This window comes from Acanthaster planci, linkage group LG09 (assembly GCF_054643075.1).
Source record: "Acanthaster planci isolate LZ-2023a linkage group LG09, COTS_SCS, whole genome shotgun sequence".
Taxonomy (NCBI): Eukaryota; Metazoa; Echinodermata; class Asteroidea; order Valvatida; family Acanthasteridae; genus Acanthaster; species Acanthaster planci.
Window position 1 is genome coordinate 791,084 of NC_141785.1, and position 144,179 is coordinate 935,262.

Below are 144,179 nucleotides of genomic sequence, written 5' to 3' on the forward strand. Positions count from 1 at the left end.
AGCCTTCCGTAAGTCAAATTGGACTTGTTTCCCGAGTGCTTTGTATTGTTTCCATAGTAGATCGGTGTTGAATGATTTTGCAGCATAGAAGGCCCTATTCTTCTTTCGTATCAGTCGTTTGAGTGATCTGGTTAGCCAAGGAAGATTGAATCTTGAAGACTTCAGCGAAGAGGGCACATGTTCATCAACTGAATCTCATAGACCCCTCACAAAAGTCTGCCCGCTTTCATCGATTGATTTTTGGGAGCAATTATTCTCAAACCTGGTTCTTAACTGGTTCAAGCTATCCTTTAGGACGTCCCTGTCTGCTTTGTGCCCCATTGATAAATCTGCCTTCTCTCACACCTCTGAATAAAAATTCTAGCTTCAGCATCTGCGATGACTTTGAAATGATCTGAAATACCAGGCTCGATCTTGAGGGGATGGAAGCAGCATGGATTTGAAACACAAAACAGGTTGAGGATATTCTGCACATTATGTGACTTACAGTCGCTTTGCCCATATCTCTACTGATTAAAAAAGAGAGAGAGAGAGAAAGGAACGAAACAGAAACAACTCCGTGATTGGGAAACAGATTTACCATATCCCGCACCAGCGCCCGTATACGTACCCCAGATGGTGCACCATATGCATGTGCTGCATTGCCTAGCCTCGCACCACGCTGCTGCTGGTGTCGGTAACTTAGCCCATTTACCACTTTGCTCATTTGCCACTTCGCCCATTTATCACTTCGCCCACGGTTTTGTCAAAATTACATAGAGAGGAAGACATATAAAAACACCCCATCCACTCTGAAAGACAGGAAAGACAAAAAGGTCAAATAGCAATACCGAAATACAGCGAATGTATTTATTAATTAATTAAATGTGTTTTCTTTTATGTTTACTGATGCTAAGCTGAAAGTGGGCACTTACTGCGTACATCGCGAGAACAGCCTGCAGTGGCGGTTCCGAATTTTTGTAAAACGAACATAAAATTATCACAAACTTCAGAAATTTTTCAGTGAGTTCACCGAAAAGAGTCGTCTTCATCCATCAAGGAATTTTCCCTTTCTTCATGAGGTCTCGGTACACGCTGTTGGAAAACTTAGGAATGTTACAACAGAAACTATGCTTTTGAATTTTGTGTATGTGTGTCAGACTTGGGATCCTCCGTGACGTCTCCGTTTATGCTTATGATAATTATGAAGTCTGCGCGGCTATACTTTTTTTGCACCCTTTTGTGTCCACCTATTACTGAGAGTTGAGAAGTTCTGACGTGACGAATCTGCCAACCGTTTGTACACACCGTTTTTAGGCGAATTAGCTCATTTACCAAAAAAGGGAGCAGCCAATCAAACTGCCAGACTTGTTTTTATATCGTTCATACCTCCATTCATACCTCCTTGAATATACTGACTTATATGACGCAAGATATGGAAACGGAGACACCCCCCTTGCGTTGTGTTGGTCATTGTTTCACTGAAATCTGAGAATTCTCTTCAGACATCTAGGGGGACGTGTTAGGTAACAATAGTCTAGAGCGTGTATAGCGATTGGGCATGTTGAATGGGGGTGTACCCTTCGCTCTCATTTCTTGCTGGATAAAGATACTGACTGGTGAACGTTGACGCCAGATTTCGTGGCAAGGCTATCAAATGAGGGCGCCCTACAAGAAGCTATGCGAGCGGTCCATCGAGTGCGCGCGACGACTATGCATTCAGTTGCGGACATTGAGGGGTGGCTGACTGGGGAAGAGCAACGGCAGTCCAACTTGATTCAAAATACAGGGGAGTCAAGTCACAATGTAACGCAACACACACACACCCCTGCCTTAAGACATCTATTTACAATCTGCGGTAACTGCCAACGCACTCTGTCATGTTCACCTCTCAAGGTACGGTCGACAGTGGCGGATCCAGGATTTTCTTGGGGGGGGGGTTAACTACAGCAGTAATGGTAAAATGCTTCCCTTCTTTTTCCTCTTCATCCCTCTTTTCCTTCATATTCATGTATTCATTGGTGAAAAGGGGGCGTGCCCCCCACGCCACCCCTGGATCCGCCCCTGGTCGACCTGTCTTAACAAATGACTTGCTTAGCAGTGGAGTTGTCCCCAGCGGCGTTCTCTCAAAGGTCGAGTTGTCCGGAGTCGAGAGGGTAAACTGTCACGGTCAACTTGACATCCCTCACACGCGGTTTGGTCGGCTCGTACGCCGACCAACTTGCGCAAATACCCGGTCATCTCAGGGACATCAACACAAACTATAGCAACTGTACTATGCCAGAACTAGAATCTTAATTTAGCAATAGTTTCTTCCCCAAAACAATCAAATATTGGATCAGTCTCTCATCTACTGTTATTGAAACATCTCATTTGGCTTTGTTCATATTTTCTTCAGGAAATCTAATTAAATCGTTTTTTACTATAAAAAGAGACCGGGTTAGATACGGCAATCTCGTGTGCACAGGAAAAAACACTATAAAGTCTTTTTACAGAGTGCTAAAAATAACGCTTTATAACTAATAATAACTAATAGCAAAACATTTAATAGGATTTTTGGAAGAAAAAACTGAACAAAGACAAGAAAACCTGAGAGAAAATGACAAAAATCGCACCATGTATATTTTCAATGGCCCACTCACACTTCTTGTCCCACTTCATTTTGTGCGCATGCGTGCAAATTGTGGGCATTAGTGAAAGGTCTATGTTAACACCATAGCTCTATGATAAGACGACCCTGGTCCAAAATGAACTGCATATTCATATTTTTTCACTGGTTGCTACTTAGCAAGTGTGTGGAAGATCAGACTGGTACTTGCACTTTCAGAATGTATTTTGCGTTCAAAAGCACACAGGCGCCAGCAAAAAAAATAGAGCGAATGCTTTCGTGTAGTAACTGGTACGTAAGCGCGATAGAGACGGCGGAAATATGAATTTGACTGATGAGTAAAGAAGTGCGAGACATTCACGATGAAGTGCATGATACCTGGCAGTAACATCAAAGGTATGCAAATATTTGAACAGTCTAAGAGAGGGCTACCAATCCTTATTGTAGTAAGTGGCAATCGTTTTGGTATGTTTAGGACGCCTGTACCCATGTAGCCCCACCAGTGTGACACGGACTCTCACTCCTGAACCGTCCTTAGCCACACATCCGTATACGCAATTTCGTGTCGGCGTATTGAACATTTCGGCGCACCCACTTATCATCGTGGGCGCAATTTCTCTTGCACACGAACATGATTCTTGACCTTTCCGCTTTCTAAAAACCATTTATTGAATGGTTTTTAGAAAGGGGCTAGTACCCATGTAGACCCAGAAACAGGGCCCAACAAATACTCCTCCGTCGTATAGTACTGGGACCTGTCCCGATTAATAGGAATTTCTTTCGAAAATTTTATCCGGGACACCCCAGGGCGTAACAAAACATCCACTTAATCTTATGAGCTGAAATTGCACCGGTATGTTCACTACTTATGCTGTAAAAAACCACTACACTGTAGGTTGCTAATTGTAGAAAACTCGCCTTTTCCTCATTTAGAGGAAAAAATGTTGCCTTTTTTGCCATTTTCCCACTCAGTACGAATTTTCGCCTGACTTCTACATTACACAGACACTTTTGCATGGTCAAATAATGGTACCCTGTACGAGAGCCAGACTTCATCACCTACGTATCTCGTTCAGATCTGTGAGAGTACCTGTCGATCAAAGTACTCGTAGAAAATTACAGCTGTTTTGTGTCGCAGCTAATACGCAATGCCCTTGGCTGGTTCCCTGTCCAGTCACACACTGTTTGCTGCAAATCATTGGTAGCGTGGCTTGCTCTCTGTAAAGTGACACGAAAGTGACAAAACTGCCATCGCTTTTGTGCAAGTGGGGCAAACTTCGTCTGGAGTGGGAAAACGGCAAAAAACACAACATTTTTTCCTCCAAATGAGGAAAAGGCGAGTTTTCTACAATCGGCAACCTAGGGGATTTTTTACAGCTTAAGTACTGAACATACCAGTGCAATTTCAGCTCATAAAATTAAGCGGATGTTTAGTTATGCCCCCAGATGTCCTGGATAAAGTTTCCGAAAGAAATTCCTATTAATCAGGACAGGGCCCAGTATACGACGGAGGAGTATTCGTTGGGCCCTGTTTGCGGGTCTAGTAGTACCCATGGTACTGTGTGTAGGCCTAAGCCTACTTATCACACAACTCCCAAATTTTTAGTTCTGAAACTGCTGTTGATTGAGGCATAGTGCCTGAATTTGCTTTCGTACAGTCTGGCTACAATCCTGGACAAAATTGTTGGGACACACACGTGTCAATATAGCCCCACTAGTGTGGCACGGCCCCTCACCCAGCATGTGTCCAGCTCCATCCACACATCGGTATACGCAATTTCGTGTCTGCATGGTTAAATTTTCAGCGTACCCTCTTACATGTATAATCGTAGGCGCAATTTTTTTGGCACACACAAATTATCCTTAGTCTCTCCACTTTCTAATAACCATTTATTGACTGATTTCACTCTTGTTATTCTGGTATTTTCCAGTCTTTTTGCCTTTACCCATTCAATCTCTCGGTCGCACTCTCACACGCCATCTTTAAATAGAAATGAGTCTGCTGAACTTTATACGTCACTTGACCCTGGCCTGCAGACGGCTGTTCCATGTCAACAAATATGTTATATACAACTGAAGTCTCGCGGACGGAGCGATTGTGCAGGTAAGTTTATTTTTTGGTAGAGTTCCTGACATAGAACAGCCTTTTGTGGGCCGGGTCAAGTTAAGGTATAAAGTTCAACGGACTCATTTTAATTTAAAGATGACGTGTGAGAGTGAATGGGTAAAGGCAAAAAGACTGGAAAATACTAGAATAACATGAGTAAAATCATTCAATAAATAGTCATTAGACAGCAGAGAATCTAAAGATCATTTGTATGTGCGAAAAAAATTGGGCCTACGATTATAAGAGGTGCACCGAAGATTTCACCACGCCGACACAAAATTGCATATACGCATGAGTGGCTAAGGACAGAGTGGTAGCAAGGGTCCGTGCCACACTAGTGGGGCTAGTGTCAAAAGCCATACCAGGTCCCCACTCCCCTGGTCAACGTCATCTCGAGCTGGAGTGCAAACTGCGCAATCAGACCTAGCTCTGAGTGGAGTGTTAGTATTTCTCTTTTTTGATTTTGGACAGGATAGAAGAGATAATTCAGACCCAACATTTAGAGGGATCCGGGGGTGGGCATGGTGGGGGCCTGTTGGTCGGGGGCCCAATGAGATTTGGCCAGGATTGCCCGGGGTGGTTCATGTGAAGGCCCTGTGTGCACATACCATTCTGTTTTGCATGTGCTTTCTGGCATTTTTCTTGGAAAACATTAAATGGCAGCCGGTGATTGATTAGAAGAAGGTATAGTTTTGACAAATCTACAAGTAAAAGAAAACGGAAGTTAGGCCTAGAGCCTACAGTGTAAATATCAATTTTGTATTGTGTGTGTATTATCACAACCTTCTTGTGCATGTAGGAGTTCATCGTATATAATGCACCATTGCATATTGGCCTATAGTTGTCCAAAATTGATGTGATTTTTTTAACTTGAAAAACCGATTCTGGTACAGAAACAACTTACATACATGTACATGTACAATCCTGTTGGATTTTTCTTAGTCATTCCGTCATTGGCTAAAAAAAATGCAAGGATAATCCATCAAAAACCTAAAAAGACAGAAAGTGAGAGACTTATTTTCTTTAATGGTGGCTCAACATTGTTATTGTGTCATGTAGGCCCTACATGTAAGATGGGTTTATCCATTATTACAAATTTTTATCCCCTGAACTTTTTTACCCCAATCTTAAATGCAGCAACAACTTTGACATTCATGTTAATGCTTAAATTGGTGTTTGCCAAAGGAATAATAAATATGCAGGTATCCCAAATTTCATTTTCTTGGTGGACTCATTCTGTTATTGATGTCTGAAACAGTAGTCAAAAATGTCTGTTTTCTGAGTACTAATTCCCCGAGAGTTATAACCATATCATTAGACCTGAACTACGTGTATTTCATTCAAAATTGAAGTTAGAAATTCTAAATATCCCTTGCAAAATTCTTGACTGGACGTTGCTGCAAGGCATCATTATCCGTTGTGCCAGTGCCGTGCAAGCGTAAAATTAGGGTTGTTCTATAAGATGTTTTTCTAAGGCTATCTTGAATCCTGATGATGATGGTTGATGAACAAGGTCAGTAGGGAGCTTGTTCCAGTCTACAATCATTTTTGGAAAAAAGCTTTGTTGATATGCCTATATACATGTATGGCACTGCAAAGATACATAGCATTGATCATGTCGACATCTCTGGGATCTTTCCACTGATTTGTTCATTTTGGGGGTAAATCTTTGTTTTTCCACATGTTAAATTCATGGGTGTGTATACATGTATATAAGTCTGTGTTTTGCATTAGAAGTCTTAAACGTACATGTAAAATAAGTGTGTTAGTTACAGGAAAGCAGAGTTCGCTTTTTTTTAGTCCACTTTGGAACGGTTAGATCATGTGGCAATGTGGCACGGACCACCATGTTTGGCTCTTTTAGATACAGAGACATCAGGCCAAGTTGTCTACAGGAAATAGAACTCGAGCAACGTCTTCACGGAACGTTACTCATTCTGCACTATCTTTTGTAGTCGGAACAACCACATGACCTAGAAGGCCTTTGGGAAAGAATGGAGCTGATGAAATACATTTGAACAGAAATGGCAGTTAAAGAGGCAGAAATATGAAACACAGAATAACGCAAAATGAGGGCAACGGTGCACCTCTGACGGTGTCTCGGTCGGATGGGCATCGTGAGTGGGCTAGTCTACCTCTTCTCCGTCTGTCAGACTGTCGTTACAAATCAGGGTGACCTAAGAAATGGCTTCCTCTGCTACAGTAAAACCAAAAGCTATGTCTCTGCTTCAGATGATAAAGGTGGCCATTGCATGCCTCGGAGGCAAGGGCGGAACTTCGTCTCAAGCCATCAAGAAGTATCTCCGAGAAAACTTTGATGTGGTAATCGAGAAGAAGGCCAGCAGCAGCCAGAAGGGGACTTTGGTGCTTGCCCTTCCCGTTCCTATGGCATCTTAACACTTGTATGCTAGTCACCGCCTGGTCTGGGATTGTCGAGGAGTACCTGGTCCTCAGCCGCATTATCGTCCAGTGTCACCCAAACACCAGCCATTATGTAGCACCAAGCATGCTAGCCACCTTGTGACACCAAGTGTGTCAGCCAGCCAGCCTGTGACATCAAGTGCCAGCCATCTTGTGACACCAAGTGTGCCAGCCAGTCAGCCTGTGACATCAAGTGCCAGCCATCTTGCGACACCAAATCCGCAAGTACCCATACAATCCTTTGAACTCTTTTCCAGAGAAAATGCCGAGCTGAGTTCTCACCGGAACACCACCTCACGACAACGGTCCGTTGACGTTGCCAGCTGCATATCTACTGAGAACTATTATTTATCCTTGATGAACAGCAGGGCGATATATCTGGGTTTTGTGCCGTAGTCAGATACTGACACATACATGATTTTTCCCACTTTGGTTATACAGTCACCGGTGACATGACAATACTATTTTAATGTGTAATACGGTTGCAATAAAGGAAGTCTCAACTGTGCACAGGATAAGTGATGTTGACAATTGATTGAAAAGGAGTTGGTTATTTAAATCAGTTCCTGCAATTCTGGGTGCACCCAGGGTTACATTTCTCTTTTAGGTCAGGTAAATTTTTAGCAGCTATAAATTGATACACTAGCAAATACTTTCCAATACGCTTTTTCCGAGTTGGATTTTTGAAGAAGTAACTGAACAAAAAAATATTACAAATTCCAAAATTTTGGCAAGTTATTTATCCTATCCAAGGGTTCCAGAAGCATGCCATCAGGGGTCAACTTTCAGGCTCTATTGATCCAGCTAGTTTTGACATCTACACTACAACTGCAGAGTTGCCAAGGTTTCACACAAAAATAATAAGAAGGACGATGTTAACAACACCAACTGACAATGTCACTCATCTAAGTCTCACAGGAATCCACACTAACAACACCAAAACTCATCTAAAATACAGACGCTTTTTTGAGAGACTGTGATTAAAAAGTTGCAGTTGACTCAGAAGAGCTTTAAGAATGATCTAAGACTAAAAATATAGAAAAATTTATAAAAAACAGAGTGTGACTAAAAACACGTCGGCACGGCACAGCACCCAAAAAGTTTTCAGTACAAAAGCCCTTATTTTGACTCCAAAAAATTGGCACTTTCGCAGTTGAAAATGTGCCTTAGACACCTTTGACCATTTTGGAATTGACATTTTAGAACTCAGCAGTGGATAACTAAGGGCAGGGCAGCGTAAAGAGATAGAGGGAAGGTAAGGCCCCCCCCCAAAAAATTCTACTTCAGATACATGCCTCTCAATAAATTTTTTTTTGGGGGGGTCAGTTTTTTTGTGCTGAGTGAATGGCATGAATTGGGACAAAAGCTACCAGAAACTGCCTTAAAAGGGATAACTTGCCTCTACAGTCAACAATTCTTAAGAATTACATGTATGGACAATTTACACTCCTTGTACTACAAGCATCACGTTTGGAGGACACTGCCGCCACCAAAATCGAGAAAAACCCTACAAAAATATAACCTTTGTTTTAAAAACGGCGAAGCGGGTGAAATAGAATATAAGTTAAACCAAGTTTTAAACGGTAAGATCTCTAGAGGTAAACCGTTGAAGGCTTTAATCGCGGTGTGTTATCAAGACACAACTGGGGAAACCGAATCTAAAGTGAAAGATCTATTTCAAGTTTCGGATAAGCACTGGGAAAACGCCCTCGATAAATTAAACCTCGCCAAACAAGATGTTTCAAAACGTATATAATAAAATGGAGACCCACACGTTTTACTTAACCGAGAGCGAGCAGACATTTAAATTGAGAGATGTCATCAACAACACCAAAGGCGACAAGGTCATCCGAGTAACGAATATTCAGTTTGAAGCTGGATATTTTAACGTAACAAATGCCACTGAAATTGAGTGGGATACAAACTTGGACGGTAGGCCCGCGGGAGTACTTGACGAACGACCGCCCGGAATACCCTCAGTGGAAAGAATGGACGCATCTCCCAATTCAGAATTAGTACAAACAGCTAAAAACAGATTGATCCAAGCAAATAAAAGAGGCAAGTTAGCGGAAGAAATTAGAATCATCGCTGATGAAATTGAGCAGCTAAACCAAGAAATCGCAGCTTTAGAAGATCAGATAAACCAAAGACAACCATCAGAAACGCGAGCTCGTTTAGCTTTTGATATCAACGATAAAAAAGTAAAATCAGCTTCACTGCTCGAGGGGCAAAGACAAGCTTTAGATGGAATCTACGAAGGGAATCCCCCAACTCGACCTACCACCAACTACCCCGTAACACCCACGAGACCCAGAAGAGAATTGACTAAAAGACTGTTTTTGACAGGGCTAACTGAACCTATATACGACAGACTTCATTCGCGAAGCTCATCTGAACCATTACCCCAGGGCCAAAGAGGAAGCATCGTGGTATCCCCCGGTTATTATAGCATGGACTGGTCTCAATTTTTGTTAAACTTGATTCCGGGTGTTTCTTTTAAGGTTCACTCAGAATCTAAACGGGTGACTTTGGCCATTACGGACCCCAATCTCAAGTTGCGACTAAATAAAGAAGTGTCCAAGCTACTGAACTTACCCAAAATAAAACTTTTACCCAACGTTATTTAAGAAGGCAAGTACAATTTAAACCCATTGAAACTTGCATTTATTCATTGCAAACAATTAAATACATTTTACAATTTTTACAATGGGCAGTCTTTAGACTTGCTGTACGTGATAGCTACCGAGCCTCGCACCTGTAATCACTATGAAACGCCTAAAAAGTTAATCGACAGGAACATCAGTGAATTGACTTTTTCTGTTAAAAACGATAGAGGCGAGCTCTTGAATAACATCGGCAAAATTTTAACCGAGTTAGACATTTTTTAAAACGCGTAATTATAAAAGTAATATTATAATAAAAGATGACAACTAACGTATACCCGGATTTAAGTAAACACCCGGATTTGACTTTAAACTCGGCTGAACAAGCGGAAACCAAAATATACTCAGATCGAAGAAATTAAATCCCAAATCCAAAGAGAACGTGACGCGAGAGAAAATAGTTACAAAAAGATCAAACGACTTTTAACCGCGCTCGGATACATGGAGTACGGCGTGGAAGCCCTGGGCGCGACCTCGGCAGCTGTCGGCATTCCCACCATTTTGGGCGTCGTTACCGGACCCGTCGGACTTGTGATGGAAGGCATCGCTATCGGTGCGTTTGGCGCTTACGCGATATTGAAATACACCCCCCGTAGACTAACCCACAAAACTAAAAAACACGACCAAATTCGAATGTTGGCAGACGCTAAATTAAACACCATAGAGGAATACGTATCTCACGCGATTGAAGACGGTGACATATCCCAGGAGGAATTTGTCCTTATTTTATCCGAGCTGAAAAAGTTTAACGAGATGAAAGAAACGATCAGATCGCGTACGTCTACAAAATTGGAAGAAACTAAAGAAACTTCTAAAGAAGAATTCGAACGTCAAGTCAACGAGAGAGCAGAAGCGCTAGCCAACGAACGGGCGGCCGTTTTAAAAAAGATCTTATGAAAAAACTTGGCGAATAACTTTCACAAAGTCGGTTAAGTTTGAAGAAAAGCCAGAATCTCCACCCGCTTATCGAGAAGCGAGCGAAGCGAGCACACCCAACAAAATTATCAACCCAACCATTTTCACCCAACCGACAGCACCTCCTTTTTAAAAGTGTTTTAAAATAAATGGGAGGCAATTTTAGTAGTCTAACAATTTTAGTCAACGAAGACAATTCCTTTACAGCCGAGTTTCCAAATTTAACGCACGCGTATAAATTACCGAAAGTAACCACGGACGAAGCGGTAAATAGGTGGTCTACCGAGTCGATATTGTTTTACCAAAATCAATTTAATTTCGCGGTCTATTGCGCGACGACGGCCTGCGGTGTGGGTTTTGATCTGCTGTCTGACCCCAATCCGTATGTCTCGGCTTTATTTAACTTTCACATGTATTACACCGTGCGAAAAATATTTTCGACTGCGTGATGCCCATTCCGAGCGACGATGTATTTGACGCATTACGCAATAATTACGACCATCGGAAGTTTACGGACACGTGCCTTTTTTAAACGGAATTTCCCCGAATAAATCGTATAAACAAACAAGAGAAAAATTATCGAACGGATTAGGTACCGCTTATTAAATATTATGACGACGGTTACGTACCTGTTCCGGGTAAAAACTACGAAGCACACGACTTACACGTGACCAACGGCAAATACGCGGGATCTACTTACATGGGATTTGGCTGGGCTAAACCGCCTAAAGGCTCCGGTCACGCGAGTACCTACACGGTCACCTGGATTTCACAGTCGGACGCGGTTACTTTGGCCTGGTGGGATTTTGTTCCTAAAAAGTCTCGGTTGATGGACGTGGGAATCACCAAGGTAAACGAATCAATTCGAGCTTACGTCTACGCATTACTCGGGGCACAGGCACAGACCAAGACCAGCGTTTTGGCCACCGGCACCAGATTAGATGCGCAACGGCAATTTATTACGATCGTGGAATCTTTAATCAATTCGGTCCCCGATCTCGAACAGTCGATCGACCTATTCCAAGATTCGCTACAATACGCAAAAACGCCTTTAAATTTCGTAGTCGCCCCAGGTTTATACCTGGTGCCCTCGGACATGGACTTACGCATCGGCACTTTTGAGGGATATAACAATAATTTACAAGTCGCAACTGCGGATATGAAGACTGGATACATACCGAGTTTAAATAGCGAAGCTGATTTTAATGAAGAACCAGAACCGGAAGTGTTACTGAGGCCAATTGTAAAGCCAATTGTAAAGCCAATTTCAAGTAAGCCTTTAGACGCGCACAACGAAGAAAAACTGTCCTTAACCGTCGGAGCCGTTGCCGTGGATGTCATCGGTTTTACGTTGTATAAAATTTTAACTTAAACGGTTTGAATTAGGGAAAAAAAAAAAAATCACCCCAAATTTGAGGTGAATTTTTTTTTTTTTTTTTTTTTTTGCCTTTTTACCCATTCTTTTGCACGTACGTCAAAATCAAAACACCCAAGCCTACAAACAAGGTCCACACGTGCTCTGCCACCCATCCGACCGCTTTACTCGACACGTTAAAAATCCAACTCAAAATGCTACCGATGATTCCGGGCAAAGCGCCCAAAGCTTTCAACCCGAGTTTCTTCAACACGTTTGCCAGGTTCCACAGTTGACGTTTGATCCAATTGGTAATTCCACCTTTGGAAGGAGGTTCAGGCGTCGGTTTAGGTGCGGGTGTTGGTTTTGGTGCTGGTGTTGGTTTGCTCGCTCCGCTCGCTCCGTTCGCTCTGACGCATGCATTCAACGCATCGAGATCTTTGTCTTCCATGTTCACATTTTGTTAGCTCTTGATGGGCTCTTACTTTAGCAATGCAACCGTTACAAGTTGCGTTAATTTTACCCGTTCTCTGTATTGAAAAGTCTGAAGAGTCTAGGAGCCAACGGCACTTTTTGCAATTTATTTTTCCTTCAATCATCTTATTTAATAAAGGTAATTAAAATTTTTTCTCGTTTTTATTGAACTAATAACTCACAGGTGGCTCGGTATTTAATACCAATTTGCTAAATCAAACGTCACGTAAATTCCTTTTAATTTGATCTTGTTCTTCGTCCGGTACTATGTCGTTTTCATCGAGACATTGGTCGAACGAACCACTGTCTTTGCAATGAAAAATGGCCGTCCATGCTGTGTTTTCTCTGAAGTCTTTTAAAACGGAATTATATTTTTGCGTGAGTAGCCAGCAGCTGTGAAGGTAATGTCTACCCGAGAATGCCATCTTAGACAAAGCGCATGTATTGCTACTCTTAGATTTCTTTCGGTATTTGATAAACTGATCGGCTGCGCAGTCGCTGATGATAAACAAAGTATTCACCCCATCAAACATCTTTTGATAAAGTTCGATCGCCTCATTTAATTCCAACTTTTCAGGTCGTACCCGAAGACACCGAATTAGCTTAGGTTCGCTTTGGTAATACTCGCTTCGCTCGTTCATTCGTATCGATTCCATTCGATAATATGTAGCGCTTTGTATCTAAAGGTGATAGACTAAGTTTCTGTTGAGAGACCGTGAACATCTGATGTTTGTCTGATCTAAATAATTGCTGTTTATTGAAATAAGGAACCTGGTCAAATAGGCAGCTTTTATACATCTCGTGGGTTAACCGTTTCTTGGTTACTACTTTTGAAACCCCTTTCGCCTTCTTTAAATTTTGATCGACCGTCAGAATCGAATACATTTTTGGTCTGATACAAACGGCTTCTAAAATTGTTTTGCCGCCAAATTCGTCTTTCATTTTGCCAATAACTTTTTTATTTTTGGTGCTGTAAAGTCGATGATCAGGCGGGTAATTACTAAAGTCAAACAAATTGCGCTTTTCGTTTAGGTAACCAGTTAAATCGTGTGAGCTGCGCTCGATCTGAACTAATAGAGAATCAGTGTCTGTGTAAAGTAAGCGTAACCCCTCACCAAAATTGGTTTTCAGCTCGTTGTAATAAAAATCGTACATCAACGTTTTTGAGATATCGAGAATACTTACACCGCAATAAATTGGCTTATGTAATTTTGTTTTGGTTCGGTACATCTCTACAAACGAAAGCTCGCACTCCTCATATGGTACCATCGATTTGTAATTCGGTTTATAAGTTAATTTTCTGTATTTGTCAGCGTCTTGTACGTCCCTCAGTAAATGACCGTCAATTCGATATCTGACATTTTCCATTGTCTTGCCAAAAACTGAGTTGTTCATCAATTTGAAAAAGTCTTTCTCAAAATCAGACTTGGCCAATTTACGCAATTTTGTGTTTTTATCGATGTAACCCTTCATGCACGGCCTTTGACAGAAACGCATTACCAGGTGAACTTCTTTGATCCACAACCCTAGTTTGAGATATTTTTGCAATGTACATTAATGGCACACATATTTTCGTTTGGTGTCCAAAGTAGCCACGAGTTTGTCTACCGAGCTCGCTTCGCTCGCTACTCCGTTGCTAATTAAATTTTGTTGATAGCTCGAAAGCCATTCGTTTGGTACCGGGGGCAAGTGGAAAGTCATTGTGTTTGTCATGGTGACATTCTGGGTAATCCACAGTGATCTCAAAGATGTAACCGTAGTCGTCAGTTAGTCGCAACTCTTGGATGTAATAGTACGTAAATTTTTCTAAGTCTGTTTCCCAGGTAAATTCCCCTACAGGCAGATATTTGCTCATCGCCTAGCTGTATAAATTATTTGCGTCTAGGTACAAAATGTGCGACTCTGGCTTATTTGGGTCGTAATCAGGTAGTTCTGGATTATTGGCCTTTGCATATCATTTGGCTCCCACACTCAAAATCCCACCCCTTTTTGCCCTTTCAAAGAACAAATGCTTATCAATGTCTGTCAGTAGTTCCAATTGTATACCCGAATGCTTTAAGAGTGCATCCCACGACAGACCCGGTGATGTGTAATAGTTGGCCGGGTCAAGGCCGTAGTGTTGTTTACATACCTTCCAAAAGTTTTCAAAAACAGCCGCTAGCAATAACACGTCCGTTTCCACATATAGGTCGTGGTAATCTCCCAGGTTTTTACAGCCAAAGGCCCGCCATACTGTTTCCGCACGAGTGTATTCTTGCTCGGTTATTCCTCCCTGCTTCAAAGAGCTATAGAAAGCGTCTACTGGTGGTAGTTGTCTCTCTTGAAATCGATCAAAGGAATCGATTTATTCGTAAGGGTAAATTCCTTTGTCCAAGAGTAAATGACTGTTATTTGGAAACCTTTCACGTAATAAGTTAAAATCATCGGGTGAACAATTTTTAACCAACCGATCTAGCGAAGCCGCCATGAAATGAAATGAGTCTAAAAACCTGAGTTGGCCAAAAGAAAACGAAATGTAATTTTCAGTATTTTTAGCGATCAACTTGATTGATTTCCCGTAAAATTTGTGAGCGCCTTGCATGATTAAATGCGCGTCGTATTATGTAAAATCACCGGAATGGGTGTTTGATTGGCCACTATTCTTAACTTGAGATTACAACTGGCATGCGCTGGGCCTCGGTACTTCCCCGTCACGTGACAAAATTATTGATGGGCTTTTTGCAATCTAAACATACCCATTCTCTGAACCCAGCTTCATTTTTATGACAGAAATCAATTTTGTCAGCTTTTGTTTTTGGTTCATTTGAAATATCACACTGGCATTGAGATTCATTCGCTTTCGCTCGATCTATCAACTTTTCGCAGATCCAACAGCAATTACATTTTTCGTAGACTTTTTGTAACTCGGGTGACCAGATCAACTTCGCTTTATTTTTAAACGTTTTGTTGATCTTCTTTGTTTCCTGAGAAAGTGACCCTACAAAATTAACTGCCGCGTCTTGACCTCTGTACGTCTTTTGGCTAGTGCAAACTCCATCGCATCTGACGACCGCGTATGAGTATCCGCAAGGCTTGTGAATCTGTGTTTTGACCGTGTTTGTATCTGTTGTCGGTAATTTTTCTAAAACAGACTCAAAATCGGTGTAAATGACAAAAGGAACATCTTGTTTATTTTTGTAATTTTTGAACTTGAGTATATTCTCGCCTTTGGCCGGCAACTCGACCGTACATGTGGGAACGTTTAAGTTTTGACAATCTTCTTTGTGTCTGGTTAACTTTTCTTCCGTTTGGAAATGCGACATGCAATTAAAACACCAGTGTTTCTTATGCTCGTGATGATCGATATCACTCGTCAATTGAGAAAAGTTTTTAATCCAACAGTAGTGATTCTCTTCATCTCGGGTAAAGTAAAGTAAATTGATCGGTTTTTCTGGACGCTTGCTTTTGTAAAGAATGTAAAGACCGTCTTTTTTGGTGTAACCAAACACATTGATCGCCGAGTTATTTTGCGATTCGATACGTGGGATTTGTGAAATCGGTGTTGGAAAGCTTATGTTTGTAAAATTTAAACCATCTGATTCTGACCTGTAAGTCCTCTGAATATAACTTTAAAGCTGCCCGCAACGCCCATCGGATACATTCTTGATCTTTATTTTGGACGTTTATGATTGCTTTTTTGTCTAACAGTTTCTTAGGCAACGGAATGTAAGAAGAACCCACTGGATTATATTTAACCACGTTGATGTAGAAAGCGACAACTTTGTCAAAGATCCAACTCGAGCCTTTTTGTGTATGAGCCTCCACCTCTTTTATTTGTTTTTCCCTCTGTTCAGTTAGTGCGTTTTTAACGTCGGCTTTATTTGCGACTGCATCGTTGTTGCTCGGAAAGGGGAATACGCCAAATTCAACTTTCTCAGGTTTTTCCAATCTAAATTGAATTTTGATATTTGTTTGCAATTTGTATGAACCAATTTCTTTTAGTTCTTCCAAAGCTTTTTTCTCGATGAAAGTTTTGTAAAAATCAAAAAAGTGTATCAAATCGTATTCAAAGAAACGGGGTATCAATTCCCAATTGTGAAAATTACCCTGAAAGCACCTAGCGTTTCTAATGTCGACTTCTGCAATTTCCTCGGGCTGAGTGTAAGCTTTAATCGCTTCAATAAAGTCCTGTTTGACATATCTGTCTTTGTTTGCAAAGGGAATATTATATTTTTGAACCGTTTTCAACAGCTGCCGATATGACTGACGCGGGAGGTACCTAAATTGTTTTTGATCTGCCCGTATAGCTTCAATGAGCTACGGGTTTTGGTTGTTTTTGGTGCCGGTAATGGAATGTTATACCGCTTGACGAAATCTTCTAAAAACGCCTTCTTAATTCGATTAAAGTTCGTTAGTAGAGGTCGGTGTTGTGGGTTGCTCATGTCTCTATTTATATGTACGTCTCTAAAATTTTTATCATTTTTTCTGACGACTTGACTTGACATGTTTTTTGTATATTGTTTTTATATATAGGTCATTTATTTAAGGCGGTTGTAAACATAGCGTGTTTTGCTTTGAACAGAGCCATGCTTTAAGTAGAGGTCACGAGTTCAGGTCGACAGGAAGTCCCTTTTTTTTGTTTGTGAGTAATTGCTGGTGCAATCGGCGCTAGTCACGAGTTGTTTACAGGAAAAGTGCGCCGGGGTCAAAAGGTGAGTGTAAATCCCCGGTGAGTGTGGTGGGTGAAAGGGGAGTTTTGGCTCAGAATGTATATATTCGCGTGGCACCTCAGAGCCGGATTTTTTGGGTCGATGAGGTACCGGGGGAAATCCAGAATTCCAGATTTTTAGGGGATTCCCCCAATTTTTTGAGTCGATGTACTACCCAGGGGTTTTTGCTGAAAACGGTGAAAAGGGGTGTTTGGTCCAGAATCGGCATTTTCCTACTACTTAACTGACGTGCATGACTGTTATTGGATGCTCAGGACACACATTAAAAAAATACTTGCTGAAAAAAATCATTTAGGCTAGTTTACTTTTCCCCAAACATTTGTTTGGCTGCCACAACTATCACATTATCCAGGTACTAAGTTAGTAAAGTATGAGTGTGGGGCTTGCAAGGTTACAGCATTCAGCGGGGTCATCGACGGAGAGAGCATTATGGACAGTCAGTGGAGCCCCATGCTCGACTTAACGACAGCCCACCACACGCAGCGGCTGATGCTTTCATGACCTGGGCGGGTGTCAGCTTCAACTTCGCTGGGCATGGTAGCTGTGGCTTGATCTTGATGTTTCTTATCTCCGATGAAAACAAATTAGCCGAGAGTCTCATATTTTCACAAAACAAGCAGCATTTGCTCCAAACCAGAGAATTCTCTGACTCTTCAAGACACTGTTCACATTGCGTCACATGTAATTTGAGGTCGAAATGGTGCCAAAATCATGATATTCATAGGTGAATTTTCCTGGCTAAAGAAAAATTTAGCTGTCTTCTGATGATAAAAACAATGAAGAATATACCTTCGTTCACCAAATTTAAGACAGTAGATTTTGTTTTTGAAATCCCGTTTTAATATAATATTCATTTTTCCAAGATATACTTTACATTTTGTTCAGTAATGTGTCAAACATTTGAACGTTCAAAATTCATTTTGCAAAGGAATATTTTAATCATTTAAAAAAATTTATTATTTGATGAAGCAATCTAAGCAAATGGGGTGACTAGAAACTGTCAGCTGTGATGTCGTCACTGGAAGGAGACAATGTATTTGAAGTCGCCTGAGTTTATCCCTGAGGGATTAAAAATTAATATTCATAAAGTGATAATGAGAGCCGAGATTTTCAATTTTTTTCGCTTATGCGCAAACTCATGTTCCCGTGTGGCCAATCGTGTGTTCTTTGCGCATGTGTTTTCACCACTACGACAGCGAAACGCAAAGGAAACTTGTGAAAATAACAGAAGTTTCTTTTTCAAAGCGCATGTAAACAGGAAAACATACAAATAAAAACGTTGTAACGTGAAAAAAGGTTGTTCAGAGGTGGTTTGTAAAGACAGCAGGAATTATTTTTTTTCTTTTATTTTGTAACTTGCCAATAAAAAATTAGGGCCACGCGAAAAATAAGGGTCGGTTTGGAAACCAGAGGCAGATGTTTTGTGGAGGGCCTAATGACATACAGGGTGAAGGAAAATATACAAATTTTGGAAAAGTTACATTTGTTATTAAACATTTTCAAAACGTACAGAACCTTGCCAAATTTTTCACTCTGTTTGCATAAAAGTAATCCTCAGGTCATAAGTTATTGATTTCCTCCACTATTGCCATTTCCCAGCAGTTCGGTCTTTTGTTCTGCGTACGGTCTTTTGTTACAAGACCCAACTCTTTTGTCCAATATTGGGCAGCCTGGCACTGCATATAAAGAAAACATATCCAAAACAGGGCTCCCTGGCAGCAAGTGGGAAAAAGGGACCTGGGGTGGGGGCCTAATGAGATTTGGCCAGGAGTAGATTCATTGAAATTTGGTTACATTGTAAACTTGAATTTGGTGTAGGTTTAAACCCTGTGGCATGTTGCAATCTGGAGATATACTGAGTTTTGCATAATTATATCATACACTGTCAAGGCGTAATGCTGGGGGATTTTCTACCCCAAAACTGACAAAGAGCCAAACAAAAGACAAACAAAATGGACACAAAATGTTCGCTTTTCATCTTCATTCATCAATAATATTTCTGGAAATAAACTATGAAAGCAGTGATATAATAGAAGCGGATAAACCAAGAAGTAAAAATCATGTTGTTAATATTTTTTCACCCTCTCCACATAGAACAGCCCTTGGCGTGAAAAAGCACACCATCCCTTGTTCACAGGGTGGGTCACATACATGCATGTGCACCAAAGTATAAACCTTTTCATATGCATACTGTTTTAGGCATCTTTAGACAGTTTATAAGATATATTGGGAAGTAGCCTACAATATCAAATATCTATATCTTATACACAATGCGAAACTGGAATTTGTGGGGGGAATGAACCAGAATTTCTCCCTAGGATGGGGGGCTCTCAGCATCCCCCCATTGTAACAATGGATTTGAATTAGTAATCAGTAATAATAGCTACCACGTTTCACTTTTCTTCTTTAATGCAAATCTATCAAACAAGTACCACAGGTAAGATGAAAAAACTATATCAAGGTACCTGTAAGGATATTCTGTCGTATTTGTCTGAAATAAGGATTTCTGTGAATGTCGCCATGTCATTTTGTGGGTCAAATAAATAGTTTTGGCAAAATTTTTTACTGCAGATTCAAAGTTAAATATTAAGGTACAAAGATTCCACAAACCACATTTTCATTCTTTACACAAGTACCCCCATGGTATTTTCAAGGTCAAAAACGACGGTCCCACAACGATTAAAAAATATAGCATATCAGGAACAGCGCCACCAATGTCTAGGTCCAATGGTCCAGCAAACATGAGCCCTAATACTAGCATATGGGACCATTTACGTACTAGTATAATGACACATTCGCTGTCTGTGGGCTTACTAAGCCAATCACATCTGCAAAATGCTGGGATAGTACAAGTCTTGGTTCCAAGACCTTGTTTATTCCGCGACGCGAATCATCACCAGATGAATTGCTATCACAGGAAGCAGCTGATATGCCTAAAAAAAGGGAGCTGTCACAGGGGATTGCATATCAGATCGCAGCTCCAGGAAAGACATCTTGGACCTAAGACTAGGGTGTTCCGGAGAATGGTTACTTGGAAGTTGCTAGTGGACCTGAAAATTCTGACGATCTTTGTGGCATATAGAAAAACAGGGTATGGGAATAATTAAGTTTGGAAAGTAGACTTCACCATGCACGTCATGCGTGCAGTACTGATGTAACCCCTTCCCAAAAGAGGTCTTGGTTATAATTTCAAATGTTATTTCTTGATGACTATGTTTTCCTTTTGCATACTTAAATTGTTCTTTCCTGAGCTTTCGACTTTTCTACTGGTAAGCAGTGTTCCAGTGGTTAACCTTTGATCTATTGCCTATTCCTTTTGTCAAAAAGCCTGCTCTTTGTTCAGTTTGTCTTTAATGTTCCTGCTTTCTTAGGAGATCGCAGAATGCTCTTTGTATCCACTGCCTTTAATCTTTGACTAGTACACTAGTGTGTACACTCCCAGTAAATTTTATAGGAGATCAGCAGGATGTTGAGACACTTAATCCCTAGTTGTTGTTGTTCACACCTTACTCCAAGCTGTGAAAGCCATAAACTTCTGCTGAGTGCTCATCTGCTTAGATACTAGATGACCAATAAGTATTGGAGTCATGTGTGACATTTTTTAAGTTGTCCAATAAGAGCCTGAGCCAGTCATGTGGCAAGAGCATGTTCTGGGTGGCAGTTTGCCCCAGAGTTTTGGCAAGCCTGGAGTTCCAAACTTTGCCATCATACTGACTACATGCCTGCCAAATTTTTTCTGCGCTCTGCACTATTTTCCTTTGGACTGGAGGACCTCCAAATCCAAGTCTTCCCCTTATGTTCACGAGTGTTGGCTCTCTATCTTAGGTAAGTTTGAGTTCCTACTTATATCATTTTATACTATTGTGTATCTTTTATGGGGTTCAGTCGTTGCATTTTTCACTGTGACTCATGTAAATTGTAAAAAGAAGTGTACCGATTGATTTTATAAAGTCTGGACTTTGGGATATTTTGAGAAGTCCAAGCAAATTTATGATGTTGAAGGTTTTGGTACATATATCTCGTAATTTCCACTAGCCAGTAATGTTCTGAGACGAGATCCAAAAGAGGTGTTTCCTCAGAAAGCTTTGCTTTTACATTTAGCTTAAGGCGTGTTTAGCGAATTATTTGAGGTGGTTTGAGTGTGCTTTTCAACCACTTTGACTTATAAATTTAGTGGAGGCTGGGAATAAGTTGTGTTCTTCACTGCATTGAAAAATATGAGCAGATTTTGAATATATGTGTAAGTCAGGACTTATCACCCATCATATCCATGGTGTAAGTGGCAGACTGACTGTAGTCCTACAGTTTGGACTGATGCTTTTGTGATGCTTTTCGATCACTATGGTTTATTTGAACAGGGTTTTGTGATACAGATTCTGATTTGCGTTGAATTCATCTGGAGTTAGAGATATGAATTGTCTCTGGGTCAAGCTGTAGACTTTGTTTTCATATATACCTATATATAAAACCAGTCTGATTAAGAGTTGGAGTTTTCACCAATTGATTCCTACCTCATGATATGTGGGACTGAGAAATGTATTCTTAGTGTGATCCTGTTTAGTTTTAAGATTTGTTCCAAGTCAATGCCTCAAATGTATTCTCCCTTTACTTGTTAACTCACATGCAAGATGGTATTTTATTTTGAGGTTCATACACGATGTACAGCTACCAAAGCATGTAACCCACAAAAAGTCGGTTGCGTTGGTCTGACCTCGTAAATGTTTTTATATTAATAATGTGGCATGGACCACTAAGCTCTCTATCTTAGTTACTGAACTATATGTTCTGAAAGAGGGTCTGGATGGGAGTATCTGCAGTCCACCTGAAGAGCTGTCTCCTGGCATCCCAGCCACCAAGCTATTGAGACTTGCAGACATAGCACAAGTACACCAAGGCATCTACGGCACTAATCACCAGCATCATCCTTGCAAGATCTGGAATTATTCTTTTGCATTACATTTCTTCTGCTGAACTGTTGCTCTCCACTTTTTGTCACACAAACATGACGGCTACACAACATGACGGACTCCTGTTCTCCCATCTTGGAACGACTCGTCGCAACTCATCTCTACATCTACAACTTTGGCTCCATTTTTTTCCCGAGAGCTCAAAGTGTATTCTAACGTAACAGGATCCTGTATTTTCTGTATATCTCCTATTTTAACTTACATGTATGGCCATCTGAATTGGTGTTCTCTGGAGTCACTTCATGTTTCTCTTACTGATTGGCTTGTTTATTCCCTCCAATAAAGCAAAATCTCTTTTGTACATAAATCCTGAATTGTCTGAGGTCAAGAGTTTTTTTCAAAAGGGAGTTACATGTAGATTAATATGAAATTTGGTTCCTGCTATTTTGAAATGTGAACCACGTGTTACACTGATAGATGTCGTGACCAATGGTGAGTGTCTGCCATGTATGTGTGTACATTTTCGTGTACTGCACATATACTCTTGCATGTGTAAGCACATGTTGCCTGCTACTCTTCCCCTACTGTTAACTATCAGGTTTTGAAGAATCTATGAATTTGAAACTGGTGGTGACATACGTAGCTCTCATACAATCATGTCATCTGTGTCGACTGAAATACAGTTTGGCTTCATAGAGTACCGAGAATTTGTACAAAATGAAATCAAATGCCACATTGCAGCTTGATTTTTTTTTGTTTTTTTTAATCAGAAGTACTCATACTCTTATAAGTGCTTGAAAACCAGTACTTGTATATGTACTCGGCTGGCAAAGTACTCAGACTTCCATTGTTCTTGGAAATCTAAGTACATGTACTCTGCAGTACTCAGAAAAAGTACTCGACTGCATCACTGCCAACTACAGCCTCAGTAATTTTCGAACTTACACACTGCTTGGCCACATCATATTATACATATTATAACCATGGGCTTACTCACAGAACTGTGAGGTTCATCATCTGCCATGAACAAACCCTGTACCCCTCAGTTCAGGGGGTAATACAGCTTTTGTTTTGAGCTGAGAAACCCAGCACATTCTCACTATTCATGACATCACTGAAGCTCTAGATGAGAAACAAACAGTTGATGTTATTATATTTGATTTCTCAAGAGCTTTCAACGAAGTCCCCCATCATGGACTAATCCACAAACTAATATATTATGAAATCAGAGGGTTATTTCATACTTGCCACGTGGATTAAGAACTCAACAGGTTCACGTACATATACATGTAAGTTAATGGCACAACTTTAATAGTGTGTCATCAGCAGATCCTTTTTTTTTCATTTTAAACTTTTCCTTTCTAGAATTTTAATGTCGTTATTTTGGTGTGTGTGTACAGTAAAGTATTTCAGTATTGAGTTTCAGTTTTAAATTTTAGAGATTTGGTCTGAGTAACCATTATTCTGTAATTAAGAGAATTTCCTGGGCGCTATAAAATTGCAGACATTTTGAGTTCAAGTCATGGTTTGTTCACTTGAATTATGGATAAGAAGGGTCTAATGTAATGTACATGTAATTGCAAACACTCTGAAATCCTTTTGAATCATTACAGTTACCCAAGACTAAGATTTGTTGGTAATAATCCAGTATACAGTGCAAACATGAATTCAATTTGTCAAGTTGAGGTGTATTTAATTTGAGGTATTGCGTATTCATTTGAGCACATTCCAATATTGAAATTTGACTCAAAATTCCTGATGCATGTGCATTTGTCAGTTATCGTAGGAAGACCAGTGACCTACATGTACATGTACCCGGTACTTTGAAATGTTGAAAGCGAATTTGGGTGTTAGTTCTTGTTGAAACCACTGATTGTGTTTTGTATTTTGTAAAAATTTGAACAAGTGGTAAACACAGCATATTAAACCATGTTACTGGTTATACTCTCTTTTCTTTTTCAGTGTTTGGAAGAAGCATCCACTGTTTATCAAAGATTGGAGAAGACTTGTACATTGAACCTTTAGATCATGGGGTAAGATGCCAAGATTAATTTCAACAATAATGTATCATTACTAACATTTCATTTATCTGTGCCAATTCTGTAATCAGGGTACCTCCAATGTGTTCCAACTCAGAATTTCCTGAAAAAAAATCACTAAACAAAGGAAAAGAATGTTGTAACTAAAGATCTGTAATGTTTTTTCTTGTCATACATGTACACCAAGCTTTTAGAAGACGGATTTTTGTGCTACTCCTTGGCACCTACACATATAGTAGATTGTAAGAGAGTTGAAAGTTACAAGCACCATTTGTTCTTAATTCTTCTTTATATTATCAGCTGGCTCTCAGGACAGTGAACTCTTCCAGGTCAGCTTATGCCTGCTTTCTATTTGCTCCAAGTTTTTTTCTGTCATATATCAATGAGTCATGGAATGAGCAGAAGGCCAGCCAACAGGAAGAGGACAGCTTTAGATGCAGAATAACCATGAAGGTACGTGTACATGTACATGCAATACTGACACTGGAAGAAAAGTATCCCACACTCTTTAGGGAACACTGAAAACGAATGTACATGTATACTTGCAACAGGATTTTTGTTCACTGTATGCATCGTGTACATATTATCACAACAGTGACAGTGGACTTGGTGAAGTAGTAGGGCATTAATAGGTGATGACAGGCACATTTTGTTAACCAATAAATCACAAAGCATGTGGTATACTGCCATGGAATAAATACCTTCGTGCCACTTACCTCTCTTTGAACAGTGTACATAGTATGTGTACATTCAACTCAAGACCAACAATGTTCAACTGAATTAGTTCCACTGAGCAGTAAAGACCTTTTTAATCATCAGTAAATATTTTAGGCAATTTTCATGGGCCATGTATTACATGTGTTTACCAGTGCTTTGCCATTAATCACTACTCAGGACTTGTTTGAACCATTAGTCTTGAAGAAACAATAAGGGGAAGCTAGATAAGGCAGTGAAAAAAGTTGTGGAGTGTTTATACCAAAAAGTACATTGTACATGTATACACGTAAAGTACATGTATAAAATCCCTGCGACGCTGTGAATATTTACTCGCACGGTTCGGGGAGCGGACTATTTCATTGAGTCTGTTTAATTTTTCAGGGTTGCAGAGTCCATCCTAAAGGCCAGCCTAAAGGCATATTAATGCTTCTGTGGTTGTCCCCTAGCCTCTACAGCTCTAACAAACCACCAAAAACCACCAAAAGTACATCACAGTACCGTTGGGGGCCGTTTTCCCAGGCTATCCCGATTTGAGGGGGGCCCTCACCATGCGCCAGCCAAGCCATACCACCACCACAACACCCCCTCCAACAAAAATAACACTTCAAAGACAGCCGAAAGAGGCCTCTGACAAGTTCCAGACAGCTGTCACTGATAAAAAACATTCCACTGCCTGCCCCATGCACCGTTTTGTAAACAACCCATGAGATTGTATACAAGGGACCACTTAGCACACAGTCCTATGGGAATTGGCTGGAGGCTGGATCAAAGCCGGCTGGATTTTTTGCATTTAATCTGGCAGGGGAGGCCCTGGCTTTAAAATGACTAAACCAGGTTTTTCAGCATGTACAGGGGTAGGATATGATAAGTAGTCGTGGAATTCAGACTAAAAAAAAAACTAAATGTTAATTAGCTCTAATGTACTCGCCCAAAGAGGCCGCTCCCTCTTCCCAGGGTAAATGTACATGCAAATCAAGTATTATCCCTAATGGTCCTCAATCTTTCACCTGTTTGAGGACTGTTAGGGTTAATACTTTTACCTGCTACACCTTTCTGTCATTTCCATTGTAACATTGCAGTACTTCAATATTAGAGATTCATCAATCCTAATTTTGGATTTTTATAAAAAAAATAATAAAAGTCTCATATTTATCAGTTCCTAATCTGATACATTGGTTTTGATCACATGTATCACATTGATCTTCCTTCGTTCTCATTCTTTACCCTTTAGTCTTGCCTGTCGGTCTTTAAATCACTCTACACACTGGAGAAAACAGTCGATAAATGTCAGATTTATGTTGATCTGAAAGATTGCCGACTAGTCTTTCTTCTTCATTGCAAGCATGGTAGGTTCCTTTAAGTATGTTACCACAAGAACTAATTGAAAGAACTCACTTGATATCAAATTTGGCCTTTAGGTCACCAGTTTCAAGGCTTTAACGTAAAATAAATAAATTGAAAGTAATGAGAAGAAACAGTGAAGTACATTGTGGACATTTGAAGATGCTTGGTTGGAGCAAACATATTCCAAATGGGCTAAATGAATTGAAGGCGCAGCTTCAAAAGGTTAGCAGTTCTCAGACTTGAATGCAAGTCTGAGAACTGCATATGATCATACACATGGACACCCCTTCAACGGACAATAATCTGGAAATGCCTTTTTTGAGTTGTTAGAATTGAATTGGGGAGCCCACACCATACACAACAGGGAACCTCCTTCGTATGGGTAAAATTATTTGCTAGGGAGCAAAACCACACTTGCAAAATGATAAGGTTACAAAATCCCAACAATTGGCAATAAACACTCATGGCCACGGGTGACGCCTTTATGGATTTTTGTAAAAGGTTTTTGACTGTTTCTCTTCCCTTTCTCTTTCCTTTCTCTTCCCTTTGACTGTTTCTCTTCCCAGTTCCTGTAAGTTAGCTATGTATAGATTCGTTACAGTTACCTGGACTCGCATAAAAGCAACATGGTAACACACAAATGTTTGATATTTACAATATTTACACCTAAATTCATTTAGACCGGTGCCTTGCATGTTGTACAGATTAAGTGCGCCTTATAAGTGCTATATTATTATATACAATTCGGAATTTGCAACAAAATAACTGCTTTTGTGAATATTCCGAGTCACTTAAAAGTTGTCTCAAATGGCTCAATGCATGGTACTTGACCTGCGAATATTTAAATACCAGTAAATTATCCTGGAAGTTAGTAATATCTGAAAAGTTAAAAACTGACTGTTCAATATCCTCAATCAATTGGAAATACTCAGTTTAATTGATATCTGCAATTTCAGTTCATCAGTTCACACCGTATACATTTGTCAGTAATTTGTTCAACTTTTCCTTAATCTCAAATCTGTCTAAAATTCTCTGATTCAGTTTTTCAGTTCTCTAATTCAATGTTCAATCAACTGTCCAAATTGTTGTTGTTGGCGTCCGTCTGTCTCGGAAGATACTCATCTGTGCCTTGGTCAGTCCGTTGTACTTGCACAGCGCCTGCTGTAACTGTAGAGCCCCATGTGGGAGCGACAGGTCCTTTGGCATTTGCTGCAGGTGTAGTTGGTGGTAGTGGCAACAGGAGCTGACTGGAGCCTCTACCACCTGCGGATCCTCCTTTCTTCCCGCTGACTTTTTCTCCTCTTCTCAACTTGCAGGACCCCTGCCTTGACAGAAGATCGCCCGTTGGTGTGATCTCATGTCGTTGATTCTACATGTAGGTCCGTTGAGCAGACGCCGCATGCCTTCAGATAACGTTTGCAGACATCTTTGAAGCGGACGGTGGGCCTTCCAGTAGGCCGCGTCCCTGTGGTAAGCTCGCCATACAAAACATCCTTTGGAATGCATCCGTCGTCCATGCAGCAGACATGGCCCAACCAGCGCAACTGTCTCTGGGTCAGGATTGCAAACATACTTGGCACACCCACTTGAGACAGGATATCTTCATTTTTGACGTGATCCTGCCAAGTGATGCCCAGGAGTCGTCTAAGGCAGCGCATTTGAAAACCATATAGCGTGCATTCTTGGCAGGAGTGCACTGTCCAGGCTTCGCTCTCATAGAGAAGGGAACTCATAACACAGGCTTGGTACGCCTTCATCTTTGTACTGGTTGTCGGCATGGTGTTGCCCCATACTCTTTTTGTTAGGCAAGCCATTGCAGTTGCTGCCTTTCCAATCCGGAAATTGAGCTCGGCGTCTAGGAAAAAGGTAGAGCCCAAGGTAAGTTAAGATGTAGACCACTTCCAAGGTGTGGTTGGCGATGGTGATTTTGGGAATGCTACTGACATCCTGGCCCATGATGTTGGTCTTTTTCAGGCTGATGGTGAGGCCGAACTTGAAGCATGCTTCCCCAAAGGGAGTGACGAGCCGCTGGAGTGCTTCCTCACTGTGGACAGTAAGGGCAGTATCGTCTGCATAGAGCAACTCCCTTATGAGCACTCTGCGCACCTTCGTCTTTGCTTTTAGGCAGGCCAAGTTGAAGAGGCTCCCATCATTCCTAGTGTGGAGGAAGATGCCATCTTTAGACTGTCGAAAGGCAAAGCGCAGCAGCAGGGAGAAGAACACGCCAAAAAGTGTTGGGGCCAGGACACACCCTTGCTTCACACCGTTCTTGATTTGGAAGGGGTCCGATGATGATCCATCAAACCAAACGGTGCCAGTCATGTCATCATAAAAGGATATGATCATCTTCAGGAACAGAACAGAACCAATCCTGTGTAGGAGGGTGTAGAGGCTTGTTCGGCTGACCAAGTTGAACGCCTTGGTGAGGTCAATGAAGGCAAGAAACAAAGGGCGTCTCTGTTCATGGCGCTTCTGTAACTGCCTGAGGGTGAAAACCATGTCAATTGTCGACCTTGCAGCTCTGAACCTGCCACAAAACAATCTTTTTTCTTCCTCACTCTCTTTCTGAAGATGACCGAGGCAGCCTCATAAATGGCATTGCGGATGTGGTTCCATTGCATTGTGGCGCTCTCTGTGGGGCTGTCCATAAGGGTGTCGTCCGTGGCTTTGACGAAATGTCACGCAGATCAGGAAATGATTTCCTAGTTGTGTTTATATGTGGGCAACCCTTTTGCTTGGAACGATGGATTCGTTTTGGTTAGAGACGCACCATGCTGCTGACCAAGGAGTGGTCGGTGTGGCAGTCAGCACTGTGGTAAGTGCTGGTGATAAGCATGTGGTTGAGAAGGGGTCTCCTGGTAATAACGAAATCTAGCTGGTGCCAGTGTTGGACCTAGGGTGCCTCTAGGACTCTGTGATGTGGTTTGGTAGGGAAGAATGTGTTGGTCATGCAGAAATCGTGGTAGGAGCAAAGCTCAAGTAGCCGCTTTTCGTTCTCATTGAGCTTGCCAATACCACAGTGTCCAACGTAATGTGGCCAGGAGCTGTGGTCAGGGCTAACTCGGGCATTGAAGTTTCCGAGCGAGAAGAGGGCTTCACTAGGGGAGATCTCTCTGATTTTGGCCTCAAGCTCTTCATAAAAAGCATCTTTAGCGTCAGTTGTGAAGCAGAGTGCGGGGGCATAGATGCTAAAGATGTTTGTAGGAACAGAGGAGGTCATGAAGCGGAGAAAGAGGATTCGTGCAGTCCCCCGAGATGGAGGTTTAACTGACGACAGGAGGGAGTTACGTACAGCAAACACGACCCTGAAGAGTCCGCGCTCATCTGGCTCCAGTCCTTGCCAGAAGAACTTGTAGTCCTTCTCCTTGAGACTACCAATGGAGGGGAGGTGTGTCTCCTGAAGCGCGGCGATGTCGATGTTGAGCTTCGACAGCTAGCGGTCAATGATGACGGTTTCCTGGCATTGTCAACTTACTGGAGGTCATCAGAACGGCCAGGGCACATTGTTCTGACATTTCAGGTGGCCAGCCGTAGGGCTGGTAGTTTCATCTTGCTTCATTGTTTGCTTGGTGCTGGGTTTGCAGTCTGCTTTTCGGATGTTTTGTCCTAATCTCCAAGCACCCATTGAAGCAGGCAGACTGTGGCGTGTCAACTCCTAATTGGCTGGGGGCTGCCCAGCTTGAGGCGGGCAGTAGTTGACCAATGAGATGCGATGATCCCTCCCACTGTCGGAGACAACCCGTAGCGCCCGAGCATACACCAGTTCACTCTGGGCTTATCACTCGTAACTGTTGTCTCCAATGTTGGTTCTGTTGCTTGGACAACGACACAGGAGTGACCTCTCCAGGGCGCGCGCGTCCACAAGCCAGTGGGTCCGCGCATAATGTCTCTGGGGCCCACTGCTGCTCTGAGATCCACAGCAGATTCAGCCAGGGGTCACAAGATGCCCTGTTACCCTGTGATGCCACGAGAAGTACATGCACATGTATGAATAGGTCCTATTATATTACGGCACAAGTACATGTACATATACTGTACATGTACAGCATAAAAGTACCTGACATGCACACATGTGAACGACGTGATGTCAACAAAGATCTCTCAGTTATGATAAATGAAACAAATGTATGTTGTGTGTTTAGAATAATAAAACTCAATCTTATACATGAAAATGCATTTGATGTACATGAGAGACAAAATGGGAATAAAAGCATCGTGACAGGGATTTTTAAAGACTGTCGATCGTAACGGATGAGAACGATACCAACGTAACTACAGCATACCTGCTTGAATTGAAGGCCCATCTACTGAAGCCCCATCCATGTAAGTAGTCTCTCCAACAAAAATTGTGTCTCGGAGAGACGTTTCTATGTTATTTTTCGTCTTTCTTTTTTCGATACTGGCTGCATAACCACCACTGATCAAGTCTTTGAGTTCACATTTTGCACCCATTCCTGCGGCGTGGTGCAGCCGTGATCTGGCATTGTGATTGGATAGCTATGCATTGCAAAATACACGTCACGCGAGCACAATTTCATTGGCGGGTGCGCTTGTTGTTTCACAGCGATATGACAAATTCAGTGTTGGGCGATCGGTCCTGTTGTGACATTTGAGCCTTGGGCTGTAGGCAATCTATGTTCATCCCTAAAACGAACGCATTTATTTTGGTTGTACACTGCCTAATTTTTCTCGGAATTGGGAATGATTTTTTCTGTGGGGTCGCAATTGTTCTGTTAATGGGCCACAGAGAGGTTAATTTACCAGACTGCGTTGGGGCATACTTTATTGGAATTGGGAAGGGAGTGCATTTTGTTCTGGCATTACAAGGGTTTAGATTTGTAATTTTGTTTTATTAAAAAATATATTTTATTGCCTTTTATCGCATATCTATCTCTTTTTTGAAAATGTGGCTCTGAAAAGAGCAGTGGGGTTTTATTTATCTGGAAGTTACAGCTTGAATAAATCGGTTATCTTCTGCTGTGCAGGGGTTCAGATTTATAATTTTCTTTATTAAAAAATGTATTTTATTGTCTTGTTCTTAATTGGGAGCAGGGAAGGGTTCTTTCTTTTTTGGGGGGAAGGTTAAGGGGTTCTTGACCTTTATTTGACAGGAGCATATCTGTATTTTGAAAATGTGGTGGCTCTGAAAAGAGCCGTGGGGTTTTATTTATCTGGAACTTACAGCTTGAAGAAATCTGTTATCTTCCGCTGTGCAAACTTGTCTTGCTGCCAGTGGGACAGGTATTGGAGAACTCCTGCTGCATGGCCATAGACTTCATCATCCATGTCGAGCTGGTTGCAGAGGAAGTGTTGAACACGCTGCATCAGTGCCAGGCATTAACTGACATTTCTTGGCCCTTGATCCTCAGTGGTCGGTGACTCCTCTTCTCCTTCGTCTTCTGCTTCTCCTTCCGCCACTTTGCCAGATCTCTCAGCTGCCACAGTGTCGGCTATCTCATCATCTGTGGGCTCATCTCTGCTTTGAATACCGGCGTCAGACTGCAGCTACTGGTTAAAGGACTGGGGTAGCTGGATATGCTGGGCTAAACAACTGGGCTAAACAGCGGGCAATGCCATCGACCCTGACATTTCTCCATGCCAAGTCAGTCATCTCTATGGCTTCTTTCACGTTGACAGGTTTAGGAGTGGCACCTGAATCATAGCTCTGGAGAGGATGTTGGCATGGAGCAGCAGGAAACGGTAGTTGATTTTGAAGTTCATGATGACCCCCTAGTCCGTAGGCTGCAGGTGTGACGCGGTGTTTGGAGGAAGGAACTGCAGGGTGATGTGAGGATGTGCCACGCAGTTGCTGGTACTTTGTGCTTCTGTCTCGCAAAGTGACGTTCGAGACCATGCAGGCTGTTCGGTTAGCACGGTACGTCACCGGTAGTTGACGTTCTTGAAACATCTTGGGTTCTTGAACTTCCTGATGACTACCGGCTTGATCTTCTCAGATCCATCTATGTTGGCGCAGAGAAGGACAGTGAACTGCTCCTTACTTTGCTTGCCATCGTGGCATTGCTCGCCTTTGAACGCCATTGTCTTGTCGGGATTCAAATGGAAGAATAGCCCTGTTTCATCCGTGTTGAAGATGTCCTTGGGCAGGAATCCACAAAGAAGACTCAGGAGGCTCTTCTTGATCCAGTCGTTAACGAGGCCCTCATTGACACTCAGTCGTTAACGAGGCCCTCGTTGACACTGTTGCTCTCCCCGCACACCCGCTTAAACGTGATGCCGTGTCACTCCTTAAAACTGGAAAGCCAGCCAGAACTTGCAGAGAATGCCTCATGGCCCAAAAGCTTCGCTAACTGGTCCGCCGGAGAAGAGGGCCATTGATCGGTAAATTCTTGGAGCGGTTTCCTTGGAACCAGGGGAGAAGGGCCTCCTCTACATCCTCATAGGCTGCATTCTGGAATCGCTGTCTTGAGGGTTCAAACTTGGACAACTCGAATTTCGTCATGATGTCTTGCTTGTTCCTCAGGACTGTGGACAAGGTGCTTGGAACAATTCCAAACTCTCGTGGGGTATCAGCCTTCTTGCGTTGCTTTGATGATTTCCATCTTCGTAGTGAGGGACAGTCCCTTACGTTTAATCTTGATAGAGGTCATGTTGACACAGTGGGGGTACGATAATCGTTTGATCATTTGTCAAAATCTGCAACTCTTTTATCCGAAACATGCCACTCTTGCCAAGGAGATTCCCATTTTTCTTATGAAAGCCTATAGTAATAAGAAGCTTGAAAGGCCTATTGTAAAATGGCTGTCATTAACTTTAAATGAATTCCCAGGGCTGTGCGTGCATGACGCGGATGATTGGCATGCGTCAACGGTGCACTTTGAGGAATATCATTTTGATGTCTTCCACGCATCGCCGGCACTCTTTAATGACTGTCTGTGGTTTGAAGCAGAAGTGGGCGATTAGCAACTGTGCAGTCCTACCAATTATTACCTCCCATGAACAGATGTTGAGACGGCAAGATTAAACAACTGACACAAGAGACGTGCACCTGTTTATGACTAACTGCTTTCAATTTCGCAATCCAGGATTTGTAAAATGCTCATTATAAATGGGTCATCAACAGTGCTTTTTCAGGCAACGGGGTCACAGAAACCCTTCGTTGTAAAAGGAATTTCATACAATGCGATTTCGTTGTAATAGATTTTCTTCCCATTGAAATGTGCACATTTTCGCTGGGACCGATGATGTGTGTTTGTTATAACCGGAATTTCATTTTAGCCGATTTCGTAATAACGAGAGCCGATTGTATATGGAGCTAATCGCACACATGGTTTACATAGCCTGATCTAGTCTGCTTGAGTGCTTTGTCATAAATGAAAACAAAGGAATCATTACTTCTCAAATTATTCAAGTGAAGTGATTTAGGTGACTGTCCTCTTGATGCTGTCACCAATGCAATTAACATCGCAAGTTTCTGCGTACATGTAAGAGTTTTCAAAGTACATGTAAGCTTCTTGGACTGGTGAGCATGTCTTCAAATACTTAAGAACAACGTCAACATTCCAGATGTAGCTGTATCTGGGCCGAGTGGGTTGCAGGTTAAAACGCCTTTCATAAACCTGACCACCAATGAATGAGTTCCAACAGTTGTTTTATTACACCAAAAGCACTGATCTGGCAAGGTTGAGGATGCTGTATCCCACACCTGTGTGAAACAGTTCTGTTAGAAAATCCAAAACCGGAGTTGTATTCAGCGCAAGATATTTGCCTTGATTTTATGACAAAACTGTATCCACTTTCTCTATATTGCTTTATGATGCCTTTTTGCAACGATGCCATGATAATGGTGATTACTGCTGGCGAAATGTTCTGCTCTTCAAGTGATTTCCTGACACAAGACAGGCAATCAATCTCATTTTCCTTCTGAGAGGATGACATTGCATTGAAGTTCGCAGGCGTAACAGTGAGTCTTTCTTTGTAGTTAGATCAGTTCCTTGATCTGGGCAAACCAAAGCTGTGTTCAGAAGGGAACCACCAACATGCCCATGCCATAGTCCACCTCGATTTTCTGTACAGTTTTGCCCAGTGCACTTAAAGTAGGAAAGGCATAAAAATAATATGAATGCCAATCTATAGTCAATGCATCAACATGTAAAGCATCTGGATCTGGATGCCAGGATACAAAATTTGGAACCTGTTTGTTAGTGTAGAAGCAAATAAATCTACATCTGGAAACCCCTCTTGGTTTGTAATGTATGTGAATACACATGGACTTAACTGCCATTCAGTCTTGTCAAGGAATTGTCTGGATTAAAGATAAGCTTGCACATTCAATATTCCTGGAATGTAAGTTGCTGTTATTCAGATACCTTGGTCCTTAGCCCACAGCCATAAGGTCCTTGCAATCTCATTACAGTGTTTAGACTATACTCCTCCCATGTTATTTAGGCAACCTGTGACTGTAACATTATCCACCAAGATTTTGGCATGTTTCTATTGAACCTGGTAGGAAAAAGCTTTCAGTGTCAAAAAAGCTGCCAGTATTTCCAGGTAGTTAATGTGATGAGCAGCTTCATCGGTTGTCCATCTGCCACCACAACTTTTTCTTTTACAGCTACAATGTACATGTCCTTGTACCTCTCTAGCCACTGTTTGATGCATCAGATGTAACTGTAATTTCAGGATTAGCCCTCACAATATGCCGCTTTTGACTAGGCAACTGACCAATCCACCAATCAAGGTCATGTCTGATGCATTCAGTAATTGGCATTTGTGCATTGAAGTAATCTTTATTTTAAGTCAACGCATTGATTTTGGCCATTTCTTGGGATCTATGTACATGTATATTAAAAAGAGTGATCAAAATTCCACCACTGTCAGGTTCGAAATCATAAGACCAATGACTTTGGCAACAGATTTTATACAGACATCCTTATTAGCATGCTACAGTTTTTTTACATTCTTCAATTAAATTACATGCTTTGTCTGCAAGCAATGTAACTGTCATGGACCGGGAGTCAATTTCAAAGCCAAGATACTTCAGGTTATGTGTGGGCTGAAGAATAAATTTAACTAGATGATGTAAAAATCCAATTTTATGAAATAAAGCCAAAGTATTTTCAATATTATCTTGACATTCTTCAACTGTGGTTCCTACCAATAAGGAATCTTTCGTGCTACTTTGCTACACTCATATGCACAAAAAGCAGTTTAGTATTAAGGACCGCCATACAAAGGAGAGAGAGGCAGTGGATTGAACTTCCAAGTGTATTCATTCAGCATGGGGAGGTGGTGTGTCACGAAATCAAATCATGATACTCTGGATTTTTTTTTTTTACGCTCTTTGCTTCTCAACATCCACTGAATGGTCATCTGACCGTCATGGGTCATCTGATCCACACTTTGCTTCACATGTGATTTTAGCCTGGATCTATCATTAATCAGATCATCTGATCCAAATGTACATACACAAACAGCACGACACAATTAAGCGATGACTGACTTACAATGTATAATAGGCACAAATGAACTTGGTCGGAAAAATTATAATTACCAATATATATAGATTGACCCTCAAATCAATCTGGTCTATGTATTATACATGTACATCAAGTTTAAATTAAGCTCTCCGGCGTCAATAAAGGCAGGTATATGATCCATAAATATAAGCACTTATCATAAGGACGGGTCATCAGACGCATATAATAGTCAATACCAGACCTCATCCGACTTTCATATTTATTTATTATTATTATTATTTTTGGCTTTTTTAACACTCGTTTCTTCTCTTCTTAAAACATACACTGAGTGGTCATCTGACTGTCTTAGATCATCTGATGCATACTTCGCTACACATCCGATTTAACCCTGGTTCAATCATTAATTAGATCATCTGAACCAAACATGAAGTACATGCACAAACAAAGCAAACCAATCAAGAGAGAGAATCAAGAGGGTTACTTTTAAAATTGATTAGAGAATGGAACCACTGCAGTGCGGCAGCGGTGGAAATCAAAACACTATCGGAATTCAATTGCGATTTTATTTGGGATAGATAGGATGCCAGGACTTAATCAGAAATCATCAGCACTGGGGCAATACATTGCGAATCTAACCAGAACAGAAATTGACCACATTTGTAGAGATAAAACGACACCGTACCCTCCGATTTAGCAAAAATCGTGCCTAGCAGGATAGACTCCTTCTGTGCTTGAAACTGACATGGAAAATCATGCCAGAAGGAATGGTTACAAATGATCTGTATGCACACAAAAGGGAGGAAAATATAGATAAGTGTGGAAGTCTTAACAAAAAAGAATACAAACGTGGTAAAGTCGTTAGACATCTTGAAATCTAAACATGCTGCTGCTGCTACGAAACCATTGAAATTACTTGACCCAAGGAGACTATTTCTAATGTGTTTAAGCACACGGTAACCCACTTCAGTAAAGAAATCCTTAATCCAGGCGCGGTAATGCGACCACAGCAACAGCCAAAAAGGTTGGGAAGGCCACCATGAAATACAAGAACACCTTGGATTGGCAATGATACATGTAGCGGCCACGATACTACGGACTATGGTACTAATGGCTAAACTTATCGCCGTTAAAATGCTTACAATCGTGGCACCTTGTTCTCTAAATAAAGTTTGAATTCGTTCACGTAAAGTTAAATCTGCACTAAGAACTTTTTGCACCGTTTCTTTCAACATTATCAGTTGATTTCTATATCCCGATGTTAAACTAGTTTGCTGCGCTTTCAATGCATCTAACTCATTGTTTAAATCTGTTAGGTTCTGAATTTTTTTGTTCTTGCGTGATATTTGGTTCTTTTACTGCATTTTTAGTTGTTTGGATATTTTCTTCTACATGTACTCTTGCAATTTTAGCTTGTACAAGTTGTAATTGACCTCTTATCATTTGTAAACTTTGGTCTAATCCCTTAAGCTCTCGATATGTATAATAAACGCTTTGAGTTTTAATGTCAGTGTCTTCGGTATCAGTTATTTCTCTTAATAAAGTTGCCAATTTATTAGCAGTATTGGGAAGATCTTCTTTTGCATCTTTTCCAAGATGTATTTTTTCAAGTTTTCCTTTTTTTTCTTACGTTTCTTGTTTCGTTTTGCCAGTTACGTAGTCTTGGAAACCTAAATCACCTCATATAAAATCTGTACTTGTTTTTTGTCTAATTGTGTTTAGACTAAGAAATCGACTATTGTCTTTTCCATACGTAAGAATAATTTTCTGATGCCAAAACTTGACATACAAATGCCTTTTATGATCATTATTAAAAATATTTGGATCTCTAATTAACGACGCATAACCGGTTTTATTTTCAATCACTTTATAAAAATCATTCATTTTAGCTGTAAATGTTATTCTATGGCTTGCCAAAGTTGATTTTTGCCCCGGTACTAAGGTCGTTTCTTCTTGTGTTGGACCCATGATATCATTCCATGTTTCTTTATCTTGTGGATCTTCTTGCAGGTGCTGATTTTCCAAACGATCCATTTCAATATCATCAAATCCTCCCTCTGCCATTTTTACTTTAAAAGAAACCAGTTCTTATTTAGACTTTAACTGCTGGGCAAACTTGCTGGCAATACACCTTGCGCCACTAGCCAACCCTGGGTAGTTAATAATGCACCACTAGCGAGCGCGGTCATTTTTGCTTTGTCTTCAATAGACAATCGATCCAAATCTGGCGGTTTTATTTTCAACAGCCTTTTACCAAGCATGGCATAACCCATGGAAATACCACTGACAATAGCACCGTGATAGACCATGTTTGCGATCCCGTTTATGTTGATGTTTGCATTGCTCATTGTTAATATATACTGATTTTAAACTACCGGCTTTAAAAAGTTGGCTTTTAAACTTACTCCATGTCAGGAATTTCTGCTGCCGTGTTTGCTTGAGCTGGTTGTCGACTTTCACTGGGTGAAGCTTGAGCTGGTGTTGACTCGTTGGGCTTCTTTTTCAAAAATGAAAAATACGGCGATTCCTCCAACTAACAAACCGCCTATAATTAAATTTCTGTTTTCTGCGTAAAGGGTGTCTAGGTTAAACTTACTTTCTGGCTTTGGTTCAGGTTCTGAGTCTGCGACTTTCATTTTAGCCAATTGTTGTTTCATCTTCTTATTATGTTCTGCCAGCCTTTTACCCTGTTCTATTCGCTTTGGGTTTTTAACTTTGATCACTGTTTGTACCTGCATTTTGACCGAACTTGGTGCTTCTGTTGGCTGTTGTTTCATTTCCATGTTCTTTTATAATACACTGATTTTTGTTAGTGTCTAAATGATTAGTTGTTATTAAGGTTGCAACCACCGGTGACCGGTAAATACCGTACTTGTAACAGAGTTCGCTCAAGAAGTGGCCCATCATTTGACCTATGATGGGGTCGTTGTTTGGATCTTTAGTTAGGTCTTCCTCCGATTTCAAGTCCACATTGAAGCCTAGGAATTCTATCGGTGTAGCAATGTGTAAAAGTCTGGCGTAGAAGCTTAAAATCGCATTCCCCACAGTTTTAACAATCTCTTTGCCGAATCTAACTTCGTAAAGATTAAAAAGGTTTTCCTGTTCTGCAGGAGTAAGCGATTCAATGTCCTTGACAGAGTACTCTTTTCCCAGGTATTTTTGAGATTCACCCGATGCTACAACTGAACAGAGTCTGTCTTTGACGTTTGGTTTAGGTTCTGTGGTGTGTGCAGATTCGCTTTTAACTTTTGAATCGGCGAGGATACTTTTATTTATTGTCATCCATTTTAACATATACATTTTAAAGTTGTCGAATGCGTGTTTTGCATGTAAATATTCCCAGGTGTAATAGGTTAAATTAACTGCAATAACTAGCTCGATAACTGTTTGAATTAATTGTAACATTGATGCTCTTTACTTATAACAAAACTTTAAAAAGCTGCACCAGACTATGATAGCCCTGTTACAGCCAATTTAAACAAATCTTTAACAAATGGTAACTAGTTCAAGCATGTCTGATGTAATTTCAATGGACACAATAACTCACTGGGGGTTCGGTATTTAAAATCAACTTGCTAAATTTAACGTCGCGTAAATGTCATTTTAATTGATCATGCTCTTCGTCGAGTACAACATTGTTTCATCCAAACATTGGTCGAATGAATTTTTATCCTTGCAATAAAACAGCGCGGTCCAGGCAGTATTTTCTCTGAAGTCTTTGACAGCTGAGTTATACTTTTGTGTAAATAACCAATATTTGTAATTAAAGTGCCTGCCACTGAAAGACATTTTGTTCAAGGCACATGTGTTGCTACCTTTTGACCTCTTTCTATACTTGATAAACTGATCTGAGGCACAACTGTCTACAATAAACAAAGTATTTACACAGTCAAAACTTTTGGTACAAGTCAGTCGCCTCATTTAATTCTAACTTTTCTCAATCTAAATCACATAAATACACATTTTTGTTGGTGTACATGTATATCCACAGCCGGTCTAAATAAGTCTTGTTCTTAAATAACGTTGGCCAAATGATTACAATAGCTTCAAACGCAAACCGATATTCGGTCTCCAAAAGATCCAAAATCCACTGGGTTTTCCCACTTCCCATTTTACCTATGATTAACGCACAGTGTGGCTTCTTGTACATCTGGTTCATACTTTTTTAATAAATCGAGCTTTTAAAGTTCCCATCCTCAACCATCAATTGCGCGTCCATTACCAAAAACACGTACATTGTCAACGGGCCTGTGGTTTCTGCTTCCCTTTCCATCTGTATCGATATGTCACCTCCACCTCCCAAGGGCCGACCCTATCCGTGTGCTGCATTGTCATCCGAACTCCTAAAGTCTAACCAAAGGCCGTATTTGTCCTTTAGATACTCGGCCATGTCAACGCCACGTCAGCGAAGTACTTGTTAAGTTCTGTCCAATGTGAATACAGCTGATTTGGTTTACCCTCTACCGTAACTACAGTTTTACTTATATGCGAATTATAGAATCTTTGAAGGTTCTCTACATTTGGATCTTTAAACAGAATCAAAATGCCTTTCAAACTTTTAATCATCTGATCAATACTAATGTTCCACAATTTTCCGATTTGTTAACTGCCTGCTTCTTCCACGAGTGGATCCTGTCAAATAAGTAATACACGGGGCGCTTTGAGCCTGGGACTCTGGTGCAGTTTTCTAGTGTATTGTTGAGACATTTCTTAATATATACTGTTTTTATCTTAGACCCAAATCTTAAACTTTGGTAAAAATCTTAAATAGGAAATAAAACGCAATTAACAAAGCAACGGCCACAAAGAATGTGTCTTCGTAATGTTTCAGCGTCCATTTCTACCAATACATTTTGGTTGTCTAAGAGCATGTCACCGTGATGGTCCAAGTCTGCTCTCACGTCACCCAGCATGTGTTCAATGTTTTCAATGCTTTGGTCTTTCACTTCTTGATCCATGTTTTAATTTGTATATTTTAAAAATGGCAAGCGCTTTAATGATGGTAGGAGGAGCCATAGTCAATGCATTGGCGTTCACAGATTCAAATTATTTAACAGCTTATAAAAAAACAGAGTAGACAAGGAATGAAAGAGACACGATTTAGCCGTAGAACAACTGACGCAAGCAAAACAAGACTGGGAACAAAATTGCGTACACATGCTGGACTTTTTAAACGAACACATGAGACAAGAGCGCAACACACATTTGTAAATGTGGACGAAGCGTTACGAGCTTACTCGGAGTTGACGGGTAAACAGGTGTTACCATTGCCTCTGAAGCCAAAATTGTCTGATTTCTACATGCCTTCGGAAGATCAAAAGGTTCGCGAGTTTATATGGATTATAGGGGGAACTGCTTTGGTATGTTTTTTGGCTTACAGGTTTAGTTAGGTTTGATTTAAATAACTTTATTTGAAAAAAAACTTTACAGTCCCCAAGCATATTGGCAAGGAAAGGGCCATAGACCACTTGCATCAAAAGACAGCGGCAGGCAAAGTCTGATGTGAGAGCTTGGTTAAAAAAGCAGGCCATCTGGCAAATTTATTTACCCGCACCTAATTACATGCCGAGACCTACGATGTTAAAAACCGAGTTTTTCAAACCGAACGAAGCGTATCAATTTGACGTTTTATACTTGCTTTGGGATCAAGTACAATGTAAAACTTTTAAATACGCTTTCACTATTGTTGATGTCGGTTTGCGGTACAAAGAGGCCGAACCGTTAATGAGTAAAATGGCTGATCAAACGTTAGAAGCTATAAAACAAATTTACACTTGGAGCCCCATGACTTGGCCCACGACTGTAAACGTAGACTCGGGGTCAGAATTTGAAGGCGAATTTAAAAAGTCATTTGTGCACAAAGGCGTGCAGGTACAAGTTCGTAGGTCACAGGGAATTGTCAAACGGTTTAACCGAACATTGGCCAAACGACTGTTTGATATCAATACGAACAAGAAATGTTAAACCCTGGCAAACGAAATGTGGAATGGGTGAAATGTTTGCCTCAGGTTATTAAATCGTTAAACGAGGAAAAAACTCGGTGAATTGACACAAAGCCCGCAGAAGCTAATAAATTGGACCAAATAAAACAAACAGCTGCAGCACCTGAAAAAAGCGAATCGCGGGAACTTGGTCCAAATGTTTTAGTTAGACATTTGTATTACCCCGGTGGACGAGAAGGCGGAACACTTAAAAGGGCTACAGATCCCGTCTGGTCAATAGACATTTATCAAGTGGAAAAACGTACAAGTCAATTCAAACGAGTCAATGGCAAAAAAGTGAAAACGGGACCGACGTTATATTATTTGTTTATTGGACCCAAATGTAGTTTTATCAAGGAATAACTTCAAGTAGTACCCAAAGACACCGAAAAGCCTTCAATAATTTAAAAGTTTTCGAATTAACTCAAGCCTTTTGTGGCCAAACTCCAACGTATCGATGCTGTTGCCGAGAATATAGCGTTTTGTATCGAGTGAATGTAATGATAACTTTTTCTGAATAATGGTATAAAGCTGATGTTGATACAATCGTATGAGACACTGATTGTTTGCAAACTTTGTTTGATTAAAGAGACAATCTTTGTAAGACTCGTGTTGTAAGTCACGGTCAGTTACTAGTTTTGTAACACCTTTGGCTTTTTTAACTCTCACGTCATTTTCGATTTTGATCAAGTACATCTTGGGTCGTATACAAATGGCTTCTGATATCAGTTTACCACCAATTTCATCGTTAAATTAACCAATGACTTTTTTGTTTTTGGGGTAGTAAAGCGCGTGTGTGGTTGGGTAATTTGAAAAATCAAATTGGCTGCACATGTCCAACAGGTCTTGGTAAACGTCATCCCTTTTAATTTCAATGAGTAAACTGTCAGTATCGGTGTAAAGCAAGCTTATTCGGTCGTTGTAACGAAATTTTAATGTGTTGTAATAAAAGTCGTACATGAATATCTTTGAAAGTTCTAATTTTGTAACCCCCGCATAAGTCGGTTTGTTGAGTACGACTTTTATTTTTTGTCAGTTCAACGTAACTCATGTTGCATTCTTTAAAATGCTAAACCTTCTTAAAACTGGGTTTAGACTCCATACTTCTAAATTTTACGACGTCACAATCATTGTTGTTGTCCATTATTTTTGCGTTACAACGTTTGCGAACATTTTCCATTGTTTTACCATAAACTGCGTTATTGGCGAGTTTAAAAAAGTCTGTGATGTTTGGCTTCTTTACGAAGGTTTGTGTATTTTTTAATGCAACTCGGTAACCAAGTAGTTTGCATAAATTGCATCACATGATATACTTCCGTCAATTTAAGACCCAATCGCAAGTACGATTGTAATACACAATAGTGCACCTCATATTTCTTTTTCGGCATTAACCACTTCCTGCCAGGGACTTTCTGATCGGAGACGTATGGTTTATATGGGTGACCGGGGTCTCCGAACTCGGACAAAGGAAACAGGGCCCTGTAACAAAAGACTGTGCTCCAAACAAAAGACCAGGTTGCTGGGCATTACCGACATTTTTCACTCTCAAAAGTGGTGATAATCCAGCTTTGTTTTTAAACCGTATACCAGGGTTTGGGGCATTGAGAGCAAGCGAATTACCACCGGAGACAAAAGCACTCCACCACCGCAGCGATGAGCCACATGGCACAGCTGCACACTAGTCTTGCCCCTATTGAAAAGAGGTCAGCAGTGCACTGAGCCAGGTTCGTGAACAAAAGACAGTTATACAACACTGCACAATCTGGGCTCTGTTTACAAGGCTGCTAGCCTGGCTGAAATACTCGGGCGTCAATGAATGTCACCTGTCAACTTAGAGGATCGCCTAAAGATTACTTGGTGGGGCTATAAACGACTGTTAAATGAAATGATGAATTTTTGAAGGATTTTTAAAACAGAAAAAATGATTTTTGTTTTCAGGAGCCAAAGGAAATTCATTGAAAAGATTGTGTAAGTAGCCATAATCACCCGTAGGACTTAAATTAAGTATAAAGTCTGCAGTAAATTCTGTTGGGTTTTTAACCCATTTAAAATCTGCACTTGGCAATGGTTGGCTCATGGCCCATCCATAAAGATTGTTTGTGTCGAGATACAACAAATAACTTGCGGACTCGTTTGGGTTATAATTGAGGAGATATTTGTTATTAGCCTTGGCGTATCATTTACCACCGATGCTCGAAATGCCACCTCGATTGGCTTTTTCAAAAAATAAATATGCGTCAATATCTTCTAATAAATCAAGTTGTACTCGACTGTGTTTTAACAACGCATCCCAAAAAAGACCCGGCGACATATAATAATTTGCGGGATCGAGGCTATAATTGTCGTAGCACGTATTTCTAAAATTTTGAAACACATCCGCTAAAAACAAAGTGTCTGTTTTAATGTACAAATCATGGTAATCGCCCCCATGTTTTGACAACCAAACGTGTTCCACACTCGTTGCACGTGATGATACGTGGCATCAGTGACGCTCGATCGTTTGAGCGACCTATAAAAACGAATGTTGTGGCGGAAGTTGCGTTTCGTGTAACTTTTCAAACGAGTCTATGTATTCATACGGATAAATGCCTTTTTTTGTAAGCAAACTTGCATTGTTGAGTTTTGCAGTGTGCTCCAGTTTATCTTTTGGACATGCCTTGACAATGTTGTCTAACGACGATGCCATAAAATGATACGCGTCTATATAAATCAAAGTTGATCGAGGCTAAACGAAACGTATTTTTTGTTAATTGTTGGAATACAAGAAATTATGTTTCCTTTAAACGTCGCTGCTCCTTGCACAATGAGATGCGCGTCATAATTTTCCAAGTTGTGAAATATTACTGGAATTGGCATTTCGTAAGCTGCCTCTTGGAGTTGTAAATTGCACCAAGAATGTGCCGCACCTCTAAAGACACCCGTAACGTGACAGTGATCTCTGACTTTGGGATTTCTTGGCGAACGACCACCGCATTCTTGACATTTATCGTTACCTTTGATCATTCTTGGCTCGTTACACCAACATTCGTATTTATTGTAAAAAATATAATTTTCGCATATCCAACACGTTCTGGCTTTTTGGTATTTCCATTCTTCTTTGGGTGTTAAATTGTATATTGGGCAAACCAGTACACAAGGCAACACCTGCGGCCACCTCACATAAAACCATGCACATTGAGCTGAACCCTGTACAAACGTGATACAGGACCACGAGAACTCCCCAAGGCATAAGTTCCAAGTAAACACCAAAACTTAAGGGCATTAGTCAAGAAGGTCAATGATACCCACGATCACTGAGTCGAGAACGTCCAAAACGGCTCTCAATTTATTTAATACCAGGCATAATATGATAATTTGGCACTATCAACCTAAAGAATGCAAAAGTATAGTATTTACTAACGCTAGTTTTTCATGCATAACATAAAGGAAGAAACTTTTACGTAACCCAGTACTTGTTTTAAGAACTGTAAACTGTAAGCCAGTAACTTACAGTATCATGCAATCTAAATTTCCCACCGCTGGAACATGCGGCCGGTGTAGCCCGTGTGGAACGTCACAGGCTATTAATAAGATACACACGTGTACTGGTATTAATAAATTGAACTATGTTCAACTCCCCATTGTCATGCAGTGTGGCACATCACAGCGCTGTAGACAATTCAACTTATAAAGCTCAAGATTTAGTTGATGTATAGACCAGGTAGTTTATCATTTTTTAACAAACAAATGGGGTTTGATTCTTATTCCGTATCAAAAAACTCCCAGTCGTGGGAACCACGACCCACGGAAAAAGAACAGAACACTGATGAACGCCTCTCCAACAGGGAAGTTTACAACATGGACAAAATGTAGCTGCGCAGGTTTTCCCGAAAGATTCCACAACCCAAAGATGACAGATGGACCCAGTCCCTTTGTAGAAGTGTGACTCTCAAAATACATGGGACAGAGACTGTCAGTTTTATACTCCACTCTCTCTTAAATTAATTTATTCCTTAATTATTTACACAGGCATAAAAAAAAAAAAACAACTTGTCAAATTATTGCTTGCGTAATTAATTCTCAACTCCTTTTACTTGATGTACCATGTTGTTGCTCCAAAGGAACAAAAAACAAAACCAAAGGAAAGAAATCAGTTACTATCCTCACTTGGATGTATAATTACTCACTTCAAAATTTATAAAGAACCAATTAGGCTTCACAAATGAAAATAATCTTCAGACTTCTTTAAAAAGACTGGTAAATTACAAATTTAAAAAAGTCTTAAAATGTTTCCACTACATCATGGATACATCCCTTCAACGAATCAACAGTGTAACTCTGGCTCCCAAAATACTCTGACTGCAGCCACAACCTCGGATTTCCTAGTTCTGTATTCAGGAATCAGCGGGGTTTCCGTCATCTGGAATCGTGACTTTTAAGCAGGGGTAGCACGGGTAGCAAGGGTAGTACGAGGGAATCAATCCTTGACCAATGACCGTCTGAATTTAAAGAAATAACCCAAACATAGAAGTATTCCATCCTCATTTTAAAAGAAGAGGACAAATTGCTAACTGCAATTTCAACTCTGGCTACATCACACTGGTGAATTCTTTAACTTCATTAAGAGTATCTTTACATGTCACATTACTCAGAGGTTATTATAACACTAAAAGAGAAGTATAACTGCATCTTAATCAAATCAACAAATGAATCATACAACATTGTCTTCTATATTAAATAAGAAATCAACACTTACGAGTTTCTTCAGTGGAAGATACTTGTAACTCTCAGTTGAGTTCTGCTCCTTTGCTGGCCCTGACAACAACCCTCAACAGACAAGGTATCCTCAGTCCAGTTTTGACCAAGGCTGAATTGCTGAACAGACACCTGATGTTGTGTCTGATAGGCAAAAGCTGCCTCAAGATTTTGCCTTATGGCCAACAAGAACAACTTCTAGGAGCAACGAAATCTTGTGCTATCACAGCGGAATCATTTGGCAATCTGATTCACACACTGACTCTTACTTTCCACCTCACTTTTACTACATACTTCATTCTAGCATTCTCAGACTAACTTTGAATAATAAAGGTACGGCTTTCTACCAGAACTACATCAACTCATCTAACTAAAAGAAACAGACCAAGAAACAGGTTATCTGCCATTCTGGTTTATTGTTCACAGTCCTAGAAAACACAATTAGTTAGTAACGAGGGGTGAGAAAAGCTCTCTCCCCCAGAGTCTACTACTGACTATACACAATACCTGCCTAATTATGAAAGGAGCCAAGATAACTACACAAAAGAGTCTACACGATGGGACTCCAACTGGAGGGATGAATTCAGTGGGGAAAGTTAAAGAAGAAAACTCATGGCCTAGTCAACGTAACTTGGGGGGGAGGAATAGTAAAGACAGGCTATTTGTCTACAAGGGGGATGTAAAAAGACTTAAAAAATATAATAAAACACAAATCATCTGACACCCTTCTAAAGAGGGTTGCCACGGACCAAGAGAACTGTGGATGGTCAAGCACTGTGACCCCACTTTGTCGGCATTATGATTTAGCCCATCTGTTAGCTGTGCGGCGAACCCACTCCAGGGACTGTTGTGACTGTGCACCATAATAAAAAAGGTGCGGCAGTATCGTGGACCAAATAATGACGGTGTCTGGAAATTGTTCGCATAAGTGTGCGATTGCAATCACTATCACCTGTCGGAGAGCGAAAAAATTAAGCTGCACCAAGTCATTCGTACCTAGATGAACAATAATTACTGCTGGATTCCCAACAAACTGCTCTAACAGGCCTGGTAACTCGTGAATTTGCGCTCCACTTTTCCCTTTCCATATTACTTGAATAGGAAGGCCCATGTCAAAAGTAGCCCATCGGATCAGGGAATCGCCAAGCACATCGAGAACTCGATACTGGTACATGTACAGTATATAAGTAAATGAAAACAGAGAAAGCCATTGCTAAACCCCAGGCGTATTGGATAGTAGCAAGGGGTGCAGGTAACATTTAAGGGCGTCTGAACGCCATCGGCCCATTCGCTGAATGTCCTCAAAGGGGACCCCCATGGTAAAGGCCGTCGAAGCGGCGCCCATCCAGAAGGAGTGGGATCAATAATGACCATCCCCTAGACCGCAAACTAATAAGGCTAATTGCAACACCTTGTGAAACTGAAACCAAGTAAGCGGGTTGGCCGTTGATGTGGCAGAATAAAGGGCCTTGTATTTGTGGGCGAACTTGGAGGAATTTACTGAGCGCTGTGACCGGACAAAGTGCAGGCATCACCGATTTAGAAATATGGACCTGCTGTGGGGGTCCATGCTGATTCGTTTTGGTATGGCACATATTGAGGAATACTGACTGACCGGAAGATGTATTGCCATGCCTCAATGTAACATCCGATACCAGCAAAATGGACTGCTGCACCTTATCCCGCGTATTGGTCGCGAACTTCCCCACCCACAGGAAACCAAAAAATGCTATTAATATGGCCGCCCGAAATAGTTTTGTTTCAAATGATGATGAGGAAACTTGCGGCAGAGCCGCGATGATACGTGATAATATTGCAGGTGAAAGGAACCCTCTTGTCTTTGCTATTACCACTACTCCTAGAGCCCTCAAGCATTTTAGCAACTACAAAGGAGTCCATGGGGTCAGTTGCACCCTTTAATTTTAATTGGCAACCTACTCCCGACACATAGGTCGATATCGTTGCTGGGGAATAACACTGCAGCAAAAGCCATGCCATGAATTCTCAAATACATCTGGGGGTTACAATGTCTTGGTTGTGACGGTGAACCCCTGACTGCAAGAAGACACAATATGCATTCCATCTCGAACTGTATGCTTTGTTGGTGTTGGGCGCAAAGGCCAAGTGTAACAGCCGACTGATTTCATGGTCTACCATAGCTGTGGAGGTGCGAGCAACGGAGTCATGTCGGGCTCGGCTCGGGGGGTTAATGCTTGGAAGCATCGCATCTGAAACCGAGACAGTGCATCAGCCAGTTCATCACTTACCCCGGGAATGTGTACTGCTTTGAAAGTAAGACTGTACTTCAATCATTCCAACACCAATAAGCGGATAAGATGCATTGACATGGAACACTTAGCTAACTGATTGTTAATCACGTGAACCACGGTCAAATTATCCGACCGAAACTTGACCTTATGATTGGCCAAAAGGGGGCTCCAACACATTACAGCAACGACAATAGGATACAGCTCTAGAAATGCAATCGAGGGTGGAGATAACTCCTGTGGCCACCGCCCTTGAAACCACTTCCCTCGAAAATATGCCCCATAACCCAACAAAGCCGCAGCATCCGTAAAAAATTCAAGAGCATCAGAGGATTCCCATTTCTGATCCAAAATAGGAGTAACCCATTAAACTCTCGTAAGAATGTCGGCCACATGAGGAGGTCAAGTTTCGCTCCCCGTGTTAAGCGGATTCTATGGTGCAGGAGCCTGACACCCTGTGTTTATGCAATAAGACGTTGGATAAAGGCACGCCCTGGAACAACAGCCCCACATACAAAATTTAGGGAACCGATGAGGGACTGACTGATTTATAAGGGTGCACTTTGACCTGTCAAGCATGAGCAAATCTGACCACTGATTACCATCACTTTCTCACATGGGACTCGCACTTGTTGATCAACTGTATTAATTTCGAGCCCCAGGTATGTAATGACCTGCGTTGGGCCTGTTATTTTCTCTTGAGTGGTAGGACCCCCAGCGCATTGCACACGGTTAGAAAATTGTTCAAGCAACCCTGGCACCTGTCTTTTGTGGTAGCCACAAAGAGAAACTTGTCCAAATAATGCGCATAATTGGCAAGCATTTGTCATAATGAAAGTGGTCCTCGAACTGAAAGCCTAATAACTCGTGATCCTTTGGGGAAACTGGTAAAAGCAAAAAAGCAGACTTGATATCAGATTTGGCCAAATATGCACCCTTCCCCGCCTTCAAGACCATATGTACTGCCATGTCAAAAGATGCGTAATTCACCTTGCACTGCCCAGGACTGATAATGTCATTGATAGAAGTGCCATGCGGAAATGATAAATGGTGAATTAAGCAATACGAGCCTGGCTCTTTCTTAGGTAAGAGGCTGATCGGAGAGCATTGTAGATTCTTAAGTGGGTGCGTTGGGAATGGGCCAGCAATGCGGTCGGCTTGAATTTCTTTAGCATGTTTTTCTTTAACAATCAGGGGTTTGATATTGCAGAGCGAAGGGGCTCGGAATCCCTGCTCACCTGAGGCCCACTGATACCCAAGGAAAATCCAATTGAAAAGCCCTCACTCAGTGTATGTTGGTCTGCAGTGTTATCGTACGACTCTAACCAGTTCAGCAACAAGGGGTACATTAATTGGAGTTGGGAGTATGAAAATGGGGCTTACCGGCAGGAGCCGGTCGCGCATTGTTTGGGATACTTGCGTCTGCGCTTTGTGCAACCCCTGTCATGCTTGCAGGGTTCACATCACGCCAGTGATGGGGGAATCCCTGTTTCTTTGGCCCTTTTTGACCCCATTGCTGGTTACGCGTTTGGCTACCATCGAATCGGCACACATGCGAACAGTGGCCCGACCGTGTACACTTGGCGCACTGGTGCTGGTACTTACAGCCAAAGTATTTACAACCGCGCGGGCTATTATTCCGCGCGGAGTGGCAGTTATCTGAGCAGTGTTGCTGGCTGAGCCAACAGCACACGCCCCCACTGTTAACCACAACTCCGCATCCAACTCAGCCCATGATCGATCGGGTTGCGTGGCCTGCCGAAGATGAAACTGTTCGTCATACAGTCGCCACCCATAGCCTGGAAATTGTACTGCGGCGATCTGTGCGCACGATCTCGGTGTACTTAAGTAGTTCAGTGGCCCTATTGGGAAACTTCATGAGGTATATAGCCATAAAAATGTGGAATGCAGAGACCCACTTGTCCCACAAATCTAGCTTATTCTGGCGGCCGGTGGGGGACGAGCTAGACCGCAAAAACATCCTATCACCGTCAACGACAAGTGCAACCTCGGGATCTTTATGAGCCTCTGCGAGCAGTTATGCTGCGCTGTCTGCAAATAGCAGAGACATATCAATGTACTCGTTTTTCCATATCTTCTCTTTCACTGATTGCGAGATTAGCCCCCCCCCCAACAAGGATGCAGATCCCAAGCGGGAAATAGGAGTAGGGGCAGCCGAAACGCCTTGGAGACACCCCATTGCAATATTTGTAAACCCCATACCGTCATTGAACCCACCAATGGCACTGGCCAGATTCAATCCCGGGGCCTCGGTGTCACAGTTGCTGTCAAAATGTATATATATATTTTTTTTTTTTTTCTCTCTCTCATTTTCTAATATTTAGTTTCCAGCAATTCCTTTCCTTTCAATTTCCTTCCTTTTTCCCTTCATCGCAGATTGGGTAAGTATTACTACATGCAGAAGAAATTTCTTTTTTTTCAGTGTACGCGGTGTAGGTTGTACTGTACAATGCCTATGCACACACACACACATAAGTATCTGCATAGCCTGTGCACTGAAGGATTCAGCGGACCGTGTTTATATGAATATTTATAAGTTATTTGAGTGAAGCTTTTATTTTGGGTCTGTGACTGTTTGGTTTTTGTAATGTAAATCAGTGCCGTGGTCATGTGATGAAAATAAAGAAAATCCCCGCGAGAAAAATAACCCGAGGTGGTTAGACGCAATTGCGCTATGATTTTGAGCAGATTTTCGCTGATTTGAGACCGGGATCGGTCGAGATTGGCCAGATGTCCAAGGGACCAAAACCCTATCTGACTGTAAGTATGGTCGATTGCATTATTTTTTTAGTATTTGAATTTTTATGATGATTTTTCTATTTTAATGCAATTCCCCTTCGATGTACACCATTGGAAACCTGGTCCAAACAAAAGAATATAGTCCGGTGACTTTAAGTTCCGTCATGCTAGTGACATGAGTTAGCCTATCTGTTTCTTGAGATGAGAAACGTGGTTGTAGTTTCATATCGAGTTTACTTATTCATTTACTTAATAATTAACAGAAAGGTGTTTTTGATGTATTTTAAGAGTATTTGTTGACCGAATGACATCGATATGAACTGATTGAGTTGAGGTAATATTTACGCCTTCTTAAAGAGTAATAGTCGTTGTAATATGATTAGGTAGCTATTATTATCTCATATTTAATATTGGTTCGTAGACGGCATTTTAGTTGGTGCTGATGAGCGGGACAGGCGTTTCATGAGACAAGCCAGGTCCATGACGATGCAAAGTCTGGTGACGGGGCGCACCGCACAGCACTAAGAACAAGCCGTCTGATTGACGCCGACACAGTACGCCCGACATCGCTGCTCATCGGAGCTGTACGGCAGATCCAGTGAGGCACCAAATGAGAGAGCCGACGCACGGGGATCGCCGGACTCTACAAGAAAGAAACAGGCACACAAACTAAATACCGCGGTGGGCCCAAATGACTGGATAATATTCCGGAATACTTTATTGTTTTTTTTTTCTGTTTTGTTTTGCTGTTATTTCCTTGTTTAGTATTTAGTTACGTTCACAGTAAGGTAGTAGAAGTGAGGAAGGTTCAGTTCGATTAGTTAACTGCTATTGGATATTCATTAGAAGTTAATATAATTTTAAGTGACATGCACAATATTTACGTACCGTATTTGGTTTACCTCTTGATTGTTCGTGGCACATTAGATTGGTTAATTGACTGAGTTGAGTTATTTAGGAATTTCCACCGGTGTATACCAGGCGCACCAGATTGCTGTATATAATTGTAGTTGAGGTTAACTAATTATTTAATTATAAGTTCGATTTCTTTTCGCTTTATTTATTTGATAACAATAAATTTGTACTTTTTTTTTCCCTTAAAACAATATTTTTTTTCTCTGATTGAATTTTTCCTGTCCTTGCGAGTGGTTCGGGATCTGCACGCAGGTTTCGCACCTTTTGCCGCGCTTCGCTAAGACCGGGTGCGACACCCAGTAAAATTAGGCGTATGTCCCTTATCTACGGCATGCATGAAACTTGCATCGGAAAACTCACTCAACCCTTGTGAAGCCTGGCTAGATGTTCGAGGTAGGTCGCCATCCTGCAGTTCCGGTTCTGGCGGCATCAGGCGAATGGGCTGGTGACCCATGGGCATGGTGGTAGCGTCCCCTGGCTGACAGACTCCTGGCTGTGCCACCACGCCCAGTGAAGGTGCTGCAGGTACCTCCGATGGTGCCGCTGTAGGTACTTACGGTGGCTATCAACTGGAGTCGTTGACATCTTGAAAATTTGGTCTCGTGATGTCATTTATAATACTACTCATGTACATGTATGTTATGAATGAATTCAGCTGTATTGCTGCAGCTGAACCGAACCAAAAATCAATGAACATTGAACACTTCTGAACTGAACCAAGCCAAACTGGTCAGTTCGGATGTTCGACTTTAATATTGCATGACATTGATATCGTACAGAATGCACACAAGAAAACTTGATTAAAAAGCAAACACAAAGAAAAATGGATAACAAGTTTTACTATACCACATACACGTTCATGACGGATCGCCAAACTCTCATTGGTGCATTCAGGGTCATGCACCTGCCACTATTTTTGCTTTTTGCCAAGTGCTTCATTCATGCAGGGAATAAAAATGCACGCACAGTAGCAGAAAATCCAGGAACTGTCCCCCAGGTGTACTGTGCACTCATGGTGGTGCCAGCCTAGCAACAGCATTTTTGTATGTAAGATAAATGTAAAAATGAAAGAGATGAAGTGTTTGTATTTCGACCTTAGGAACAAAAAATAAAAGTTCGCAGAAACAAATTAATGATGATGTTTTTATTTTCAGAGGTTATGAAGTGTATGAGGTATAGTAAAACAAATGTATATATTGTTTTGTTGAGTCAAGCGCGGTTCAAGCACAACTGCTTTTGGTTGGCAAAACAGTTGGAAACTGTCACACTTCCAATGGTATCTTCTATGGAATTTTAACTCCTAAATAAATTTTGGGAAGCAGTTTAGAAAAAAATTATGTTCAAACAAAGTTGCTCCTGGATGGAGATGGAGAGGAGATTCATTGCTCTGTATCAACGTATTTTATATACGGAAGTGCTATATATGGCACGTTCGTAGCAATCTCTTCGTCATCTCAATGTGCATTGTTCATGTACATACATACATGAACATGTACATGTGTGTACATGTCCAAAGCTAAACCGAACCTTGGCACCTATTGCAGCACTATTCAGCTGACAGCAAAATAATCATTTCATCTTATATACAGTAGGGCTTTACTGTACGTAAGTATTCAATCTTTTTTCAGTGTGCTTAAAAGCCTCTGTTATTTCCATAACAGTGGAACTGATCTGTGCTGCCCTTTCTCCACATACATTTACATACGTATTCTGTGCAACATTATTACACTATTGAGAGTGCCAAATATCCAAACCAATTAATTTGGTTCAAAGTTCAATTTGGTTTTTTGTAAGTGCCGTGGATGCTATTTTCAGTTGAGTTCAGAGGTTTTGCTGTTTTACTTTAAGCTGTAGTGCAAATTCATGTAAATATTTGAAAAGGACCGGTATACATGTATTTGCCACTACCAAGCATCTCAAAAGTCTCCTAGACATGCTAAATCACTCCCCCGACTATAGGAACCCATGTTTTTATGACTGATTGTCCAAAATTGACTGAGGATTTAAATTTAGTTTATGCATATGTTCTTAATTAACATTCAGAATTAGCAGTAAATGAGACACTTATTTTTCTTGTATTTTGGAGAGATTCATAATCAGAAGTCCACAAATTTCCGTGTAAGGTTTACTTTATTGGGCAGGGCGTAATTTTGAAATGTAACTTTTTGTAGTTTCTCACATAAATGACATTTCTACATTTTTACAAAATTTTGATTAAGGGAAATCACTGGTAATGCATTTTTGTAGTGTTGTTGCTTTTTCATACTTATCACTACTATATACTTACATAATAATGCTATTTAGAAAATGAGCTAAAAGAAGTAAAAGTGGACATCTGTTTGTGAGATTGTTCAGTTAACATGACCATGTACATGTATTTGACTGCTTATATTTGGTCAGGCATTGTGAAGACCCATAACCTTACTTATCAAGAAACAGAGACTCTTCAAGCTGTGTTCTCCAAAGATCTTTGTCCTAATCACATCATTGCTAATTCAAAGTAAGTACTTGCATTATACTTCTCAATGCATTTACATTGATATCATCATCAGTCAAATGCTTGTACCACAAAGAAGAACTAAATACAAAGAAATAAACTTCAACTGTTAACAACAAAAATGCAATGCACACCCCAACAAGGTTCTAGCCGCAATGGGTGGTGCCCGGCGGCACCACGCGGTACTGCAAATTTCCGCCCAGCACTCAGGGTTGAAACTGGCTGTGCCACCCTGCACGGATTTTCAAAAAAATGAACTGAAATATTACTGAAAATTTAAATGTACCAATTTGATCATATTCCAAGCATCAGAAAGCATTAAGAACTGCACTCACTATGCTTTGTAATCCAAAAATTTACCCAGCACTAAAATGGTCCTAGCTAGAACACTGCACCCCAACTGATCATATGATATGCTAAGTTCACTGCACCTACCAGAGTTTACTCATATCAACTATATATGTACTATGTATATAATGGTACTTGTATGATACATGTACATGTAGTAAACTATAACAATGATAAGGCAGAAAATTTATTAGAAGCATGGGCGTCACCGGGGGGGGGGCATTGGGATATCACCCCCCTCCTCCCTATTCGTTAGTTTTGTCGGTAACATCATCTGACAAATTTTTTAATATGAAGAGCGGAGAATGACAATGAAAGGAAAGGGGATACAGTACACTTGTTTTGCATAATGGTCCATCAGCAAATTTCATGTGGCACCTCCCATTCAAAATGGTCTAGCAATGCCCCTGATTACAGGTGACGCTCATGGCACAATACAGAATTAAATCAAGTAAAATTAACCAGAAATAGTTGAAAGAAGAAGTACTAAGGAATATGAGTACAGTGTAGTCTGGTTTAGTGGTCCCTATGTTATGGTTTGGACTGTCATGAATGTGGGCCAGGCTATGATATGATGTTGTATACACTGGGATGATGGTAATATACATTTTTGTCACTGGGTCACGTGATAATTCTGGGCCACTGAAAATACAGTATTCATGACAGAGGTAGAACAAATACATGCATGTGTATCCAATGTACAAACAAAATTGTCAAGTTAGAAATTTATTCTCATTACATGTGTTACTGAATAGTAAAATGGAAGAATTTCATCTACATGTACATGTACATCTAGTGTTTGTTAATTAAACAAACACAACTTCTCACACTACTGTTAGATGGGTAAGCAGCCTGTAAGTACATGTACTTGTAGGCAGCTCCCACAAAAAAGGGTAAAATACGAATTTTGATTGCAAGTTGAAGACATTTATATTTTCAAAGCTAAATTGAGTGAGAAATAATGGAATCTGTTGTTCTTTTATTTTTAGATTTGATTTTGAGTAGTGTTTTTGTTTAGGGCTTTGATTGAAGTTGTCAGTGGCTTCCAGACATCGCAAGAGGAGATTACATTGAATGTAAATCCTCAACAAGTCAGCTTCAAGAACTATATAGAAGATGAACCAGGTAAATCAGATGTCATGAAACCTTCAAACATACATGTACCTGTATGTTGTAGTAAGCGTACACATTAAAAATCGATTTTTCTGTGTTGAACTTATTCCTTGGCTCATGAGTTCATTGTTTGCTATGATTGATCAACAGATCCTAATAAGGTTGTTCACTCTGAGATGTTTCTTAGTCCAAGTGAGTTTGATGACTACACAATAGGTGTTGATGCAGAAGTAACATTTTGCCTAAAGGAATTAAGGGTAAGGTGTCATTGCTTGTGTTGAATACCTACATGTAGCATCACAAACATGCAATACATCACTCATAAGCATATACTAAGTCAGCACCCTTTCATGTGAGTAATTTTTGTCCCATGTAGTGGTTCATATTTATAATTTTTTTTTTTGCTCCAGAGTCCTGTCGTACAAAGTAATTCAAAACTTCTTCCTTTAGAGACTGCTATGATGAATATAAGATTCTTCATAACAGATGCTGTAGATTAGTGCGGTCAAGTACAAAAGCAAAGTTGTGAAGTAATTGTATGTGGAATTTCATAAGCATACACATATGTTTTAGGTTGCATTTAGTTTGACAGTGAGTTGAGTGAATCAATGTTGCAACTAGCTGTACATGTAAATCTTACTCCATGTACATGTATGTCTCAGATGTAGATAGTCACACCTTTAGGGTTGACATTTAATAAGTGCAGTGTGATGGTATCTCAGCATTAGATTTCATTTAGACTCCATTCACTGTTTTAGATAAGCATTGGAACTACTATTGATTAATACATATATGTAAAAACAGTTCAATCAGATAAGGATCACACTTCACATTACTGATATTTCACACTGATGTGCATGTAATATCTCTGTTTTAATCTTGCAGGCTGTGTTATCTTTTGCTGATGCTTCTGGCTTACTAGTGTCACTGCACTTTGAATCCACCGGAAAGTAAGAGAAATCAAGTGTGTCTGTTGCATATTTTTGTTTGCTGAGTGTTGATGTGATGAATTTATTCTTTTGAATAATTTCAGTTTGCTATTCATTAGGGTTTTTTCATTCAGGAAATGGGCTGACCAGGAAATATTTATTCTTAACCAATCACTTATGGATACCAAGAGAAAAATCTCAAAATTCAAGTACAGTGTATGCATGTGGGTTCAGGTACATGTACATTAGAAGCAGATGGTTGTTTTAAGAATTGAGACCTGGTCTCAGTCTCGAGACCTTTTTTGTGGTCTCGATCTCGATCTTGTTCTTGTCCTATCAAAGTCTAGGTCTTGGGAGGGTTGGTCTCAGTCTCAAAAGTGTTGTTCTTGGTCTCGGTCTTGGATGTGAAACCCTCTGGTCTCCCCTTCGAGACCTGTTGAGACCTCAACAAAATGTGCACCTACAATCCTGGACAAAATAGTTGCAACATCTCATGGGAAACACAGTGAAAAGATTCCCCCTCTCCCCCTTTCAGTGTTAGGGTCATGTATTGGACCAAGATTCAGCCCAACTTACCCAATGAGAAACAACACGGACAGGGGGGCAAGGGAGGAGGCATGTTCCAACGAGATCTGTCCAGGATTGTCTCTAAAAATGCGCCTATTACCTGAGATTGTGTGTACATCCCGCTCTTAAAAAATTCTGCACGCGCGCACGTGCACCCGCGATAACAACTGCAATGGTACATCACCTCAACTGAAAAAAGGTGAGTCACTCACATGCTTTTTCTCTTTTTCTCATGGTTCACCATTGCAGTGCTTCATCTGAAACCAAACCAGTAACTGCAAAGAGGTCAGACAGAATTGTGTACCTCTCATTTAACCATATAGCCCTTCAGACCAAAAAAAAACTTCATTTGATAGAGATGTATGCTGAAATTGTATGATGCACCGTTTACAATACACCCAACTTATCCCATTTTCAATGACCAACTTACCTCTTGTTGCGGACACCTGCGAGTAGCAATCCCATCCGCACAAATTTACTGTGGACCCTTCCACTGCAAAAATCCTGTCCCGATGGTTGATCATAACCCATATCTGTTATATCACTAAATATTCAACAACTATGTATAAATTACATATACTTTTTTGGGGGGGGGATTTATCATGCTTTCAACAGGGCATACTACCACACCATGCCTATGATAGTCTTTTTTATTCCATTCCATAACCATTGAATGCTTACAGCATCACACAGCAGTGTCCAAAACAGCAATGCGGCAACCGCCCTCCCTCCCACGTAAGACAGACCCACCAAAATCACACCAACTTTCCACTAAGATACTCAGACAATCCTGGACAAAATAGTTAGAACACCTCATGGGAAGCACTGTGAAATTATCCCCCTCCCATGTTCAATGTTGTGGTCATTTATCGGACCAAGATTCGGTCCAGCTTACCCAATGGAAAACAACACTGATAGGGGAGCGAGGGAGGAGGCATGTTCTAACGAGATCTGTCCAGGGTTGTAGCTACCAGAACCACTCACGAATGCACTCACTGGCTGACCTCCATGTGAGTAGTTTCCAAACTTGTATGTAAATATGACACCATAATTTTCAAATTTTCATGCTAAAGAATGAAACTGATGCTTGAATGGAAACTAATCAATGTAGGATGCAGTGTTTCCAGCACAGGTGACAGCCTTGGAAAGTATTGCTCAACACAATGGAGATGAGGTTGAAAGCACTGGAACTTGTATGCCGTGTGCCATTTATTTCACTGACACACATCTGCCCATTTTTACACAATGTACTACACAGATACACGTACATGTACTACTACCAGATCTTATTTGGATATTCATTTTTTCTAAATTTTTTTGTTCACCCAAAATTTTTTTTGAATGTTTACATCAGTGGGTCACTCAGGTTGAAAATGACGATTATACATACCACTGACCATTCTAACCAGTCCAGTGATCAATCACTGGTTAACTCAGACATTCAACATTAGCATGGTCATTTCATATGTTGGTATTAGGCATATCATGCCTGATTTGTATGAAAAGTATAAATATGCCTTACATCTTATTTGAAATTAAATGAAAATAGGCTTGGGAGCTCTTGATTATAATTAAACTATACACCTGCGAATGATATTGACATATCAAAAGTCTGCAGCTCATCACAACTACATTGTATTTCTTAGAGGTAAAATAAAGTGTCAAGTCTTGAAGAAAACTTTAATCTATAAATGTTTGATGGTGTGTTGCATGTTAATTTTCTTCGTTTTATATGTTCAGTTTAATTTCATTGTATGCTGCATGTCCTCATGTACCTCTGTATAAAAAACTGTAAAATGTTAATGTTTGGTCTCGGTCTCAGTCTTCGTCTCGGTCCAGGTCTCAGCCTTGGTCTCAGTCTCAACCTGCAAATGTCTCGGTCTCGAAGTCTTGGTCTCGGTCTTGAAGGAGTGGGTCTCAGTCTTGTTCTCGGTCTCGAATGATTTGGTTTCGGTCTCAGACATCAAGGTCTCAGATACAACTCTGGAAGCTAGTTTTACTGCACCACAGATATAAATAGATATTTGCTCACAATTTAGATGGTCATACATATAGTTCTGTGTTTACTACAGGTATCAGTGTTTTAGCAAAGGCACTGACGCTCAAGGCCCAGGTCTAGGCTTTGACCTTCAAGTCTTGAGGCCAATTCACTGACCCTCCAGGTCCAAGTATTGACCTTCTAGTCTTGAGGCCAAGAATCTGACCCTCAGGGCCCAGGCTTTGACCATCAAACCTGAAGGCCAGGGATCTCACCAGTGTTCGAGTCTCCGAGGCCAATGCCAAGACCAAGTCATTGCCATTTAAGGCCGAGGCCAGTTACTACACATATACATGTATAACATAAGTACTTCTAGCGCTGTTGGCTGACATACAAGATTCATCGCAATCCACAAAAACTGTTATACATGACACAACAATATCCCCAATTATTTTGTCTAAGAAAAGCAACCATGTACTGTGTTTCATTTATTAGTTACTTTCAGTTTAACATTGTAAACTTCTTGGTAAACAAATCTAAATGGGCATAACTACCTCTTATTTGGCAGGTGTTCTAAAGTTCAATTTTTATATTTCTTTCAATAAAGAGTACCGAGTCCCCTGCTGTCACAAAAAGAAACTATGAAAACTTTAACTGCTCCCAGTACATACAACTCCCCACAAAATAATTTCTCAATATTTTCAATTGCAAAAACAAGATTGTAAGAAGGTAAGGCTTTAAACGTAGGCTATTAATCCCCAAATAAAATCAAGTCAGATAGTTGGACGTCAACAGATACATGTGGTTGCACAATTGCCAAAAAGTCCTGCAACCAAATAAATTTGTGAGTGAATATAACCATTTTTCAGAAATGAAAAAAAATCAGGAGTGCTTCCAAAAATGATAATCAGTCATTTTCTTGGTTCTGAATTGCAAAAATTATTCAGTCAGATTGCAGCTAGAAAATATCCTCAAATTCTGGTGAAATGTGGTTATTAGTCCGCCTTGGGTGTTGGAGATACTACCAAATTATTTTTAAGATCTTAGCTTTTAATTTGAGCTTACAGTATCCATGAAAGTGACGAGGACACTTTTCTTAGTTCTAAATTGGTTCTGAATCGCAACAAAAACCTCTTCATAAATAAATAGTAACACAAGAAATCCATTTTGCAGCCAGAACCATTATTACAAGCTGATTTTCTCATAGGTAAAAATTCCAAGGAATTAAAATGTAGAACTTGTGCAAATTTTGACTTGACTTTTGCAGCTGTGCAACGAAACTCCCTCCCATGTCACACAGTTAACAAACTTATTACGTCACATACATTTCTGCTACATCTGTTTAGTTGAGTTTGCAACATATTTGAGTGCAAATAATGTGTGATCCGAACTTGGAAAAAAAATAGGCATTCAGGTTTTGGCCAATTTAAACAAAATGGAAACTCCACAAGTCATTTTGATTAACAGACATTAGATGCAAAAGTTTATGTGACTGTTGAGTATGAAAAAAGTATTTTGAATCACACGTAGTGAGTGACCTTTGGCACTGTAAATATTTTTTTATTTTTTTGACTCCTGTGGATTTTGACAAATCATTCAAAAAGTTGAAGCGTGCATTGGAAATCTTGCCAAAATTTCTTTTCTAGAAATTTTTTGAGAACAAAATTTGTACAAGAGGCCTACAATTCACCTGTCAAGCAGAGCTTGTCTTAGAATGTAGAACTGAAGAACATGAAAGAGGTAGGTTTTTAATTTAAACAATCCAGAACCAAGAAAAATCCAGAACTAGAAACACAACTGTATATGTAATTTCCCATGAAAATGTGCTAAAAATGGCACTTTGTGCTAACCATGAATACTTAGCATATAAAAAGACATTTCATGTCCACTCAACCCTGTGCACATACGAAGCTATTGTGTGCAAATTGGCATGTTGACCAGCCATTGCACATGCATGCTGAGTACCAGCCATACAGAAATTGCAGTGAACTTTTAATAATGAGTACATGTAGCCTAATTTACCAAAAAGCTATCTTTTTCACGCAACAATCAATGAAAATAAGTACATGTATGTTCCCAGGGGATAAAACTGTTCAGCTGCATCATGTCATTAAGGAGTCTAGGTACTGTACCACGTGTTTGTTCACAAAAATGATCAATGCACATGCATGTTGCAAGTACTTTGTCATGATAAAATTTGAGGGGAAAGTAACAGCTGAGAAAACTGACTTAAAACGGTTGCCCTCGAACTAGCCTCAACTGATTCTTTGAGTCCAGAGGGTGCCAAGGCCAAGACCGAGTCATAGCGATGTCGAGGACATCGTTTTTGGTATTGAATTTAAACTTGAATTGAATGTGTGAAAGCCTTGGCCTCTGCCTTGCTATGAAGTAACTTGGCCTTGGCCTCAGCACCCTTTGGACTTGAAGAATCAGTAAGGCATCATTTTGGAGTTCAGAATGTGATACGGTACCTTGACTTCCAGATGATAATGTAGTAACAGTCGACCGATAATGTAATAACCGTAGATTTGGTTGTTTCTTAGAAGGCTTTGGGGAACTTACGGCTTCTTCAAGTTTTCCTTGCAGATCCTTCTTACTGTACCTTATTGCTTTTGAAGTGACCATTGTTCATTGTTTTCAGCAAATCATAACTGAACACGGACATCATCTTGTCCCAAGAAGTGTATAACACTCAGATGAATCATGATGACCTCATTACATAAATCTAGTTCTTTTATTTAGTGTTGAGGTGATTTCAGTTAACATGCACAGTCACCCTTTGGGCTTGATTGACATTTAAGATGCAAACTTCAAAGCTCTATGCATGTATCTCCTTAAGTACAAGTCCTACTAGGTTGAAATTTTGCAAATTGCTGGACAGGGAGGTGTTTAGGACGAAGATTGGCATTATGTCATGATGACATTATCAGTGACAAATCACGTGACACGAAAGGTGTTTCCTTTTCTTCATACATATCAAGTTGGGTTATGACTTGCAGGCATCGCAAAAGGGATATGTTATAGATGAAAACTGATCTCATGTCACAATGACGTCATCAGTTAACATGTCGCGTGACAGTAAAGATGTATCTTTTAACGCCCTGTGTCTTCTGAAGTACGTGTCCGACTGGCTTGAAACTTTGCAGGTAGTGCGAAACTGCTGAACACCAGCTCAATTTGATGAGGAGCTCATAACGTCACTTGACAAAAAGGGCCACATCTCAAAGCACTCATATCCTCTGAATTACATGTCTGATAGGGTTGAACCTTTGCATGCATATTTCCTTTTTCAATTTCAAATGGAGTGGTGCAAAACAGAATTTGTCATGCTTAGTTCAGATTTGTTTTCATCAGTATTTTTCCTTGTGGGCTCCCCCATCCCCTGGATCCACCCTTGTCCTATATCCTTGTGATTTAACTCTTCATTTGTGTTTTTTGTCAGAAATAGACTTGACGTTTTTCCGTCACATTTGTACTTCAAGTTTTGCGCCGAATGTTGCCATGGCTAGAGGGGAAGGTTGTGAATAGATTTTAGCAAACGCGTTTGGTGCTTGCTTAAGATTCCTGTAAGCAAACACTTCAACACAAGAAAGACACATTTTCTTTTGTAATCTACAATCTCATGCGTGCCTGCATGTGTTTCAAGAAAATGCTAGCTTCTCCAAACCCACTTGTAATTTTACTTCAAAACTCAAATCATCACAATAACAACACCATCACCATCAAAAAAGTTTTTTTAATAAAAATAAAATAAAACACTGATCACTCCTCTTAGATAGAATTAAGTACTGTAGCTTTGTATGCAAATTGAGCAGTAAAATACCGTGAAAAACCAAAGGCTGTGCACAATATCGCTTTTTTTCACCACCCTAAACTTCCTAAGACTTACAGGACTTGGGCCTTAATAGTACACCAACTATCGCCGCCTTGCCGAATGAAAATAATACTAAGAAGCAAGCCTGAGTGCACCCTGGCAGGTCAGCATCCTTACCCTCTCAGTTCAGTAGTATATACTGTGATTCATAGCCTCTCAAAAATACATGAAAGTGAAAAAGATCCTTGCACATACCTGTCAAAATCTCATTCCGGCTCAAGCTACCCTCATTTTACACTTAACTATGTTCTTGTTCTCGTACACACACATGTAGCTTGTTTTTAAGCTTTCTATAGTTTTTATAAGAAAGATCTGCGATTGAATTATTACATTATTGGTCAATTGTTATTACATTATCAGTTGGTATTACAGTATTGGCCGATTGTTACATTATCGGCAGTAACAAGACATCCTTTGGACAGAAATATGCCTCTCAGTTGGAAACATCTCTGCATCACAGCATTAGCTTCAAATGAAATTGTCAATATGACAAGAAACATTGTCAGCTCTAATGTGATACCAATTCAAGTGAATTCTGTGTAATGTGCTTAACATCAGGCCATGTAGAAAGTGACCCATAATTTGATCTACATGCAAAGTATCAGTTCCTAGAGGGCAGTATACTTAGAGGACAATCGGCATCCACAGCACACATCAGATGATGTTCTATCTACAGGAAATCTGCAAATGCTACGCAAATATAAAGGAAAATTAAGCTCTGCCCTAGCCAAGTGGCCTTCAACACTGTTACTTTATAAAAGCATTGTAGCTTTGTTGTGAAGGAAGCAGCAAAATTTCCTTGGCCTATCATGTGTTTAACAAACTTTCATCCTGTAAAAGTGAAGGTGTACAAATCTAGGGTGTTCCTCTCCTCCATTTCAAAACATGGCTAACTTAAAAACTTCAGACTTTGCAGAAAGCTCACAGCTGAGCATGAAGTTATACGCCTGTAGAAGAGAAAAATTTCAAACGAATTTACAAATTTAAATGAAAATATCAATGGGCCTAAATTTACAAGGCATTGCTAAGGATTTTGCCCTTAAGCCAAGGCCTTAAAATCAAGTCATAAAGGCAACTTGAAGCCAAGGCTTTGACTGTGACAACCAAGATAACAAATACAGCAAATGCCACATGACTGGCTGTCATCCAATCAAGATATAGAATCTGCTCATATGGTGTCATACATTAATATGCATACAAGTGTAAAGCTATACACTGTTACTGGTACTGTAGTTATATTAGAATTACTGTAACTTTCTGCCGTAGCTTTGAAAAAATCATGACAAAAGATTTTCAAACATTTTTGTATGTTTATTTGTCCCATACATGGTGTTGGCACGGTAGCACACTGCTTGGAGCATACATGTAACTTCACCTGGTTGTATATGTTTTTTGATGAAAAAGTAGAGTTTACATGTACAAAAGACCTTGCCGGTTTTTACTCTCAAGCTAAAGAGTAAAGCTTACATGGACAAAACATCAAGTCATTTTTCACATAGGCCACGCAGTTCTTCTCTGACCAGTAGTAAAAGAATATAATAATGTATGCTTTTTCATTCACATATAGACCTATTGTGTTTTCAATGGAGAGTGATCAAACTATAGAAGCAACATTTGTCCTTGCGACCTTAGCTGATCTTCCCTCAAGTCAGAATTCCTCTCAGCGCAGAGTCACATCAGCCTCTCAACACAGTGCAGTCAATCACTCTAGCCACACTCACAGGTATGTACATGTACTGTACATGTAGGACTGTCTGTCATTGTTAATCAATACAGAATTGTCACAATACAAGCATTGCAGTGCACAGTAGAGGGGGTTTAAAGAAATTCAATCCAAATGAAATGGATTGATGTGTTAAAATTATGGAGCCAAACACTAAGTTTTGAAAGGGTGTAAGCTTTTCTTTGATGTCTGACTTGCATCACTGCATTCAATGATAAGAGAGCATCGTTGCTTTTCAAAACAGTAAAAAAAAATTTACCAACTTGGATTAAATGCAGTCCTGTCAAAAACACATGGAAACATACCCGCACTTGTCGCTCAGCTGTAAATGACAGCACTTCGGTGTCTCCAGACATCTGCGATGGGTAAAAGATGGTGCTCCAGCTCACGGTCTCATCACTGTCCAAGGTTAACTGAGGAAACTCCTTGGAGACAATGATTGTCCTTAATCATGCAGCGGAATTAGCACATAATAATTATAAGTCACTTGAACTTGCTCCCTGTGATTATTTCCTTTTGAGGATGTTAGAAGACCGTTGTTGTGTCAAGTCTTGAGCAGAGTCTTAGCAAAGTAAATGACTCGCTCAACAATTCAGAAGTGGTGAGATGAGCTGTCCAAGAAATGCATTGCCACTGTGAAATTTGTGTTCACAGGTAAAGGAGACACATTGAAGGTATTGCTGACTGAAAAAGTAAATCATAATTGTCTTTTATGAAGAGACAATTATTCCAAAGAATGTTTGTTAATTCAATTTACAAATCTATTGTCCGAATGTATAGAAAAGCTGAGATAGGCATTAGTCCAATTTGGAAAAGGGATATCTTTACCTATTGATTTGTAAAGCAATGATGCCCAGTCATCTGTGATTGCAGAGATGCAAGTAGGCCATCCATGGAATGCTTATAAACTACATGTACCCTTTCAGATGCAACCATACTTGGAGTGGTGGCCTCATAACTTTAACATACCAATCCATTATACATGTATTTGGATTGCCTTTTTCCCTGATACATCACATACATGTACTAACGATCTCATAAAATGTGACACTTTCCTTTTAGCAAACTGAACTATTCGCATTCTTTCTGGTAACAAACTCAGACTGAATGGACAACACATATGTTGCAGACAAAATAATTTATTTTTAAAAGTTACCTGAGCTTTGTTGTGAATAAAAAGAACATGTAGATTTTTATATGCACTGTTTGCAGATGGTGAAAATGTAAAGTCCTTTTTTATTTTTATTTTTTCATTTTTTTAATTGGTATTTTTGTGGGGCATTCTATATAATTTTACATTTAGAGAAATGGTATTTGTTAATACACATCAGTTACTGTAGTTACTGTGCCTTGGATTATATTAATTTGTTGACAGCCAGTTAATGTCAGATTTTCACACCCGAAAAAGCTGCTGGGGACAGGTTTTTACGTGTTAATTCTTCAACCTTGCAATTGCGCTTTGACCCGGCCAAACACGAAGCATTAATACAACAACCACAGAAATGAAGAACAAAATTTTAAATTGACTGTAAGCCTTGATGTCCAATCCTTTTATTTTCTTCAAGCTTTGCACTCGACTTGCAACCAGATTAGTGACCAGTAAATGAATAAACATGGGTTTGGAACACAATCTAATGTGTGTCTTGTATTTTTTTGTTAATTATTTAGTTTAGGGCCATGATGTGCATCTCTCTGTTGTTAAAGGTTGAGTGATTTTGTTTGACGTTGTTTTGGAATAAGTGTTTGTGAGGGTTTTGATTGGCCTATAGACAGGTGATGTGTGGATGAAAGGAAAAAGCAAGCTAAGTGGAGAACGCAAAACATTGGCAGCCATGGAGCATGCCATGATCTTCCTGAGCTGTGCTAGCAGTGAAATACTCTTTGACAAACTCTTAAGCTTGTGAGCTTTTCCAGGCAAAGAACCGGCCCTGCACACCTTGGCTCTCAAGCGGGACATTAGGTGACATTGAGCCACTGACGAGTACCATTGAGGGTACTGTTGACTGGCAGTGAGTCCACCACTGGACCAGCTCCTCAAGTGACATCGGTCACAAACGGTGAAACAACTTTGACGATAGGACCCCAGAAGTCCGAAGTCGATCACAGATGGGACAGAACCTAACTTACCAACCCTCTGAGGCACCACAGGGACCTGTGCATATGAGGAGCACCTCCACAAGTTTCTAGCACTGGTGGGCCCATCACATAACCTAATTATACTTATTGTAACTTCCTTTTTGTGTGTGTTCTGCTGATTTTTAACAGTATCTGAAGAAAAGAGAAATTAGCTAATTAAATCAAAGTTTTGGTATGTAGCTTACATTCAGAAAACATATATTAATAGTTGAAGAGAATTGGATTGTTGGAGTGACAAGATAACTTACTGGCCAGATTTTGAAGAGACATTTTGCAGAATTTTAGGTGTAAATGTAATTGAATTTTGATATATTGTCATATTAAGAAAGGAATTGTATGAGAAATGCAAGGTAAATTGAGAAAAGAAGAGTTTTGAAAAAAAAATTGAACCACCATTGGAATCGGCAAACTATGAAGTGATAATTATTGATTGTTGATAGACAGATACTGATTTTTTGTTTATCTTTGGATTTATTCTCGTGATCGTTTTCATTGCATGAATTCTTCACTATGAATTGCTGGATTTTAGGAGAGGTTTCTCCATACAACAGATTCATTTTAAGTTTGCTTAATTATCTAGACTTATTATTTTTATTATTATTTTAAATTGAATTTAACATTCATTAAACTTTGTTAAAATATTTTACTTGTCATTTGGATTTCTTTGCTCGCCAACCTAACGTTAGATTGGTCATTGCAAATGTCCCTTTTTTTTCTTCTTTTTTTTTGTGAAGTACTGTGCAGCAAAGCAGGCACGCTTAACAACAAGTATACTCATCCTTTTTGGAACAAATAAAGAAATATGTGTGGTTACACGTCATCTGGTGCCAAGTGATTAAAAAATGGTAATGTGGTCAAGTACATTGTAAAAGTAGTTTCTGACTTTTTTCTTTATTGTATATAAATGTACATGTACCTCACCCACTCTGGGCTACTTCTTGATTACATCATATTGACATCACTAAAGGAATGGGCATGGACAATTCATCTTTGAGATATCACAAATTAAGTTTCTCTTCTTTCAAAACTGCCAGAAGTACAACTTCTCCATTACTGTATACAATCAAAGTTTTGTGTGACTCTCTGAAAGGTACATGTACATGTAGGTAGAATGCAGGTTATAACAACAGATACAAAACATTATTTTCCTCCGATTGATAAAGATGCCCATCCCTTCAAAAAAATCCAAATTGACCTACTTATTATTTCTTCTGCACTGTCTGTCTTGCTTGAAAGGAGAGGGTAACGTTGAAGGGCAAAGCAAATGAGAGTGTATTTTGGTGTTCTTGAATCAAAACATTTCTGATGTCATCATTGTACTAAGAAGCAAAGGCCATATAAGATGCTTGTAATACTGGTCATTCCATGTCAAGTCATCCAAAACAGTTTGGAAGTTTAAACCTACCCCTTTTAAATTTTGTTCATAACTGGTACGTCGTAACATGTAAATGTGACTGAGTAAATAGTAAGTTCAAATTTTAGCAAAATCGGCCTTGTGCAGTAGCACCTCCTCATTGGTTGAAAAGAGCCATATTAGTTGGGAGTGTTCATTTTGTTGGTAGCGATGTGACTGTAATGTGTGCATTTCATAGTCATTTGTAAACCAACAAAGTTCAGTTCTGACCAAAGGAACCTCCGTTGCTAAGAAAACTATGCCCTCTCTTGGTCCAGCTCGAGGTCAACAGTTTTCATGTTGTGAACAGTATTTTGTTTCATATTTGGTAAAAATAAGCTTTTGCATCAAATTGCAATCATAATTTCTCCTATATTTTTAGGGGATATGGTTTGGGCATTTTTTATGCTAAATTATGTATTTGGGAAATTGGTTGTAATTCTGCCTTTCATAAATAAAGATACATATTTAGTGGTCTGGTTCTTCTGCAGGAGGGTGGAGATCCGTCCACCAATTACGGAGGATAGGAGGCCCAAATCCAGGCAAAAACTGGACTCAAGGCAATTGTGGTTTGATTCCCTTCGATTTATTCACAGGTGTCAATTAGTATTGAAATTGTATAACCATAAAGAAACCAAAACCCCCGACGTCCGAAAGTTTGCCAAAAAAGGTATTAAAACTAAAACAAAAGGGATAAGGGCTTAAGTTATCCCACAAGGAGCCATTTTGCTGTGACTGCCAGCCCACCAAGGTGCAGGTCTCGAGTGTGGGAACTGTCACAGGGAAAGCCCTGAAACTTCTCTGGTCCTGCCAATGCATTAAGGGACTTCGGGCCGAAAGGGCGTGGCTTTTCAGTAATGTACAGTTTTAAGTCTGCACACCGCAAGGGACGCTCATACCCCTGCATTGATCTTGTGCCAGGTAGGTCAGAGTTCATTTTCACATCAAAAGTAATTATGTTACCGGGGAATCCCCAGACCCCTACACATGTAAAAATAAATCCACGGTGCCAATTAGTGGTTGATATAAATAGCTTTAGGTAATATAAGGAATCCAAAATTCCCCACTATATTTCACATTGGAGTTGGACGACCTTTTGACCTATACAGGCTTTGACACTTTCACCCATGTGGATGACAAAGCCTTCTGCTGCACTTGCATGAAAATTGTACCCCACTTTGATCTCTACAAAACATTCCAAAAGTGGAGATATATTTTGGGTTTGCTTTCTGGCTCATCTCATTGTTGCAAAGCTATTGGTTCGATTAAACTAGAAATGTCGGGTTTTTCAGCTACAATTACGCCACAAAATAGAATCAAATACATGTAACAGCCAAATTAAAGGGGTGTGGTTTAACCGATTTGTAACTTGACATTAAGCGACCCTTAGACCCAGTGTTAAAACTAACAACAACCAGAGTAGGCATTGGCTATGACTAGCCCTGTGGTTTGCCACCATCCTACACTCCATCAGCAGAAGATGAGCTTTTTACCAAACATCATTACCTACATGTATCAAATTAGCCAGAATGTCATCAGATAATGCATTTGCTGTTAAATGTCAAGTAAATTCTTTAATTGCTTTCAGTTATGCATTTCTTACAAAGTGAAGTTTTGATTGACAATGTAAAGTTAAAGAATTTATTTTTGAAAAACTGACATTTAAAAACAAAATAGTTTGTGGCAACAGTTAAGCCTCCATTTAAGGAAAGGGTTAAATGAATTATTGCAGTCTTAAGTGTATGTTGAAATAGATCATTTTGCAAACTTTCCATTTTCAAAAAAGTAGGGCAGAAAAAAGCACTGTAATGTTTTCAAAAAGACAGTTTACATGTTTGTGGGTTGTAGTAATTTGGAGAAAACTGATATTTAAAAGGCATACCCGTATAGCCAAGATATTTGAATTGTTGGCTCTGTTATTATGGTAACATATTTGTCAGCAATCTTTTTTTGTATTAAGTGTACATGTATCTTTTTAATAATTTTACCTGTACTGTAAAATAATTTTGTCCTGAGACAGGCATGACATGTTTAGTACATATGTATCACATAAATACTTGAAAATCAACAGTCCGCTGATCTCATCTTACCTGAACAGTCAGTATATTTGTAATTTCCTTGGCGCCTTATTTTACTCGCTGAAACCTTGATCAACTTTAGTGTTCCCTCTATTACCACAATGTATAGCTGCACTGCCACCATGTCCATCCCTTTTTCTTAGCGCCCTCAATAACAGATGTGTCGTTTGGCATTTTCAAGTTTCCATTCTCACTCCACCTTCCTGTGGTAACCTGATCAACCGTAACATATAAACAAACTGTGGTGTATTTTTCTCTTTCTTTGTATGAGCACACTCGTAGGTTGCTGTTGTTGATTCTATGCAGCTTGTATCATCTAGCAATGTTGTATAGGATCAATACATCCGGGGGCAGTTGAAGGCTTAACACATTCAGCAGTCCACAGCCCTCCCCCCAAGCCAACAGTTGGTCAACAGTAGGATCAAGGTGTTAAGGTTGAAAGCGGATACTCGTAATTACTGTGATAACGGTTTACTTTGACCGGCCCTTTAACTGGTCAAAACCTACGGTAGTCAACAACCTTGCACATGGGACTAAGTTGCGATGCATGCGATCAGAACGCCCTGCTCCCCAAGTGCAGCTACCAGGATTACTGATGACAGGATGCATGTTCCAGGCCACATGTTCCAGACCACGTCCAACTAATCCACCTCCAATATGGCTAACTGAGGCACCCCTACTGGCCCCTATGGCCACTTCACACATCAGCCCCTTAACATCTGAGACCTCTTCACTGAGGGCACCAAGGCATGAAACAGAATAGTGCTATCCGGGCCAACTCCCCATCACTTTCTGGGGCTTTCCCAGTAAATGCATCACTGAACTATGGATCTATACCACATTCCTACCACAGTCCACCCAGATGCAGGGCTGCCGACCAAGCTGATGTTGCCTTGCCCCCCTCCCCCTCCCCCTGGGGAGAGCAGAGGCCCAACGACAGTTGTCCAGGCTGGGAGAGAGCATTGACAGAGTGGAGGAGTCCTTACTGTGTACATCCATTCTACCACTGGTAACGGATCCCTGGTAACTGAGACCTGCGAGGAGGTTAGTCAATGCCTAACCCACCAACTTAAATGAGCACTACATGCCTAACCCTGCTGGCATCTGAGTCCACATCAACACTCAGGCATGAACCAGACAATAGCACCACATACTCAATTCCCCAGCACTTCATGGGGCTGTCCTGGTGAATACACCATCAGAATGCAGATCTGTGGCCGCATCTCTCCAGTACACACACTGGCCTGCTGCACCACCATGGTTTCCACACGCCCCAGGTCTTTTTGCCCCCCTGGGTTTTCCTTAGGATATCCCGGAAGAACACTTCCGAACCTCCTACCATTGCGGCTCACTTTAAACAGCCTTTTCCCGAACATGAACCGCAACTTGACCATTCTTCGATGCTCCACGTCTTCTTCCGCTAGGTCATCTCATAGGAAGTTACGTTCATCCAAACACCACACCTTCCTCAGCTGTCATCTCAACTTTCTAATCCCGCTCTGATTCACTCTCTCCGCTGGTCAGCCACCTTGATCTAAAGCCTACACCCCTCATTTTCAGCTCTGGATCCCAGTCCTCTTCCAACCGGTCCGCATCTGCATCCAACGTCCAAGATTTTCCCCATAGAGTGTGGACACGTATTGGTTATCAGCGCAGGGTCGGATAACCTAGCGGACGATCTACCCACATCCTAACCCACATACGATCTCTTGAAGGATACACAACAGGACCCAGTCCAGACTCATTGTAATCCTCATGATGGGTCTTCCAGAGATGAAGAAATAGTCTCTGCTATTAGGCATCATTTCAAATTTCCCATCGGTTGACTATAGGACAGGCCAGCCGACTGATAACAGTGACTTGTGTTGAGTGAATAATGGAGGGAATGTTGTTCAACTGAAATCACATAGCCTTGGAAGTAATGCAATAAAAAGGCATGTATCAGTTAGAATTGGCCACTTGAGAACACTTAACCTGATAACCAACCCATAATAAATGTATGACACCTACCCGATAAGAATTTTGAAATGGTGCCTTAGTCGTACGCCTTCAGAGACTCATCTTTGTCTACTCCTGAAACATATGATTCCAAGCTTTGGTCAGCTGTAAAAGGCAAGATTAGTTCAATTCGGCTAAGTCTTCCAGCAAGGCCCCTCTTTCTTGACTGCCTTTTATTTCACTTGTTGGAGTATCTCTCCTGTGTGTGAAAAAAGGTATCTCCTGTCTCTCCAGACCACGCAGCAGTTGCTCTTGTGGTGCTGGATAAGAATGCCATCACTATCTGCGAGCAATTTTCGCTCATCTCCCACCTCGCTTGAGGCCATGAACATCCCGTATGCGGATATGAAAGCAAATCTCAGTGCCTCTCCCTTTTTACAGGAAAGACTTATTCATGGGGTAGCCCATTGAATCGCATCAAACCAACTCACTTGTTCCATTTGTTCACCCTGTGCACCAGCGAAGTTCATCCCTCCCCCACAAATAATACACAGGACACTGTGTTGGGAACCACCTACTACTTTATGTCTGGTAAGTTTTCACATCAGTCAGATGGGTTCTTGGAACTGTTTTCAGGTATTCTTTGAATTTACAGGTGCCCCTCCCTCCGAATAAATTCTTCACCAAACTCCAGTCCCTCCAACAAGATCAAATGGGATGGCATCAGAGACACACACACACATGCACAATGGAGGTTCATTCGTTCCTAGACATTTTCCTGGCCATTGTTGGTGAATCTGAATATCGCTCACTTTCATGCCTTCAGTCAATCCACAGTTCTACAAGTTCCTTTGATGCATCTGCGCCGGAAGAACCTTTGGAATTCAACCGGCTATTTAGTCTCTCAATGTCCCAAGGGGTCTTCACCCAAAGGCTGGAGTTGTTGCCACCTACCTACACCAGTTAGTTACAGCGAACTCAGCATAGACAGTTTCCCAGACAAGGCCGCAGCTGACACTGTGGTTGTCCCTGATGGCTCCACACTGTCAGACCACACAGACATGTTTACGTTTTATGTAATATTTAGAATTTCACTGTATGTTCATGATGTAACCGAGCCTGATTCTTTTCAGGTACATGTATATGTAAATTGTAAACTTTCATTCTCGTGTATGTCATGGAAGTGATGTCAAAATTAAAAGAAATGGGACTGGACAAACTTCTTCTCCTGGTTAACTTTACAGCTTTTATTCCAGACATTTGTTTCACACGTACACATATTTGGCAGTTTCAAGTCTGATACGTGTACTTTCCATTTCAGTTATAGTTGTAGTGGCGATCGAAGTCACGTTGACAGCTCATTCACGAAGCCTGCTCCAAAACATGCAAGCGGCCTGCCTACATGCATTGTACATGTACATGCAATATATGTACGGTACTTGTACATGTGCACGTACAGGCACATGTAGTGTGTTCCGCCGGTTAGAGTGCTGTGTGGTTATAATGCTCCATTTCGTGGGGTCCCATTGGGAGCGCTGTAACGGGAATCTACTGTATACATTGTACCTTTTATGTTTATGAAATTTCAAATTTGGAAATAGCCTGTTCCCCTGAGGACTAGCCTGTGCACAAAAGAAAATGAACAGTGGTTCTCTCTTACACTGTGTGCTTCTTGCTAGGTGTAGTTGTTCAGCCGTTATTTTGTAATTGTGGCCATTTTCAAGAATTTCAATGTTGTACATACTTGTATACATGTTTCATGCATTTTTTTTGCATTTGCACACATGCTTCCTAAAAAGTTCCCAGTCACTATTTCAGGAATGATACCACAGTGGATTCTAAATAATGCAGAAAGTGCAACAACATCCAAAGGCTACAAATTGTCTGAATGGAATGTTGAATCTATTCACATTGTTGATCAGACTTCAGGTGGTGGTAAAGGTACATGTACTGGTTGTTGCGGACAGTTCTTTTGCTCCTCTGGAGCTCCGTACTTAGTCTATTGAGGGCGCTGTTTAGAGAGATGATTATGAGGATAACCTAACATTCCAGAAGTTTCCATCGTGTTTTGTTGTTGATTGTCGTGTTGATTGTCATGTTGATTGCTAGTTTGCTCTAATTTTGCTAGTGTATATCATCTTAATTGATCTTCACATCTTAATTCAGTTAATTACCAGGGTTTCAGGAATCAAATCAAGTGCAAACAATCATTATTCCCCCAGCGTAGTATGTACAGTTTAAGTATTTTAGCTTCGTTTTGTGCCATGGAATATAAGTAGGACGAAGGTCACTATATTGCAATTGTTTCATGGCTCATGTCATGTCAAATATCTTATGTGTAATCTTAAGAGTGGTTTCTACGTAAGCTGAAGTTGGTAGTTAATAGTTAAAGCTTCATATTATGAGAAAGAATTATGAGAAAGGCCAATGGCTCTTCTTGATGAAATGTCTGATGATCATTATTATTTACTTAGGGATTTCTATACTTGCAGGGAAACTAGGACTACTGATACGCATACACAGAATGAAGTGAATTTTCGAGATGACCTGAACAGCAAGAAGAGAAGTAGGCATTGCATACAATCAGGTATGACTTATTATTCATAGTAATTTACAATGTTTAACACAGTGTTACTAACTTTTTGCCCCCAAAAGACCTATTTCTCTCTCAAATGTCTACTTTGAAACATTTATGTAACTATGCAAGCCTTTGCTGGCTATAGCACTTTGAAGATATGCAAGCAGTCCCAGCAAGTGAGATTGATGCGAGTCAACAAGAACATTTTTTACCAATCTGAGCATCTCAAGTCGTGACAGGAAGGCAGAAGGAGCAAGATAGGGTTGTGAATTTTCAAATATCAACTTGAGTGCAAAGTGTACCTCTATGAACCCATTGGTTTTATATCAGTCTTATCTCCTCTAGTATGTGTAATAAAAATCACTCCTTTTGAAGATGTCATTGTGACGTCACGAAAACTTCCAAAAAATATATCTACTTACATATACCAAAGGCCTTAGAAGAGGTGTTTCAAAAAGAAATTTTTTTAGGCACCCTTGCAAATGTTTCCGCCGTTTGGCTGATTGGACCACTGTCCAAAATGCAGTTTCACTGCTTTTAAATCACTCGTGCGAAGGCAATTTAATGAGGTAGGTGAGGCAAGAGTACTCTTATTATGTTAATACAAACATGAATTATGCATCATTTACCACGATGACTGCATTTGGTTGACAGGGCTCAGAAGTTTTTGAGGAACGGGCGAGGTCATTTGTAGTCAGAAACAGTGTGTCTCATACGAGTACCCACTCATGCATAACCTGGCAGGAGCCACATGCCCCATTTACGGTTTGACTGTGACCAAAATGTATGCCAGCCCAGGCTTTTAGCTTTTGTTTTCGTTAAATTTGTTTTTCTTTTTGATTTTTTTTATTTTTAGTTTTGTGACTGAACACACTTCTGTTTTTCTTAGTGGTTTTTTTTTTTTTTTAGTTCTTTTCTCACTTTTTGCCTGTAGACATAACACTGGGTCGTTCTACACACGACTTTTGCCCCTTCCTTAGGGCCGATCCCCTTCAAACCTTGCACAGTTAGACTGCCATCTGATCATGTGTGCTGAATCATGACTTTGTCATGATGTCATCACCTGATTTACAGTAAAATATCAATAAGTCGAAGCCCATTAAGTCGAAACTCCATTTACCTCGACGTCTTTATATATTTCCGACAAAAGAATAGGCCTTTATGTGCAATAAACTATCCGTAAGGCGCTAAATCAAAATAGAAATGGTTCATGAAATAGGAAACGATAGATAAATGGTAAGCTCCTTACCGACTTTAGAGTAAAGCAGGCAACAACAGGGAGTCACTAGCTACATTGCTTGTGGTTCCATGAACACCACTCCTGGGTGATGTTTTCTAACAATAGAGTGCTTTAAGGATTACACTCAATTGTGGCTGGTGGTTGAGACATTAGAGCTGTTTATCAGCAGCTGGGACCCCAGCCCGTTGATATGCCAACAATTTTTGGGTGGGTTGGGGATGGGTTTGTACCACTGTTTACATGGATATGGATATTTATTTCCTTCAGTCTGCTACACTGCCCTTAACTACCAACATTAGTCGACTTTTCTTATTGTAAATTTTTAGATTGATTTTGAAGTCCCGTGATTGTTGCATCTGTAATGCTCTCCATTTCATCTATTGTCTATTCCAATCTTTGACAAATCTGTAATGTGGAAATCACTGCCTGACAGTGCTACATTTTGGGAAGGAAAACTCAAGATCTTAACGCAATGACAAGAGACTTAGTGATACACGTAGGCCTGCAGACTCTAATGGAGTTAGTCTTTTGTTAAGAGATTAATTGCTTTGCTTTTCTGAATAAGTTGTGCTGGGCCTGTGGATGAACTTGCCCAATGTACACAACAAAGCCGATGCACAATAACCATTCATGGGAAGCTGGGAGTCAAGGCTTTTGTACCCGGGTGGGGGAAATGGTGGTATGCATCAAAGAGGTTGCTGCATAGCCAACTCCCTTTCGGTAAATGCTCTCTTGCAATCATTGCCCACTTGCAGTTGAATCGGGCAATGGTATGAAAGGGAATTAAGGGCAATCATTTCCCGCTTGGTGAACCGTTTCTATTTTGACTTGGGGCCTAACTCGAAACGTCAATACCACTGAAGCCGCTTATCTCGAAGTTTTGGTATGCAAATTAAAAAAAAAAAAACACTGAAGAACGATGAATAAAAAATGATGAAAGAACGCTTGCCTTCATTATGAGTCATTACTGTCACGTGCATGGCTTTTCTTTGATGAGCTGAGCATGTTCACACGGGCTGCCATTGTCACGTCGACAAGCACTGAGTGGGCATTAACCGCAACAATAAAAAAGGCCGTGTCCGAAACGGGCTTCCACAGCTATGGCTAGGTCTATTGTCTGCCCGTCTCCATGCATTTCCAATGGAGTGAATACCAAGACTTAGCTCTAGACAAGAGATTCGGATGTAGCCTAAATCAGGCACGAATGATGTGCCCTCAAGCACATCGTACATGTATTACGTGACCCAGCACGGAAACCCTGACCAACTGGCCCGCGCGCTGCGTTATGCGGCAACAGCCCGAACAAGCAAAGCAAATGAATAAATTCTCAAGACGTAGACACAGGTACCAGTTCATAACTTCATTGGTTTATTGTTTATTAATGTACCACATAAAAACATGTTTAATGATGATGTTTGTAGAAAACTGGCACAGTAGGGATAGCCTAAAATCCACTTTGTGTTCAACTCAGCTTGCAGGCCAACTGCCGTAAGCCAGTAAGGTTGCATGTGCACTGAAGCATGTAACTTTCGATAACTAGAACGTCGGATTGCTCAAACTTTTCATCCATTCCCCTGAGCTTCGACTTATCGAGATTTTACTGTATTATAGAATTTCGAATATTTAATTTTCCCCATATGTTTGTACATATTTTTCAAGGCAACATTTGGTTGTTCAGCAATCTTCAAATTTCATCAAAGTTACACTATGCAAAGACCTTGAAATAAAGATAATACTTCAATAACTATGTCACAATGACATCATCAAGTGATATATTATTAAATTTTGAATATTTAAATGTTATGTTAATGTAAAAATCTATATACAGTCAAACCTTGTTGATAAGAGGCCCTTCGGACTTGGCAAATTACCTCGTTATAACAGGAACCTTGTATTATCAGGAATGAAAACAATGAAAAACAAAAGATTTTTTGTGAATGTCCAAGTGATCGGAAAGCAAGAGCTCAAATGTACTCACAGTACAAGAGCCACAATACTGTCAAATACCTTATCGGTATTATGCCCCAAGGGTTCATATCCTTTGTATCCAAGGGTTGAGGAGGAAGAACGTCAGACAAGTACAAAACAGAAAACTCTGGCTATTTAAATCTCTTGTCACCTAGAGACACTGTACTTGCCAACAGAGGATCCGAAATATTAGAATCCATTAGTACGACATTCACAAAAGGAATTCACCTACATTCACCAACATTACCAAAAATTTGGTGAGAATGCAGCACTCTTTTTTAATAAGTTCAACAATTAAAAATATCACCAGCCTAGTACATATAGTTGAACCCTCAACTTAACAAATCCAAAGCAAATTTCCTGTCAAGTCTTCCTCAAAATATATTTATCATCAGTGAAGTAATGCTTATCAGTCTGCATATCAGACTAACAATAGCACTACTCAAACTTGAATATATATATTCATATAGCAGTGTCATTATGTTTCCCTATTGGCTTTTCATCTTACAAGCAAAATTGCTTCTACACTGGGGCGTGTACCGATGTTCCCCAGTCCCTATATTCCCTGAATCCTTTGTTCTTTAGTACCAACCCTGTTTTTAATCCTAACACTACCCCTTCTCTATGCATGGAATTTCTGGCAACAACAGGACTGGCAAACATAGGGACTGGGGAACATCGGGTGAATCCCCTATACTGTACCTTGTTGCCTTTGTCGAAAACTTGTATGATGCAGGGTAGCCTATTTTTTTAACGAATCAAGGATACTGATGGTTTGTCTAAGTTTGTTCTTGAGGCAGCTTTGAAATTGCTGGCTGTGATTCTCCCGCCCGAAAGTAAAACCAAGGGGATGATGCAGCCTCTCTTCTGGTTTGATGATCTATTGCATTGATCTGACATTTAAAGAGATGAACACAGTTTTAAACAACTACCTCAAAGATGGTTTAAGGTACTTACTTTTATTGCTGTACTGCCATACCAGTTTGGACTTACCAAAATCTACTGGGAGTTATGCACAACAAACGGACTTAAACTAGATTCAATTTTGGACGAACATAAGGAAATTATCAGTCAGGTAATACAAAACATGGAATTGTATCAAGTGAGGGCGCACTTCATTTTTTCTTGTGAGCGATTTGATTGCTCGAATGAGGATTTGCTACAGTAAAGTGTACGGATTAGCGAAAGTGGCCATATAAAAAAATCATCTTAACACCAGAGGATTTGGGACTGTTAGAGCCGTCGAAATACACAAACTAAGAAACATCGATTTCAAAGACGGGAAGAAAAATAATGCAAACAACAATTTCTCACAATTCTTTCAAAAATACATCTTATTTCCTATTGAAAGTAACTGCACAAATGATTACTTCTAATAACAGGTATCTGTGAGTGTACAGCAGCATAAATTCATGTAAAGAACTACACTGAAAATATTAAACAATGAAACTGGTCTTGAAGTTGAAGGATTATGAGAGTTAAAGAATGTTAAAAGTGTCCTGACTATTTATAAAAGAAAAGAAATCTACATTTTACTTTGCGGCATTTCACTACTGGTGAATTTTTTTATACCGTACATGCTTAGGAAGACTGGGGAAAACATGTAAAATATTAGGAACTTTTGACTGCTGAAAACTTTGCATACTGCTTGCAAAACCTGTTCTACATGTTCACAATTTCAGCACAAATCTTGAAAAGTTATGCCAGGGACATGTACACATGCATCTATATAGCTCATGTCCTATTGGTCGCATTTTGTTTGATATCATGATATTTTAATGAAGTTGTTCTGTAGAACAGTCTTTGTATGAATTGCATTTCCATCAATCACACCAACATGTCCAAAGAAGACCTTCGTGTATGATACTGGTAAACATTCCTCTGTGTCATCTACAACAGGGAAATATTAATTCATTGTGTGTCATTTATGTGTTAATGAATGAAAAAAAGTGTAAGAACATTCTGCACTTTTGATATCACTTGGCTACATATGAGTAGGAATGTTACAGTGGGAGACTGGACACGTGAATGTTGAACATTGAGTGGTTTACTTTAGTACATGCATGGGTCCCCCATTTTTGCTTCATGACTGCATTCCTCAAACTGGCCATCTCTTGTGTGTCAATAACCAACAGCAGGCCTTCTCACCACTAATTACCTTGTTATTTTCCTTGCTTGGTTGTCCAACAGCTTCCTTCATCTTGGGTAGCCGTGCTTCTGATATGCACCACAGAGTGACATTGCATTCCAATCCCTTAAACCGACATTGTAGAGAACAGATTTATCTCTTGTCACTTCAGCAGCAGTGTGAAGGATACCTATAACGCAAAGCAAATAATTTCCTGGCGGTTGCAGTTTTTCAGATAAACTTGTTACAAGTACTTTGATGAAGACTGTATTCATGTCTGTGCTGATTACAATCTGCATCATCGCAAAAAGGAAAACATTTATTACAGGTACACCTGTTGATGCATGGAAAAACTGATGTCAAAACTTGAACACAAATACAAATCACTGGCATAGAGCACTGAATGGGGAGTACGTTTGGACCAGAACATTATTCGCGGCGGACCGGGCAAGTGGGTACTGATGAGAGAACCATTCATGATGGTGGCACATGGATCCCCCCCCACACACACAAGTGTGTGTAATGAGGAGCCCCTATTGTTCCTCCTGAATTAGTAATAACGTAGTTTTGTCTTGGGGGAATAACAAGAAATAAGCACATTGGGTGTTTTGAAAAAATGAAGGAAACACAGTGCCTTCATGTTTTAGGATAATTTTCTGAAGTATATCATATTAAACCTGCCAACTTCTATCTGTTCTGAAGATCTGCAGAGACTTCAAATGACTTTGGGACTAATTGAAAATATCAGGATGTTTTCGCAGATAACTTTGCACTTTTCTTCCGAAACCAGGTTGAACTATTTCTGCCATTAGCTTTCAATAAATTATAGTGGTTACATATACATTTCCAAGTAAATGTCTCTGCCTGTCCGTTGCAATCTTGCTATGAGTGTTTTGCATAAGCTGTTCCCACCCTCCTCAGGATCCATCCTGCTTCAACTGCACTTCCATATCAATGATACCAGGGACATGTGTGAAGACCGCCCTCATGTCTGTGCTGATGAACATCTGTATCATTGCAAAAGGAAAACATTTAAATATTACAGGTGCAGCAGTTCCTGTGTTGATGCATCGGAAAACTTTTGTCCGAAATTGAAAAAAAAAATAGCGTACATGTGCACATGTATGCATTAATTGGTATAGCAACCTTGGGTTCTCACTAAATGGGGAGTACGTTGGGACCCGAATGTTAAAGTGGGGGACCGGGCATGATGGTACATGGATGTCCCCCCCCCACACATGTACACAGTAGCATATGCACAGCTCTGTGCGAAATGGGATTTCCGAATTGGCAATTTATATTGTAAGAGGGTTTTGTCGGTGGCGCTTCACGTGTGTGAAAAAAGTACACCAGTTATGCACTTCTTGCAGCTGACTCCAATGTTTTACCTTTCATCTCATGCACAATTCATGCTTATATCTCTTACGGTTGATTTTTTTACCGGATTTTGAAGAAGAAAAGAAGTTTTTATTGTAACTTCCGGTCTGATGACGTTTTCAGCCCCAGTCTTCACACACGTGTTGACAGGGAAAAGATGATCATCTACATTAATTTTCAGGTAATTCGGACAAACTTCGCCACAGACATGTATTCAACATTCATTTTTAGGAATTTTTAACCTGTCGCTAAATGGCGCTGGATAATTACGTGATGTCATCAGTAGATGATTTTAAGATTACAATACCCCGACAGACTAACACAGTTGAAAACAACTTGATACCTATTACCATTTTTAAACAATAGACCACTTCCGGTTTCGACCAGAAGGAAGGGTCATGTGATATGACCCACACGAGATGAATTCAAGACCACATTTGATCCTGCCACTTGCTGCAAACAGAATGTTGCGGAATGCCACGGTTGAATTTATATGGAGTGTTATAAATTTAACAGAATGTTTAAAAATTCAAAATTTAATAATGAATCACGTGATGACATCATCAAGACGTAAATATTTAAGTATTATCTTCATTTTATAGTTAGTGCTTGCTGTAACTTTGAAGAAGATCAACGATTACTAAGGTACCAAAATCGTGCCTCGAAAATGTGTACCAAGTCAATGGGCAGAAATAAATATTGAAAAATCAATGATAAATAAGTTGATGATGTCATCATGACGTCATGTTTCTAGGACCATCTATGCGTAAGGGTTCTTCATTGTTATAATTTTGATGAAGATCCAAAGTTGCAAAAGCACTAAAGTGGCGGCAACAAAAACCATGTCCAAAACAAAGGAATTTTGGGTCAGAACAAGAAAAGGGAAGAAGAAGACGAAGAAGAAGGAAAAAAAAAAAGAATCAGAAGAAAAAGAATGCCTTTTTTTGCAAAATTGAGAAAAAGCCAAAAAAAACCATAAAACAAAAGGAATGCCTTTTTCACAAAATTTCGAAAAAAAAACCAAAAACCAGAACAAAACAATACCCGAAACAGCTAACAAATATTTTAAAAAGTGCCTTTTTCCACTACATGCTGAAAAGCCAATGAACAAAATGTTGGTTTTGCAGCTAGCAATTGGACAATTGGAAACAGCCACAAAAACACCTAAGAATTGATCATCTTTTCAAAATGAAGAAACTCTTGACCCACAGGAGATAATTCAAGACCACATTTTATCCTGCCACTTGTTGCAAACAGAATATTGCGGGAGGCCACGGTTGATTTTGTATGGATTTTTATAAATTTCACAGATTATCATGACGTAAATATTTCAGTATTATCTTCGTTTTATAGTCAGTGCATGCCGTAACTTTGACAATGATCAATGATTACTAAAGTACCGAAATACTGCCTCGAAAACGGTTACAAAGTGAATGGGCTGAAATAAATATTTAAGAATCAATAATAAATAAGTTAATGATGTCATCACAGCGTCATGCTTCAGCATACATCTATGCAATAATGACTATGCCTATGCCAACTTTGAATGCTGTTCCACAAAGATTAATGGCAAAAGTCCTGCTCAGAAAAAACGTGCAAAGTGCACAGTGCAAAGTCCATGGGCTTTGGGCCCAAAAAGAAGAACTCCCCCCCCCCCAAAAATCCTGATGATTCCAAAAGCCAAAAAAAAAAAACCAAAACAGAAACAATGCCTCTTTCGCAAAATGCGAAAAAGCCAAAAAAAAAAGAACAAAAAGAATACCTTTTGCAAAATTGCGAAAAAGTCCCCCCCCCCAAAAAAAAAATCTCGACAAAATAATGCCTTTTCCGCAACTTGTGGAAAAGGCAAAAAAAAAATGCATTTTTTGCAAAATGCAAAAAAGCCAAATATTTTACACATTACATTCCAACAGAAGTCTTACGTTTACTTACCGGAGCAAGTCAAATCCATCGTTAAGTAGAGTTTGTGTGAGAAGAGAGCTAGTGCTCTCTTGCTTAAAGGACAACTGTTTTCGGGACCCCAGCCTGTATGCACAACGGGACTTGCTAATGCATGCCACCCGAGAGTGCCTGCCTGAAAAGTACCACATGCTGTTTACTGACAGGAAATAAAAAGTATGTTGTCAATACATGTAGGCAATACTGTAATATTTTCTTGCAAAGATGAATCATGGGTTGTTTTCTGTTTGTTAGAGAAGCTCATTAAGTACTTAAAGAAGGTTATTCCCAGGGTTTGTTGATTTTTTTTCAGAAACACTGAAAAACACTACGACAAGACAAAATGATGTTTTGTCACTTACACAAGTTTGGTTATGCTTCACAAAAAAACAAAGGACATTATGTTGAACACAATCTGTATAATCACTTGATCTTTGTGTGATGTGTTGATCTTATTGCAAAATGTGCCAATAATTCTGTCATCACCTTGTAACCTGTGATTGCTGAAGACTGATTGAAAAAAGAAATCAAAATGGATATTTCATATGGAATCAACTGATTCATTCTGAATGATTGTGCCAAACGTACAAAGGTCCTGTTATGTACATGTATACGTATAACCACTAGAGTACCGAAATATTATTCCAAGCATGCATAACTGCTTCTGTTTATGTTCATACAAAGATATACATCATGCATTCATATGTACATGTACACTGTATGTCATGGAAGATTTGGCTTTAACCACTTTGTGCCGGGGCAATTTTCAACGTTAAGGATGCTGGGCCGGCATGACTATCATTTTTTCCGTTTTCAAAATCCTTCAACAATTCATCATTCCATTTAACAGTCGTTTATAGCCGCACGGAGTAATCTTTAGGCACTGCTCTAAGTTGACAGGTGACCTTCATTGATGCCGGAATATTTCAGCCAGGCCTGCAGCCTTGTAAACAGAGCCCAGATTGTGCGGTGTTATACAACTGTCTTTTGTTCACGAACCTGGCTCAGTGCACTGCTGACCTCTTTTCAATAGGGGCCAGATTAGCATGCAGCTGTGCTGTGTGGCTCATCGCTGCGGTGGTGGAGAGCTTTTGTCCCCGGTGGTAATCCGCTTGCTCTAAATACCCCAAACCCTGGTACACGGTTTCAAAATAACGCTGGATTATCACCACTTTTGAGAGTGAAAAATGCCGGTAATGCCCAGCAGCCTGGTCTTTTGTTCGGAGTACGGTCTTTTGTTACAGGGCCCTGTTTCTTTTGTCCGAGTTCGGAGACCCCGGCCACACATATAAGCCATACGGCTCCGATTTCGGAGTCCCCGGCTTGTAGTGGTTAATACCCCTACCAAAATCAGCAGGAACAGCAGATTCTTCAAAATAACAATCCAATTGTGCTCAGAATTATATAAATAGTCAGAATTATATAAATACTTGGCACAACCTTCATTTTTAACACATCCATTATGAAATCGTCATGCCATACATACATGTAAGTCTGAGAAGGAAGTTCCTGTTTTCTGTGTTAGATGTTCTTGGCACTGCATGGAGACTCAAAGTATTCAAGGTTCATGGGTAGGCCCTACTTTCTGCTCAATTTTTCACCTGTTTCAGTGAACTAACTCAGAAATGGAAATGACAAATTGAGCCAAGCATTTCTATAATTGTGAACACAACTGGATAGTTATATAAAAAGGTTTTGGTATCCCTGACCAATTCTGGTGGGGATATTAAAGAAAAACCTGGCTTCCCGGCAGGCCTACATGTATATACAGTCAGCTCTCATTATAACGAGCTCGGTCATAACGATAACCTGGATGCAACGAGCATATTCTCCCAGTCCCGAACAATTTGTGTTCATTGCTATGGAGAAATATTTGGTCATTACATGCACGGACATTGCGAGACTCCGGCTTCAACGATGATTTGTGCCGACCGATGAGCAAAAGTATTGTTCTCAACCCATTTACAGTGACTCTTTTCCAAACCGTATTATCTGCAGCTATCAACGACAAACCTTTTGTCCCGATTCGGGCATCATACGTTTTCCCAGTCTGTCAACGCCTTATCATTGAACCTTTGTGAGAACTTCAGTGTAATGTTGTTTCATCTCGCCGATGTTTAATCAATTGAATGGATGGTGATACAGTACATTTTGAGTTGTCGCTAATCCCCTCCTGCGATTTCCCAACTGTGCACCGTGAATAGACTCACAAGTGCGGCACTCACGGGCCAGGTTTCTTTTTATTCATGCAAACGGACAATAAGGGCATGCAGAACGTAACCCTGTTTCATCTCACCAATCTTCAACCAATTGAATATGTAGATGGTGATGTAGTGCAATGTGAATAGGCCCATGAGTGCAGACATGTGGGCCAGGTTTCTTTTTTCTTTTATTCCTGCAAATGGACAATGGGGGCGCACAGAAAAGTGGGGTTGACATTTTAAATGGTAGGTCCTCGTGTTGCTGCCAGATCACTTGCCTAATTGCTTCCTATTGTTGATTCCTGGCTATTAAAACTAAATACACAAATAAATCACACTGTCTTTTGTTGTTGCGTGTCAATCTGAGCTGGGCAACAAGACAACTGTTACGATTACTCTGCAATGGCTCCTGTTATCAATAACAAGCGAAAGGGGCATGCCATTGAGACCAAGATGCAAATCATCAGGGCTGTCGATTCTGGATGCAAGAAGGCTGATGTTGCATGCCAGTACGGGATCATTTCAAGTACACTGGCAACAATCCTCAAGAACCGAGAAACAATCACATCAAACTTTGAACCTTCAAAGTTTGAATCTTTACTAAAGAGATTTCGCACTGCCACTTTCGAGGATGTTGAGGAGGCCCTACTCCGCTGGTTTTGAGGTACCCGAACCAAGAATCTTCCCCTCAGTGGCCCACTGTTGCAAGAGAAGGCTGATCAGCTGTCCCAGATGATGGGGCACAGGGCATTCCACGCAAGTTCTGGGTGGCTATCCCGCTTGAAGGAGTGCCACGGCATTTTGCATGAGCAGATCTGCAGGGAAAGCAACAGCGTCGATCAAGACACCATCACAGACGGGCTGAAAGAAACCCTACCCGGCATTTTGCATGGTTTTGCACCAAGAGATGTTTTCAATGCCGATGAGACTGGCCTGTTGTATCGGCTCACACCCGATAAAAACCATTCAAGGGAGAGGAAAGCAAAGCAAGGAGCGTGTCACCATCCTGCTTTGTGCCAACATGGATGGGTCAGAGAAACTGAAACCACTCGTTATCGGCAAGTTCAACAAACCTCGGTGCTTCAAGAACGTAGCTTACCTACAGGTTAGCTACCGGGCCAACTGGAAGTCATGGATGGTATCTGATCTTTTCAGTCAGTGGGTTCTCCGTCTTGGCAAGAAGTTCACCAGGCAGAAACGGAAAGTTCTTCTCTTCGCTGACAACCGCGCTGCCCCTCCAAAAGTGCCCCACCTGAACTCCATCACTCTTCAGTTCCTGCCACCAAACAAAACATCACAACTCCAACCTATGGACCAAGGTGTAATAATGAACATGAAGGTTCATTACCGTTGCAAGCTGCTACAGACTCTTCTGTCTGCCTACGATGCCGGGGAAACACCTCAGCCTGTCAACGTATTGGAAACCATCAACATGGTACACATAGCGTGGGGAGCCATCAAGCAAGACTGCATTGCAAACTGCTTCTGGAAAGCAGGCGTCATTGAACAAGCACCACACCTCCTTCAAGATCAAGACCAAGCAAGATCAAGACCAAGATGGCCGCCCGGATAATATCTGGGAACATCTTGCCCAACACATCAACTGCCAGTCACATTTCAAGATTATGCATCAGCTGACATGGATCTTCAGGTGACAGACGAGCCAAGTGAGAGAAAGATTGTTGCCGAGATAACATCAGAGAGAGCCGGTGACGATGGAAATGATGACAAGAAGGCCGAGGCAATGGAAGCAGTGGGGGCCCAGACACAGCAACTGACTGTCTAGCAGTGCATTAACATGATGACCCAGGTGCAACACTTCCTTTGCACTCGGGCCAACATGACAAATGAATCTACAACAGTGCAGCTAACATCATGAACTACTTATCCTAGGAGCAGCATGGGGCGACCATCAAGAGAAAGATCATCGACTTTTTCAAGAAGTAATTGTCATCAGCATCTTAAAACAAACGGCTCTTTTCAGAGCCACCACACCTTGCAAAAAGAGATAAAGTTAAAACTGACAGTTGCCCTCAATAAAGAACGACCCCGTCCCTTCCCTAAAAAAGACAAAAAGAAAAAGATCCAAACGTTTATTTCCCTTAGTCCCTTTATAGGCTCCATTACAATCCACTCTGCTTTTCAAAAGTAAAATTCCACGTTCAAGGAAACACCCAAATGTGGAAGTACCAATGACATTGCGCCCTCTCTTGTCCCTTTTCATTAAATGCAAATCTAATGTGAATCGCATCCCCCCTTAAAACAGGTGCGGAAAAATGTGCCCTACAAAAAGCATCGACATAATCCGAAGCTATTATTTGCATGTTAAAAGAAAAATTCCACTAGAAAAATAATCTCATCTACATCTCAACAAAAACCCAGACATACCGGTAATAGTGGTGCCCTCTTTTGACTGGTTTTAGCCAATTCATGACTAAAGCAAAACGTACACTTGGGATGTGTGACATACTGTACTTACCAGCGCAGACTTGAATGTTTCTTCTCACTCGGCTATTCTTTTCAGCTTCTTCTGATCCAGGTTGTCAAATATTTGACTTTTAATGTACATTATTTATATCATTTTATTCATCAACATTAGATTAAAATATCGGTATCGGTGTACCTGTACATTATTACAGCAGACATGTATGTGGCTATAAACTTGTGCAAAATGAGTGTGAAAAATTGCGCTCCGGTTTTAACGACGCTCTGGCTATAACGACAGAATTGTGAAAGTCCGCCGGCCCTCGTAATAACGGGAACCGACTGTACAAGTTCCAAACGTAACTGTCATCGGTTGATTCCGTACTACCATATGGGCTGACATGCTCAATCTCGAAATATTGGACACAACATTCAGATTGGGGTCTTTTAGTTTTATTTACCAGTGCAAGTCAAGTCTTCTGTCACGTATTGTTTGAAAGAGAAAAGGGGCCATTCCTCTCTTGTATTCGATGACCATACAAAGCTGCTGTGCTATTAAAGCTCTATAGTGTACTCGTCCCATGTTATGCATGCAGGCCTGCAGGCTGTATTGTACATGTCGGATTGGAGTGTAGATACTGCACATTACAAGCAGTTAACTGAGGGCAAAGGTCACCATGTACAGTCCACAGATACTTACGGTGGCAAAAATTGTTGCAAATTATCGCATGATGCAGACCATGATATAACTTCACACAATTGCATCTGAACCGTGAATTTAACCAACCCTAACGTGGCACCGGAGTCTCTGTGTGGTCTTCAGAAATTCCAAGTATTTGAACTTGAATTGAAAAGACATGCAAATTATTATAAAAATAAATACTAAAAAATCAATAACAAGTCAGTGGATGATATTATGATGATGTGATTTCAGAAATATATCAGGGGTGACTCTGTATCCACACAAAGTTTTCCAAAGATCCAACACATCTACTAGCCCTACCCAAGGTCTTGGAAAAAGAATTTCCAAAATATTTTTTTTTTGTTCAGAAGATACATTGAAAAGAATGTCAAAAATACTAAAAATAAAAACAAGTAAAAAAAAAATCGCTTGCCGACATCTTCATGACGTCACACCCATTTTCAAATAAAACTCCTTTTGGTTTATGTCTACTAAGTTTCAACCCAGTCAGGCCAATATAATGGGTCTGGAGATAGGGGCCTGCAAAGAAATTGTCTTTAACAGCTTGTCACATGACTTTTGATGACGTCATGCTTTGAGACACATCTACGCTATAGCGTCTTTGATTGAGGCAACTTTGATAAAGATCCAAACTTGCAAAGGGATTAAAGTGCTGCGTAAAAAAATGTGTACAAAAGAAACAGGATTTGGAGAGAAAACAGGGATGAGAAGAAAAAAAATCTTGGCCAAAAAAATACCTTGTCTGCAAATTGCGGAAAAGCAGTGTTGTAGTAGTGTATTGGAGTACTACTACTCGAATACTGTTTTCAGAGTACTCGTGTCTTGTACTCAAATTTCCAAGTACTTGTACTCGAATAATAGTTCTTCCACTCAGGCTGCAAAGTACTCTGAATAAAATTGTACTCGAGCATCGAGGTACTGGTACTCAATTAACGGTACTTGATTTAAGAATCTGTTAAATCCCATAATAGCCATTGAAAGACAGCAGCACAAGAAAATTGATCCTTGCATACTGATATTCAGTGCGACAAACACTAGGCCTACACATTCACTGTCTCAACCAATTACGAACACAAAACGCCAATGTATTTCTAGTCTTGGTTCCAAGATATTCCTGTTTATTCTGCAATATGAACCATCACCACTGCACACTGCAATAACGGATCGCAGCACCGCAAAAGGCATCTTGGATTCAAGACTAGTAACACTCAATCTAGATGTAGCTTGTCTGGTTCCCGCTCCTGACATAGAATCTAGAATATAGAAAAACACGGGCATAGGAATGTAAGTCTAGGAAGCAGACGTCACCCATCCACATTTACGCGTACGTGTTGTGCTTGCATAATTCCTCATGAGTTGAAGTCATACTGCCTACTGATACATGCAGTGTTGTACTGTACATTACCCCATTGTAATGTATATTGTTTCAGAATGTTATTTACATGTTTTGATGTATATTGTTTCAGAATGTTATTTACATGTTTTGGGTTGGCATGACAGTCACAAAGACTTTAGCTGATAACTTTTCATCAACGGCATCAAATGGGCCATTCATCAACGGCATTTGCTTATTCTTGATGCTTTTACATTTTACCTCTGTCTCTGAATAAATATTTTTGCTGTTGGTGCATCAGAACTGATGACCTTTCTCTTGCCATACAAATGTTGCACATACTGATTTCGGAATGCTATGGCAGATTTTAATAGAAACAATCTGTTACAAAAAAAGTTTGTAGATCCATTGTTTATATTCATTTAAACATTTTGACACAGATTTGACTGTTTTGTTCTCTTACTTGTACTCGTAATTAGAAATACTCGTACTCAAAGGTACAAGTACTTGTACTTGAAAATCAGCTCTTAAACTTGGTTGGCAAAGTACTTGGATTTGAGGTACTCGGGAATTTAAGTACTCGGCGGTACTCTGTATTTGAAAAAGTACTCTGCTACAACACTATGAAAAAGCCAATCAGAACTAAAAAGACTTTGCCACAGTGTTTGTAGAACAGCCAAAAACCATTTCCCCAGATAGTTTGGAACTGAATTTTTTATACTCCCCTTTTTCTGGTTCATGCATTGGAGTTTAAATAAACCTTGCAAGTCTACGGCACTCTACCTACCCAAACAGTCACTACATATGCAAATTTCCCATGCACCTATAGTTATTCACTGAAAAGACTCGATCATCTGTAGTGCCCCCAACCTCCAACCATGCTCTTTGGTACCGCCGCCATGTTCATCCTTCTTTTCTCAGTTCCTCACAAATTAAGCAAACGCCTGGCCCTGGAAGACGAACTGAAATCCCTGCTTCAGAGGCAGGCTGTCTGTCATGTCCCACCCGCCCAAGTGAGAAACGGTTTCCTGTCTACCTTCTTTCTCACGTGCAAGAAGGAGACCGGCAACTGGCAATCAATCATCACTCTCAAGCCACTCAACATATTCACCCATCCCAAGAACTTTTGGATGGAAACCATATTAACAGTCATAAGCTCCCTTCCAATTCTGTCTTGGGCATCAGCGCTCGACCTCTGAGACACTTACCTACACATCCCTATTCACAAAGTGGACCACAAGTTTCTTCAATTCATGTACAAGGGAAATGTCTACGAGTTTGGAACCCTGCCATTTGACATCTCCCAAAGTTTTCACTGGGGTAGCAAAGTCTGTGGCCACCCATCTACACCAGCTAGACATGATGATTTTTCAGTACCTGGACAATTTGCTGATCGTAGGCAGCACCTTAGAGGAGGCTGTGATGTCAACCCGCCTAACTTACAACCTTTCTACCCGCCTCAGCTTCATCATCAGTCAAGAGAAGTCAAGGCTGACTCCATCTCAACTTGATACTCAACCTTCGCAGGAGAATTACCACCCCAACGGCCGAGCGCATAGACAACCTACAGGAATGCATCTCTCTTCCACTCAAGTACCACCTGCCATTGTTAGGATCCATCCCCTCAGGCTGATGGCAAGCATGGTCAAGCAAGTACCCTAGTGCAGACTCCAAATGAGACCGCTGCAACTTCATCTACTTTCCCAATACTGGCCCAAAAAGGACCTATTCGGCCATCCAGTCCCCGTAACAGAGGACATCTGCCATCACCTTTTATGGTGGTTAGAGGAAGATCACCTGATGGGCCGGCCTGCCTTTCCTTTCCCAAAACCTCCTGTAGAGATGACGACCGATGCGTCAGCTTGCAGTTGGGGGCCTCCCTTCCTTCTCGTCAGATACCTGCTTCCAAGAAAACCATATCAATGTCATGGAATTTCAAGCAATCCTCAATGCCCTGCAACCCTTCATACCCTACTTCAAAGCGGAGGACGTCTTGGCGCATTTGACAATTCAACAGCGGTGGCTTATATCAATCATCAAGATGGCACACAATCCCCCACATCATGCGTCCTTGCATGGGAGATTCTCCGGTGGGCAAAGTAAACAACCTGCAGGCATTCCACATTGCAGGGCCAGACAACACTGTGGCTAACACACTCTCTCGCAGCAAAATCTGCCCAACGAGTGGACTCCTCACCAAGAAGTGTTCAAGGCTCTCTTCACAGCAAGAGACAATTCACACATCAATCTCTTTGCCTCACGGGACAGTGCCCAACTTCTGGTATTTTGCACGAGAAAGCTGCATCCCTGTGAGTGGGTCACGGATGCTGTCCAAATAGACTGGACAGGCATACTGGGGTATGCCTTCCCTCCCATTTTGTTAATCCCTACAGTTCTCTCCAAAATGAAACACGAACATTACCGGATACTTGTGATTGCTCCATTCTGGCCTCGTCAGCCTTGGTTCCCCAAACTAACGAGACTCCTGTTTCACCAACCATTTGTCTTTCCAGACAGACCAGACATTCTCCGCCAACTCAAGTCGAGAATTCTGCATCTGGCACCCAGGGATCTGGATTTAACCTGTTGGACATTTTCCAACGTTCTTTCCACTTGGCAGGACCTTCTGGCGATGCTGCAGCCATGGCCGCACAGGGGCAAGGCTTGTCCACCCACAAGATTTACAATAGCAGATTACGGCATTTCGTTAAATGGTGCAACAAACAGGCTTTTGCTCCAAATGATGCTCCTTTGTATGCCGTTGTAGACTTCTTCATGTAATTTTTTGACTCTGGGCTGCAAGTTTCTACAATTTGTAACCACAAGTCAGCTCCATCTGCCATACATGGTGGTTCCACAATTTCTAACAACGTGGCTCTTCAAAACCTGTTACACGGCATGTTCGTTGAACGTCCCCTCATCAAGAGTCTAATTGCATCATGTGATTTAAGTGAAGTTTTGCATATGCTTACCAGTCCTCCCATTGAACCCTTAAGCCTTGCAGTCCTTATTCACACCAGCATCAAGTTGGCCTTCCTCCTGGTTGTGGTTACCTCTAGAAGAGGCTGTGAGCTAACGGCCCTCTCTGTTACCGAAGGTCATCTTCGCTTGGAACCACATGATGTTCGTATCATCCCAGCTATTGGTTTCCTGACCAAAACCAGACTCCCTCCTTCAAGCCCCTGATATTTTGTTCCTTCAATTTCTCCTCACTCTGGAGACAACGTAGTTCCTGTTCTGAAGTGGTACCCAGCTAAAACCAAAGTTCTGAGAGGGACAATAACCCAACTGTTCATTACTACTACCAGACTTCATTGCCCAGCAGTGAGAGACACAATCGCCCGCTGGACAGTTTTGGCTATCAAATTTGCTAATCCAGACTGGCCATCACACCCCGATGAACAAGGTAAACACTACATCAGAGTTCACGATGTTAGAGCAGTTTCTACATCCAGGTCTCACTTTTGGGTGTTCCCATTGCAGACATTTGTAAAGCTGCATGCTGGAAGTCATCCTCTACCTTCACTTCCTGTTATCTAAAGGGACATCCTGCATATCTACTCCGTACATGGCAGGACAATCACAATGTCCACAGTGCAGATGTCGGGGGACCCTCTGTGGGACAGGCAGATGGCAACACATCCTTGAGAATATATTAGAGTGAGTTATGTTCCTGACCTCTTGTAATTAATATGTTTGCCATCATTGTCAATGCATATATTTTTACTTGTTACCATATGGGTGTATGCCCCCTTTATGACATTTCATATATTGTAGCCAACCCCCACCTAGACCTGTGCTACTTTGCATATGTAGTGACTGTTTGGGTAGGTAGAGTGCCGTAGACTCCTTCCCCACAGTTAGTGTGGGATGAGTCTACTAAAGAATACCTACCCAAACAGTCTCCACCCGCCCGTCCTCCCCACTCTGGCTCCGACATTTTTAGTCACTTTGAAAATAAGGATGAACACGACAGTGGTGCCGCAGTGCATGGTGGGAGCTCGGGGGCACTATAGATGATCAAGTCTTTTCAGCGAATAACTATAGGTGCAGGGGAAATTTGCATTTGTTGTGACTGTTTGAGGAGGTATTCTTTAGTAGACTTCGTCCCATACTAACTATGGGGGAGAAGTTTGTTCTATTACTTAATCATCATGTATAAACTGAATAAACCTGGAATATTTTGTGCATCAACTTCATATTCTTTGTTATTTTTCATTCCTTTTGGGTTTGATATTGGCTTTGCATTCACGTATCTTAAGGTTCACTTCAGAAAACTCACAATAACATTAATCATATCAGGCTGGTTTCTTTTTCGTGTGAGATATACCTAAAACTTATTCTGAGAATGCTTCAAAACTTCACATTCACAGAATCACTCAGGATGGAAGATGCTGAGCCTGAGTTTGAGCTGGGAAACATCAACAGGATATCATCAAGGAGTTCCAGTTGTGCTGTCATTCCATTGCATTCACATATCCGCCAAGCACATAAGCATCAGGCTAGACCGGCACTCTTCCCAGAACTCTCATCTGACCCAGCAGACAGTGAAGAAACTACTCAGGTACCCAGACCAAACCGGACACTACTAGCTAATTTTGAAGAGTGTGAAGTGGGTGAAGATGGTCATGATTCTCAACAGACACATATGGCTTCCGTGGAGCAGGCTGTTGATAAAGCCAGTGTCAGTGATAGTGAGGACTTAGACTTCGTGCCGGGAACTCCTCCCAGTAAAAAGGTACAGTTACCTACTAACTAAAATGTACAGCTTTTCTCCCAATAGTTTCCAGCCATGTCAGAGCTGCAACCATTAGGAATTTTGTGAATGAAAATTTACACCAAAAAATGTAAGTACCTATTTTGTTTATGAATATGAATTTTTCAGATCCGATTATTATTCATATTATGCTGCTTCTGATTCCTTTTGGGGGGGAATGGCATTCCTTCCTTTTATAGCTCAGAAAAAAAATGTGTAAATCCTTGTGTATTTGAGTGCACTGGGGGAAAAGGGCTCCTCATTTCATTGTTTAACCAATATAAAACTGTGTTGCATTTTGTTTGATTATTGATCATGATACAATAAGTAAATTGGTTTTATGCCACATGTAGATGTGTTTTGAGTGCACGTGGTGAAAGTTGTTTCTCTATAAATTTGTTGCATTCAGTAGTACTCAGTGCACAATTCTTAAAGTGCTGCACAGTTTGGTGTGCATATCTAAGGTCATTATGCACACTCTTCAAGGCAATCATCGTGAAAGCATGATAAGCAAATTCAAACGTGTGGTACATGTATGTTTATTAAGAATGGGTGAACATGTGCAGCTTGCAGCGTACTAATGCCACCATTTTGGAGCCATATGATACAAGAGTTTCATATTAGTAATTATACATTTATCATATGTAATTTTGTTTTTAAAAAAGGCAGTTCGGTAAGATACAGATCTTAAAGCATTTGATGAAAAATAAGTTGAAGTGGTACTTCCTTGAAAAACAACAGGGTATGAATGTGATGTTGCTGGAAAAATTAGCTGTGGGTGTATTTTGTACTGCCAAATATGCTCTGTGGCAGTGCAGTGGTTGAAAGCTTGAAAGATTTTGTGACATATCTTAAAATGCGAGGAAAATTGGTCTAGTGTATATATTAAAGGCATGTTTTGCTTTCTGAATACTGAAATGAGTTATATTTTACAGTGTGTCCTAAGGCCAACAGATTTTGGGATGAAATGCTTTGTAACTGTTGAACGTTTTCCAAAACAATACACCTTTTTACACAGGTTTGCCCTTACCCAACGTATATAATAAGCACTGTATGCTCAGTGCTTGTTCGAGAGCTTGCGAAAAAACCTCACAAGCTTACTCGGGTGGGACTCGAACCCACGACCTCCTGCTTACTAGTGCAGATGTCTTAACCACTCACCCCCGAGCTTGCCGGGATCGGCTGGCCGGTCCGAGTCAAATGAAGCAGCGGGTATGATTAACATCTCCCCAACGCAAAAATACATCTTGAAAACACCTTTTCTGGTACCTGATTAAGTGTTTTGGTATTTGATTCATATACTAGCAAGATGGTGTTTGGGTTGTGCATGTCAGATGTCAGAGAGTTCAGATAGGTGGTGTGAAAAATTGGCTTTGTTCAAAATAAGTTGTGGTCTCTGTTCCATGCTTCCAGGCTTATTCAAATTGGATTAGTTTAAACATCTTTGTTTTCAATCTCTGATTACATTCTCACTTTTGAATAAACTTTTTGTAGCCAAATGAACTGTCCAAACCAAGCACCTGTGTCCTTCAACATGCTATCCATTCCTTTCAACCTTTAAAACTTTTACCAAGGTTGGTAAATGTGCATTAGTTACATGTACTGAGCAATTCACATTGAAATCCCGGTCTCCTTTTACTTTTTATTTATTTTTTTATTTAGTATTTTTGCTTTGCTTATTTTCAATACACCCTGTACATTTCACCTGGATAAAACAACAAATACACCATGAATATATCTAGTCAAATTGGAATGCATTTCAGAAAAGAAAATATTGTCTTGTGGATACAGCTGACATTTTAGGAGCCTTGGATTTGCATGAATGTTTCAATCCATTTTTTGTTGTTTTCTTGCCTTTCCTTCTTTTTAGTTCAAGTCTATGTTCTTTGGAGCATCTCAACAGGCAAGCCAACCAGTTGAGCCTGCCCAGAAGAACTCAACTGTGGTGTTGTGTGAGGATACTGATGAGGATTCTGATTGAGAATCAGCACTATCCTTACTATTGGAATCATCTGACAGTATACTGGGAACTTCAGGAGAATATGATTGTAGCAATAGCTATATAAAGTGACATTCATTCCTGCTTCTCCAAATAATATTACATTGATATTCAGTGACAGAGAGTAGGAAGTAAACGAGCAGCATTTCTTCATAGTACTAACAGATTCACCAAAAACTTTTAAGCTTTTAATACACCCTAAGTAGTTGCATTCCAAGTCTTATGTGTGCACCACAACTTTCAAACTTGACTATCCAATTAAACACACTACATTTGACAGAAGTAGGTCACCAATTTCAAGCTGTATCCAAATACTGCTTGACTGTCACTTACCTTAGGTATTAAAATACAGTTTAACTATCTAATTAAACACACTACATTTGACAGCAGTAGGTCACCAATTTCAAGCTGTATCCAAATACTGCTTCACTGTCACTTACCTTAGGTATTAAAATACAGCTTAACTGGACTTTATATGTCATTGCATTAAGTTTCATAAATTTGGCTGTAGTCAGTAGATCTTAAATTCGAAACTGCCTGATAAATTCACATGTAACTGTGTAGTTCCTATTTTTAATACTTTGGCAAATTGGCACAAAGTTTCCTATCAGACCTACATTGACTGTTGACCAAGATGTTGAAAACTCTCCTTACTCTGTATTCCCTAGATCGTCGTTTTCCCCAAAGCTAATGGAAAACAGAGTGCTCTTTCGGTTACTAGGGAAGCTAGTTTTCTTGTAACACCGGTTACGGAGCATTTAATACACAAGTACAGTTTACAGTGCCTCACCCGTAGATTCGGCTTCAGTGAATACATGTATATGATTAAATGTTGGAATATTAGTGACCAAATAGTTCCATATCATCTATGCAAGTAAGAGAACATTTGAGTCAAGTGTAACACACTGAAAGTACAGGTTCCACTGCGCTCCTTTATGTTGTCATCTGTCTCTCAGGCTTCAGGCAGAGTCTCCAATTGGGACACCAAACATCAGCCAAAGTCTCCAATTGGAGACTCCAAATTTCCGAATTTGTTTCCCCTGTTCATTCCTGTTCCTCTTCCGTGTGGATTTCCCTGTAGAAATGTTCCTCCCATTCTCTCGTTGGCATAGTGTTTGCAGTATTTCACGCTAAATGAGGTAGGAATAGCTATTTTCGGCCCATATCTTTTCGACCAAGAAGACCGTGCACAAGAAAACACCCAAGAAGCCCGCCAAGAAAACTCCCAAGTCGACCAAGCATCCACCACAGAAATCCCGTTCCAAGCCAGCTCAGAAAACCGTCAAGCAAGACAAGACAAAGCTCGCCAAGAAGACAGCTGTCAAGACATCCTCAGCCCAAAACAAGACGTCGTCTGCCAAGCAATCCAAGAAATAGCCGCTCCAGGCCACAATAAAACGGCTCTTTTCAGAGCCACAACATTTACAAAAGAGACATTTCCTTCCTGCAGCTGCCTTGCTCTGCTAACGACCGACTGCACAAAGAAATAGAAGAGTTATTACAAGGATGGCCTTTATTTTAAGATTGTACGAACGACAACAAAATGCTCTTGCCGGATAGGGGTACAGATGGCTGTTCAAACAATTTTATTCTACCCACTAGTGTGCTGTTTGAAAGAAACACCAGAATTAGTGAAATTGCAATCAACCAAAGAAATGGATCCTGAAATATGTACGTCTTTTTCGTTCTTGTACTTGTGCGGCCGTCTAATTCTTGGAAAAAATTATTTCTAAAATAACAAGAAAAAGAAAGAAAATGGAAAGCAATCAACAGGAAACGTACTTCAACATCAATGGGACGGCTCAGTTATTCCGCCGCGAACTTTGGTCTTCAAGCCATCAAGAAGTATCTCCGAGAAAACTTTGATGTGGCAATCGAGAAGAAGGCCAGCAGCATCCGCAATGCTCTCAACTCTGGTGTGGACAAGGGCCACCTTATCCGCACCAAGGGCAAGGGGGCCGCCGGCGCGTTCAAGCTTGACACGACGAAGGAGAAGGCTGTCGCGAAGGCCAAGGCTGCCAAGGAGAAGGAGAGGATGAAAGCCAGAAAGGAACGGGAAAAGAGAGCAGAGAAAGCCAAGAAAGACAAGACAGCCAAGAAGGAAAAGGCCAAGACAGCTAAGCTGGCGACGACCAAGAAGACCGTGCACAAGAAAACACCCAAGAAGCCCGCCAAGAAAACTCCCAAGTCGACCAAGCATCCACCACAGAAATCCCGTTCCAAGCCAGCTCAGAAAACCGTCAAGCAAGACAAGACAAAGCTCGCCAAGAAGACAGCTGTCAAGACATCCTCAGCCAAAAACAAGACGTCGTCTGCCAAGCAATCCAAGAAATAGCCGCTCCAGGCCACAATGAAACGGCTCTTTTCAGAGCCACAACATTTACAAAAGAGACATTTCCTTCGTGCAGCTGCCTTGCTCTGCTAACGACCGACAGCACAAAGAAATAGAAGAGTTATTACAAGGATGGCCTTTATTTTAAGATTGTACGAACGACAACAAAATGCTCTTGCCGGATAGGGGTACAGATGGCTGTTCAAACAATTTTATTCTACCCACTAGTGTGCTGTTTGAAAGAAACACCAGAATTAGTGAAATTACAATCAACCAAAGAAATGGATCCTGAAATATGTCCGTCTTTTTCGTTCTTGCACTTGTGCGGCCGTCTAATTCTGGGAAAAAATTATTTCTAAAATAACACGAAAAAGAAAGAAAATGGAAAGCAATCAACAGGAAAAGTACTTCAACATCAATGGGACGGCTCAGTTATTCCGCCGCGAACTTTGGTCTTTACTTGTCCAATTGGACACACCAAATTTCCCAATTTTTCTCCCCTATGTTCATTGCCGTTCATCTTGCTTTTGGATTTCCCTATCAAAATGTTCCTCTCATTCTCTTGCTGGCATAGTGTTTGCCGTATTTCACGCTAAATGAGGGAGGAATAGCTATTTTCGGCAAATATCAGACTTGAACTCAAGCTACCTCTTTACGAACGTTACTCATTCTGCACTATCTTTTGTAGGCGGAATAACCACATGACCTATAAGGCCTTTGGTAAAGAATGGAGATGATGAAATACATCTGAACGGAAATGGCAGTTAAAGAGGCAGAAATATGAAACACAGAATAACGCAAAATGAGGGCAACGGCGCGTCTCTGACGGTGTCTCGGTCGGATGGACATCGTGAATGGGCTTCCTGCGCCTGCGTATCCGCACATTTTATTGAAAAGAGCGGGTGCGCTCGCGTCAACCATCACTAGTCTACCTCTTCTCCGTCTATCAGACTGTCGTTAGAAATCAGAGTGACCTAAGAAATGGCTTCCTCTGCTGCAGTAAAACCAAAAGCTATGTCTCTGCTTCAGATGATAAAGGTGGCCATTGCAGGCCTCGGAGGCAAGGGCGGAACTTCGTCTCAAGCCATCAAGAAGTATCTCCGAGAAAACTTTGATGTGGCAATCGAGAAGAAGGCCAGCAGCATCCGCAGTGCTCTCAACTCTGGTGTGGACAAGGGCCACCTTATCCGCACCAAGGGCAAGGGGGCCGCCGGCGCGTTCAAGCTTGACACGACGAAGGAGAAGGCTGTCGCGAAGGCCAAGGCTGCCAAGGAGAAGGAGAGGATGAAAGCCAGAAAGGAACGGGAAAAGAGAGCAGAGAAAGCCAAGAAAGACAAGACAGCCAAGAAGGAAAAGGCCAAGACAGCTAAGCTGGCGACAACCAAGAAGACCGTGCACAAGAAAACACCCAAGAAGCCCGCCAAGAAAACTCCCAAGTCGACCAAGCATCCACCACAGAAATCCCGTTCCAAGCCAGCTCAGAAAACCGTCAAGCAAGACAAGACAAAGCTCGCCAAGAAGACAGCTGTCAAGACATCCTCAGCCCAAAACAAGACGTCGTCTGTCAAGCAATCCAAGAAATAGCCGCTCAAGGCCACAATGAAACGGCTCTTTTCAGAGCCACAACATTTACAAAAGAGACATTTCCTTCGTGCAGCTGCCTTGCTCTGCTAACGACCGACTGCACAAAGAAATAGAAGAGTTATTACAAGGATGGCCTTTATTTTAAGATTGTACGAACGACAACAAAATGCTCTTGCCGGATAGGGGTACAGATGGCTGTTCAAACAATTTTATTCTACCCACTAGTGTGCTGTTTGAAAGAAACACCAGAATTAGTGAAATTACAATCAACCAAAGAAATGGATCCTGAAATATGTCCGTCTTTTTCGTTCTTGCACTTGTGCGGCCGTCTAATTCTGGGAACAAATTATTTCTAAAATAACAAGAAAAAGAAAGAAAATGGAAAGCAATCAACAGGAAACGTACTTCAACATAAATGGGACGGCTCAGTTATTCCGCCGCGAACTTTGGTCTTTACTTGTCCAATTGGACACACCAAATTTCCCAATTTTTCTCCCCTATGTTCATTGCCGTTCATCTTGCTTTTGGATTTCCCTATCAAAATGTTCCTCTCATTCTCTCGTTGGCATAGTGTTTGCCGTATTTCACGCTAAATGAGGGAGGAATAGCTATTTTCGGCCAATATCAGACTTGAACTCAAGCTACCTCTTTACGGAACGTTACTCATTCTGCACTATCTTTTGTAGGCGGAATAACCACATGACCTACAAGGCCTTTGGTAAAGAATGCAGGTGATGAAATACATCTGAACGGAAATGGCAGTTAAAGAGGCAGAAATATGAAACACAGAATAACGCAAAATGAGGGCAACGGCGCGCCTCTGACGGTGTCTCGGTCGGATGGACATCGTGAATGGGCTTCCTGCGCCTGCGTATCCGCACATTTTATTGAAAAGAGCGGGTGCGCTCGCGTCAACCATCACTAGTCTACCTCTTCTCCGTCTATCAGACTGTCGTTAGAAATCAGAGTGACCTAAGAAATGGCTTCCTCTGCTGCAGTAAAACCAAAAGCTATGTCTCTGCTTCAGATGATAAAGGTGGCCATTGCAGGCCTCGGAGGCAAGGGCGGAACTTCGTCTCAAGCCATCAAGAAGTATCTCCGAGAAAACTTTGATGTGGCAATCGAGAAGAAGGCCAGCAGCATCCGCAATGCTCTCAACTCTGGTGTGGACAAGGGCCACCTTATCCGCACCAAGGGCAAGGGGGCCGCCGGCGCGTTCAAGCTTGACACGACGAAGGAGAAGGCTGTCGCGAAGGCCAAGGCTGCCAAGGAGAAGGAGAGGATGAAAGCCAGAAAGGAACGGGAAAAGAGAGCAGAGAAAGACAAGACAACCAAGAAGGAAAAGGCCAAGACAGCTAAACTGGCGACGACCAAGAAGACCGTGCACAAGAAAACACCCAAGAAGCCCGCCAAGAAAACTCCCAAGTCGACCAAGCATCCACCACAGAAATCCCTTTCCAAGCCAGCTCAGAAAACCGTCAAGCAAGACAAGACAAAGCTCGCCAAGAAGACAGCTGTCAAGACATCCTCAGCCAAAAACAAGACGTCGTCTGCCAAGCAATCCAAGAAATAGCCGCTCCAGGCCACAATGAAACGGCTCTTTTCAGAGCCACAACATTTACAAAAGAGACATTTCCTTCGTGCAGCTGCCTTGCTCTGCTAACGACTGACTGCACAAAGAAATAGAAGAGTTATTACAAGGATGGCCTTTATTTTAAGATTGTACGAACGACAACAAAATGCTCTTGCCGGATAGGGGTACAGATGGCTGTTCAAACAATTTTATTCTACCCACTAGTGTGCTGTTTGAAAGAAACACCAGAATTAGTGAAATTACAATCAACCAAAGAAATGGATCCTGAAATATGTCCGTCTTTTTCGTTCTTGCACTTGTGCGGCCGTCTAATTCTGGGAACAAATTATTTCTAAAACAACAAGAAAAAGAAAGAAAATGGAAAGCAATCAACAGGAAAAGTACTTCAACATCAATGGGACGGCTCAGTTATTCCGCCGCGAACTTTGGTCTTTACTTGTCCAATTGGACACACCAAATTTCCCAATTTTTCTCCCCTATGTTCATTGCCGTTCATCTTGCTTTTTAATTTCCCTATCAAAATGTTCCTCTCATTCTCTCGTTGGCATAGTGTTTGCCGTATTTCACGCTAAATGAGGGAGGAATAGCTATTTTCGGCCAATATCAGACTTGAACTCAAGCTACCTCTTTACGGAACGTTACTCATTCTGCACTATCTTTTGTAGGCGGAATAACCACATGACCTATAAGGCCTTTGGTAAAGAATGCAGGTGATGAAATACATCTGAACGGAAATGGCAGTTAAAGAGGCAGAAATATGAAACACAGAATAACGCAAAATGAGGGCAACGGCGCGCCTCTGACGGTGTCTCGGTCGGATGGACATCGTGAATGGGCTTCCTGCGCCTGCGTATCCGCACATTTTATTGAAAAGAGCGGGTGCGCTCGCGTCAACCATCACTAGTCTACCTCTTCTCCGTCTATCAGACTGTCGTTAGAAATCAGAGTGACCTAAGAAATGGCTTCCTCTGCTGCAGTAAAACCAAAAGCTATGTCTCTGCTTCAGATGATAAAGGTGGCCATTGCAGGCCTCGGAGGCAAGGGCGGAACTTCGTCTCAAGCCATCAAGAAGTATCTCCGAGAAAACTTTGATGTGGCAATCGAGAAGAAGGCCAGCAGCATCCGCAATGCTCTCAACTCTGGTGTGGACAAGGGCCACCTTATCCGCACCAAGGGCAAGGGGGCCGCCGGCGCGTTCAAGCTTGACACGACGAAGGAGAAGGCTGTCGCGAAGGCCAAGTCTGCCAAGGAGAAGGAGAGGATGAAAGCCAGAAAGGAACGGGAAAAGAGAGCAGAGAAAGCCAAGAAAGACAAGACAGCCAAGAAGGAAAAGGCCAAGACATCTAAGCTGGCGACGACCAAGAAGACCGTGCACAAGAAAACACCCAAGAAGCCCGCCAAGAAAACTCCCAAGTCGACCAAGCATCCACCACAGAAATCCCGTTCCAAGCCACCTCAGAAAACCGTCAAGCAAGACAAGACAAAGCTCGCCAAGAAGACAGCTGTCAAGACATCCTCAGCCAAAAACAAGACGTCGTCTGCCAAGCAATCCAAGAAATAGCCGCTCCAGGCCACAATGAAACGGCTCTTTTCAGAGCCACAACATTTACAAAAGAGACATTTCCTTCGTGCAGCTGCCTTGCTCTGCTAACGACCCACAGCACAAAGAAATAGAAGAGTTATTACAAGGATGGCCTTTATTTTAAGATTGTACGAACGACAACAAAATGCTCTTGCCGGATAGGGGTACAGATGGCTGTTCAAACAATTTTATTCTACCCACTAGTGTGCTGTTTGAAAGAAACACCAGAATTAGTGAAATTACAATCAACCAAAGAAATGGATCCTGAAATATGTCCGTCTTTTTCGTTCTTGCACTTGTGCGGCCGTCTAATTCTGGGAAAAAATTATTTCTAAAATAACAAGAAAAAGAAAGAAAATGGAAAGCAATCAACAGGAAAAGTACTTCAACATCAATGGGACGGCTCAGTTATTCCGCCGCGAACTTTGGTCTTTACTTGTCCAATTGGACACACCAAATTTCCCAATTTTTCTCCCCTATGTTCATTGCCGTTCATCTTGCTTTTTAATTTCCCTATCAAAATGTTCCTCTCATTCTCTCGTTGGCATAGTGTTTGCCGTATTTCACGCTAAATGAGGGAGGAATAGCTATTTTCGGCCAATATCAGACTTGAACTCAAGCTACCTCTTTACGGAACGTTACTCATTCTGCACTATCTTTTGTAGGCGGAATAACCACATGACCTATAAGGCCTTTGGTAAAGAATGCAGGTGATGAAATACATCTGAACGGAAATGGCAGTTAAAGAGGCAGAAATATGAAACACAGAATAACGCAAAATGAGGGCAACGGCGCGCCTCTGACGGTGTCTCGGTCGGATGGACATCGTGAATGGGCTTCCTGCGCCTGCGTATCCGCACATTTTATTGAAAAGAGCGGGTGCGCTCGCGTCAACCATCACTAGTCTACCTCTTCTCCGTCTATCAGACTGTCGTTAGAAATCAGAGTGACCTAAGAAATGGCTTCCTCTGCTGCAGTAAAACCAAAAGCTATGTCTCTGCTTCAGATGATAAAGGTGGCCATTGCAGGCCTCGGAGGCAAGGGCGGAACTTCGTCTCAAGCCATCAAGAAGTATCTCCGAGAAAACTTTGATGTGGCAATCGAGAAGAAGGCCAGCAGCATCCGCAATGCTCTCAACTCTGGTGTGGACAAGGGCCACCTTATCCGCACCAAGGGCAAGGGGGCCGCCGGCGCGTTCAAGCTTGACACGACGAAGGAGAAGGCTGTCGCGAAGGCCAAGGCTGCCAAGGAGAAGGAGAGGATGAAAGCCAGAAAGGAACGGGAAAAGAGAGCAGAGAAAGACAAGACAACCAAGAAGGAAAAGGCCAAGACAGCTAAGCTGGCGACGACCAAGAAGACCGTGCACAAGAAAACACCCAAGAAGCCCGCCAAGAAAACTCCCAAGTCGACCAAGCATCCACCACAGAAATCCCGTTCCAAGCCAGCTCAGAAAACCGTCAAGCAAGACAAGACAAAGCTCGCCAAGAAGACAGCTGTCAAGACATCCTCAGCCAAAAACAAGACGTCGTCTGCCAAGCAATCCAAGAAATAGCCGCTCCAGGCCACAATGAAACGGCTCTTTTCAGAGCCACAACATTTACAAAAGAGACATTTCCTTCGTGCAGCTGCCTTGCTCTGCTAACGACTGACTGCACAAAGAAATAGAAGAGTTATTACAAGGATGGCCTTTATTTTAAGATTGTACGAACGACAACAAAATGCTCTTGCCGGATAGGGGTACAGATGGCTGTTCAAACAATTTTATTCTACCCACTAGTGTGCTGTTTGAAAGAAACACCAGAATTAGTGAAATTACAATCAACCAAAGAAATGGATCCTGAAATATGTCCGTCTTTTTCGTTCTTGCACTTGTGCGGCCGTCTAATTCTGGGAACAAATTATTTCTAAAACAACAAGAAAAAGAAAGAAAATGGAAAGCAATCAACAGGAAAAGTACTTCAACATCAATGGGACGGCTCAGTTATTCCGCCGCGAACTTTGGTCTTTACTTGTCCAATTGGACACACCAAATTTCCCAATTTTTCTCCCCTATGTTCATTCCTGTTTATCTTGCTTTTGGATTTCCCTATCAAAATGTTCCTCTCATTCTCTCGTTGGCATAGTGTTTGCCGTATTTCACGCTAAATGAGGGAGGAATAGCTATTTTCGGCCAATATCAGACTTGAACTCAAGCTACCTCTTTACGGAACGTTACTCATTCTGCACTATCTTTTGTAGGCGGAATAACCACATGACCTATAAGGCCTTTGGTAAAGAATGCAGGTGATGAAATACATCTGAACGGAAATGGCAGTTAAAGAGGCAGAAATATGAAACACAGAATAACGCAAAATGAGGGCAACGGCGCGCCTCTGACGGTGTCTCGGTCGGATGGACATCGTGAATGGGCTTCCTGCGCCTGCGTATCCGCACATTTTATTGAAAAGAGCGGGTGCGCTCGCGTCAACCATCACTAGTCTACCTCTTCTCCGTCTATCAGACTGTCGTTAGAAATCAGAGTGACCTAAGAAATGGCTTCCTCTGCTGCAGTAAAACCAAAAGCTATGTCTCTGCTTCAGATGATAAAGGTGGCCATTGCAGGCCTCGGAGGCAAGGGCGGAACTTCGTCTCAAGCCATCAAGAAGTATCTCCGAGAAAACTTTGATGTGGCAATCGAGAAGAAGGCCAGCAGCATCCGCAATGCTCTCAACTCTGGTGTGGACAAGGGCCACCTTATCCGCACCAAGGGCAAGGGGGCCGCCGGCGCGTTCAAGCTTGACACGACGAAGGAGAAGGCTGTCGCGAAGGCCAAGGCTGCCAAGGAGAAGGAGAGGATGAAAGCCAGAAAGGAACGGGAAAAGAGAGCAGAGAAAGCCAAGAAAGACAAGACAGCCAAGAAGGAAAAGGCCAAGACATCTAAGCTGGCGACGACCAAGAAGACCGTGCACAAGAAAACACCCAAGAAGCCCGCCAAGAAAACTCCCAAGTCGACCAAGCATCCACCACAGAAATCCCGTTCCAAGCCAGCTCAGAAAACCGTCAAGCAAGACAAGACAAAGCTCGCCAAGAAGACAGCTGTCAAGACATCCTCAGCCAAAAACAAGACGTCGTCTGCCAAGCAATCCAAGAAATAGCCGCTCCAGGCCACAATGAAACGGCTCTTTTCAGAGCCACAACATTTACAAAAGAGACATTTCCTTCCTGCAGCTGCCTTGCTCTGCTAACGACCCACAGCACAAAGAAATAGAAGAGTTATTACAAGGATGGCCTTTATTTTAAGATTGTACGAACGACAACAAAATGCTCTTGCCGGATAGGGGTACAGATGGCTGTTCAAACAATTTTATTCTACCCACTAGTGTGCTGTTTGAAAGAAACACCAGAATTAGTGAAATTACAATCAACCAAAGAAATGGATCCTGAAATATGTCCGTCTTTTTCGTTCTTGCACTTGTGCGGCCGTCTAATTCTGGGAAAAAATTATTTCTAAAATAACAAGAAAAAGAAAGAAAATGGAAAGCAATCAACAGGAAAAGTACTTCAACATCAATGGGACGGCTCAGTTATTCCGCCGCGAACTTTGGTCTTTACTTGTCCAATTGGACACACCAAATTTCCCAATTTTTCTCCCTATGTTCATTGCCGTTCATCTTGCTTTTTAATTTCCCTATCAAAATGTTCCTCTCATTCTCTCGTTGGCATAGTGTTTGCCGTATTTCACGCTAAATGAGGGAGGAATAGCTATTTTCGGCCAATATCAGACTTGAACTCAAGCTACCTCTTTACGGAACGTTACTCATTCTGCACTATCTTTTGTAGGCGGAATAACCACATGACCTATAAGGCCTTTGGTAAAGAATGCAGGTGATGAAATACATCTGAACGGAAATGGCAGTTAAAGAGGCAGAAATATGAAACACAGAATAACGCAAAATGAGGGCAACGGCGCGCCTCTGACGGTGTCTCGGTCGGATGGACATCGTGAATGGGCTTCCTGCGCCTGCGTATCCGCACATTTTATTGAAAAGAGCGGGTGCGCTCGCGTCAACCATCACTAGTCTACCTCTTCTCCGTCTATCAGACTGTCGTTAGAAATCAGAGTGACCTAAGAAATGGCTTCCTCTGCTGCAGTAAAACCAAAAGCCTATGTCTCTGCTTCAGATGATAAAGGTGGCCATTGCAGGCCCTCGGAGGCAAGGGCGGAACTTCGTCTCAAGCCATCAAGAAGTATCTCCGAGAAAACTTTGATGTGGCAATCGAGAAGAAGGCCAGCAGCATCCGCAATGCTCTCAACTCTGGTGTGGACAAGGGCCACCTTATCCGCACCAAGGGCAAGGGGGCCGCCGGCGCGTTCAAGCTTGACACGACGAAGGAGAAGGCTGTCGCGAAGGCCAAGGCTGCCAAGGAGAAGGAGAGGATGAAAGCCAGAAAGGAACGGGAAAAGAGAGCAGAGAAAGCCAAGAAAGACAAGACAGCCAAGAAGGAAAAGGCCAAGACATCTAAGCTGGCGACGACCAAGAAGACCGTGCACAAGAAAACACCCAAGAAGCCCGCCAAGAAAACTCCCAAGTCGACCAAGCATCCACCACAGAAATCCCGTTCCAAGCCACCTCAGAAAACCGTCAAGCAAGACAAGACAAAGCTCGCCAAGAAGACAGCTGTCAAGACATCCTCAGCCAAAAACAAGACGTCGTCTGCCAAGCAATCCAAGAAATAGCCGCTCCAGGCCACAATGACACGGCTCTTTTCAGAGCCACAACATTTACAAAAGAGACATTTCCTTCGTGCAGCTGCCTTGCTCTGCTAACGACCGACTGCACAAAGAAATAGAAGAGTTATTACAAGGATGGCCTTTATTTTAAGATTGTACGAACGACAACAAAATGCTCTTGCCGGATAGGGGTCCAGATGGCTGTTCAAAACAATTTTATTCTAACCCACTAGTGTGCTGTTTGAAAGAAACACCAGAATTAGTGAAATTACAATCAACCAAAGAAATGGATCCTGAAATATGTCCGTCTTTTTCGTTCTTGCACTTGTGCGGCCGTCTAATTCTGGGAACAAATTATTTCTAAAAACAACAAGAAAAAGAAAGAAAAATGGAAAGCAATCAACAGGAAAAGTACTTCAACATCAATGGGACGGCTCAGTTATTCCCGCCGCGAACTTTGGTCTTTACTTGTCCAATTGGACACACCAAATTTCCCAATTTTTCTCCCCTATGTTCATTGCCGTTCATCTTGCTTTTTAATTTCCCTATCAAAATGTTCCTCTCATTCTCTCGTTGGCATAGTGTTTGCCGTATTTCACGCTAAATGAGGGAGGAATAGCTATTTTCGGCCAATATCAGACTTGAACTCAAGCTACCTCTTTACGGAACGTTACTCATTCTGCACTATCTTTTGTAGGCGGAATAACCACATGACCCTATAAGGCCTTTGGTAAAGAATGCAGGTGATGAAATACATCTGAACGGAAATGGCAGTTAAAGAGGCAGAAATATGAAACACAGAATAACGCAAAATGAGGGCAACGGCGCGCCTCTGACGGTGTCTCGGTCGGATGGACATCGTGAATGGGCTTCCTGCGCCTGCGTATCCGCACATTTTATTGAAAAGAGCGGTGCGCCCGCGTCACCCATCACTAGTCTACCTCTTCTCCGTCTATCAGACTGTCGTTAGAAATCAGAGTGACCTAAGAAATGGCTTCCTCTGCTGCAGTAAAACCAAAAGCTATGTCTCTGCTTCAGATGATAAAGGTGGCCATTGCAGGCCTCGGAGGCAAGGGCGGAACTTCGTCTCAAGCCATCAAGAAGTATCTCCGAGAAAACTTTGATGTGGCAATCGAGAAGAAGGCCAGCAGCATCCGCAATGCTCTCAACTCTGGTGTGGACAAGGGCCACCTTATCCGCACCAAGGGCAAGGGGGCCGCCGGCGCGTTCAAGCTTGACACGACGAAGGAGAAGGCTGTCGCGAAGGCCAAGGCCAAGGAGGTATTCTTTAGTAGACTTCGTCCCATACTAACTATGGGGGAGAAGTTTGTTCTATTACTTAATCATCATGTATAAACTGAATAAACCTGGAATATTTTGTGCATCAACTTCATATTCTTTGTTATTTTTCATTCCTTTTGGGTTTGATATTGGCTTTGCATTCACGTATCTTAAGGTTCACTTCAGAAAACTCACAATAACATTAATCATATCAGGCTGGTTTCTTTTTCGTGTGAGATATACCTAAAACTTATTCTGAGAATGCTTCAAAACTTCACATTCACAGAATCACTCAGGATGGAAGATGCTGAGCCTGAGTTTGAGCTGGGAAACATCAACAGGATATCATCAAGGAGTTCCAGTTGTGCTGTCATTCCATTGCATTCACATATCCGCCAAGCACATAAGCATCAGGCTAGACCGGCACTCTTCCCAGAACTCTCATCTGACCCAGCAGACAGTGAAGAAACTACTCAGGTACCCAGACCAAACCGGACACTACTAGCTAATTTTGAAGAGTGTGAAGTGGGTGAAGATGGTCATGATTCTCAACAGACACATATGGCTTCCGTGGAGCAGGCTGTTGATAAAGCCAGTGTCAGTGATAGTGAGGACTTAGACTTCGTGCCGGGAACTCCTCCCAGTAAAAAGGTACAGTTACCTACTAACTAAAATGTACAGCTTTTCTCCCAATAGTTTCCAGCCATGTCAGAGCTGCAACCATTAGGAATTTTGTGAATGAAAATTTACACCAAAAAATGTAAGTACCTATTTTGTTTATGAATATGAATTTTTCAGATCCGATTATTATTCATATTATGCTGCTTCTGATTCCTTTTGGGGGGGAATGGCATTCCTTCCTTTTATAGCTCAGAAAAAAAATGTGTAAATCCTTGTGTATTTGAGTGCACTGGGGGAAAAGGGCTCCTCATTTCATTGTTTAACCAATATAAAACTGTGTTGCATTTTGTTTGATTATTGATCATGATACAATAAGTAAATTGGTTTTATGCCACATGTAGATGTGTTTTGAGTGCACGTGGTGAAAGTTGTTTCTCTATAAATTTGTTGCATTCAGTAGTACTCAGTGCACAATTCTTAAAGTGCTGCACAGTTTGGTGTGCATATCTAAGGTCATTATGCACACTCTTCAAGGCAATCATCGTGAAAGCATGATAAGCAAATTCAAACGTGTGGTACATGTATGTTTATTAAGAATGGGTGAACATGTGCAGCTTGCAGCGTACTAATGCCACCATTTTGGAGCCATATGATACAAGAGTTTCATATTAGTAATTATACATTTATCATATGTAATTTTGTTTTTAAAAAAGGCAGTTCGGTAAGATACAGATCTTAAAGCATTTGATGAAAAATAAGTTGAAGTGGTACTTCCTTGAAAAACAACAGGGTATGAATGTGATGTTGCTGGAAAAATTAGCTGTGGGTGTATTTTGTACTGCCAAATATGCTCTGTGGCAGTGCAGTGGTTGAAAGCTTGAAAGATTTTGTGACATATCTTAAAATGCGAGGAAAATTGGTCTAGTGTATATATTAAAGGCATGTTTTGCTTTCTGAATACTGAAATGAGTTATATTTTACAGTGTGTCCTAAGGCCAACAGATTTTGGGATGAAATGCTTTGTAACTGTTGAACGTTTTCCAAAACAATACACCTTTTTACACAGGTTTGCCCTTACCCAACGTATATAATAAGCACTGTATGCTCAGTGCTTGTTCGAGAGCTTGCGAAAAAACCTCACAAGCTTACTCGGGTGGGACTCGAACCCACGACCTCCTGCTTACTAGTGCAGATGTCTTAACCACTCACCCCCGAGCTTGCCGGGATCGGCTGGCCGGTCCGAGTCAAATGAAGCAGCGGGTATGATTAACATCTCCCCAACGCAAAAATACATCTTGAAAACACCTTTTCTGGTACCTGATTAAGTGTTTTGGTATTTGATTCATATACTAGCAAGATGGTGTTTGGGTTGTGCATGTCAGATGTCAGAGAGTTCAGATAGGTGGTGTGAAAAATTGGCTTTGTTCAAAATAAGTTGTGGTCTCTGTTCCATGCTTCCAGGCTTATTCAAATTGGATTAGTTTAAACATCTTTGTTTTCAATCTCTGATTACATTCTCACTTTTGAATAAACTTTTTGTAGCCAAATGAACTGTCCAAACCAAGCACCTGTGTCCTTCAACATGCTATCCATTCCTTTCAACCTTTAAAACTTTTACCAAGGTTGGTAAATGTGCATTAGTTACATGTACTGAGCAATTCACATTGAAATCCCGGTCTCCTTTTACTTTTTATTTATTTTTTTATTTAGTATTTTTGCTTTGCTTATTTTCAATACACCCTGTACATTTCACCTGGATAAAACAACAAATACACCATGAATATATCTAGTCAAATTGGAATGCATTTCAGAAAAGAAAATATTGTCTTGTGGATACAGCTGACATTTTAGGAGCCTTGGATTTGCATGAATGTTTCAATCCATTTTTTGTTGTTTTCTTGCCTTTCCTTCTTTTTAGTTCAAGTCTATGTTCTTTGGAGCATCTCAACAGGCAAGCCAACCAGTTGAGCCTGCCCAGAAGAACTCAACTGTGGTGTTGTGTGAGGATACTGATGAGGATTCTGATTGAGAATCAGCACTATCCTTACTATTGGAATCATCTGACAGTATACTGGGAACTTCAGGAGAATATGATTGTAGCAATAGCTATATAAAGTGACATTCATTCCTGCTTCTCCAAATAATATTACATTGATATTCAGTGACAGAGAGTAGGAAGTAAACGAGCAGCATTTCTTCATAGTACTAACAGATTCACCAAAAACTTTTAAGCTTTTAATACACCCTAAGTAGTTGCATTCCAAGTCTTATGTGTGCACCACAACTTTCAAACTTGACTATCCAATTAAACACACTACATTTGACAGAAGTAGGTCACCAATTTCAAGCTGTATCCAAATACTGCTTGACTGTCACTTACCTTAGGTATTAAAATACAGTTTAACTATCTAATTAAACACACTACATTTGACAGCAGTAGGTCACCAATTTCAAGCTGTATCCAAATACTGCTTCACTGTCACTTACCTTAGGTATTAAAATACAGCTTAACTGGACTTTATATGTCATTGCATTAAGTTTCATAAATTTGGCTGTAGTCAGTAGATCTTAAATTCGAAACTGCCTGATAAATTCACATGTAACTGTGTAGTTCCTATTTTTAATACTTTGGCAAATTGGCACAAAGTTTCCTATCAGACCTACATTGACTGTTGACCAAGATGTTGAAAACTCTCCTTACTCTGTATTCCCTAGATCGTCGTTTTCCCCAAAGCTAATGGAAAACAGAGTGCTCTTTCGGTTACTAGGGAAGCTAGTTTTCTTGTAACACCGGTTACGGAGCATTTAATACACAAGTACAGTTTACAGTGCCTCACCCGTAGATTCGGCTTCAGTGAATACATGTATATGATTAAATGTTGGAATATTAGTGACCAAATAGTTCCATATCATCTATGCAAGTAAGAGAACATTTGAGTCAAGTGTAACACACTGAAAGTACAGGTTCCACTGCGCTCCTTTATGTTGTCATCTGTCTCTCAGGCTTCAGGCAGAGTCTCCAATTGGGACACCAAACATCAGCCAAAGTCTCCAATTGGAGACTCCAAATTTCCGAATTTGTTTCCCCTGTTCATTCCTGTTCCTCTTCCGTGTGGATTTCCCTGTAGAAATGTTCCTCCCATTCTCTCGTTGGCATAGTGTTTGCAGTATTTCACGCTAAATGAGGTAGGAATAGCTATTTTCGGCCCATATCTTTTCGACCAAGAAGACCGTGCACAAGAAAACACCCAAGAAGCCCGCCAAGAAAACTCCCAAGTCGACCAAGCATCCACCACAGAAATCCCGTTCCAAGCCAGCTCAGAAAACCGTCAAGCAAGACAAGACAAAGCTCGCCAAGAAGACAGCTGTCAAGACATCCTCAGCCCAAAACAAGACGTCGTCTGCCAAGCAATCCAAGAAATAGCCGCTCCAGGCCACAATAAAACGGCTCTTTTCAGAGCCACAACATTTACAAAAGAGACATTTCCTTCCTGCAGCTGCCTTGCTCTGCTAACGACCGACTGCACAAAGAAATAGAAGAGTTATTACAAGGATGGCCTTTATTTTAAGATTGTACGAACGACAACAAAATGCTCTTGCCGGATAGGGGTACAGATGGCTGTTCAAACAATTTTATTCTACCCACTAGTGTGCTGTTTGAAAGAAACACCAGAATTAGTGAAATTGCAATCAACCAAAGAAATGGATCCTGAAATATGTACGTCTTTTTCGTTCTTGTACTTGTGCGGCCGTCTAATTCTTGGAAAAAATTATTTCTAAAATAACAAGAAAAAGAAAGAAAATGGAAAGCAATCAACAGGAAACGTACTTCAACATCAATGGGACGGCTCAGTTATTCCGCCGCGAACTTTGGTCTTCAAGCCATCAAGAAGTATCTCCGAGAAAACTTTGATGTGGCAATCGAGAAGAAGGCCAGCAGCATCCGCAATGCTCTCAACTCTGGTGTGGACAAGGGCCACCTTATCCGCACCAAGGGCAAGGGGGCCGCCGGCGCGTTCAAGCTTGACACGACGAAGGAGAAGGCTGTCGCGAAGGCCAAGGCTGCCAAGGAGAAGGAGAGGATGAAAGCCAGAAAGGAACGGGAAAAGAGAGCAGAGAAAGCCAAGAAAGACAAGACAGCCAAGAAGGAAAAGGCCAAGACAGCTAAGCTGGCGACGACCAAGAAGACCGTGCACAAGAAAACACCCAAGAAGCCCGCCAAGAAAACTCCCAAGTCGACCAAGCATCCACCACAGAAATCCCGTTCCAAGCCAGCTCAGAAAACCGTCAAGCAAGACAAGACAAAGCTCGCCAAGAAGACAGCTGTCAAGACATCCTCAGCCAAAAACAAGACGTCGTCTGCCAAGCAATCCAAGAAATAGCCGCTCCAGGCCACAATGAAACGGCTCTTTTCAGAGCCACAACATTTACAAAAGAGACATTTCCTTCGTGCAGCTGCCTTGCTCTGCTAACGACCGACAGCACAAAGAAATAGAAGAGTTATTACAAGGATGGCCTTTATTTTAAGATTGTACGAACGACAACAAAATGCTCTTGCCGGATAGGGGTACAGATGGCTGTTCAAACAATTTTATTCTACCCACTAGTGTGCTGTTTGAAAGAAACACCAGAATTAGTGAAATTACAATCAACCAAAGAAATGGATCCTGAAATATGTCCGTCTTTTTCGTTCTTGCACTTGTGCGGCCGTCTAATTCTGGGAAAAAATTATTTCTAAAATAACACGAAAAAGAAAGAAAATGGAAAGCAATCAACAGGAAAAGTACTTCAACATCAATGGGACGGCTCAGTTATTCCGCCGCGAACTTTGGTCTTTACTTGTCCAATTGGACACACCAAATTTCCCAATTTTTCTCCCCTATGTTCATTCCCGTTCATCTTGCTTTTGGATTTCCCTATCAAAATGTTCCTCTCATTCTCTTGCTGGCATAGTGTTTGCCGTATTTCACGCTAAATGAGGGAGGAATAGCTATTTTCGGCAAATATCAGACTTGAACTCAAGCTACCTCTTTACGAACGTTACTCATTCTGCACTATCTTTTGTAGGCGGAATAACCACATGACCTATAAGGCCTTTGGTAAAGAATGGAGATGATGAAATACATCTGAACGGAAATGGCAGTTAAAGAGGCAGAAATATGAAACACAGAATAACGCAAAATGAGGGCAACGGCGCGTCTCTGACGGTGTCTCGGTCGGATGGACATCGTGAATGGGCTTCCTGCGCCTGCGTATCCGCACATTTTATTGAAAAGAGCGGGTGCGCTCGCGTCAACCATCACTAGTCTACCTCTTCTCCGTCTATCAGACTGTCGTTAGAAATCAGAGTGACCTAAGAAATGGCTTCCTCTGCTGCAGTAAAACCAAAAGCTATGTCTCTGCTTCAGATGATAAAGGTGGCCATTGCAGGCCTCGGAGGCAAGGGCGGAACTTCGTCTCAAGCCATCAAGAAGTATCTCCGAGAAAACTTTGATGTGGCAATCGAGAAGAAGGCCAGCAGCATCCGCAGTGCTCTCAACTCTGGTGTGGACAAGGGCCACCTTATCCGCACCAAGGGCAAGGGGGCCGCCGGCGCGTTCAAGCTTGACACGACGAAGGAGAAGGCTGTCGCGAAGGCCAAGGCTGCCAAGGAGAAGGAGAGGATGAAAGCCAGAAAGGAACGGGAAAAGAGAGCAGAGAAAGCCAAGAAAGACAAGACAGCCAAGAAGGAAAAGGCCAAGACAGCTAAGCTGGCGACAACCAAGAAGACCGTGCACAAGAAAACACCCAAGAAGCCCGCCAAGAAAACTCCCAAGTCGACCAAGCATCCACCACAGAAATCCCGTTCCAAGCCAGCTCAGAAAACCGTCAAGCAAGACAAGACAAAGCTCGCCAAGAAGACAGCTGTCAAGACATCCTCAGCCCAAAACAAGACGTCGTCTGTCAAGCAATCCAAGAAATAGCCGCTCAAGGCCACAATGAAACGGCTCTTTTCAGAGCCACAACATTTACAAAAGAGACATTTCCTTCGTGCAGCTGCCTTGCTCTGCTAACGACCGACTGCACAAAGAAATAGAAGAGTTATTACAAGGATGGCCTTTATTTTAAGATTGTACGAACGACAACAAAATGCTCTTGCCGGATAGGGGTACAGATGGCTGTTCAAACAATTTTATTCTACCCACTAGTGTGCTGTTTGAAAGAAACACCAGAATTAGTGAAATTACAATCAACCAAAGAAATGGATCCTGAAATATGTCCGTCTTTTTCGTTCTTGCACTTGTGCGGCCGTCTAATTCTGGGAAAAAATTATTTCTAAAATAACAAGAAAAAGAAAGAAAATGGAAAGCAATCAACAGGAAAAGTACTTCAACATCAATGGGACGGCTCAGTTATTCCGCCGCGAACTTTGGTCTTTACTTGTCCAATTGGACACACCAAATTTCCCAATTTTTCTCCCCTATGTTCATTGCCGTTCATCTTGCTTTTTAATTTCCCTATCAAAATGTTCCTCTCATTCTCTCGTTGGCATAGTGTTTGCCGTATTTCACGCTAAATGAGGGAGGAATAGCTATTTTCGGCCAATATCAGACTTGAACTCAAGCTACCTCTTTACGGAACGTTACTCATTCTGCACTATCTTTTGTAGGCGGAATAACCACATGACCTATAAGGCCTTTGGTAAAGAATGCAGGTGATGAAATACATCTGAACGGAAATGGCAGTTAAAGAGGCAGAAATATGAAACACAGAATAACGCAAAATGAGGGCAACGGCCCGCCTCTGACGGTGTCTCGGTCGGATGGACATCGTGAATGGGCTTCCTGCGCCTGCGTATCCGCACATTTTATTGAAAAGAGCGGGTGCGCTCGCGTCAACCATCACTAGTCTACCTCTTCTCCGTCTATCAGACTGTCGTTAGAAATCAGAGTGACCTAAGAAATGGCTTCCTCTGCTGCAGTAAAACCAAAAGCTATGTCTCTGCTTCAGATGATAAAGGTGGCCATTGCAGGCCTCGGAGGCAAGGGCGGAACTTCGTCTCAAGCCATCAAGAAGTATCTCCGAGAAAACTTTGATGTGGCAATCGAGAAGAAGGCCAGCAGCATCCGCAATGCTCTCAACTCTGGTGTGGACAAGGGCCACCTTATCCGCACCAAGGGCAAGGGGGCCGCCGGCGCGTTCAAGCTTGACACGACGAAGGAGAAGGCTGTCGCGAAGGCCAAGGCTGCCAAGGAGAAGGAGAGGATGAAAGCCAGAAAGGAACGGGAAAAGAGAGCAGAGAAAGACAAGACAACCAAGAAGGAAAAGGCCAAGACAGCTAAGCTGGCGACGACCAAGAAGACCGTGCACAAGAAAACACCCAAGAAGCCCGCCAAGAAAACTCCCAAGTCGACCAAGCATCCACCACAGAAATCCCGTTCCAAGCCAGCTCAGAAAACCGTCAAGCAAGACAAGACAAAGCTCGCCAAGAAGACAGCTGTCAAGACATCCTCAGCCAAAAACAAGACGTCGTCTGCCAAGCAATCCAAGAAATAGCCGCTCCAGGCCACAATGAAACGGCTCTTTTCAGAGCCACAACATTTACAAAAGAGACATTTCCTTCGTGCAGCTGCCTTGCTCTGCTAACGACCGACTGCACAAAGAAATAGAAGAGTTATTACAAGGATGGCCTTTATTTTAAGATTGTACGAACGACAACAAAATGCTCTTGCCGGATAGGGGTACAGATGGCTGTTCAAACAATTTTATTCTACCCACTAGTGTGCTGTTTGAAAGAAACACCAGAATTAGTGAAATTACAATCAACCAAAGAAATGGATCCTGAAATATGTCCGTCTTTTTCGTTCTTGCACTTGTGCGGCCGTCTAATTCTGGGAAAAAATTATTTCTAAAATAACAAGAAAAAGAAAGAAAATGGAAAGCAATCAACAGGAAAAGTACTTCAACATCAATGGGACGGCTCAGTTATTCCGCCGCGAACTTTGGTCTTTACTTGTCCAATTGGACACACCAAATTTCCCAATTTTTCTCCCCTATGTTCATTGCCGTTCATCTTGCTTTTTAATTTCCCTATCAAAATGTTCCTCTCATTCTCTCGTTGGCATAGTGTTTGCCGTATTTCACGCTAAATGAGGGAGGAATAGCTATTTTCGGCCAATATCAGACTTGAACTCAAGCTACCTCTTTACGGAACGTTACTCATTCTGCACTATCTTTTGTAGGCAGAATAACCACATGACCTATAAGGCCTTTGGTAAAGAATGCAGGTGATGAAATACATCTGAACGGAAATGGCAGTTAAAGAGGCAGAAATATGAAACACAGAATAACGCAAAATGAGGGCAACGGCGCGCCTCTGACGGTGTCTCGGTCGGATGGACATCGTGAATGGGCTTCCTGCGCCTGCGTATCCGCACATTTTATTGAAAAGAGCGGGTGCGCTCGCGTCAACCATCACTAGTCTACCTCTTCTCCGTCTATCAGACTGTCGTTAGAAATCAGAGTGACCTAAGAAATGGCTTCCTCTGCTGCAGTAAAACCAAAAGCTATGTCTCTGCTTCAGATGATAAAGGTGGCCATTGCAGGCCTCGGAGGCAAGGGCGGAACTTCGTCTCAAGCCATCAAGAAGTATCTCCGAGAAAACTTTGATGTGGCAATCGAGAAGAAGGCCAGCAGCATCCGCAATGCTCTCAACTCTGGTGTGGACAAGGGCCACCTTATCCGCACCAAGGGCAAGGGGGCCGCCGGCGCGTTCAAGCTTGACACGACGAAGGAGAAGGCTGTCGCGAAGGCCAAGGCTGCCAAGGAGAAGGAGAGGATGAAAGCCAGAAAGGAACGGGAAAAGAGAGCAGAGAAAGACAAGAAAGACAAGACAGCCAAGAAGGAAAAGGCCAAGACATCTAAGCTGGCGACGACCAAGAAGACCGTGCACAAGAAAACACCCAAGAAGCCCGCCAAGAAAACTCCCAAGTCGACCAAGCATCCACCACAGAAATCCCGTTCCAAGCCACCTCAGAAAACCGTCAAGCAAGACAAGACAAAGCTCGCCAAGAAGACAGCTGTCAAGACATCCTCAGCCAAAAACAAGACGTCGTCTGCCAAGCAATCCAAGAAATAGCCGCTCCAGGCCACAATGAAACGGCTCTTTTCAGAGCCACAACATTTACAAAAGAGACATTTCCTTCGTGCAGCTGCCTTGCTCTGCTAACGACCCACAGCACAAAGAAATAGAAGAGTTATTACAAGGATGGCCTTTATTTTAAGATTGTACGAACGACAACAAAATGCTCTTGCCGGATAGGGGTACAGATGGCTGTTCAAACAATTTTATTCTACCCACTAGTGTGCTGTTTGAAAGAAACACCAGAATTAGTGAAATTACAATCAACCAAAGAAATGGATCCTGAAATATGTCCGTCTTTTTCGTTCTTGCACTTGTGCGGCCGTCTAATTCTGGGAAAAAATTATTTCTAAAATAACAAGAAAAAGAAAGAAAATGGAAAGCAATCAACAGGAAAAGTACTTCAACATCAATGGGACGGCTCAGTTATTCCGCCGCGAACTTTGGTCTTTACTTGTCCAATTGGACACACCAAATTTCCCAATTTTTCTCCCCTATGTTCATTGCCGTTCATCTTGCTTTTTAATTTCCCTATCAAAATGTTCCTCTCATTCTCTCGTTGGCATAGTGTTTGCCGTATTTCACGCTAAATGAGGGAGGAATAGCTATTTTCGGCCAATATCAGACTTGAACTCAAGCTACCTCTTTACGGAACGTTACTCATTCTGCACTATCTTTTGTAGGCGGAATAACCACATGACCTATAAGGCCTTTGGTAAAGAATGCAGGTGATGAAATACATCTGAACGGAAATGGCAGTTAAAGAGGCAGAAATATGAAACACAGAATAACGCAAAATGAGGGCAACGGCGCGCCTCTGACGGTGTCTCGGTCGGATGGACATCGTGAATGGGCTTCCTGCGCCTGCGTATCCGCACATTTTATTGAAAAGAGCGGGTGCGCTCGCGTCAACCATCACTAGTCTACCTCTTCTCCGTCTATCAGACTGTCGTTAGAAATCAGAGTGACCTAAGAAATGGCTTCCTCTGCTGCAGTAAAACCAAAAGCTATGTCTCTGCTTCAGATGATAAAGGTGGCCATTGCAGGCCTCGGAGGCAAGGGCGGAACTTCGTCTCAAGCCATCAAGAAGTATCTCCGAGAAAACTTTGATGTGGCAATCGAGAAGAAGGCCAGCAGCATCCGCAATGCTCTCAACTCTGGTGTGGACAAGGGCCACCTTATCCGCACCAAGGGCAAGGGGGCCGCCGGCGCGTTCAAGCTTGACACGACGAAGGAGAAGGCTGTCGCGAAGGCCAAGGCTGCCAAGGAGAAGGAGAGGATGAAAGCCAGAAAGGAACGGGAAAAGAGAGCAGAGAAAGCCAAGAAAGACAAGACAGCCAAGAAGGAAAAGGCCAAGACATCTAAGCTGGCGACGACCAAGAAGACCGTGCACAAGAAAACACCCAAGAAGCCCGCCAAGAAAACTCCCAAGTCGACCAAGCATCCACCACAGAAATCCCGTTCCAAGCCACCTCAGAAAACCGTCAAGCAAGACAAGACAAAGCTCGCCAAGAAGACAGCTGTCAAGACATCCTCAGCCAAAAACAAGACGTCGTCTGCCAAGCAATCCAAGAAATAGCCGCTCCAGGCCACAATGAAACGGCTCTTTTCAGAGCCACAACATTTACAAAAGAGACATTTCCTTCGTGCAGCTGCCTTGCTCTGCTAACGACCCACAGCACAAAGAAATAGAAGAGTTATTACAAGGATGGCCTTTATTTTAAGATTGTACGAACGACAACAAAATGCTCTTGCCGGATAGGGGTACAGATGGCTGTTCAAACAATTTTATTCTACCCACTAGTGTGCTGTTTGAAAGAAACACCAGAATTAGTGAAATTACAATCAACCAAAGAAATGGATCCTGAAATATGTCCGTCTTTTTCGTTCTTGCACTTGTGCGGCCGTCTAATTCTGGGAAAAAATTATTTCTAAAATAACAAGAAAAAGAAAGAAAATGGAAAGCAATCAACAGGAAAAGTACTTCAACATCAATGGGACGGCTCAGTTATTCCGCCGCGAACTTTGGTCTTTACTTGTCCAATTGGACACACCAAATTTCCCAATTTTTCTCCCCTATGTTCATTGCCGTTCATCTTGCTTTTTAATTTCCCTATCAAAATGTTCCTCTCATTCTCTCGTTGGCATAGTGTTTGCCGTATTTCACGCTAAATGAGGGAGGAATAGCTATTTTCGGCCAATATCAGACTTGAACTCAAGCTACCTCTTTACGGAACGTTACTCATTCTGCACTATCTTTTGTAGGCGGAATAACCACATGACCTATAAGGCCTTTGGTAAAGAATGCAGGTGATGAAATACATCTGAACGGAAATGGCAGTTAAAGAGGCAGAAATATGAAACACAGAATAACACAAAATGAGGGCAACGGCGCGCCTCTGACGGTGTCTCGGTCGGATGGACATCGTGAATGGGCTTCCTGCGCCTGCGTATCCGCACATTTTATTGAAAAGAGCGGGTGCGCTCGCGTCAACCATCACTAGTCTACCTCTTCTCCGTCTATCAGACTGTCGTTAGAAATCAGAGTGACCTAAGAAATGGCTTCCTCTGCTGCAGTAAAACCAAAAGCTATGTCTCTGCTTCAGATGATAAAAGTGGCCATTGCAGGCCTCGGAGGCAAGGGCGGAACTTCGTCTCAAGCCATCAAGAAGTATCTCCGAGAAAACTTTGATGTGGCAATCGAGAAGAAGGCCAGCAGCATCCGCAATGCTCTCAACTCTGGTGTGGACAAGGGCCACCTTATCCGCACCAAGGGCAAGGGGGCCGCCGGCGCGTTCAAGCTTGACACGACGAAGGAGAAGGCTGTCGCGAAGGCCAAGGCTGCCAAGGAGAAGGAGAGGATGAAAGCCAGAAAGGAACGGGAAAAGAGAGCAGAGAAAGCCAAGAAAGACAAGACAGCCAAGAAGGAAAAGGCCAAGACATCTAAGCTGGCGACGACCAAGAAGACCGTGCACAAGAAAACACCCAAGAAGCCCGCCAAGAAAACTCCCAAGTCGACCAAGCATCCACCACAGAAATCCCGTTCCAAGCCAGCTCAGAAAACCGTCAAGCAAGACAAGACAAAGCTCGCCAAGAAGACAGCTGTCAAGACATCCTCAGCCAAAAACAAGACGTCGTCTGCCAAGCAATCCAAGAAATAGCCGCTCCAGGCCACAATGAAACGGCTCTTTTCAGAGCCACAACATTTACAAAAGAGACATTTCCTTCGTGCAGCTGCCTTGCTCTGCTAACGACCCACAGCACAAAGAAATAGAAGAGTTATTACAAGGATGGCCTTTATTTTAAGATTGTACGAACGACAACAAAATGCTCTTGCCGGATAGGGGTACAGATGGCTGTTCAAACAATTTTATTCTACCCACTAGTGTGCTGTTTGAAAGAAACACCAGAATTAGTGAAATTACAATCAACCAAAGAAATGGATCCTGAAATATGTCCGTCTTTTTCGTTCTTGCACTTGTGCGGCCGTCTAATTCTGGGAAAAAATTATTTCTAAAATAACAAGAAAAAGAAAGAAAATGGAAAGCAATCAACAGGAAAAGTACTTCAACATCAATGGGACGGCTCAGTTATTCCGCCGCGAACTTTGGTCTTTACTTGTCCAATTGGACACACCAAATTTCCCAATTTTTCTCCCCTATGTTCATTGCCGTTCATCTTGCTTTTTAATTTCCCTATCAAAATGTTCCTCTCATTCTCTCGTTGGCATAGTGTTTGCCGTATTTCACGCTAAATGAGGGAGGAATAGCTATTTTCGGCCAATATCAGACTTGAACTCAAGCTACCTCTTTACGGAACGTTACTCATTCTGCACTATCTTTTGTAGGCGGAATAACCACATGACCTATAAGGCCTTTGGTAAAGAATGCAGGTGATGAAATACATCTGAACGGAAATGGCAGTTAAAGAGGCAGAAATATGAAACACAGAATAACACAAAATGAGGGCAACGGCGCGCCTCTGACGGTGTCTCGGTCGGATGGACATCGTGAATGGGCTTCCTGCGCCTGCGTATCCGCACATTTTATTGAAAAGAGCGGGTGCGCTCGCGTCAACCATCACTAGTCTACCTCTTCTCCGTCTATCAGACTGTCGTTAGAAATCAGAGTGACCTAAGAAATGGCTTCCTCTGCTGCAGTAAAACCAAAAGCTATGTCTCTGCTTCAGATGATAAAAGTGGCCATTGCAGGCCTCGGAGGCAAGGGCGGAACTTCGTCTCAAGCCATCAAGAAGTATCTCCGAGAAAACTTTGATGTGGCAATCGAGAAGAAGGCCAGCAGCATCCGCAATGCTCTCAACTCTGGTGTGGACAAGGGCCACCTTATCCGCACCAAGGGCAAGGGGGCCGCCGGCGCGTTCAAGCTTGACACGACGAAGGAGAAGGCTGTCGCGAAGGCCAAGGCTGCCAAGGAGAAGGAGAGGATGAAAGCCAGAAAGGAACGGGAAAAGAGAGCAGAGAAAGCCAAGAAAGACAAGACAGCCAAGAAGGAAAAGGCCAAGACATCTAAGCTGGCGACGACCAAGAAGACCGTGCACAAGAAAACACCCAAGAAGCCCGCCAAGAAAACTCCCAAGTCGACCAAGCATCCACCACAGAAATCCCGTTCCAAGCCACCTCAGAAAACCGTCAAGCAAGACAAGACAAAGCTCGCCAAGAAGACAGCTGTCAAGACATCCTCAGCCAAAAACAAGACGTCGTCTGCCAAGCAATCCAAGAAATAGCCGCTCCAGGCCACAATGAAACGGCTCTTTTCAGAGCCACAACATTTACAAAAGAGACATTTCCTTCGTGCAGCTGCCTTGCTCTGCTAACGACCGACTGCACAAAGAAATAGAAGAGTTATTACAAGGATGGCCTTTATTTTAAGATTGTACGAACGACAACAAAATGCTCTTGCCGGATAGGGGTACAGATGGCTGTTCAAACAATTTTATTCTACCCACTAGTGTGCTGTTTGAAAGAAACACCAGAATTAGTGAAATTACAATCAACCAAAGAAATGGATCCTGAAATATGTCCGTCTTTTTCGTTCTTGCACTTGTGCGGCCGTCTAATTCTGGGAAAAAATTATTTCTAAAATAACAAGAAAAAGAAAGAAAATGGAAAGCAATCAACAGGAAAAGTACTTCAACATCAATGGGACGGCTCAGTTATTCCGCCGCGAACTTTGGTCTTTACTTGTCCAATTGGACACACCAAATTTCCCAATTTTTCTCCCCTATGTTCATTGCCGTTCATCTTGCTTTTTAATTTCCCTATCAAAATGTTCCTCTCATTCTCTCGTTGGCATAGTGTTTGCCGTATTTCACGCTAAATGAGGGAGGAATAGCTATTTTCGGCCAATATCAGACTTGAACTCAAGCTACCTCTTTACGGAACGTTACTCATTCTGCACTATCTTTTGTAGGCGGAATAACCACATGACCTATAAGGCCTTTGGTAAAGAATGCAGGTGATGAAATACATCTGAACGGAAATGGCAGTTAAAGAGGCAGAAATATGAAACACAGAATAACGCAAAATGAGGGCAACGGCGCGCCTCTGACGGTGTCTCGGTCGGATGGACATCGTGAATGGGCTTCCTGCGCCTGCGTATCCGCACATTTTATTGAAAAGAGCGGGTGCGCTCGCGTCAACCATCACTAGTCTACCTCTTCTCCGTCTATCAGACTGTCGTTAGAAATCAGAGTGACCTAAGAAATGGCTTCCTCTGCTGCAGTAAAACCAAAAGCTATGTCTCTGCTTCAGATGATAAAAGTGGCCATTGCAGGCCTCGGAGGCAAGGGCGGAACTTCGTCTCAAGCCATCAAGAAGTATCTCCGAGAAAACTTTGATGTGGCAATCGAGAAGAAGGCCAGCAGCATCCGCAATGCTCTCAACTCTGGTGTGGACAAGGGCCACCTTATCCGCACCAAGGGCAAGGGGGCCGCCGGCGCGTTCAAGCTTGACACGACGAAGGAGAAGGCTGTCGCGAAGGCCAAGGCTGCCAAGGAGAAGGAGAGGATGAAAGCCAGAAAGGAACGGGAAAAGAGAGCAGAGAAAGCCAAGAAAGACAAGACAGCCAAGAAGGAAAAGGCCAAGACATCTAAGCTGGCGACGACCAAGAAGACCGTGCACAAGAAAACACCCAAGAAGCCCGCCAAGAAAACTCCCAAGTCGACCAAGCATCCACCACAGAAATCCCGTTCCAAGCCAGCTCAGAAAACCGTCAAGCAAGACAAGACAAAGCTCGCCAAGAAGACAGCTGTCAAGACATCCTCAGCCAAAAACAAGACGTCGTCTGCCAAGCAATCCAAGAAATAGCCGCTCCAGGCCACAATGAAACGGCTCTTTTCAGAGCCACAACATTTACAAAAGAGACATTTCCTTCGTGCAGCTGCCTTGCTCTGCTAACGACCCACAGCACAAAGAAATAGAAGAGTTATTACAAGGATGGCCTTTATTTTAAGATTGTACGAACGACAACAAAATGCTCTTGCCGGATAGGGGTACAGATGGCTGTTCAAACAATTTTATTCTACCCACTAGTGTGCTGTTTGAAAGAAACACCAGAATTAGTGAAATTACAATCAACCAAAGAAATGGATCCTGAAATATGTCCGTCTTTTTCGTTCTTGCACTTGTGCGGCCGTCTAATTCTGGGAAAAAATTATTTCTAAAATAACAAGAAAAAGAAAGAAAATGGAAAGCAATCAACAGGAAAAGTACTTCAACATCAATGGGACGGCTCAGTTATTCCGCCGCGAACTTTGGTCTTTACTTGTCCAATTGGACACACCAAATTTCCCAATTTTTCTCCCCTATGTTCATTGCCGTTCATCTTGCTTTTTAATTTCCCTATCAAAATGTTCCTCTCATTCTCTCGTTGGCATAGTGTTTGCCGTATTTCACGCTAAATGAGGGAGGAATAGCTATTTTCGGCCAATATCAGACTTGAACTCAAGCTACCTCTTTACGGAACGTTACTCATTCTGCACTATCTTTTGTAGGCGGAATAACCACATGACCTATAAGGCCTTTGGTAAAGAATGCAGGTGATGAAATACATCTGAACGGAAATGGCAGTTAAAGAGGCAGAAATATGAAACACAGAATAACGCAAAATGAGGGCAACGGCGCGCCTCTGACGGTGTCTCGGTCGGATGGACATCGTGAATGGGCTTCCTGCGCCTGCGTATCCGCACATTTTATTGAAAAGAGCGGGTGCGCTCGCGTCAACCATCACTAGTCTACCTCTTCTCCGTCTATCAGACTGTCGTTAGAAATCAGAGTGACCTAAGAAATGGCTTCCTCTGCTGCAGTAAAACCAAAAGCTATGTCTCTGCTTCAGATGATAAAGGTGGCCATTGCAGGCCTCGGAGGCAAGGGCGGAACTTCGTCTCAAGCCATCAAGAAGTATCTCCGAGAAAACTTTGATGTGGCAATCGAGAAGAAGGCCAGCAGCATCCGCAATGCTCTCAACTCTGGTGTGGACAAGGGCCACCTTATCCGCACCAAGGGCAAGGGGGCCGCCGGCGCGTTCAAGCTTGACACGACGAAGGAGAAGGCTGTCGCGAAGGCCAAGGCTGCCAAGGAGAAGGAGAGGATGAAAGCCAGAAAGGAACGGGAAAAGAGAGCAGAGAAAGCCAAGAAAGACAAGACAGCCAAGAAGGAAAAGGCCAAGACATCTAAGCTGGCGACGACCAAGAAGACCGTGCACAAGAAAACACCCAAGAAGCCCGCCAAGAAAACTCCCAAGTCGACCAAGCATCCACCACAGAAATCCCGTTCCAAGCCACCTCAGAAAACCGTCAAGCAAGACAAGACAAAGCTCGCCAAGAAGACAGCTGTCAAGACATCCTCAGCCAAAAACAAGACGTCGTCTGCCAAGCAATCCAAGAAATAGCCGCTCCAGGCCACAATGAAACGGCTCTTTTCAGAGCCACAACATTTACAAAAGAGACATTTCCTTCGTGCAGCTGCCTTGCTCTGCTAACGACCCACAGCACAAAGAAATAGAAGAGTTATTACAAGGATGGCCTTTATTTTAAGATTGTACGAACGACAACAAAATGCTCTTGCCGGATAGGGGTACAGATGGCTGTTCAAACAATTTTATTCTACCCACTAGTGTGCTGTTTGAAAGAAACACCAGAATTAGTGAAATTACAATCAACCAAAGAAATGGATCCTGAAATATGTCCGTCTTTTTCGTTCTTGCACTTGTGCGGCCGTCTAATTCTGGGAAAAAATTATTTCTAAAATAACAAGAAAAAGAAAGAAAATGGAAAGCAATCAACAGGAAAAGTACTTCAACATCAATGGGACGGCTCAGTTATTCCGCCGCGAACTTTGGTCTTTACTTGTCCAATTGGACACACCAAATTTCCCAATTTTTCTCCCCTATGTTCATTGCCGTTCATCTTGCTTTTTAATTTCCCTATCAAAATGTTCCTCTCATTCTCTCGTTGGCATAGTGTTTGCCGTATTTCACGCTAAATGAGGGAGGAATAGCTATTTTCGGCCAATATCAGACTTGAACTCAAGCTACCTCTTTACGGAACGTTACTCATTCTGCACTATCTTTTGTAGGCGGAATAACCACATGACCTATAAGGCCTTTGGTAAAGAATGCAGGTGATGAAATACATCTGAACGGAAATGGCAGTTAAAGAGGCAGAAATATGAAACACAGAATAACGCAAAATGAGGGCAACGGCGCGCCTCTGACGGTGTCTCGGTCGGATGGACATCGTGAATGGGCTTCCTGCGCCTGCGTATCCGCACATTTTATTGAAAAGAGCGGGTGCGCTCGCGTCAACCATCACTAGTCTACCTCTTCTCCGTCTATCAGACTGTCGTTAGAAATCAGAGTGACCTAAGAAATGGCTTCCTCTGCTGCAGTAAAACCAAAAGCTATGTCTCTGCTTCAGATGATAAAGGTGGCCATTGCAGGCCTCGGAGGCAAGGGCGGAACTTCGTCTCAAGCCATCAAGAAGTATCTCCGAGAAAACTTTGATGTGGCAATCGAGAAGAAGGCCAGCAGCATCCGCAATGCTCTCAACTCTGGTGTGGACAAGGGCCACCTTATCCGCACCAAGGGCAAGGGGGCCGCCGGCGCGTTCAAGCTTGACACGACGAAGGAGAAGGCTGTCGCGAAGGCCAAGGCTGCCAAGGAGAAGGAGAGGATGAAAGCCAGAAAGGAACGGGAAAAGAGAGCAGAGAAAGACAAGAAGGAAAAGGCCAAGACATCTAAGCTGGCGACGACCAAGAAGACCGTGCACAAGAAAACACCCAAGAAGCCCGCCAAGAAAACTCCCAAGTCGACCAAGCATCCACCACAGAAATCCCGTTCCAAGCCACCTCAGAAAACCGTCAAGCAAGACAAGACAAAGCTCGCCAAGAAGACAGCTGTCAAGACATCCTCAGCCAAAAACAAGACGTCGTCTGCCAAGCAATCCAAGAAATAGCCGCTCCAGGCCACAATGAAACGGCTCTTTTCAGAGCCACAACATTTACAAAAGAGACATTTCCTTCGTGCAGCTGCCTTGCTCTGCTAACGACCGACTGCACAAAGAAATAGAAGAGTTATTACAAGGATGGCCTTTATTTTAAGATTGTACGAACGACAACAAAATGCTCTTGCCGGATAGGGGTACAGATGGCTGTTCAAACAATTTTATTCTACCCACTAGTGTGCTGTTTGAAAGAAACACCAGAATTAGTGAAATTACAATCAACCAAAGAAATGGATCCTGAAATATGTCCGTCTTTTTCGTTCTTGCACTTGTGCGGCCGTCTAATTCTGGGAAAAAATTATTTCTAAAATAACAAGAAAAAGAAAGAAAATGGAAAGCAATCAACAGGAAAAGTACTTCAACATCAATGGGACGGCTCAGTTATTCCGCCGCGAACTTTGGTCTTTACTTGTCCAATTGGACACACCAAATTTCCCAATTTTTCTCCCCTATGTTCATTGCCGTTCATCTTGCTTTTTAATTTCCCTATCAAAATGTTCCTCTCATTCTCTCGTTGGCATAGTGTTTGCCGTATTTCACGCTAAATGAGGGAGGAATAGCTATTTTCGGCCAATATCAGACTTGAACTCAAGCTACCTCTTTACGGAACGTTACTCATTCTGCACTATCTTTTGTAGGCGGAATAACCACATGACCTATAAGGCCTTTGGTAAAGAATGCAGGTGATGAAATACATCTGAACGGAAATGGCAGTTAAAGAGGCAGAAATATGAAACACAGAATAACGCAAAATGAGGGCAACGGCGCGTCTCTGACGGTGTCTCGGTCGGATGGACATCGTGAATGGGCTTCCTGCGCCTGCGTATCCGCACATTTTATTGAAAAGAGCGGGTGCGCTCGCGTCAACCATCACTAGTCTACCTCTTCTCCGTCTATCAGACTGTCGTTAGAAATCAGAGTGACCTAAGAAATGGCTTCCTCTGCTGCAGTAAAACCAAAAGCTATGTCTCTGCTTCAGATGATAAAGGTGGCCATTGCAGGCCTCGGAGGCAAGGGCGGAACTTCGTCTCAAGCCATCAAGAAGTATCTCCGAGAAAACTTTGATGTGGCAATCGAGAAGAAGGCCAGCAGCATCCGCAATGCTCTCAACTCTGGTGTGGACAAGGGCCACCTTATCCGCACCAAGGGCAAGGGGGCCGCCGGCGCGTTCAAGCTTGACACGACGAAGGAGAAGGCTGTCGCGAAGGCCAAGTCTGCCAAGGAGAAGGAGAGGATGAAAGCCAGAAAGGAACGGGAAAAGAGAACAGAGAAAGCCAAGAAAGACAAGACAGCCAAGAAGGAAAAGGCCAAGACATCTAAGCTGGCGACGACCAAGAAGACCGTGCACAAGAAAACACCCAAGAAGCCCGCCAAGAAAACTCCCAAGTCGACCAAGCATCCACCACAGAAATCCCGTTCCAAGCCACCTCAGAAAACCGTCAAGCAAGACAAGACAAAGCTCGCCAAGAAGACAGCTGTCAAGACATCCTCAGCCAAAACCAAGACGTCGTCTGCCAAGCAATCCAAGAAATAGCCGCTCCAGGCCACAATGAAACGGCTCTTTTCAGAGCCACAACATTTACAAAAGAGACATTTCCTTCATGCAGCTGCCTTGCTCTGCTAACGACCGACTGCACAAAGAAATAGAAGAGTTATTACAAGGATGGCCTTTATTTTAAGATTGTACGAACGACAACAAAATGCTCTTGCCGGATAGGGGTACAGATGGCTGTTCAAACAATTTTATTCTACCCACTAGTGTGCTGTTTGAAAGAAACACCAGAATTAGTGAAATTACAATCAACCAAAGAAATGGATCCTGAAATATGTCCGTCTTTTTCGTTCTTGCACTTGTGCGGCCGTCTAATTCTGGGAACAAATTATTTCTAAGATAACAAGAAAAAGAAAGAAAATGGAAAGCAATCAACAGGAAAAGTACTTCAACATCAATGGGACGGCTCAGTTATTCCGCCGCGAACTTTGGTCTTTACTTGTCCAATTGGACACACCAAATTTCCCAATTTTTCTCCCCTATGTTCATTGCCGTTCATCTTGCTTTTTAATTTCCCTATCAAAATGTTCCTCTCATTCTCTCGTTGGCATAGTGTTTGCCGTATTTCACGCTAAATGAGGGAGGAATAGCTATTTTCGGCCAATATCAGACTTGAACTCAAGCTACCTCTTTACGGAACGTTACTCATTCTGCACTATCTTTTGTAGGCGGAATAACCACATGACCTATAAGGCCTTTGGTAAAGAATGCAGGTGATGAAATACATCTGAACGGAAATGGCAGTTAAAGAGGCAGAAATATGAAACACAGAATAACGCAAAATGAGGGCAACGGCGCGCCTCTGACGGTGTCTCGGTCGGATGGACATCGTGAATGGGCTTCCTGCGCCTGCGTATCCGCACATTTTATTGAAAAGAGCGGGTGCGCTCGCGTCAACCATCACTAGTCTACCTCTTCTCCGTCTATCAGACTGTCGTTAGAAATCAGAGTGACCTAAGAAATGGCTTCCTCTGCTGCAGTAAAACCAAAAGCTATGTCTCTGCTTCAGATGATAAAAGTGGCCATTGCAGGCCTCGGAGGCAAGGGCGGAACTTCGTCTCAAGCCATCAAGAAGTATCTCCGAGAAAACTTTGATGTGGCAATCGAGAAGAAGGCCAGCAGCATCCGCAATGCTCTCAACTCTGGTGTGGACAAGGGCCACCTTATCCGCACCAAGGGCAAGGGGGCCGCCGGCGCGTTCAAGCTTGACACGACGAAGGAGAAGGCTGTCGCGAAGGCCAAGGCTGCCAAGGAGAAGGAGAGGATGAAAGCCAGAAAGGAACGGGAAAAGAGAGCAGAGAAAGCCAAGAAAGACAAGACAGCCAAGAAGGAAAAGGCCAAGACATCTAAGCTGGCGACGACCAAGAAGACCGTGCACAAGAAAACACCCAAGAAGCCCGCCAAGAAAACTCCCAAGTCGACCAAGCATCCACCACAGAAATCCCGTTCCAAGCCACCTCAGAAAACCGTCAAGCAAGACAAGACAAAGCTCGCCAAGAAGACAGCTGTCAAGACATCCTCAGCCAAAAACAAGACGTCGTCTGCCAAGCAATCCAAGAAATAGCCGCTCCAGGCCACAATGAAACGGCTCTTTTCAGAGCCACAACATTTACAAAAGAGACATTTCCTTCGTGCAGCTGCCTTGCTCTGCTAACGACCGACTGCACAAAGAAATAGAAGAGTTATTACAAGGATGGCCTTTATTTTAAGATTGTACGAACGACAACAAAATGCTCTTGCCGGATAGGGGTACAGATGGCTGTTCAAACAATTTTATTCTACCCACTAGTGTGCTGTTTGAAAGAAACACCAGAATTAGTGAAATTACAATCAACCAAAGAAATGGATCCTGAAATATGTCCGTCTTTTTCGTTCTTGCACTTGTGCGGCCGTCTAATTCTGGGAAAAAATTATTTCTAAAATAACAAGAAAAAGAAAGAAAATGGAAAGCAATCAACAGGAAAAGTACTTCAACATCAATGGGACGGCTCAGTTATTCCGCCGCGAACTTTGGTCTTTACTTGTCCAATTGGACACACCAAATTTCCCAATTTTTCTCCCCTATGTTCATTGCCGTTCATCTTGCTTTTTAATTTCCCTATCAAAATGTTCCTCTCATTCTCTCGTTGGCATAGTGTTTGCCGTATTTCACGCTAAATGAGGGAGGAATAGCTATTTTCGGCCAATATCAGACTTGAACTCAAGCTACCTCTTTACGGAACGTTACTCATCCTGCACTATCTTTTGTAGGCGGAATAACCACATGACCTATAAGGCCTTTGGTAAAGAATGCAGGTGATGAAATACATCTGAACGGAAATGGCAGTTAAAGAGGCAGAAATATGAAACACAGAATAACGCAAAATGAGGGCAACGGCGCGCCTCTGACGGTGTCTCGGTCGGATGGACATCGTGAATGGGCTTCCTGCGCCTGCGTATCCGCACATTTTATTGAAAAGAGCGGGTGCGCTCGCGTCAACCATCACTAGTCTACCTCTTCTCCGTCTATCAGACTGTCGTTAGAAATCAGAGTGACCTAAGAAATGGCTTCCTCTGCTGCAGTAAAACCAAAAGCTATGTCTCTGCTTCAGATGATAAAGGTGGCCATTGCAGGCCTCGGAGGCAAGGGCGGAACTTCGTCTCAAGCCATCAAGAAGTATCTCCGAGAAAACTTTGATGTGGCAATCGAGAAGAAGGCCAGCAGCATCCGCAATGCTCTCAACTCTGGTGTGGACAAGGGCCACCTTATCCGCACCAAGGGCAAGGGGGCCGCCGGCGCGTTCAAGCTTGACACGACGAAGGAGAAGGCTGTCGCGAAGGCCAAGGCTGCCAAGGAGAAGGAGAGGATGAAAGCCAGAAAGGAACGGGAAAAGAGAGCAGAGAAAGACAAGACAGCCAAGAAGGAAAAGGCCAAGACATCTAAGCTGGCGACGACCAAGAAGACCGTGCACAAGAAAACACCCAAGAAGCCCGCCAAGAAAACTCCCAAGTCGACCAAGCATCCACCACAGAAATCCCGTTCCAAGCCAGCTCAGAAAACCGTCAAGCAAGACAAGACAAAGCTCGCCAAGAAGACAGCTGTCAAGACATCCTCAGCCAAAAACAAGACGTCGTCTGCCAAGCAATCCAAGAAATAGCCGCTCCAGGCCACAATGAAACGGCTCTTTTCAGAGCCACAACATTTACAAAAGAGACATTTCCTTCGTGCAGCTGCCTTGCTCTGCTAACGACCGACTGCACAAAGAAATAGAAGAGTTATTACAAGGATGGCCTTTATTTTAAGATTGTACGAACGACAACAAAATGCTCTTGCCGGATAGGGGTACAGATGGCTGTTCAAACAATTTTATTCTACCCACTAGTGTGCTGTTTGAAAGAAACACCAGAATTAGTGAAATTACAATCAACCAAAGAAATGGATCCTGAAATATGTCCGTCTTTTTCGTTCTTGCACTTGTGCGGCCGTCTAATTCTGGGAAAAAATTATTTCTAAAATAACAAGAAAAAGAAAGAAAATGGAAAGCAATCAACAGGAAAAGTACTTCAACATCAATGGGACGGCTCAGTTATTCCGCCGCGAACTTTGGTCTTTACTTGTCCAATTGGACACACCAAATTTCCCAATTTTTCTCCCCTATGTTCATTGCCGTTCATCTTGCTTTTTAATTTCCCTATCAAAATGTTCCTCTCATTCTCTCGTTGGCATAGTGTTTGCCGTATTTCACGCTAAATGAGGGAGGAATAGCTATTTTCGGCCAATATCAGACTTGAACTCAAGCTACCTCTTTACGGAACGTTACTCATCCTGCACTATCTTTTGTAGGCGGAATAACCACATGACCTATAAGGCCTTTGGTAAAGAATGCAGGTGATGAAATACATCTGAACGGAAATGGCAGTTAAAGAGGCAGAAATATGAAACACAGAATAACGCAAAATGAGGGCAACGGCGCGCCTCTGACGGTGTCTCGGTCGGATGGACATCGTGAATGGGCTTCCTGCGCCTGCGTATCCGCACATTTTATTGAAAAGAGCGGGTGCGCTCGCGTCAACCATCACTAGTCTACCTCTTCTCCGTCTATCAGACTGTCGTTAGAAATCAGAGTGACCTAAGAAATGGCTTCCTCTGCTGCAGTAAAACCAAAAGCTATGTCTCTGCTTCAGATGATAAAGGTGGCCATTGCAGGCCTCGGAGGCAAGGGCGGAACTTCGTCTCAAGCCATCAAGAAGTATCTCCGAGAAAACTTTGATGTGGCAATCGAGAAGAAGGCCAGCAGCATCCGCAATGCTCTCAACTCTGGTGTGGACAAGGGCCACCTTATCCGCACCAAGGGCAAGGGGGCCGCCGGCGCGTTCAAGCTTGACACGACGAAGGAGAAGGCTGTCGCGAAGGCCAAGGCTGCCAAGGAGAAGGAGAGGATGAAAGCCAGAAAGGAACGGGAAAAGAGAGCAGAGAAAGACAAGACAGCCAAGAAGGAAAAGGCCAAGACATCTAAGCTGGCGACGACCAAGAAGACCGTGCACAAGAAAACACCCAAGAAGCCCGCCAAGAAAACTCCCAAGTCGACCAAGCATCCACCACAGAAATCCCGTTCCAAGCCAGCTCAGAAAACCGTCAAGCAAGACAAGACAAAGCTCGCCAAGAAGACAGCTGTCAAGACATCCTCAGCCAAAAACAAGACGTCGTCTGCCAAGCAATCCAAGAAATAGCCGCTCCAGGCCACAATGAAACGGCTCTTTTCAGAGCCACAACATTTACAAAAGAGACATTTCCTTCGTGCAGCTGCCTTGCTCTGCTAACGACCGACTGCACAAAGAAATAGAAGAGTTATTACAAGGATGGCCTTTATTTTAAGATTGTACGAACGACAACAAAATGCTCTTGCCGGATAGGGGTACAGATGGCTGTTCAAACAATTTTATTCTACCCACTAGTGTGCTGTTTGAAAGAAACACCAGAATTAGTGAAATTACAATCAACCAAAGAAATGGATCCTGAAATATGTCCGTCTTTTTCGTTCTTGCACTTGTGCGGCCGTCTAATTCTGGGAAAAAATTATTTCTAAAATAACAAGAAAAAGAAAGAAAATGGAAAGCAATCAACAGGAAAAGTACTTCAACATCAATGGGACGGCTCAGTTATTCCGCCGCGAACTTTGGTCTTTACTTGTCCAATTGGACACACCAAATTTCCCAATTTTTCTCCCCTATGTTCATTGCCGTTCATCTTGCTTTTTAATTTCCCTATCAAAATGTTCCTCTCATTCTCTCGTTGGCATAGTGTTTGCCGTATTTCACGCTAAATGAGGGAGGAATAGCTATTTTCGGCCAATATCAGACTTGAACTCAAGCTACCTCTTTACGGAACGTTACTCATTCTGCACTATCTTTTGTAGGCGGAATAACCACATGACCTATAAGGCCTTTGGTAAAGAATGCAGGTGATGAAATACATCTGAACGGAAATGGCAGTTAAAGAGGCAGAAATATGAAACACAGAATAACGCAAAATGAGGGCAACGGCGCGTCTCTGACGGTGTCTCGGTCGGATGGACATCGTGAATGGGCTTCCTGCGCCTGCGTATCCGCACATTTTATTGAAAAGAGCGGGTGCGCTCGCGTCAACCATCACTAGTCTACCTCTTCTCCGTCTATCAGACTGTCGTTAGAAATCAGAGTGACCTAAGAAATGGCTTCCTCTGCTGCAGTAAAACCAAAAGCTATGTCTCTGCTTCAGATGATAAAAGTGGCCATTGCAGGCCTCGGAGGCAAGGGCGGAACTTCGTCTCAAGCCATCAAGAAGTATCTCCGAGAAAACTTTGATGTGGCAATCGAGAAGAAGGCCAGCAGCATCCGCAATGCTCTCAACTCTGGTGTGGACAAGGGCCACCTTATCCGCACCAAGGGCAAGGGGGCCGCCGGCGCGTTCAAGCTTGACACGACGAAGGAGAAGGCTGTCGCGAAGGCCAAGTCTGCCAAGGAGAAGGAGAGGATGAAAGCCAGAAAGGAACGGGAAAAGAGAACAGAGAAAGCCAAGAAAGACAAGACAGCCAAGAAGGAAAAGGCCAAGACATCTAAGCTGGCGACGACCAAGAAGACCGTGCACAAGAAAACACCCAAGAAGCCCGCCAAGAAAACTCCCAAGTCGACCAAGCATCCACCACAGAAATCCCGTTCCAAGCCACCTCAGAAAACCGTCAAGCAAGACAAGACAAAGCTCGCCAAGAAGACAGCTGTCAAGACATCCTCAGCCAAAACCAAGACGTCGTCTGCCAAGCAATCCAAGAAATAGCCGCTCCAGGCCACAATGAAACGGCTCTTTTCAGAGCCACAACATTTACAAAAGAGACATTTCCTTCATGCAGCTGCCTTGCTCTGCTAACGACCGACTGCACAAAGAAATAGAAGAGTTATTACAAGGATGGCCTTTATTTTAAGATTGTACGAACGACAACAAAATGCTCTTGCCGGATAGGGGTACAGATGGCTGTTCAAACAATTTTATTCTACCCACTAGTGTGCTGTTTGAAAGAAACACCAGAATTAGTGAAATTACAATCAACCAAAGAAATGGATCCTGAAATATGTCCGTCTTTTTCGTTCTTGCACTTGTGCGGCCGTCTAATTCTGGGAAAAAATTATTTCTAAAATAACAAGAAAAAGAAAGAAAATGGAAAGCAATCAACAGGAAAAGTACTTCAACATCAATGGGACGGCTCAGTTATTCCGCCGCGAACTTTGGTCTTTACTTGTCCAATTGGACACACCAAATTTCCCAATTTTTCTCCCCTATGTTCATTGCCGTTCATCTTGCTTTTTAATTTCCCTATCAAAATGTTCCTCTCATTCTCTCGTTGGCATAGTGTTTGCCGTATTTCACGCTAAATGAGGGAGGAATAGCTATTTTCGGCCAATATCAGACTTGAACTCAAGCTACCTCTTTACGGAACGTTACTCATTCTGCACTATCTTTTGTAGGCGGAATAACCACATGACCTATAAGGCCTTTGGTAAAGAATGCAGGTGATGAAATACATCTGAACGGAAATGGCAGTTAAAGAGGCAGAAATATGAAACACAGAATAACGCAAAATGAGGGCAACGGCGCGCCTCTGACGGTGTCTCGGTCGGATGGACATCGTGAATGGGCTTCCTGCGCCTGCGTATCCGCACATTTTATTGAAAAGAGCGGGTGCGCTCGCGTCAACCATCACTAGTCTACCTCTTCTCCGTCTATCAGACTGTCGTTAGAAATCAGAGTGACCTAAGAAATGGCTTCCTCTGCTGCAGTAAAACCAAAAGCTATGTCTCTGCTTCAGATGATAAAGGTGGCCATTGCAGGCCTCGGAGGCAAGGGCGGAACTTCGTCTCAAGCCATCAAGAAGTATCTCCGAGAAAACTTTGATGTGGCAATCGAGAAGAAGGCCAGCAGCATCCGCAATGCTCTCAACTCTGGTGTGGACAAGGGCCACCTTATCCGCACCAAGGGCAAGGGGGCCGCCGGCGCGTTCAAGCTTGACACGACGAAGGAGAAGGCTGTCGCGAAGGCCAAGGCTGCCAAGGAGAAGGAGAGGATGAAAGCCAGAAAGGAACGGGAAAAGAGAACAGAGAAAGCCAAGAAAGACAAGACAGCCAAGAAGGAAAAGGCCAAGACATCTAAGCTGGCGACGACCAAGAAGACCGTGCACAAGAAAACACCCAAGAAGCCCGCCAAGAAAACTCCCAAGTCGACCAAGCATCCACCACAGAAATCCCGTTCCAAGCCACCTCAGAAAACCGTCAAGCAAGACAAGACAAAGCTCGCCAAGAAGACAGCTGTCAAGACATCCTCAGCCAAAACCAAGACGTCGTCTGCCAAGCAATCCAAGAAATAGCCGCTCCAGGCCACAATGAAACGGCTCTTTTCAGAGCCACAACATTTACAAAAGAGACATTTCCTTCATGCAGCTGCCTTGCTCTGCTAACGACCGACTGCACAAAGAAATAGAAGAGTTATTACAAGGATGGCCTTTATTTTAAGATTGTACGAACGACAACAAAATGCTCTTGCCGGATAGGGGTACAGATGGCTGTTCAAACAATTTTATTCTACCCACTAGTGTGCTGTTTGAAAGAAACACCAGAATTAGTGAAATTACAATCAACCAAAGAAATGGATCCTGAAATATGTCCGTCTTTTTCGTTCTTGCACTTGTGCGGCCGTCTAATTCTGGGAAAAAATTATTTCTAAAATAACAAGAAAAAGAAAGAAAATGGAAAGCAATCAACAGGAAAAGTACTTCAACATCAATGGGACGGCTCAGTTATTCCGCCGCGAACTTTGGTCTTTACTTGTCCAATTGGACACACCAAATTTCCCAATTTTTCTCCCCTATGTTCATTGCCGTTCATCTTGCTTTTTAATTTCCCTATCAAAATGTTCCTCTCATTCTCTCGTTGGCATAGTGTTTGCCGTATTTCACGCTAAATGAGGGAGGAATAGCTATTTTCGGCCAATATCAGACTTGAACTCAAGCTACCTCTTTACGGAACGTTACTCATTCTGCACTATCTTTTGTAGGCGGAATAACCACATGACCTATAAGGCCTTTGGTAAAGAATGCAGGTGATGAAATACATCTGAACGGAAATGGCAGTTAAAGAGGCAGAAATATGAAACACAGAATAACGCAAAATGAGGGCAACGGCGCGCCTCTGACGGTGTCTCGGTCGGATGGACATCGTGAATGGGCTTCCTGCGCCTGCGTATCCGCACATTTTATTGAAAAGAGCGGGTGCGCTCGCGTCAACCATCACTAGTCTACCTCTTCTCCGTCTATCAGACTGTCGTTAGAAATCAGAGTGACCTAAGAAATGGCTTCCTCTGCTGCAGTAAAACCAAAAGCTATGTCTCTGCTTCAGATGATAAAAGTGGCCATTGCAGGCCTCGGAGGCAAGGGCGGAACTTCGTCTCAAGCCATCAAGAAGTATCTCCGAGAAAACTTTGATGTGGCAATCGAGAAGAAGGCCAGCAGCATCCGCAATGCTCTCAACTCTGGTGTGGACAAGGGCCACCTTATCCGCACCAAGGGCAAGGGGGCCGCCGGCGCGTTCAAGCTTGACACGACGAAGGAGAAGGCTGTCGCGAAGGCCAAGGCTGCCAAGGAGAAGGAGAGGATGAAAGCCAGAAAGGAACGGGAAAAGAGAGCAGAGAAAGCCAAGAAAGACAAGACAGCCAAGAAGGAAAAGGCCAAGACATCTAAGCTGGCGACGACCAAGAAGACCGTGCACAAGAAAACACCCAAGAAGCCCGCCAAGAAAACTCCCAAGTCGACCAAGCATCCACCACAGAAATCCCGTTCCAAGCCACCTCAGAAAACCGTCAAGCAAGACAAGACAAAGCTCGCCAAGAAGACAGCTGTCAAGACATCCTCAGCCAAAAACAAGACGTCGTCTGCCAAGCAATCCAAGAAATAGCCGCTCCAGGCCACAATGAAACGGCTCTTTTCAGAGCCACAACATTTACAAAAGAGACATTTCCTTCGTGCAGCTGCCTTGCTCTGCTAACGACCGACTGCACAAAGAAATAGAAGAGTTATTACAAGGATGGCCTTTATTTTAAGATTGTACGAACGACAACAAAATGCTCTTGCCGGATAGGGGTACAGATGGCTGTTCAAACAATTTTATTCTACCCACTAGTGTGCTGTTTGAAAGAAACACCAGAATTAGTGAAATTACAATCAACCAAAGAAATGGATCCTGAAATATGTCCGTCTTTTTCGTTCTTGCACTTGTGCGGCCGTCTAATTCTGGGAAAAAATTATTTCTAAAATAACAAGAAAAAGAAAGAAAATGGAAAGCAATCAACAGGAAAAGTACTTCAACATCAATGGGACGGCTCAGTTATTCCGCCGCGAACTTTGGTCTTTACTTGTCCAATTGGACACACCAAATTTCCCAATTTTTCTCCCCTATGTTCATTGCCGTTCATCTTGCTTTTTAATTTCCCTATCAAAATGTTCCTCTCATTCTCTCGTTGGCATAGTGTTTGCCGTATTTCACGCTAAATGAGGGAGGAATAGCTATTTTCGGCCAATATCAGACTTGAACTCAAGCTACCTCTTTACGGAACGTTACTCATTCTGCACTATCTTTTGTAGGCGGAATAACCACATGACCTATAAGGCCTTTGGTAAAGAATGCAGGTGATGAAATACATCTGAACGGAAATGGCAGTTAAAGAGGCAGAAATATGAAACACAGAATAACGCAAAATGAGGGCAACGGCGCGCCTCTGACGGTGTCTCGGTCGGATGGACATCGTGAATGGGCTTCCTGCGCCTGCGTATCCGCACATTTTATTGAAAAGAGCGGGTGCGCTCGCGTCAACCATCACTAGTCTACCTCTTCTCCGTCTATCAGACTGTCGTTAGAAATCAGAGTGACCTAAGAAATGGCTTCCTCTGCTGCAGTAAAACCAAAAGCTATGTCTCTGCTTCAGATGATAAAAGTGGCCATTGCAGGCCTCGGAGGCAAGGGCGGAACTTCGTCTCAAGCCATCAAGAAGTATCTCCGAGAAAACTTTGATGTGGCAATCGAGAAGAAGGCCAGCAGCATCCGCAATGCTCTCAACTCTGGTGTGGACAAGGGCCACCTTATCCGCACCAAGGGCAAGGGGGCCGCCGGCGCGTTCAAGCTTGACACGACGAAGGAGAAGGCTGTCGCGAAGGCCAAGGCTGCCAAGGAGAAGGAGAGGATGAAAGCCAGAAAGGAACGGGAAAAGAGAGCAGAGAAAGCCAAGAAAGACAAGACAGCCAAGAAGGAAAAGGCCAAGACATCTAAGCTGGCGACGACCAAGAAGACCGTGCACAAGAAAACACCCAAGAAGCCCGCCAAGAAAACTCCCAAGTCGACCAAGCATCCACCACAGAAATCCCGTTCCAAGCCACCTCAGAAAACCGTCAAGCAAGACAAGACAAAGCTCGCCAAGAAGACAGCTGTCAAGACATCCTCAGCCAAAAACAAGACGTCGTCTGCCAAGCAATCCAAGAAATAGCCGCTCCAGGCCACAATGAAACGGCTCTTTTCAGAGCCACAACATTTACAAAAGAGACATTTCCTTCGTGCAGCTGCCTTGCTCTGCTAACGACCGACTGCACAAAGAAATAGAAGAGTTATTACAAGGATGGCCTTTATTTTAAGATTGTACGAACGACAACAAAATGCTCTTACCGGATAGGGGTACAGATGGCTGTTCAAACAATTTTATTCTACCCACTAGTGTGCTGTTTGAAAGAAACACCAGAATTAGTGAAATTACAATCAACCAAAGAAATGGATCCTGAAATATGTCCGTCTTTTTCGTTCTTGCACTTGTGCGGCCGTCTAATTCTGGGAAAAAATTATTTCTAAAATAACAAGAAAAAGAAAGAAAATGGAAAGCAATCAACAGGAAAAGTACTTCAACATCAATGGGACGGCTCAGTTATTCCGCCGCGAACTTTGGTCTTTACTTGTCCAATTGGACACACCAAATTTCCCAATTTTTCTCCCCTATGTTCATTGCCGTTCATCTTGCTTTTTAATTTCCCTATCAAAATGTTCCTCTCATTCTCTCGTTGGCATAGTGTTTGCCGTATTTCACGCTAAATGAGGGAGGAATAGCTATTTTCGGCCAATATCAGACTTGAACTCAAGCTACCTCTTTACGGAACGTTACTCATCCTGCACTATCTTTTGTAGGCGGAATAACCACATGACCTATAAGGCCTTTGGTAAAGAATGCAGGTGATGAAATACATCTGAACGGAAATGGCAGTTAAAGAGGCAGAAACAGAGAACAGAGAAAGTCAAGAAAGAAAAGACAGCCAAGAAGGAAAAGGCCAAGACATCTAAGCTGGCGACGACCAAGAAGACCGTGCACAAGAAAACACCCAAGAAGCCCGCCAAGAAAACTCCCAAGTCGACCAAGCATCCACCACAGAAATCCCGTTCCAAGCCACCTCAGAAAACCGTCAAGCAAGACAAGACAAAGCTCGCCAAGAAGACAGCTGTCAAGACATCCTCAGCCAAAACCAAGACGTCGTCTGCCAAGCAATCCAAGAAATAGCCGCTCCAGGCCACAATGAAACGGCTCTTTTCAGAGCCACAACATTTACAAAAGAGACATTTCCTTCATGCAGCTGCCTTGCTCTGCTAACGACCGACTGCACAAAGAAATAGAAGAGTTATTACAAGGATGGCCTTTATTTTAAGATTGTACGAACGACAACAAAATGCTCTTGCCGGATAGGGGTACAGATGGCTGTTCAAACAATTTTATTCTACCCACTAGTGTGCTGTTTGAAAGAAACACCAGAATTAGTGAAATTACAATCAACCAAAGAAATGGATCCTGAAATATGTCCGTCTTTTTCGTTCTTGCACTTGTGCGGCCGTCTAATTCTGGGAAAAAATTATTTCTAAAATAACAAGAAAAAGAAAGAAAATGGAAAGCAATCAACAGGAAAAGTGCTTCAACATCAATGGGACGGCTCAGTTATTCCGCCGCGAACTTTGGTCTTTACTTGTCCAATTGGACACACCAAATTTCCCAATTTTTCTCCCCTATGTTCATTGCCGTTCATCTTGCTTTTTAATTTCCCTATCAAAATGTTCCTCTCATTCTCTCGTTGGCATAGTGTTTGCCGTATTTCACGCTAAATGAGGGAGGAATAGCTATTTTCGGCCAATATCAGACTTGAACTCAAGCTA

General features: G+C 42.0%; 2 protein-coding genes across 4 annotated transcripts; both read left to right on the forward strand.

The window, feature by feature from the left end:
- The first annotated feature begins 2,742 nt into the window (after nucleotides 1-2,742).
- On the forward strand, nucleotides 2,743-98,458 carry LOC110989620 (cell cycle checkpoint control protein RAD9A-like). Of its 3 annotated transcripts, none has more exons than XM_087140609.1 (13): nucleotides 2,743-3,033; nucleotides 24,100-24,170; nucleotides 24,477-24,629; nucleotides 26,125-26,239; nucleotides 54,729-54,828; nucleotides 56,192-56,298; nucleotides 56,437-56,543; nucleotides 57,172-57,236; nucleotides 58,032-58,067; nucleotides 65,202-65,357; nucleotides 75,395-75,489; nucleotides 95,166-95,530; nucleotides 97,419-98,458. In XM_087140609.1, coding segments are annotated over exons 1-13 (1,482 nt in total). In that variant the 5' UTR covers nucleotides 2,743-3,032; the 3' UTR covers nucleotides 97,530-98,458. The 3 variants fall into 3 exon arrangements, with proteins under 3 accessions (XP_086996735.1, XP_086996734.1, XP_022109832.2); XM_087140608.1 differs by having other exon boundaries at nucleotides 2,745-2,983; XM_022254140.2 differs by lacking the exon at nucleotides 58,032-58,067 and having other exon boundaries at nucleotides 2,750-2,983.
- Nucleotides 98,459-110,898: 12,440 nt separating this feature from the next.
- Nucleotides 110,899-114,210, forward strand: LOC147797993 (uncharacterized). Its single transcript, XM_087141626.1, has 2 exons — nucleotides 110,899-111,282; nucleotides 113,171-114,210. The coding sequence occupies exons 1-2, from the start codon at nucleotides 110,929-110,931 to the stop codon at nucleotides 113,279-113,281; spliced, it is 465 nt and encodes a 154-aa protein (XP_086997752.1). The 5' UTR covers nucleotides 110,899-110,928; the 3' UTR covers nucleotides 113,282-114,210.
- Nucleotides 114,211-144,179: the final 29,969 nt, after the last annotated feature.

What these genes read in the sequence shown, in the direction of transcription:
- LOC147797993 (XM_087141626.1), top strand. Translation starts at nt 110,929, where the DNA reads ATGGAAGATGCTGAGCCTGAGTTTGAGCTGGGAAACATCAACAGGATA. An exon ending in GAACTCCTCCCAGTAAAAAG is followed by an intron (nt 111,283 to 113,170) that starts GTACAGTTACCT and finishes CCTTCTTTTTAG; the next exon opens with TTCAAGTCTATGTTCTTTGG.
- LOC110989620 (XM_087140608.1), top strand. Translation starts at nt 2,950, where the DNA reads ATGAAGTGCATGATACCTGGCAGTAACATCAAAG. An exon ending in TTTGCCTAAAGGAATTAAGG is followed by an intron (nt 56,544 to 57,171) that starts GTAAGGTGTCAT and finishes TTAATCTTGCAG; the next exon opens with GCTGTGTTATCTTTTGCTGA. An exon ending in CACTTTGAATCCACCGGAAA is followed by an intron (nt 57,237 to 58,031) that starts GTAAGAGAAATC and finishes TCACCATTGCAG; the next exon opens with TGCTTCATCTGAAACCAAAC.